The sequence below is a fragment of the Equus quagga genome, chromosome 3, assembly GCF_021613505.1.
Source record: "Equus quagga isolate Etosha38 chromosome 3, UCLA_HA_Equagga_1.0, whole genome shotgun sequence".
Classification (NCBI taxonomy): Eukaryota; Metazoa; Chordata; class Mammalia; order Perissodactyla; family Equidae; genus Equus; species Equus quagga.
The window spans coordinates 20359819-20481714 of NC_060269.1; the positions used below are offsets into that span (position 1 = coordinate 20359819).

General features: G+C 42.2%; 1 protein-coding gene across 7 annotated transcripts; it reads left to right on the top strand.

Annotated features, from left to right (window-relative positions):
* The first annotated feature begins 63696 nt into the window (after nt 1–63696).
* On the top strand, nt 63697–121357 carry JADE1 (jade family PHD finger 1). 7 transcript variants are annotated; one of them, XM_046656127.1, is made up of 11 exons: nt 63697–63877; nt 80427–80504; nt 90948–91033; nt 94131–94288; nt 96397–96584; nt 99360–99571; nt 102767–102934; nt 104226–104342; nt 108052–108573; nt 113949–114066; nt 117535–121357. In XM_046656127.1, exons 2-11 carry the CDS (start codon nt 80453–80455, stop codon nt 118440–118442), a joined length of 2529 nt encoding a protein of 842 aa, XP_046512083.1. In that variant the 5' UTR covers nt 63697–63877; nt 80427–80452; the 3' UTR covers nt 118443–121357. The 7 variants fall into 7 exon arrangements, with proteins under 7 accessions (XP_046512083.1, XP_046512087.1, XP_046512085.1 ...); XM_046656131.1 differs by lacking the exon at nt 63697–63877 and adding an exon at nt 64008–64116; XM_046656129.1 differs by lacking the exon at nt 63697–63877 and adding an exon at nt 64167–64298.
* The last annotated feature ends 539 nt before the right edge of the window (nt 121358–121896 follow it).

Consider the following 121896-nt stretch of genomic DNA (forward strand, 5'->3'; position numbering starts at 1 on the left):
TGGGACAGCCAAATGACTGGTAAATTTCAAGGCTGCCATGCTGTGATGGTTGTGTCCAGCACGGAGCACTTGGCAGGGCTCAAGGAGAGGCTGACATCTAGCCTGATATTCTCTTGCATCAACTGGGAAAAAGGCCTCTTTTCTAAAGGGTCTACTCTAAAGGGGCAATTCCTATACCTGCAGGGGCCCTATTTTTTGAATCCTACAAAGGAATCTTCCCCGCAGGCATTGTCTCCTCCCCACTCCCCACTCCCCACTCCCTTATAAGAGCAGGTGTAAACGTCAGCCATTCTCCTTTCTTCAGTGCCCTGGCCACCTTCCCCACTCCATATGTCATCAAGAAGCACAGGACCTAGATCAGCCTGTTCAATCTGGACCTTTCCCCGCTGCCTTCAATACCTATGAATCATAAGTATGCATAGTGGTCACTTGGCTCCAACTTTTTTTTTTTTGAAAAAGAAAAAGGCAAAAACTTTGTGGCTTAAAAGTAGAAGTGTCAAGATGGTGTTATAATTATAGCACCAAAATCTGGAGAAATGCCTCAGACATGGAAAGCATTAAAATATAGAAAGCTGGTTTTCTAAAATAGTTTTATGGCACTGATTTAAATGGCTTGGATTTTTCCCCTTTTCTTTTTAGGTTTATTTTAAAGTTTATTCTACTTTTTTCTTCTTTTGATTGTAATCAGTCATCTAAAAGACAACTGGGAGAGGCCTTTGGGAACAGTAATTTTTAGATGATGATGAGATATCAAAGTGACTTTAGGAGTTAAAAAAAAATGGAAACTACAAGTACAATGACCCAGAAAGTAGCTACATGCATACAAGGGGTATAAAACTCCAGAACTTAAGTTCAAGGCCATTTCCCATTGCTTAAAGGCTTGAAAACAATGAAGAAGAAAATTCCACAACCCCAAACAACAGCAATATAAAAAACTGTCACCCAAAGTCTTTCTTCACGGAGAAAAAAATGTCAAGGGTATTTCTAAGTTAATTGGGCAAACCATCAAAAGTGACCGTCCTTTTTAGATGTCTCCTTCCTTTGAAAGACATTTGGGTTGATATCGCTAAACCAGTCTCTTCAAGAAGATATTTTGTCATCAGCAAAAACGTGTAGCAAGTCATATGATACTTCTAATTTTTAACATTTTTAGAGGTAATTCTTTTAGTCTCCCCATGCTGTTGGGTCTCCTCCTCTTGATGGTTGCTAATGTAACAGTCGCATCATCCTGAGCCCCGCAAGACTCTGGAAGTGGGCACTATGTCAGTGTCTGTAGCTTTACGAAGAGCTTGTGATATTTTTTGTCTGGTTCCATCATCTTCTCATTAAATTAATGAATGCCACCCACAATGAAAAAGCAACATTTTCTGAACCAGAGAGAGGAAAATAAGGTAAGATACTAATATTGCTAGCCATTTCTTTTGGCTGCATATCAGCACCTGCAGCATACGCCGTAGCATTTTCCATTTCATATAAATATAGCCTCAAAAAGTGCTCTTTTTTGTCCCACGCCTACACTGCAAAAAGATAAAAGTCAAAATTTTAGTTTAAAGTTCATTTTTTCAAAGTTTATGTAAGCAACTTGTGAGAGCTAGTATTATAACCAGAGATAATTCAAGTAAAAAAGTCTAGTTATGGTATACTGGAAAAAGAGTAGCAGAGAGATTAATGTAGAATGCAGCCTCAGTGATAAATGACTCTTTGAGCAAAAGTGTCAGGCAGTTCACAAAGCAAAAAGCAAGCCGTAAACAGCACTAGGCAGAGGGCAGTCTTGATATGCATGCTGTTGTTTGAAAGGCCTGCAGGGCATCAGTCATTTCAGTTACAACACACAGACACATGATATAGACAACCTCTGTGATAAAACTCAACTGAAGGGAAAATTGACATATGTGTATAAGCAGAAAAATTTCAAAGACACCCCAAAATGTACTAATTTGAGTGGCGTGGCATTAAGTCCTGAAGGAAAGATAATTGGCCGCAGAAAGCATCTATTCACTTATTCATTTAGCAAAGATTTATTGAATATCTACTAAGTACCTGGTACTGGTGTGTCCTGGGACTACAAAGAGGAAAAAATAATATGGTCCCTGTTCTGTAAATCTCAGGTTTTACTAAAACAAATGCACTCTACATTTACTCAACAGACACGCATTCATATGTGCACCAAAAGATAGTACAAGAATTTCATAACAGCTCAATTTGTAATTCCCGAAACTAGAAACAAGCCAAATGTCCATCAACAGAAGAGTGGATAAACTATGGTGCATTCACACCACGAAATGCTATTCAGCAATGAAAATAATAGCACTTGCAACAATATGGATGAATTTTACAAACAATGTCGAGCAAGAGAAGGTAGATACAGAAAAAGTCATACTGCATCATTCCATTTATGTAAAGTATAAAACAGATGAAAATAAAACGTGACAAGACACCACATTATATTTACAACGGGGCTAATAAGGGGATGGCAACTTGGTGAACGAGCGAGACTGCTGAGTAACGATTTGTTTTCTGAACTGGTTGGTGGGTGCACAGTTGTGATCACTTTGAGAAAGTTGTTGATTTATACACTTATGTGCATATTTGCACGTATGTTACCTTTCTACTAAAAAGTATATTGAAAAATAAATGCCAGCATTTCTAAGGGATATATCTTAATGTATATTAATTGTTGGTAGTGTTTCCATTCTAGAACCTATTCTTGGCCTGTCTATGACTTGACTCAATTTTCCCATGCTGAGCCTTTGTTCAAAAGAGAATGAATATTTGGAGCTATATCATTGGAGACAGCACTAAAGACTTTAAAGAATTATTTCTTTTCTTCCAATTTTGAGAAAAACAACCACATTGGTCCACTCATACTTTAATGGCTACTCTAGAACGTTTAGAATTCTTCCAAAAATTCACCCTGAGAGCAAATTAGTACACAAAAACTTGGCTAATATTTTTTTAAATCAAATTCAGATCTCAAAATAGTTATTTCATGTCTGCCTTCTTCATATTAAAAACCTATGAAGAGGATTTTGTCAGGATTTTAGATTTGGAGAGAAATCTGTTTTGGGCACAAGAAAGTTACAACCGTGGCAACTACTGTTTAGCAGCTTTTGTTTAAATGGGCAGAAGCCCTGGATGAAAACAAAATTTGTGAAATTCTCATATGGTGTTGGGAGAGCACCATAATTCATATTTGCCCAGGGCTAGGACTCTGAGTTGACAAGTTTTGCCCATCTTAACTAGTAAAGCTTAAAATTTCCACAGTGCCTTTTCACCTAAGTCCCTGAGTGTGTTCTCAGAATGAAATGTACTTTATGGACATTCTAGAAGTATAAGAACTCCCATTTCATCTAAGTGGCCCGGCTTGGGGACTCATGTAGTATTTAACTTATAAATGATATTTCATAAAATACACAATTCAAGAGCTATAAAATGTTGTGTTACACAGTGAGCGTGCAGGAAATAAACAGTCCTTCAACAATAGTGAATTATAACATGAAAACACTGCTGGAGTGAGCCTAACCTAAATCACGGCCACATATGTCCTTTATGTGCCACAACACTGTTTGTTTGTTTGTTTGTTTTTTCCTTGAGGAAGATTAGCCCTGAACTAACTACTGCCGATCCTCCTCTTTTTGCTGAGGAAGACTGGCCCTGAGCTAACATCCATGCCCATCTTCCTCTACTTTATACATGGGACGCCTACCACAGCATGGCTTGACAAGCGGTGCCATGTCTGCACCGGGGATCCAAACCAGCAAACCCCAGGCCGCAGAAGTGGAACGTGCACACTTAACCACTGTGCCACCGGGCTGGCCCAACACTGTTTGTTTTAAAATAGGATGAAAAATTCTCAGCTGCAAATTCCAAGGAGCAGGTAAACTGACATCAATATCATATTGCACCAAAGCATCCATTAAAAAATATATTTAGTTATAGAAAATGTTCAAACATACACAAAAGTAAAGAGAAAGGCATAATGAATTACCAAGTACCAATTATCCAGTTTCAACAAAAACTAACATTTTATCCATATTGTTCCATCTATCTTCTCCCCACATACGTTTCTTCTTTCTTTCCTTCCTTCCTTTTCTCTTTCTTCCTTTTTCTGCTTTTCACTGAAAAGTTTTAAAGACAGACTCAGGTGCCATGTCATTTCTCTTGTAAATACTTTAGTAAACATCTCTAACTAATAAGACTTTTTTTTAAAAAACATGATCACCATACTGTTATCATGCCTAACAAAATTATGAATAATGTCTTAACACTCAATGCCCAGGCCATCTTCAAATTTTCGCAGTCACTTAGGTGTATTTTCCAGTTGGTTTATTTGAATTAGGATCCAAAAATGGTCCATACAATGCATTTGTTTGTTATGGTTCTTAAGTCTCTTTTATTCCCATTTACCTCATCTTTGTCTTTTATGCATCAGTTTGTTATAGAAACTGGGTCATTTTTTTCTGTAAGATGTCCCGCATTCTGGATTTGGCTGACTCTTGCCTTGTGGTTATTAAACTTGTTCCTCTATCCCCTGTCAGTAGTAGTTAAACCAAGAAGTTGATTTGATTCAGGTTCAATTTTTTTTTTTTTTAGCAAGGCAGCCATTTTAAACCTTAATCTGCTCTAATTTAATATGTTCTTGGACCCCGTATAATTTTCTTCTACATCTTTTTTGTTTTTAACTGCTATTTTATAGGTACTTAATTTTTTTAGGGGTCACCCAGCCACCTATCAGCAGAGCTGAGAATAGAACCTAAATCTTTCCAGGCCTCATCCTGGGCCTTTTCCATCACAGAATGCCTCTGGAAGGAGGAGAGCGCCCTTTCCCTATTTGTCACACCCGCCATAGTCTTTGGAAATTAAACCCCACAGCAGTCTTGGAAGAAGTTCAGTGGCACTCTTCCCAGTCAGGGTCTCTTAAAACCCGCAGTAGAGGCAGCGTCTGTGTTGGCGCTTCAGCTGAAAATTTTCTTTACCATTTAGCCATTACTTTTACGGTATTGAACAAAACTGAATGCTGGGCCAGAGGAAAGCAAGTTTCTAGTAATTGACTACCATTCTTATTGTTTTCTCCTGTACAATTTTTCAGATCATCTTGGCATATTTTCCTTGTGACTGTCTTAATTATTATAGCTCTCCCTAGCATTAAAATTCGTTTTTCTGAAGACTGGCAAAATACTGAGAATTGCTGAAGTCAGATAATAAGTAATGGGGTTCACTATAATAATCTGTCTTTGAAAATAAGATAACAAAACTAGAAAATTATTATTTTTTCTCCTCTCATCGTGCTTAAATCAAGTGTCCAGAAGATAGCAAAACCTTAAGCTGAGTTATTTGTCACATTAACTTGGAGGTTTTGGAAGTTGTCTATTGGCTCGGTGACTCAAACAAGCTTAGGGCTTTTCTGGTATGGAAAGGCCACTGCATTTGGTGCTATTTATTACAACTGAAGTCACTTATGCGATTTTAGCCTTGCCTCTGTGGAAGCCTATCTCTTATCAAAAGCTGCTACACACTGTGTTCAAAGACACCCAGTAATGGATATGAAGTCAGTGGTGTTCTAGATCACTGGGATTACTCATTGCTGAAGAGCTGAGGGAAGGAGATTACGAGACACCTGTCTGAGCCCTGCGTGGTCCTACTGAAGTGAAGCCATAAAACTCATCAGGCATATTTTTTAAAATGAAAAGAAATGTGGCGTTTTGCGTGCAATTATGTACTTTTAAAGGCAAATAATTGAGCATTAGAGAAGCATTATAGCTTCTTTACTGAAACTAAAGATCCTTAAGACTGCTGTGGGAAGAAACTCTCCAACACCATCCCCTAAGTGTAGCTGAATTTTGGTAAAGAATAATTCAAGAAGTAAAAAACTAAGTGTGGGTAATTGTTTCCTATCGAAAGACTATATTTCTCAGATTCCGGGATTTTCTTCTACATCTTTTTCGTTTGCTTTTAACTCTTACTTTATATAGTACTTTATTCTGTTAGTGGTCTCTTCAAAATCATGTAGCTTTACACTGAAAGGGCTGGGTGCAAATTTTATCTTCCCCTGAATCTTAGCAAGCCTTTTCAACCAGATTTAGTCTTTGAATTTCTAATATTTAATTGCCTAGATTAAATTCCGTCATAACTAGCCTTGCGGCATTTTTCAGTTGTTTTATTGCAATGGTATGAAACAACAAATGTTGAGCTCGAAGTCACAGTTTCATTTTAAAAGAAATGAATAAAACATTGAGAATTTAGGTGCAGTTTTCTTTCTGTGGTTGTTTATATTTTTGAGGTGGAGAGAAAGTGAACGAGTTAAAGGGAAATGGCATCTTGCATGTTGGATGAACACACGAAGACACCTCATCTCTCTTCTCTCTTTCCCCACATACAACATCAACAGCATCAGTCAGGATCATCTACTGTTAAGGAGTCACTCTTTCCTGGACAGAGATCATAGAAAACAAACGCTGTCCAGGCTTACTTCTCGTGACCAGAACAGCAAAATGCTTCGATCCGCTCAAAGATGGAAATGTTTGATTAAATAGAAGCCTTATTAAAATTCTACCTGTGTTTATCTTGGACTTGAAAGGACTATACTTTCCCAGCATTTTTACTTAAATGAACACAAGTTTGCGGAAATTAGATATTCAGGAATATGTTTTACATTTGGACAAGAGTTTATAACACTGGCTAACCTCAAAAATGTATTTTATGGTGTTAAAATATTCATATTAGGATTTAAAAGCATTTTGACAAATTCCTATAACTACTAATCAGCAGAAGTTATCATGACTGTTAACATTTATGTTTCCCTCTGTTTTTACTCTCATCCAGTGCTTCCAATTTGACTGTTGCTGGTCACCTTACAAAATGAGTTTAATGAATCGAAAAGCTTGGATTTCATTGGCTGAGGTTTTAATTTTACATGTATTTGTTCTTTATAACTTATGATTTTCAATATGCAGCAGCAGGAAACTATAGGGTGATTTTTTTTCATGTGTAAAACAGTGAAATTTGAGGTTACATAAACCAGTTCCCCTCAAAGGTAAATAACTTGAGTCTTACAGCAATTGAATGTTGTGTTATATGAAACTAATATGTGTGTGCGTGTGTGTGTATACACACATATATGTATATAAATGTATATATTGATATATTTGCTTTAGTAAAATCATTGAGACCTCTAAGAAGGGTATGAGATGGAGAATTTGGGGATTCTTATCAGGAATGTTGAATCCTAGTGACCTTAAGCCTTGGAGAATAAAAATAACAGAATGAAAGTATAGAGTATTGCTCTGTAATATCAAAGAACAGAGGCTGGGAAGGGAAAACAGCAAGCCAGATTTTGTTTATATTTCAATAAACAGTAGATATTTTAAGAATTATCTAAAATCTTCACAATATTTGCAATTTCTGCAATGTATGTTTTATTATTTCATCTGTTGCTTTGAAAACCCTTAAAGTGAAAGGGCCTCTGCAGGAGAGGAACCAGGAGAAATGGAAATATTTATTGTGTGTCATATCCCAAAGGAAGAACTCTAAGAGGTAAAACAAGTGGTTATAACTGCAGAGAGAGGTCTTCGAGCCCAATCTCAAGGGGCTTTGGGAAGAAAGAAAGATGTTAGCCTGGGATGAGAAAAGCAATGGAGAAGCGGGCATGAAGCTTCAGGCAGCCTGAGGACTAACGGTTTCCTCTCTAGACGATGCATTTAGGTGGTGGTCCTCAACTCTGGCCACACATTAGAATCACCTGGGCAGCTTTTTCAACACACCAGGGCGAGGCTGCCAGAACTAGGTTGAGGTGGGGCCTGGGCCTGGGCAGTTTGAAATGCTCCTAGGTGTTTCTCGCACGCTGTCAGGGTTTAGAACCACTGAGTTAAGGTTTTTCTCACTTAATATGATTATGTTTGCAAGTTCAGCACCTGAAGATGTTTCTTTCTAGTTTGCTATGTGTAATTACTATATCCTGCTATTACATGAATAATGATCCCTTAGTTCTGTGGGTGATGGTCTAGCGACGCTTAAAGTATAAGAAACGGAGAAAAAAATATTAGCACACCCAAATTTTTTAAAGAAAAGGTAAAATAAATTGTACTTTAAAAAAAACAGCTAAATACAATTAGAATTACTATATCTCCTTTTAAGATAATACTTAAAATAAGCTTTAAGGAGATAAATACCCAGAACCAATCTGGTACATTTTCCACTAATCCCTACTTGTTACCAATAGATGTTTATTCTCAGCTTGGTTATTTATAATCAGACTTCTTTAACATGTTTCCTCCATTCTCGAAATCCTTCTCTTGGCGATAGACCTCTTTATATTAAACACTAGTACAGTCTTAAATGACTGTTTCCATCCAAAATAAGTTTCTACTTTTTGGAAAGAAAGCTGAAATACTTGTCCCTTTTTCCACATCTCTTTAATTTCCTTCTTTATATCTTGTGTGGGTCAAAAATGCAACACACTTTATTCATGTTAACAGTCAAAATATAAATTTATTTCTGATATATCTGCCATATAAAAGAATGCATTTATTTGCTACAAAACATTATATTTTAAACAACATTTAGTAAAAAAATGACAGAGTTAGAAAATTACCATTTTTGCAACCATGACAGAAATGATTGATTCAGACCAGAATCGTCAATGGATTCTAAAACCATTGAGTTCCACTTTGACAAGGTATTTACTTAGTCTTAAAGTATTTTCCCACAAATTACAATAACATAGGGAAAAATGGTAACCTTACAGTGAAGAAAGCTGATGGACATTACCTTAACCAAGAGAGAATGCAGAAGAATGGACAAACCAGTGTCACGTGCCTCCTAATGTGATGCACTGAGAAGGACACAACATCTCCGGTGTAGTATTCCTGCCAAAGTTTCATAGCCTGAAACTAATTCTAAAAATGAGTCACACTAACCCAAAATGAGGAACATACTGCAATTGGCCTATACTCTTCAAAATTGTTCATGTCCTAAAAGGCTGAACAGTTCCAGATTAAAAGAGATTAAAGAACACAACATCTGAACTAAATGCAAATCCTGGGTTGGATTCTGGATAGAAAAGATTATTTCTGGGGCCAGCCCAGTGGTGTAGCGGTTAAGTTTGCCCACTCCGCTTCGGCGGCTCAGGGTTTGGCAGTTCGGATCCTAGGTGCGGACCTACACACTGCTTATCAAGCCATACTTGGCAGGTGTCCCACAAATAAAATAGACGAAGATGGGCACAGATGTTAGCTCAGGGCCAATCTTCCTTAGCTGAAAAAAAAAAAGAAAGGAGGAGGATTGGCAGTGGATGTTAGCTCAGCGCTAATCGTCCTCAAAAAAAAAAAAGATTATTTTTTCTATAAATGACATTAAGGGGACAACTGAAGAAATTGTGTATGCATTGTACAGTACTGCATCAATGTTAAATTGATCATTGTATTGTAGCTGTGTAATACAAAATCATTGGTTTTACAAAATACACGCTAAAATTATTTAGGGGTAAAGAAACAGGATGTTTGCAATATACTCTCTAATCTTTAACAGTTCATCAAAAGTAATAATAAAGTTATAATTACTATCTATATATTAAGAAAGAGAGAGAAAGATAATGTGGCAGATTGTGAACAATTGATGAACCTAGAAAACAGGTATAAGGAAATTCGTTGTACCAATTCTGTAAATTTTTAATTTTTTTCAAAACAAAACATTTGGAAAACCCATATAAACAGTATATTCAATAGCCTTGTAAAGAGACAGAGACAGTTATGCAAAGGTCTCCAGTATATTTTCTTCACCTTTTCCTTTTACCCACTGTTAACTGCTTTAACAAATGTTTAATGATTTGTGAAGAGACAGTAAAGCTCTGGGAAAGAGTCTTCCTTAAAGGAAATCGTGAAAATTGACAAATCCTTTTATAGTCCAATAACCATCTCCTAATTTATTGGTCTAATAAACTTAGATTTTTTGGTAGTTAGGCTATTCTGTGTTTTTTTTATTGTAGTAAAATATACATAAAATTTACTATTTTTATTATTGAAGTTTTTAAAAAGATTTATCATTTTCAGTGGCATTGAAATGAACAACATTCACATTGTTGTACAACTGTAACCACTATCCATCTCCAGAACTTTTCCATCCTTCCATGCTGAAATTCCATACCCATTAAACAATAACTCCCATCCACACCTTTATATATTCTGGATATTAATCCTTTATCAGTATGTGATTTGCAAATATTTTCTCCCATTCTGTGGGTTCCGTTTTCACTCTTTGATGCACAAAAGTTTTTAATTTTGATGAAGTGCAATCTGTCTGTTTTTTCTTTTGCTGCCTGTGCCTTTGGTGTCATATACAGGAAACCACTTCTATTTTGCTTCTTAACGTGCTGAATAGCCATAGATTTTGTTCTTTGTGTTTTAGAATAGGAATGATAATCCTAGTTATTTATAATTTTGGGAATGTGCAACCCCATACATTTTGGCCTCAGCAGTGAGTAACTTCAAAATGAAGTTATGTTTCATTTGTGCAACTAAATTATCACTGATCTGTTTGCTGAGATGTAGTCCTTTTAAGTTGTCCCTCTGCTATTTTTGGAAATTTCTCAGGGGATTTCCTCATGTGCTCCAGAGCAAATTGTCAGTTTGGTTTTTTTTTCTGTTCAAGCCTCTTCCTTTTGCCTGTGCTGCAAGTGGCCCTTTTGAGATGTCTGTGCTGTGGGCAAAGATGTCTTCCGAGTGTCTCTGCCACGGAGGTCTCCGACTTGCCCTCTGACCCAGAGACATGAGGAAACTTCACCCCTCCCTCACCCCTGATCCAGGTACCTTGAGCTTCTTGGTGCAGATGTCTGTCTTGACTTCTCTACCCCCAGGATGAGCCTGGCATGTGGTCCTGCAAGTGGCAGGAGGGGAACTTTGTAGGCCGTGTCCTGAGTCTCGGGGTGGAACCTGCAGTGCGGTTAAGAAAAAAATTAGTCTGACACTTATTAAAACAGTAAGCAAGGAAGACTTTATTCAGGACTGTTGCAATAGGTGTCAAGACTATGGCAATAGGGGAGAGAGATCAGGCTCAACTCTGAAAACAGCAAAGACAAGTGGAGATTGATAGTCAAGGAGCAGAGTAAAAGGGGCCAGTGGATGGAAAATTCCTGGAAAGAGACATCAAGGGTAGAGGGATTCTTGATGAACTGACTCTACAGCATTCTTGCTGAAGGCAGGCCAGAGTGATCATGTATCAAGGGTAGGGGTTGAGGAATCTGATCCGATATCACGGGTTGGGGAGTTTCTCTAAACTGACTTAGCGAGATTCTTCCTACAATTGGGCTACATGGGCCCAGCAAGGATGGGGGCCAAGGCCAAGGCCTAGTCAAGAAGAGGGCTCAGAGGAGCCTGTCTAAAGTTTGGTCAGTCCCTCCTCTTGTTCAAGGAAAGAAGAGACATTCTTCCTTCCTTTAGATAATCTAGGTCCATTTCTCACTGGTCACCTTTTGTTCATTAGGGACAAGCTGGACCATCTGTTGAAACTTGCTAGGAAGGCAGCCAGTCAAGAAGATTTCCAGATGTTAGGCTTGAAACATTCTTAGATGGTGGAGCAAGGACAGCTGCGGCAATCTGATGGACTTCCTGGTTTGCAGTTTGAATGTCTTTGATGATAGCATAGACATCAATGTCACAGTCATGGTTATTTCCTGAAGCAGAGCATGGAAGATGCAAGTTTTCATTGAACTTCTTGAGTGGCCCACACAGCAGCAGCTCCAGGCACAAAGGTTACCCAACATCCAACTTCAGCTTGCAAGGCTTCTTCAGATACAAGAAACCAAAAATCCCAATAAGGATCTGGGCAGTCAGACTCTAAGGCAGGAGGGTGGAGAAAAATGGAAAACATAAATTTGGAGAGTTGTAGCCAAATATTGGAGGAAACTAGAAGAATTGAAAATTTGGTCAGGGACAAAATGTGCAAGATAACAGGATCCAGTCCAATTAACAGATAGATAACAAAACCTCAAAGACAATGAATAGGACCAGAATCTGATAACCCACAAAGTTGTGCTATAGTTTTCCTATAATTTATAAAACATAAATATTTCCTATAGTTTATGAAACATGAAATTTCTCTCTATAGGCACCCTCCTTTTCTGATTCTCATTTACAGAATAAATCTGGTCTCAGTAGATTTGGCCTGCTAATTTACTTAAGTTCAGCAACTATGTAATTGACGACATAGGTGTTTTTAAGTCTGTTTCGCTGGAACTTTTAATAAGGAATCTCAAATTAGGCTTTTAAAAACCTCCTGAGGCTAGGAAGCCAAGCCAAGAACTTGTCACTAAACTTTACCTTCAATACCTACAGACTTGGGTGATTTCCTCTCTTCTTGAGGTCCCCAATATGTCCTAGAGTTCCTGGGCCTGCCAGGAAGTGACTTTCCTTACTCACCTGCAAGGCCAGGAACCCTGTAAGTCAGGTACTAGGCTGGTTTTCCCAAGATGGCTCTGTAAGCATTGGCTTCATAAAGTCAAGCTTAGTTCCTTAAAACCATCTGTTCATATCTGATTCTATGCATATCATTCTCAACTATGACATTCCAGTCAAAGTTTGGTTTATACAACTAATTCTTCTAATTATGTTCTGTTACTAGGAGGACAGATTCTTATTGAACTCATGCAAATAATTATTTTGCCATGGAAATAAGAATACTCAATAAAAATTTCTTAATTCTGGAGGGATCAGATAGGGATAGAAAATGCGTTTAATTTCTATTTATAAAAGTATAATCACTAAATGGTTGTGGGTTAGACGTAGCTTAAGAGAAAAGATAAATGGGTACATTATATCCAGAAAATAAAACATTAAAGAACTAGCAAGGTTCCAAAGAAAAAGCCATAATCATCCTTAACCATATCATTCAATCTCAGGTAATTAATTCTGGTTTGGCTTGATTTTGGATTAGCAGTGTTATGAACCTGTCAGCTTCTTGACAAGAGTTCTGGAAATACTTACTTAGTCCAGTGGTATGGTCTCAGAGTTATTTAAGCAATGCCACCAAAAGCCTGTATCCCAGAGTACTTGTCCTATTGTTTTCCCTGGGTCTCTGAGACCATCTCTTTTTGTTGAAGATGAAGCACTCTGGCTGGAGTTAATTGCAAATACTTTCAAGAAAGTATCAGAGTAAAACAATAACTATCTATAGATGACAAAGGACTTAAAATGGCCATGGTTAAAGATCTGGTGTGAGTTCACTTCACCAGGGAATTTGGTTCTGTGGCATACAACATTTAAAAATAAGAACTGGAATTATGACTGATAACATGATACTGGATATATCATGGGCAGTAAGAGTATTGAAAAGTTTCTGTGAACTTCATACAATTTCTGAAATATTTATATTAATGACATTTACCCATACAATTATAACCTAGGGAAGGCTATGCATCCCTTCTTACTTGACAATGATTTTTATGCCATTCAGCATACAAATAAACCTAATTATTTTTTAACACTTCTCTTTTTACAGGATGAAAGAACAAGCCCTTTGAGATTTTTCCAGATGCCCCCTGGGAAATCTCAAAGTCAGTTCAAGATCAAGATTTTATTTAGAATTTGATTTTCAGAAGGCAAAATTGTCAAAAATGTCAAAAGTTTTGAACACTTGATTAAATAAGATCCTAGGTCACTGTGAAACAATACTGAGCTGTCTATCCAACCAAAGTGACAATAAAAGAATTCAAAAGTGACTATAGGAGTTAACATGATTGTAAAAAACCTTAGCTCTTTTAAAAAGTGATAAGATATGGTTCTCTTAAATAGTCAAGGACACGATAAAGGTTAACAGGAAATTATCCTGCTAAGACACAAAATCTTGGTTTCCTAGGCATATTATGCAAAACGTAAAGAAAAATCTTTACAATCTCTTATTAAGAGCAGACCAATAATCCAAAAACACTTTATCATTTTTAGCGGGGAGAACACCAAATTCTAGTTTGACATCAGTCTACTTTTGATATCAAAGTTAATTTTTTTAAAAAACCTTATAAATAAACCCAGTGTGAGTCAGCTTTCACTACACGAGATAAGAGTCCTTTTCAAAGATTCCTTTTCTGCAAACCTTCTACAACACTTTATACCCATTAAGTTTTTGTCCTACGCTTTTCCTCTTTCTCATTCTTGAGCAACCAGTCATTTAATTCAGGACAAAATTACTCTTTTTTCCTTAATAAAAACACATCCTACATTCCTTGTATTCTTTTCATCCAAAGTTGTTTCTCTTCACCCTTATTATTTGTAGTACTTTAATGTACATATACTTGTTACAATTTTTAGCCATTAGTAACTTTTTTTTACAGAGAAAATTAGGTTGTAGACAATTGTGAATTGTCTGTCACATACCACCGTTCTGTAGCAGCCTAGCAAATTTTACGAGTATACCATCTGTATTAGTCAGGGCTCTCCAGAGAAACAGAACCAATAGTATATATATGGATACATAAAAGAGAAGATTAATTATAGGAATTGTCTCACACAATTATGGTGGCCAAGAAGTCCCGCAATCTGCTGTTTGCAAGCTGGGGAACCAGGAAAGGCAGTGACGTGGTTCAGTCTGGGGCTGAAGGCCTGAGATTCAAGGGACCAATGGTGTAAGTCCTTGTCTTAGCCCAAAAGTACAAGAACCAGTAGCTCTGATGTTCAAGGGCAAGAGAAGATGGATGTCTTAGCTCCAGTAAAGAGAGAGAATTCACTTGATTCGCTTTTCCTTCACTTTTTGTTCTATTCAGGCCCTTGTTGGATTGGGTGATGCCTATCAACAATAGTGAGCGCCACCTTCTTTACTCAGTCTACTGATAAAAACACTAATCTCTTCCCAAGACACCTTCACAGACATACCCGGAAACAATGTTTTACCAAGTATCTGGATACCTCAGCCCAGTCAAACTGACACATAAAATTAACCGTCATGCAATCTCAAAATTTGTATAGATATATGCTTCCTCATGGTACAGCTTTTCAATGTGGCAAAAAGAACATATTTAACAGACCCAAATGCATTTAGCTTCTCTGTACCGTATAGAAATAAGAAGTCAAAAGTATCTAAACTTAAACTTATGCTTAGTAATGAACATTTCAGTAGCTCATCTTACTTAGAAATGATCTAGATATTTTACAAATATCTATTACTTAATTTAGCATAATTCTAAGGTTGCAGGTTACCCAAAAGCCTCTGGAAACTATTTTCAGGCAGACATATAGTTAAACAAAGATGGTCACCATCTCAAGTTATTTCCCTAATTATTTTTACAGCGTATGCATGATAGGCAAATATCACAAAAGCAAAACCTATAAAGGTTAAATACATGGGCTTTTTGTTTTACTGCTGCGCTTGGTATACATGAAATAATGGATAATGGAGATCAACAAATTCACTTTTACTGCACCTTTACTTGTTCATTTGTTCTTAGGTTGAATTTATAATTTTTATTTTAAACATCTAGTAGATATAATATTACCTTATTTGCCTAGTAAACCCAAGTAAAATAGAAATGTATGCTCACGTTATACTTAACGCTGAAACTCTGAAGACGTAGTCATTTATATTAAACCAATAATACCGAACTAATCTTATTTATCGAAGATTTACTCAAGTCACGTGAACTTGACAAACATTTGGGTTAGTTTCTGTATTTCTGAGAGTTTTAGAAATATTTTATTTACCTAAGTGCTTATTAATCTCTAAGCCAATTTGAATAGAGCTCCTTTATGGGATTTTGTAAATTAATTTGGCAACACCATCCAGAGATAGAGGAATATCATTCACATGACATATACATATATAAACTTACGCAAACATACAGAGATACAAATAGAGACCAAATAGCTTCTATTCTAAAATTTTACCTGTGAGTCTGATAAACACAGTAATATAAAACTCACTAGTTGATATGAAATAGTTGGGGCTTATCTTTGCTCCACTTTATATTTTTATCTGAATTGTGTTTCTAACAAATGGGACAAGTTGAGGTTACCCACTCAATAGAGGACTAAAGGACTTTTCCAATGTTTGTGGAGGAAACTTTGAGAGTTTCTTTTGCCCTAATGTGTAATCTTATGGAAGCTGTGGACTAAATTTTAGGCGAGAGACAGAATGTTTCCAAAGCTCATCTGAGTGGATAAAATATCCAGTCTGTTTATAGTTAGCTTTTTTTCCTTTTCACCCTCAGGTAGTTGCTTCCAGGGGTCCTTGACTCCCGTGAGAGGCCCCAGTGGGGACAGGGGGCTTAAAGTTCTGGTGACTGTAGGGAGTTGAGAGCCTGGAGTAGGAAAGGAAAACCTGGCAGGGGTGGGTAGAGGGATGGAGGAGGCAGGAGTTTGAAGGTGGACATATCAAAAGATTCAAGGGGTGAAGGGAAGATTGAAGGTGGTAAAAGGTGATGGAAGGGGAGAGGTCTTACATGAGCCAGTTTGGAGAGAGCCCAAGTTCCAAAGAACCCTTTGTAAAATCCTGACAACAAGAAATAAAGTAAACAGTTAGTGCCGAAGTCGTGGAGTATATGTGTAGTTAGCATGAGTTCGAGAATTGGGTTTTGTCAACTAAGAAGTTCCCATGGGAGAAGCAGGATCAAATAGAGAGAACAAAGGGGCTTCATAAGAAGCCAGGAAACAAATTTCCAGCCCAGGAGTCAAGGAATAAATCACTGCTTGAAACAAAGAGCCAGGAAGAACTTCCAGCCCAAGAGGTACCTTTCAAATTAAAAAATCTGAGACTATACCCTAGCCTTAGAGAATATACTCAGAATCCAAGGAATCAAAATCTGTCCATACTGTGCTTCAACGGACTGTCATCCAAAGCCTGTCTCAGCAGTCAGATTGACCAAAGGGTCCCCGACCGATCAGTCACGAGTGAAGAAAGTGAAAGAAAGTGAAGACAGCCTTCAAAGATGCACACTGGCATCTTGGGTGAGAGGTCTGGGGGTCTGATGATGAATGTGATCCTATCTGAGTTGCAGCACCATAAGTGTTAAAGAGCAAGTTATTTTGACATTTGTTAAAGCAGTAAGGGAGACTTTATTCAGGACTACTGCTATAGGTGTCAGGACTATGGCAACTGGGGACAGAGATCAGGCTTACCTCTGAATATGGAAAGGACTAGTGGAGATTGATAGCCAAAGAGCAGAGAGGGGGCGTCTGTGGGTGGAAAATTACTCAAAGGAGACATCAAGAATAGGATTCTTCTTAAATTGACTTAACAGGGTTCTTGCTGAAGGCAGGCCAGAGGGATCAAGTGTCAAGGGTGGGGGTTCTCTCTATACCGCCTTAGCAGGATTCTTCCTACAATTGGGCTATGCAGCAAGGATAGGGTTATGGTTGAGGCCTAGTCAAGAAGAGGGTCAGAGGAATCTGTCTAAAGTTTGATCAAGGAGAAAGTCTTGTCAGTGCTTCTGAGGATCTGCACTTGCCCATGAGTATTCCAGCGCCAGAGAGAACATGACATTAAATAGCAAATAAAAAACACATTAAGAAGGTAGAGAAAGAGACAGTGGAATATTACAGCACCTTTAATAGCATTTTTTTCTTGCTTTTTGAACATTTCCATTTCTCGCTAGGCCCACAAATTGGGTAGCCCGTCCTATATACAACCCAGGTAGCATGAACACATACTCATCTATTTCCTTAGGATTCTATTTCCTCAGGCATAAACTGGAGAAAAATTTAGCCTGAACACCCATCTTGCCACAATCTAGTTTCCTGATCTCCTTGTGAACAAATTCTTGGACAAGGCCAACCACATATCTCCCAAGAAAGAAGTAATTTTTAGGAATGGGGCAATTGAAATTCAGATTATGGAGGAAAATATTTTCTATCTCTAAAGAGGAAAGGTCCTGCCAACAATCAACTAATTTAAATGACTATGCAGAACATTAATATCAGTTTTTGTATTTGTGTCACTTGTTGGTTCATGGATTCCCTTGAGAGGTGATGCTATGGTCTGACTGTTTGTGTTTCCCCAAAATTTGTATGTTGAAATCCTAACTGCGAAAGTGATAGTATCAGAAGGTGGGGCCTTTGGAAGGTGGTTAAGTCATGAGAGTGGAGCTCTCATGAATGGGACTAGTGACTTATAAAAGAGGATCTAGGGGCCAGCCCTGTGGCCGAGTGGTTAAGTACATGTGCTCCACTTCGGCGGCCCAGGGTTTTGCCAGTTCGGATCCTGAGTACAGACATGGCACCACTCATCAAGCCATGCTGAGGCAGCATCCCACATTCCACAACTGAAAATATGCAACTATGTATCAGGGGCCTTTGGGAGAAAAAGGAAAAGTAAAATCTTTAAAAAAAAAAAGAAAAGAGGATCCAGAGAGACCCCCTAACCCTTTCCATCATGTGAGGACACAGCAAGATGTCACCAGCTGTGAACCAGGAAGAGGGTCCTCACCAGGATGTGACCATGTTAGTCCCTAGCTCTTGGACTTCCAGCCTCCAGAATTGTGAGGAATAAATTTATGTGGTTTATAAGCCACCCAGTCTATGGTATTTTGTTATAGTCACCCGAGTGGACTAACCCAGGTGGGGACTAACTGGCCTTAGGTTGGTATTACTAAAAGACTTATCAACATGGTACTTCCTGAACAGAAACGAGGACTTGACCCGAGGACAAGTTCCAGTGCCCTGCCTCCACCCAGAACGCAGAAGCGGTCCCCCAAATTGCAGATTTCCAACTTCAAACACTTGACAATCTAGCCTCCACCAGCTCCTTGGTAGCAAAACTTCTTCTGCCGCAATTATTACACTGATTCTTTGATTTTATTTTCACCAGGCTTTATAGTATGTACTTTGTCTTAGAGTCATACTTTTCTGCCTTCTGATTTTGCACTTCAACTGTCTTCTTCACTTTGCCATTTGTAGTACAAGCCAAACTTCATAGGAGAGGTGAGAATGAGTAGATTATTATTGAAAGTAAAATTATTTTCTGATCTCTCTTTTCTGTCTATATTTTAAATATTTATAAAAATACATTATATCTTGGGGCTGGCCCCGTGGCCGAGTGGTTAAGTTCGCGTGCTCTGCTGCCGGCGGTCCAGTGTTTCATTGGTTCGAATCCTGGGCGCGGACATGGCACTGCTCATCAAACCACGCTGAGGCAGCATCCCACATGTCACAACTAGAAGGACCCACAATGAAGAATATACAACTATGTACTGGGGGGCTTTGGGGAGAAAAAGGAAAAAATAAACTCTTTAAAAAAAACCACATTATATCTTAGTCTCTGATTAAGTAAAACAGGATAATAAATGGATTGAAAGTCTAATGTTTTCATTCTAAAAAATTATTGCTTTATGAAAACTTCATCTGCACCAGTGTACGGAGTGATTATTCATGCTGCAGTCTAATCTGCCCCTTTTCAGAATATTTTGCAGAGAACTGCTTGTTGCCCCAAATTCATGCCCCAACCTTTCCTTTCTCGCTCCTCTACCAAATATTTTCCCATGTTAGCAGGTCTTACAGTCTGTTGATAAAAATATTTAAGCTTTGGAGTTCTTATGCCTGAGAATGACATTGTGCCTGATGTTTCACTTAGTTTTCAAGACTTCAAAGCTTTAACCTCAGAATAGCAAATAGTTTCTTCTAGAGAGCTAACACCAACAGTTAATAGTGGCTTTCTGCAGTGCATTGAGAAGTACTGCAAGGGCACATCTGAGTTTGGCAAAACAGAAAATCATGGCAGATTAGTGCTGTCTGCCCTGAAGGTGGGATGGCAAGTGATGGCATGGGTGCCACATATTTCTTGACCTTTGTTAGCCCAAAAGGAGAGTAATATGACATTTTCAAACACCATGATGGAAACAGCCTGTGGTAAGAACCAATAAAGGAAGAAGACAGTTTGGATTGAGAAGGCCTTTCAATGCCTCTGACATCTCACAATGCCTTGGCTTCTAATTAGGTACCCTCATGGTTTTGCCTCCTTCTGGCTGGTCACTTTTTGATGATTCTCCTGTTATTACATATAACCCATGATGGAATGGGTGATAGACGTCTTGTATAAGGTGTAATACAGATTAGTCAAATGTGATTTTTTAATTGAGCCAACTTGGTTCATTTAATAGGCCTAAATGCCTCTTCAGGGTTATATATTATTCTAGAATGTTGTAGGGGAGGAGAAAGAATAAACAGAGATCAAGACCACAGGGTGGACTTAACACATGTTTGAACATCCTAGACTACTGAAACACTCAAGCTGGTGGTGGGTGATGTGGATAAAGTGGCAGGGACAAGGGTATGTCAGAAAACTAAAATATCTGCAATTTTCACGAAGAAACTAAGAGAGGATGGGCTTAAAAGTTTGGGCAAAATGAAGTTTGTACTTTGTTTTGCTACACCTATCTCTGATTACTGATAATGAGCTTCAGGATATTTCAAATGAACTTACATATCAATCTTCTCAAATATCTTTGCTTATCATCTGGTTGTTACTTTATCCTACCACAACAGTGATGTTTATTTGACATGTCTTCCTAAAATCCGGCATGAATCCTTTTGATTTGGAGACCACACGGCTGCTTTAGGTAGCACAGCTGCACACAGAGCCTGAGTTCTTCAGCAAATTTCTTCTGAGTTTAAAGATGTAAGAGGGATGGAGGAAGGAGAGGTTTAGTTTTGCTTAAAGAGATCCCAGGAATCAAAACCTAGGTTAGGTTCTCTGTAAGCTGCTTTCGAATTAAAGTTCAGTTCTGAGAAGTGAATTGGGTCGGATAAATTCTAGAGGACCTCAAGGTTCCTGGGATTCATAAAAGCTACTCACTGTCAGAAGACTCAAATCAAGGTAAGCCCAGAAGTTGATGAACCAACTAAGGAGAATCCTGACTACAGAAACGGATCCTAAAATAGCTCTTCACTCTCAAGGTAACCTCAGTTTCTTCCAGGACTAACACAGAAGCAAGCCGAGCAGTTATAAGATATCTAATTCAGTATTTTCAGCAAAAGATGAGAGCATATCTTGGGTTAAAGGGCATAGGGAATCCTTTTCATCACATCGTGATGACTCTTCATTTTATATTCTTTGAGTAGGGAAGAATCCAGAAGGAAACTCCTCAACACAAATCACAATGGCTTCCACGATGGGCAGCGATGCTTGAGAAATATCATGTTGCTTGACACTCAGGCTTTTTAAACTGTGAATCACAGTATTTGTGTAAAATACTGCTTTGAGGGTCCCTCCTGCAGAGAGGTCTATAAACGTTTTCATTTTCTTGTAAATAATTACTGTAGAAAAAAAAAAATAGAAGGAAGGAGTTCAGCATCCTAAGTTCTTGTGCCCCATCCAAATTTGCTTTATAAAGTCTCTATGGAAGAGGCAGGAATATGATTTTAATGGCCTGCGTGAGTTCTTGCATTCTAAGTCTACAATGCAGTATGTTGAGAAAGCTTAGTACTCTGAATCACCCAGTGTACTTTATACATTTATTTAGAGAAGAATAGTTTAGTTTTAATTATTTATGATAATAGCTCTCAGTGCACTAGTAAATGTCCTTGGGTGCGTATTTTGTAAAAGTAATGAAGTCTTTGTAATGCGAGCTTTCTCTTCAGCTGTAAGCTGCCCTCTCTTTGCTAAAGAACCGGGGCAGAGGACTGTGTCTGTGTTTTTGTATGAGTGTATATAAATTGCCAGGCTTGAAGTTTAGCAAGGTGCTATTGAACTTGATCAAGCATCTCTAAGAATTATTCCTAGATATACTCACTATTCCCATCCTCCAATCACCCTCTCTCCCAACCCTAACATTAGCAACTTGACCAAATAAAACATCACCAAGAGGGAGAGGAGCAGCCCGTTAGAATATTTTTGTTGTTGTTGTCTTTCAGTGTTTTTTTTGTTGTTCTTCTTCTGTTGCTACAATCTTATGCTATTGTAATAAAACACATGGTAAGAAAGAATATAAATCTACTGTATTTCCCTCTGGCCTAAGTTATATATGCTGTAGTTTATGGATAAGTCTTATTATGTCAAGGAATCTTCTCTTTTCTTTTGCTGCTTTCTTCTGCTCCTCTCTTCTCTACCTGGGATTAGCTTCTTTTTTTTTCCTCTCTGGAAAATTTCTACACATCAAAAGCAGGGAGTGTCCAGAGAGCAATCAGCATGCATGTTTCATCCATTTACTCAACAATTTAAAGGGCTAAGACCACCAAAATTACAGGTTCTGTTTTGATAATTTTTAGTAGCGCCCATAGCACCTATTTAAGGCTCCAGCAAACCTTGATGATAATCAATATTCACATTACAGCCGATAGTGCAAACCACTGGCAAACTTTGACTTAACATTTACAGCTTTGCTATTTGCAGATAACCTAAAAGGTGCTGGGATGTTGTAGTTTGCAACAGGAATTTCTATTTCATAGGGGTTTTGTGAGAATTCTGTGAGATGATGCCTTTAAAGTACTTTGCAGGAAAGAATCAGCCAAGCTTGAAAGCTCATGGGTGCGTGTCACTTAGCTGGTGAACAAACCTAGTCGTATCTTAATTACTCATGTTGGAGATTTGGAGACTCAAGAAGTCTCTAGATGTAGCCCTTAAAATTTTATATAAAAATGTTATTCTATTTAGGCTCACCCATCAGTCCATAGGCTCCAATTTCCAATTTAGAGACTGATTATTAAGAAACTATATGTAAGCACCTCATCCTCAAATGAGATTCCAAACAAGTCATTGTCATTCAAACAGGAAAAGAGTTATTAAAATCATCCACACACAAATTAGATGTGGCTCCTGTGCGAGTGAAAGAGACTGGCCAATTTTACTTAAAATTCTTCTGTCTCCAGAAAAAGAGCCTCCTGGACATTGGACTTGAAATAAATGGGTCGCCAGTGAATTACAAGCAATGGCAGAAATCAGATAACCTGGGCATGGGCAAGGCGTTGATTCTCAAGGGACAAATGCATTGTGTAATCCATGAGGTAACAAGGCCAGAAAGGACATGAAGAGAACACATTGGCCTGATCAGGCACCCTGTACACATGGATGGACGCAAAATGGGGAGCAGTTTCTAAAACTAATGACAATGCCACCTACCATCAAGGTTGAAATGCGACTCATAGGTGCAACAGAAAGGACATTGAAAAAAGCTTTGATTAACCCTTCTATTCACAAAGCTTTCTCTGTAAATGAAAGGACACTGTTGCAGTTATCTATTGCCATGTAACAAACTACTCCAAAACTTAGTGGCTTAAACCATACCATTCTAGTTATTTGCTTACAGTTCATATTTAAATCCATTAATTCACAATGGGATTGCTCTCCCTCCCCCCAAAATACAGACATTATCTTCTTGATCACCTTTGGAGGACGCTGGAAACCAACTGACTAATTTAAAATCTGGTTAATAAAGAGACAGAATTAAGAATTTATCCTGTCCTTCCCATGTGATCTGTATCTCAGTGTAACTGAATATTTGCTGGGCAGACATTTTCTCTACAAAAGTTTTCCAGCTAACAAAGAAGAAGAAGAAAAAAATCACCATTTGTAAATCCTAATTAACTACTGATTCTAGGCAATGGCCATCAATGTTTGATAATGTCATAAGAAGGGACAATTGGACATTATGTGCCTCCTGAAAGATGTGTTCAACATCATCTAGGAAGTCATCTTGCCAGCAAAAAAACACGCACAAACAAACAAAGCCTTGAATCTGATCGAGCCTTTAGATCTAACTACAATTTCACAGGAAATATAAGAGACAGTGGAACATGTTTTCTTAAAAAACACTATGAGGATGGGATCAGCACAGTCTAGACTGTGGGAAAATCAGTAGATCAAAAAACCAAGTTTGTTCAATTAAAAAAAATTACAAGATAAAACAGAAAGACGGAAGGAATGGAAACTGAGAGAGAGAGAATTAAAATACTTATCAACAATTGCAATGTATGGACATTTTTTGGACACTGACCCAAACAAATAAACTGGAAAAAACAAAGAAAAAATTGTAAGACAAGTGAAGACAATTGGGGAAGTATGAACACTGACTAGATATTTGATAATATTAAGAATTATTGTTAATGTTTTAGGTGTCATGATAGTATTCCAATTATATACTTTTAAAAAGAGCCCTTATCTTTTAGATGGACTGGGCTGGTAGTGTAGTGGTTAGTTTGTGTGCGCCACTTCAGCTGCCTGGGGTTCAAAGTTTCAGATCTGGGGCATAGACCTAGCACCAGCTTGTCAAGCCACGCTGTGTTGGCATCCCACATAAAATAGACGAAGATTGGCACAGATGTTAGCTCAGTGACAATCTTCCTCAAGCAAAAAGAGGAAGATTGGCAACAGACGGTAGCTCAGGGCCAATCTTTCTCAAACAAAAAAAGAAAAAGTCCTTATCTTTTAGAGATACATAGTAAAATATGTATAGGTAAAATGATGTACTGTCTAGGATTTCTTCAAAATAATTAAAGGTGGAACAAAATTGACTATTTATTTATACCTGATGAAGCTAAGCAACAGATACATTGGGAAATGTATACTACTATAACTATTTTTATGTGTTTGAGAAATCCTATCATTTTTTAAAAAATTAATGGAAACCACTGAAAGAAATGAAACATCATAGTTTCCAAACCAGTAAAGAGGTAAGGGACGACAGAGACAGCCAGGAAAAAAAAAAGAAAATGTTATCAATCTAACAGAAGGCAGGAGAGAAGGATGAAAAAAAAAAGTTGCCCAAAGAGTGGTCTCTCAGTAAATGAAAGCTCTTTACTAAGCTTTCCATAGCCATGTTCAGACTCTGCAAATCAAGCTTCTGTAGCAGGAGCTAGGACAACAGGTTCTAATCCCGGCCCTCCCTGCAGCAAGTCATGGAGCCTCTCTGGGATAAGGTGTGTATGGATCCTCAGGTTCTATTAAGAGCCGGGATATCCTTTGACCGTTGGCAGCTTTGTGACAGCTGGCTGGGGCTACAGATTCAGTTTGCTGTCACAGAAGAAAGCCAAGCCAACTGGGTCACATGAGGAAGTAACCTGAGCCCTTAGCGCCAACCAGTGAGCTAAATTCAACCCGCATGCTGCCCTGGTGGCTATTCCGGGAGAGCCTAATGTGTGTGACCTAACACCAACCCCTGAGACACTAATCCAAGAACATCAAGTCTTTTACAGACTTTTGAAATACGATTTGATTTGACAAATTTCTACTTAAAGTGATGTGTGGCCTATTTGAATGGAAAAGAATGTCAAAAAAGGGGAGGAAATGGGGCTGGAGGAGTGAAGACCACAAAGATGGTGGCATCTTAGCGACCATATTTTCAGTGGGCAGGGGAATTTTGCAGAAGAAGAAAACCTTTCTTCACTCTCTCCAACATTGCTGTGAATTTAACCTCTTTTCTTCTTTCCAGGTTCATCCTTTCAACTGCTTTCTGGTTATTTTGCCATTTGTCCTCTGATTTTTTTCCCCTTTGATTTCTCTTTTCAAAGTGGAACTGTGCTTATTGCCATCTACTGAGTACGGCATTCATTCCCACATTTCTCCATGATATGCAGCTTTTTTATTGCATTTCCCATTACCATTCCTGTTCCCATTACCTCTTTGTCAAAACTTGCACTGTTTAAGAAAAAAAAATCTCCCCTCTTCTTTTTCCTCTGAATTTCTATGCCTTATTCTCTCTGAAACTCTGTGGCTTATTCTGCTCTTGCTCCTGTCCCCTCTAGTGCATATAACGTCCATGAAAGGATTAAGCAGTGAAAAGCTGTCAGAGTGCGGCCAGGATGTGTTGTGATGTGGGAAGGCTGCTGCAGCAACTGCGCTGTATCGGTTGAGATGTCCCTTTTCATCCTCCTGGAGCATTTACCAGGTATAATGTCTGCATCTTTCTTCGTTTTGCTCATAAAATCTCTTAGGGCTCTAAAAGCCAGGTTGCCTTTTCCTTCTTAACTTGCTTCTCAATTCAACTGTCACCTTAAGTGGCATCTGGTTGAAGGTGAGAAGAAAGAATTCAGAGAGACAAAATGAGAAGAAAGTGACCTACATTACCTATCAAAACCTAGCTCAGGCTTAGATAAAGTCATAGCTAACTTTTTCTGTGGGAAATTGAGGTACACCAGCATAGGCACTGAAGAGTACATTTGGATGATGATGGGGCTCTAGAACTGTTCTAAAAAGGAAAAATATATGAAAGGTAAAAAAAAATGATAAAAATATGGGAAAGTAAACAAAGGTCCCAGATAGTAGACCCACAAATTATTTATCTGAGTAGAAATAACTAAACTTACTACATCAACACTGTTCTAAGTACTTTATATCTACTAACGCATAATCTTCTTAACAAACTTTTGGGATAGGTACCATTACTAGCCCAATTCTGCAGGTGAGAAAACCAAAGGACAGAGAGGTTAAATCTCTTACCCATGGTTACACAGCTACGAAGTGGTAGCCCTGGTATTTGACCCCAAGCCATCTGGCTACATTGTCCATGTAATTAACTGCAGTAGTGTTTTGGTTTTTTATGAAATTTGTATTTGCTTTCATTAATAAAACTTTAAATGAACTTATCTCTCCAATATTTTAGCAGAATGTAAGTTTCAGGATATAGGCAACCTAAAAATTGTGTGTGAACCTGATCACATTCCAAATCTTTGTTCATATCCATGATTCTAATAAAGGTATAATGAAGAATGCTTAAAAATTAGTCACAAAGTTTTCAACAGTAGCAGTAAGGAACATAAGACAATTGTTAAAATGATAGTTTTCAGAGAAAAATATGTTATGTGAAAAATTAGAACCATAAAAGAAAAAGTAGAACCATAACACAGAACGTAATTCAAAATTTTTAAAAACAGCAAAAAGAGAATCTGTTAAGGTTAAATGGTAAGAAATCCGAACATATATACTAGAATAAAATACGTGATTTAAAAAATCAATATGCAAAATTTAATTTAGAGGAATTTTAATATAGAAATATATGGCTATCACATGGATGTGCTATTGATGAATGTATTGCCAGGGAATTGTCAAGATGATGTAGCTTTCTCAATGCTGGTGGTAGCAAGGATAAAAATCAGATATATAAGCCAAGTTAGGAATTGTCTGTCACTCAGAGAAAGAACTATCTACAAAATGTAAGATTTTGATGATAAGCCAGAAAAAGGCTGTGGAGTCTTACTGTTAGTTCTTGCCCCTGTGAGGCTACAGAAAAGCTGTCTCTCTTGTGTTGTTTATAGTGAATTGACTGTAATCTTTTAATGGTTGGCAATGAATCCGCTGGGATAGCTGAGTGATTAGCAGTTCTTATACTATACCGATCAATATTGCCTCATTAAACTTAGGACATAGATTTCAGTTGGCTCAGAGGAGGAAGAAGCTGACCAAGTTGCTTTTCCAACATCCTCATCACAGGTGGTATAGGAGAGTAAACTGAGATTGTAGCTTGTGGTTAAATATCTTTTAGACTTTAAAGTTTACAAGATTCCCCCAGGATGTTGGGGGTGACACAGATCCACCTCTTCAGTAAATGGTTCCTGGTTCTGCTCTATCCACATTGGCAGGTGTTATGTGCATATTCTAGGCCTGATGACAGACTTGGAACTCCTGTCTTCGTCTCTTGCTTTTTTTTCTTACTAATATAGGATTTCGTTAGTGCCACTGTGGTACAAAATTCTTTTGATGTATGCATACAAGTGTGTATATACGCATGCTTGTTTTTCCTATTCCGTATCATAAATATTCAAGAAATTTTCTTTTTGACCCATCAATTTTTTTTTTTCCTGAGGAAGCTTCCCCCTGAGCTAACATCCATGCCAGTCTTCCTCAATTTTGTATGTGGGTTGCTGCCACAGCATGGCTGATGAGTGGTGTAGGTCCGCACCCAGAATCCGAACCTGAGAACCCAGGCTGCCAAAGCAGAGTGTGCCGAACTCAACAACTATGCCATGGGGCCAGCTCCCCCATCAATTTTTCAAGTCTAATTTCTTTAATTTTTAAATAGATAATTTACATAATCCAAATTTTTAAAAATAAAGTATATACAGTAAGAAATCTTTCTCCCCTCTTTGTTCTCATTCCAACCAACCCATTCCCATTCCTGCAATGAATCAATTTATTAGATTTTGGGTATCCTTCCAGAGATATTTTATGTATATAGAAGAAAAGCTGTATGAATACACTCTTTTTTTTCCTTTTTCACACAAATGGCAGTCTATGTTATACAATCTTAGCCTAATTTTTTCAGGCAATAATATCTTCTAACACTTTCTCTGGCCTGCCTGTCTCTCCTTTCTTTTCCACTTTCCCATTGCTCACCCCTAATATGCATTTACTCTGCACTTTTGTATGCTAAAAAGACATTAGTCCATTCATTGATTAGTTTACTTCTTATTGTGCTAAATCTTGTACCTGTTTATCCACTCAATATTGTCTGTTTCAAGGTAAACCCCCAAATGATATAATATACACACTTTTGTCTTTTTTTGGGCACAGAATCTGGCATAGCACCAAGAATAATTAAGAGTTTAATAAGTATCTTTTCCTGACTTTGACTTCTGATTTCTTTGCCACATACTTCGTGTTTTGAAACCAGTTCTATGTACTTTTACTACTATTCAGTTAAATTCTAGCTTGTTAATAGACAACACGGATTGGCCAGATTCTGATAGAAGAGATATGGGATCATTCCTTTATTGTCAGTATGATAGGAAAAAAGACATGAAATATAATTATAAACCTGTCAATTCTTTTGAATTGTATCTATAAACTCAACACAACCTTAATCAAAATATCAGGTTTTTTTTAGAACTTGATAAATGTACCTAAAATTTATATGGAAAAGACGTATGAATAGCTAACTGAATTTTTAAAAACAAGAGTAAAGGGATATTAAAATATACTAAGAAACCTTAGCAATGAAAACAAGATAGTAGTGGCACAAGAGCAAATCAATAAATGGGACAGAATAGAATGGACCACACACCATACACTATACACCAATGTATATATGATAATTATTGTTAATTTTGTGGTACCACAAAATAATGAAGAAATGATAGTTCAGTAGATGATTTGGGGAAAACTTGCTCATTATATGTGAAAAAAATATAACTGGATCCTTGCCTAAAATCACGTGTAGATTAAAGAACTAAACATGAAAATTGAAATTATAAAATTAATAAAAGAAAATGTAGAAAACTGTTTCTGACCTAGGGGGAGGAAAGAACTTGTTTTCATTTTTTCATGTTGAAAATTTTCAAATATGTCAAAAATAGAGGGAATAGAACAATGAACTCCCATATAACCGTCACCTAGATTTTAAAATGAACAAGATTTTGTCATGTTTGCTTCTTTGATCTCGTCTTTCCATTAAAAATTCTTTTTTTACTTTGCCCAAATATCTTAAAGAAAATCCAAGATGTCATGTCATTTCATCCTTCGTAGTCCACAGTATATCTTAAAAACATGGACACAGTTTCTATATGTGTCCACAACGCCATCATTGCACCTATAAAAGATAACAATAATTAAAGACTTTTAAAACAAGAGTTCAAAACGTAAAATGTTGATGCATTTGATTATATCAAAGTTAAAATTTTCTCTTCAAGGAAGAACACATAAAGAGACGGCAACAGAATGGAGAAGATATTTGCATATCTAAAACTGTTAAGAGATTAGTATCTAGAAAATACAAAGAACTCTTGCAAATCCACAAGAGAATGACAGCAAACTCAAAAGGAAAATGGGCAAAGTTTACAAACAGGCCACTTATAGAATAGCAAATCCAAAGGCCAAGGGAAATGTTAAGAGACGCTCAAAGTAACTAGCAATTAGAGAAATTAAAATTAAAACAACAACAGTGTTACTCTACACTTAATAGCCTGGAAAAAAGTATCCGGCTAATGCCAAATGTTGGTGGGGATATGTGTTGGTTGGAGTGTAAACCATTATAATTTGGGAGCACAATTTGTCTTTACTTAGTTAAACTAAGTAAACAGGTATTCCAGGATCCAGAAGTTCTGCTTCTGAGTATATATCCCAAAGAAATTCTCACAGACCCATTCAAGGATATGAACAAGGATGTTTGTTGTAGGGTTATTTGTGATTATGCGCAATGTGGGAGAGTGAATAGATGAAATATAGAGAACCAATCAGCAGTTAGAAGCAAAGTACAGATGCACACATAGCCACATTAAAAGTATAGTTGAGTAAAAAAATGAATGAAACATATAATACAAAACCATTTGCTTCAGTTAAAAATACCTGAGCACAAAACAATATACATTTTGCAGGAAAGAGTACATACAACTAAAAAAAAATAGACACTAAGTGCACTAGAATAATTTTCTGGGGGAGGCGGGGGGAGAGGGAAGGGGAAATGGGAATGGAGTATGGAGATAAAAGAGAATAAATAAGTAGAATAACAGTAAAAACTAGCATATACCAGTGACGATAACATACCATGAACTGAGGAATATGATCAACTTGTTTCTATGCCCAGGCAGCGGCAGAGATAGGAGGTGGACAAGAGAGACAGTTTATATCTTTGGATGAGCCTAAAATAATGGGTACTTTCATCACAAGATTTGAGAAACTAGACCCTGATACCTGAAAAAAACTCTCTTCTACTGCCTGAATCTCAATATTAGAGACTGTCTGTTAAAGATTCTTTCTTAGAATAAAAAGGGTCATGAGGTGCTCATAAAGCAAAACACCATGTTGATGGTGGCATGTCAGAGGGTCTCAGGAGCCAGCTGAAGAGCTCCCAGTCGCTAAAGTTGGAACGATTTACGCAACTAAATAACAAAGTAGTATTGGATTATAATCCAACATATAAATATCCGTGAGTCCATACTAATATAAATAAATGAATGAATAAATTAATTAATTGGGGAGAAGACACAAATCTCTTGTGCTTTCATGCAGAAGAATTCCGAATAATTTATGTAGATACTCCACTCCCAATGAAGGGGAACATAGCTCCCCATTTCTTAAGCGTGGGCTGCACATAGTGACTTCCTTCCAAACAGGACAGTATGAGAAGGGAAGAAAGGAGTAAAGAGTCACTTTACAGTGGAGAAACCTGACAGACACTGCCTCAGCCAGGTGATCAAGGGCAGCCTCGGCAGTCATAAATCATGTTGATAGTATGTACTCCGGACACGATGTGATGAAATGGCTCTACACCCCAGTGATCTACTTCCCAACACCCCATTACCCCAGTCTAATCATGAGAAAAACATCAGACAAATTTCAATAGCAAGGCATCCTACAATACACCTAGCACCCATCAAAACTGTGAAAAAACTGCCATCAAAAACAAAGTCTGAGAAGCTGTTATGGCCAAGAGGAGCCTAAGGAGACACAACAACTAAAAAATAGTGTGGTATCCTGGAACGGAAAAAGTATATTAGGTGAAAACTAAGGATATCTGAATAAATATGGGCTTTAGAAATTAATAGTCTATCAATATTGGTCATTAATTGTACTCTACTAATGTAAGCTGTCAATAATAGGGGAAACTTAGGGGTTGGGGTGGGGTGAGGATGTAACATGGGAACTCTCTGTACTCTCTTCTCAATTCTTCTGTAAATCTAAGACTGTTCTTTAAAAAAAGGTCAGGAAGGGGCCAGCCCCGTGGCCAAGTAGTTGTTTCCGCGCTCTGCTTCGGCGGCTCAGGGTTTTGCCAGTTTGAATCCTGGGCGTGGACATGGCCCCACTCATCAAGCCATGTTGGGGCAGCATCCCACATGCCACAACTAGAAGGACCCACAACTGAAAAAAAAAAACACACACACACACACACACACACACAACTATGTACCCAGGGGCTTTAGGAGAAAAAGGAAAAATTAAAAAATCTTTTAAAAAGGGTCAGGAATTTAGTGGTCAATGGAACGCTGTGTAAAAATGTGCCCTGATTTGTGCCCTCATCCCTCTCTATGTATAAAAAAAACTTTCGTTTCCTCCTTTCTAGCTAGGGAAGTATTTTGTTTGTTTTTATTTTGTTTTTATTTTTTGATAAACACAGAAGAGTTCTTTGCTCAGAGACACAGGAAGTGTTTTTCTTCTCCCACTTTGGGGTTGTGAGTGAGCTTGTCAAAATTGAAGGCAGATGCCCTGGTACCCTTGAGTAGACAATATAAGTGTATAACTGGTTGGAACTTGGAGAGACTCCCAAGGAAGCTTAGAAATGGCCAGTAGTGTACACTGAAAGCCAGTAGCTTCTTAATGTTAGAACAGTGGACCTAGTCCTTTGCAATCCTCAAAGTTCAACCACATGCAGTTAGAATGATAGTTTTAACCAATCTGAAGTAACATAGTTGATTCTAGTCATAGGATCCCTGAGCACAAGTGTTCACACAGGGTTACCTGTTGGGGCTTTCATCCCCTGCTCATAGCATGGTGACTGGCACCCAGTTGGTACTTAACAAAGGTTCATTAAATAAATGGTAATGTGTTCCTAGAGTTCAGTGCAGTGTTGCGATATTTCACATATGATTCTAATAGTAAAGAGCTGTATAGTTTGGCTGGCAAAATAATTATCATCTAAAAAACATTTATTAAATATCTTCTAGTTCATGAAATTTATCCTTTGTTAGTTCATCTGCTATTAGTTTCAAATTTCTGACTGCAGAACTGTGTCTTTTATGATGGGGAATGTTGTACTGTGTCACTTGAAAGGTATCTTTCCCTAAGTAAGTATTAACATGCTAGCTTGAACTCAAAACTGGCCTAACAGGAATGGTTAATGTTTTCCTCATGGGGAACCTTGAAGCCGTTGAATGTTACAATTTTTTTGTGTATTTTATTAGCCACAGAACCTTGCTAACTCACTCATGCTAAAATCCGCGAGTTGTTAATTATCACAAAAAAGTACTCTGGCAAATTAACCCCATTTCTCAATGCAGCCTTAATAGGAAAGAGTTATTTCAAAAGCCAAATGGATTATAAGCACTACTTTACAAAACCACTGCAACACACTTATACTTTGAGATACAACCTTAAATAGTTAAACAAGTTCGTTGGCATTAAACAGGAATATTTTTATCTTTTATTTTTTCTTATTGATTTCATTTCTTAAGATATATCTGACTGGATGCTGGCAAAGGGCCTTCTGGAAGCGTGCGGCTGTGGAGGGGAGGAGTGGAGGGAGCCCCAAGTTTGTGGAGGTGAGTGGACATCATTGGGGATACATGTGATTTGAACGACTAGCTCCACTGGAATATCCCTGAGAGAACAGTACTTGGTTATAACCAAGGGTTATGCAGTGAATCTACGGATTCAAAGTAACTAATAGCTGCTTAGTAGAATCTAAGATTCATAAAGACCCATGATAAAATAACTACAAAGAAGTAGAATTAAAACCCAGTCTTGGATGTTTTGATCATTGACGCTGGAACAATAGGGATAACCATGAAAGCTTATTTCTAAAGTAAACTCTTGTAGGAGTCAGTGAGTAGAGACCAAAAGTAGACTTTTAGAACTAACTTCAAAAAAGATTCTCTACATAATAAGGGCCAAATTGTTAAACTAAGATGATCAAGATATCTCAGGGATTTTAGGTCACACCTAAACCATCACTGTCAACTCAGACATTTCTTGAGATCTACTATATTCGTTCTTCCACCTTAGGCCCCTCTCATGGCCCAGGCTGGGCATTGAAGTTTCCCATTAGTCAGAGGGACGGTGCTACAGGACAGGCCTCTAAACACAGAACTCCCTGGAAACTGCAATATACTGGAAGAGCTCTTGTGAGAGTGGATAAGTGCAGCCTGAGTGTCTGGTGAGATCAAACCTGAAGAGAGAGGGAGATAAGGAGAGAGTTGAGTCATTAGTCACTTCTTTTAACTAACTCTCTGAAGTTGGCCAGCTTCACACTAGACCTGGTGATTAATGGTAAAGAGATAGCTCCTGCAATTCAACTTCTGTAAGTAGAAAGAAATTTAAAGCTTCCCCTGAGCATTCGTTTCCTCTTTAAATGCTTCAAAACAAATCCCAGCATCTCGAGGCTGAGCCAGTTCTCATCTTGCCGGCAGTCCTCGATGGGGAATGGGAAAGGGCCAGGCGTGCCCTATTGGACAGGGACAGGTGGTTCTCTGCCTTTTCACAGCAAACTCCCAAAGGGAGAAACAGAGTCACAAAATCACTGCACAAAATGGCAGCCCTGAGAGGTCATTCCACTGTCAGAAAGCATACCCACCTATTATACTGAAGAGGAGAAAGCTAGTTGAAGTTTTCTAAGAGGAAAATCTGGAGTTTGCCAAAGAAGTGCTTTCTGTTCGATTATCCCTTGTAGAAAAGCATGTATGTAAAAGTTTTAAAAAACTCAATATTGAAAATAATTGTTTTTGCTAGGTTTGAAAATGTTCCTAATATGTAAGCAAGAGTCTTAGTTCCGGAGACTCAGTTACTCGGTTATCAAATGATGATATAGATAAGGTGATAAGCCCCACCATCCACCCAGCTGCTCAAACCAAAATCTAGAATTTGTGCTGATTCCTCTCTTCCCATACCCTATCCGTTAGTCTCATTAATTCTCTTTTCAAAATATTTTAATTCATTCACTTTTCTCCATTCCCATGGCATCATTCTAGTCTAACTCACAATCATGTCTCAACTGAACTATTACAATAACCTCTTAGATAGAACTCACTCTTGCTTCTTCATCATCTGTCTCATGGCAGCCAGAGAGATATTTTTAAAGCATTCACGAGATCATGTCATCTTCAATGGCTTCCTTCCAAAGCCATAGACGATCTTGCACCTACCGATCTCCCAGCTTCATTTCCTACCACGTTCTGCCCTAATACCATTGGCCTGTTTGGGGTTCCTTGACTAAGCCAGGTAAGAATCTGCCTCAGGGATTTTCCCCTATTTCCTCTGGCTGTAATGCTGATCTCCTAGTGACTAGTTTGTTCCTGTCCTTTAGGTCTTAGATAAATGTCATCTCCACTGAGCATCTCCCTAACCAACCTGTCTCCTTCTCTTGTTAGTCTCCTTTAATTAACATCCCCTCTTTATTTTGTTCACTGCACTTACCATCTGAAATTGTTCTATTTATTAATGTATACGCTTACTGATGGTCTCTTCTCACCCACAACAGAATCTAAGCTCCCCAGGGCAGGAACCATGTTTGTTTTGTGACATCACTTCATCTCCAATATTTAGAACAGTGCCTAGGACACAGTAGATATTCAGTGAATATTTGTGAAATGAATGAAGAAATAAAGCTCATCTAGAGTAGAGGTTGGCAAACTTTTTCTGTAAAGGACCAGAGAGTAAATATTTTAGCCTTTGTCACTTAAAATCTCTGTCACCTATTCTTCTTCATGTAAGAAACATTCTTTGCTCTTACAAAAACAGACCACTGGCTGGATTTGGCCCAAGGGCCATAGTTGTCAAGCCCCCATCTAGATTAAGGAGGAAATTTTTCTATGACCCTAGTTACCTTTAATGTCTAACTTTTGCATACTTGTTGGAGTTCTAGGTTGTAGTAAATAAATTGGAGTAGATGCACCAGTGGTTACTTCCTTGACCATGATCCCTTCTTAGCGAACCTGTTCTGCCCACAGCTCCTGGAGAGACAGCTTTATATGCTACCTGATTCCTCAACACCTCCTAATTCCTAGTCATGGCTGATTGTACTAGAGCTGAACACTATCCTGGTCAGATGCCTCTATGGAGTTTGGAATTGGTCCACCAAATTGAATCAATTAGATGCTGATGGGCTCTTCAAATAAAATAGTTAAGTAGATCCATGACAAACCAAAGCCAAACATAAGTTCATCATTTTGGGGAATAGAGATGCCACAATAAAAAAAGAGGTCAATCTGCTAAAGGCGCTTAAGAAAGAAGGAGAGACACAGATAGAAGTACAGACTGAAGCCACAGAGTCCCAAGAGGAAAAGACTGGCCTTGGGTCCTCAATGTCCAGTTCCATGTCCCACATGGTCTAGGCATGTTTTGTCCATGTTCTTGGATACCTGTGAAGTGTTCTGTTGTTATCTCTTCTTAACTGACCTAATTCGAGAGAGCTTCTATTCCTGACTAGAGGAACGGTTGTTTGAAGTTACTATCAAAACTGTCAATCAATGCACACATATTTAATAGATGTCTGTTATGTTTAAGACATCTGATAGACACGAGGGTAAAAAAAACTATGTACTAGAAATTGTTATTTCCCTCAAGGAGGGCAAATCAAGTTGAGAAATGAGACAGAGATACATAAAATGATAATTAACAGTGTAAGGTTGCATATGGTTAAGTACCTCATGACAGGATTCTATGTGTCTAAGACATTTTAATGGTATTTAAAGCAAAGCGAAAATAGATGCTGGGGACATGATGCTACTATTTCAAAAGAACCACACAATAGTGAATTTTGACAAATAAAATTGCTTTTATCAGAATTATACTTTTATCTAAGTGTTCAAGGCCCATTTTAGCAGAATTTCAAAACTGCCAGGCATGAGCCAAATCTATTCAGATTAACTGAGAATAAACCATTCCTGTGCTCTTTCTGAAAGAGATAATGACTATCCTCAGAGTGTCTAAAAAGTGTTTGGTCTTAACAACAAAGGATAGATAAAGTCCCCGGCATGTCCAAAGTGAACTCTTGGGTATTTCATCAATACGAGCATCATGTTACCAATTGCTTTAAAAATGCACTGCCTGATATTGTCTCTGTGCTGACAAAACATTCACTCAGAAAAGCAAGCTCCAGAGACCTGTGTCGGATACGAGTGCATATAGGAATTAATTTCTCCTGAACCAAGATTTGTAGAAATGCCATCTTCTAGAGCTGCTTCCTGTAAGATCTTCCCAATCTGAGGTGGAAATAAACACCACAAAGGCAACAAGTTCATCAGGATTTTTTTTAAAGTTAGTTTTTATCAAAGCCTTGCTTTAAAAGGAAATAAAGATGAGAGATGAGGAGTGATAAATTGGTTGCCTGTCGTATCAATGCATAGAAATTCAGCAAATGTATTATAATCTGCTATTTAGCCCCCAAATGGTGTTTTTCTTCATCCACTGGGTATATATACTTGATACAAAACAGAATATGAGTCACTAATTAATTTGTGTTCGTGCGCCAATACTGATAGTACTGTACTTTAGTAATCAGTTAAGTAATCAGTCTTTTCAAACTTAAATGTCGATCAGAATCACCTGGAGGCTGGTTGGAACAGATTTGCCGGGCCCCACTCCCAGAGTTTCTCATTCAGTAGGTCTGGGTGGGCCTGAGAATCTGCATTTCTAACAAGGTTCTAGGTGATACTGACGCTGCTGGTCCAATTAACACACTGAGAACCACTGAACTAGCAATGATTATATTCACATAAGCTTTGGCCCTATCACTAGCCTGGACTTCCTGCTGGATAGTCCCAGGGAATCTTCCTATAAGGTCCAATGCCAGCTGATAGTGGTTGCTTAGGTAAAGAGGCACACATAGCAGGCATCAGTGAGATTCACTAGCGAGGAACCATTGCAGGTGAAAATCTTCTCACCAAAGCGAAACACATTGGTTCACACGGATCACTGATTGCTCCAGGGACAGTGCTGGGCCAGTCCAGTCTTGGTGTTTGAAAAGGACTATCCAAAGGAATGGAGAACTGACCACAAGCTACAACACGTATGAACCTTCAAAACCTCATGTGAAGTGAAAGAAGCCAGTCCCCAAAGGTCACGTCTGATGTGATTCTCTTCACAGGAAAGCCCAGAACAGGGAAATCTATAGAGACAAAGTCGATTAGGAGTTTAGGGCTGATGGGGGCGAAGGGAAGGTGGGGCAGTGGAGGAGGAGGTGAGTTAAAGGGTACGAGGTGTCTTTTTGAGGTGATGCAAATGTCCTAAGATTGTGGTGATGGTTGCACACATCTGTGAAGATACTAAACATTACTGAATTGTATACTTTAAGTGGGTGAATTATATGGCATATGATTTATACCTCAATAAATCTGTTAAGAAAAATAAAGGACTGTCCATGCACATACTTGGTTCATCCTCACACCATGCTCACTGTCTTCCTACTCTCCAAAAAGGTTTCCTTAGTACTTGCGTACACACAGATTGTGTCTCAAACACAAGGCAAGGCACTAATATTCATGGCTGTATCTAAAGCAAAGAAGGGATTCCTAAAATATAATTAAGCCTTTGTTACCTATTATTTTTATCCAAAATGAAAGAAAAAAGGTATGATAAAGCACAAAAGGTATAAGACTGATGATAGAGTTAGGGAAAAATTTTCTGGCTTTATATAGAAGGCAGTTTGTGAAATTAAAATTAAGTGCTACTGGCCCGGTGTCACAGCAGTTAAGTTCACACATGCTGCTTCCGTGGCGCAGGGTTTGTGGGTTGCGATCCGGGGTGCTGACCTACACACCACTTATCAAGCCATGCTGTGGCAGCATCCCACATCCCACATATAAAATAGAGGAAGATTGCCACAGATGTTAGCTCACTGACAATCTTCCTCAAGCAAAAAATAAAAATGAAAATAAAATTAAGTGTTCCAAGTGCGAGAATTACGAAGAAACCACGGAGGCCTCTAGTCTAGCACAGTGTGAAGGGAGCATGAGGCAGGGGCCCTAGAAAGCATGTTTATACATCACAAGGTATAAAGATGGTGTTAAGAAGCTAAGTAAGGGGCAGCTCCATGGCCGGGTGGTTAAAGTTCTGTGCGCTCTGCTGTGGTGGCCTGGGTTCACAGGTTCAGGTCCCAGCACAGGCCAACTCCACTCATCAACCAAGCTGTGGAGGCATCCCAAATACAAAAAAATAGAGGAAGAGCGGCAAGAATGTTAGCTCACAGCAAATCTTACTCACCAAAAAATAAATAAATGAAAAAGAAGCTCAATAACATTTCCTTTCAAAAGCTACAGGAGACATTGGAAAGAAGGTGTGAAGAGAAAGGCTCTCAACAGTCCAGGCCTTGGACACATAAAAAGGAAAGCAAACGCTTCAGAAAATGAAACTCATGCCAGAAGCAAGTTATCTTAATTCATTAATTAATATGTTCATAAAACATGTTCTGAGCACATATAATAGCCTCTAACCATGAAGCCAGATACTGCCCTGGGCTCAAGCAATACAAGATAAGAGCTGACACCCAACCCTCAAAGAGCTTATTGTCTGGTGGGGAAACTGGGCAAGCCAGCGGTGACAGTACTTTCTGATGGCCACTGGGATAAATGGTGCTTGGGAAGCACGGAAGAGGGACAGGTAAATTACACTGTGGGCTCAGACACAGCTTCCTGTAGAAAATGACCCTTCAGCTGAATTTTAAAGGACAAGTAGGAACTAGCTAGCTAGAGAATGAGGGACAGGGTGTGACAGGTTGGATTTAAGAGCAGGTGGGGAACTTCAGCTGTGGAAGGCACTATTTGAGTGGCTTGGCTCCTCCATCGTCCCAGCACCTGCAGAACAGGTCTGCCGTGGTTCTAGATTTCCCTGGGTAGCCCTGATCCTTGGGGTCTGGGGATGCCACTTCCACCTTTTATTCCTCCAGCCCTAGAACTTGCTATTGGTGCTATTGTTACTAATCTCTGGTTGCCTCATCATCCCAATTGACTTCTTACTTCTTCCATCACCTGCGTAACCAATTTACAGCACTAAATGTCCTCTGCTCCAAAAACCAAAAAGAGCAGGTGGGAAGTCCTGGAAAGAACCAGTATTGTCTCTGATTGGAATCTGCAATTAACTGTGAATGTCTGTGGTGACCCATGTGTGTGAGAGGACAGAAGCAAAGAAAACAAGAGAAGTAGAGTGTTAGGAACTAAGCTAAAAGCAACAGGGAGCATTTGAAGGATGAAGCAGGGATCTGATTAGCATTTAGTAAGGTCATACTGGTAGCAATTTAGAGAATGGGTTTATTGGGGTTGTCCATGGACAAGTGAGCAGTAGAAAAATGATTTAGGTAACTTTCAATAATCCTGGTGAGGGATGATACCGGTATTGGATAGACAGCAGTTCTCAAACATTTCCGTCTCAGGAATGCTTTATGCTCTTGAAAATTATTAAAGGCTCCAAATGGCTGCCTTAGTTCTAGACAGCACATGCAGACACAACAGGGTGATAGAAGGGAGATTATCTGTTAATGAATGTTGCTGTTTAAGAGCCAGGATAACTTTTCTCAAAAATCCCAGTGCTTAAACTAGGCGCTGAAAAAAACGGGGCTTAGCCATCACGTTTGGTTTAAACCAATCATGATTCACTCTCTGGGGCTAGGGTTGGGGCTGGGGTTCGGGCTGGGGCTGGAACTAGGTCCAGCCTCTACTGAAACTTCTAGAGGCACCTACTAGCAAGGAAGAAAGTGGGAAGGGTATGTGCTCTAGGGCGAGCAAACATCAATGGCAGCTGTAGGACTCATCAGTGCAGAAGTTGTCAGTTGAAGTCCCACGTCTCCTGGTGATTAACCAGAGGGACAATGAAGTAAGATGAGCTGAGACCTGAGGACCTGTAAGGAACACGGACACTTAAGGAATGAGCAAAGTAAAAGGAAGGTCTGGAAGAAACTGTGCTGGGGCAGAAGGTAAGTGGTTAAGAGCGCCTGGCTCTAAGTCAGATGGCTGGAGTTGGGCGCTACTAACGTTATTAGCTGTCTGATCTTGAGAAAATCACTTAGATTTTTCTAGCCTAAGTTTTCTCATCTATAAAATGACAGAAATAATTATGCCAATTTCATTAGTCTTGTTAAGAGGGAGGATTAAATGGATTAATATATATAGTTGGCACAGAATCCTTAATAAATGTGGGCTATTGTATTATTAATGTTAGTATTATTGAGGATCTGCTTCAGAGATGGAAAGATAATCAGATGTAACAGAAGCCAGGAAAGGAGAATTTTAAAAATATCTCCAGGGATAAATGGATAAATACTGAAAAGAAGTCAATTAAGGTAAGAACCATTGTGAAATACTTGAGTTGTTCTATTCACATTTTTAGCATCTACTACTGGCTTTTATTAAACTAGCAGTCAACTAGGGCCACAAGATTTTTTGACACAAACTCCAGCCAAAGTAGGTGTTTTTCTTTCCGTACATGTGTAGCTGACGGCAGGATTTACAGTTTAACCACTACACTGTATCTAACCCTTAAGTTAGTCCAGTGTCCTAGTCTGACAAGATCAGTTTGAATCTTTGACCAATCATGCTTACTTTAGATGGCTTTTCCATTGTTAATGTCATCTACATATTGGAGGTGTATATATCTTGTACATTTTTATCTAATAACACTTGCATGGCAAGAATACTTAAAAGGGAACTAAATTTTCTATAAGCTTCATTTGGTGTCCTCATCTGTAAAATGAGTATAATTATACTTCTTTCACACTGGGTTGTAATAAATAAGTACATGTCTGAACATGCCTGGTACTGCGTCTGGCACAAAGATGTTCCTAAATTCTTTCTCGTTTCCTCCTCTCTTCCTCCCTGTGTCACTGCTTTCCTTCCTTTCTTTTTAAATGGCTTCAAAACACTGCTTTAACATATTGTCCTGCTTGTAAAGAGAAACTACAGATAGAATAGAACAATGTTTTGAAATCCAATTGGCTAGAATAGATTACACTGAATTTCACGCTTTGATTGGTGACAGCTTTCTAAAATGAGGATAAAAGCATAAATGTACTTCTGTCTCCTTTTCCCGTGACCCCCTAATCCCCACCCACACACTATATGTCACAGATCCTTCTCCCACATCCCCGTCATGCCCCTCAAAACTGATCATAGTTGCTTCACTTTCATTGATTGTCTCCAGTGCGCAGAGCATCAGCTTAGGGCTGAAGTTAAGGTACTAGAAGTCAAAGACAACGTTTCTACCTTTTAGGACCTAATGAACTCTAGTGTCTGGGTTTAATCCCCTCAGGCTGGAGTCTCTCCATTTTCCTGCAAATCAACTACCTCACTCTAACACCCAGGGGAAAGAAAGAAGAACCCTTCTGGATTTTTGCCCTTTCTCTCAGGTAATATACACACTCCATATGTATATTCTTTCACGCTTTCAACAAATATTTCTTAGGCCTTTATTGCGTGCCAGGCCTGATTATAAATACTAGGGATGCTGTGGAGAACAAGGCAACAAGATCTCTCTTCTCATGGATTTACAGTCTAGAGGGGGAGATGGACAATAAACACACAGAAAATGCATGAACAAGACAATATTAGAAATAAGTGCATATAGAGCATTTGAACAAGTGACATGCCAGAGTGTGGCTCCTTTAGACTGAGTGGGCAGGAAAAGCCCCTCTGAACAGCTGACATTTCATCTGAGACCTGAATCACGAGAAAGAGCCAGTCACACTAAGATCTAAAGGACATTCCAGACAGAAGAAATACTAGTACAAAGCCCCTGAGATAGGGATAAAATTGCTGTGTTCAGAGGGCTGAAAGGAGGCCCGTGTGGCTGGATTAGAGCACCCGAGGGGAGAGTGGTATGAGATAAAGTGGGAGAGCCAGGGGCCAGGTCACTGCTGTAGGGCCTCCCAAACCTGCAGGGCTGTTAGAATCTCCTGAGGAACCTCGACAACTATGTGGGGCCCTCCTCCAGAGATTCTGACTCACTTGGTCTGAGGTGGGGCCCAGGCATCCAAAGTTCCTAGAGGATTCCTACGTGCAGCCAGGGTCGGGAATCAGCGATGTCTGGGTTTCATAAGCCATGGCAGGGAGTTTGCATCTGCTCCTAAGAGGGATGGGAAGTCACTAAAGCATATAAAGTAGAGGAGCGATGGGATTCGAGCAAGCTATTTAAAAGATCCCTTTAGCTGCTATATGGAGAATGGATTGGAGTGGATCAAGGGATGAAGCAGTCTATTGTTGTCTTTTTGTGGACATATGCTTTCATTTCTCTTGGGTAAATACCTAGGAATGGAATTGCTGGAAACAACCCAAACGTCCATCCAAAAGGTAAATGGATAAACAGATTGTGATATGTTCATACAACGAAATACTACTTTGCCAAAAAATAAATAACTGATACACTCTGTGACATGGATGAATCTCAAAATTATTATGTAGCACAAACCAGTCAGACACAAAACAGTGTCTACTATACTGTTCCTTTTATGAGGTTTAAGAAAAGGTGAAACTAGGGGCTGGACTTGTGGCGCAGTGGTTAAGTTCGCAGGTTCCGCTTCGGCAGCCGGGGTTCGCCAGTTCGGATCCCAGGGGCAGACATGGCGTTGCTTGGCAAGCCATGCTGTGGCAGGCGTCCCAAATATAAAGTAGAGGAAGATGGACATGGATTTTAGCTCAGGGCCAGTCTTCCTCAGCAAAAAGAGGAGGATTGGCAGTGGATGTTAGCTCAGGGCTAACCTCTGCCACCCCACCGCCCGCCCCCAGGCCAAAAAAAAGACAAGGTGACGGCAATCAGAAGTGGCTGCCTCTGGGAGGTAGAGACCGAGTGGAAGTAGGTTGGTAGGGAGTTTATTAGGATACTGGAAACATACTACATCTGATTACATGGGTGTACATGTTTATCAAAATTCATTGAACTGTGTACTTTGGATCTGTACATTTCATTGTACGTGAATTTTGCCTTGATTAAAAGAGAAAAAAAACACTACTCACACCTACTAGACTGGCTTTAAAAAAAAATGGAAAACAATACCAAGTGCTGGAGAGGATGTGGAATAATTGGAACTCTCCTATATTAGTGGTGGAAATGCAAAATGGAAAATAGTTTGGCAGTTTCTTATAAAATTAAACAGGCACTTACCACATGATTCAGCAATCTCACATCTAGGTATTTACCCTCCTGAGTGGAGATTTATAGGACTAATAAGCTTGAAGATTAGATAATGATATGATTTAGATTCAGTTTTGTGGGCTAATATGACCATTTCTTATTAGCTATCTATTGCTACATAATGAATTACCCCAAAATTTAGAGGCTTGGACCAACAATAAATGTTTATTCTCTCATACAGTTTCTGTGGATCAGGAATTTGGGAGCAACTTAGTGGTTTTTGTTTGTTGAGCAGGAAGGACCTGCTTAGTTTTCAGTCAGGGTCTCTCATGAAGTTGCAGAGTCAAAATGTTGGCCAGAGCTATAGTTATCTGAAGGCTTGACTGGGGCTAAAGGATCCGTTTCCCAGATGGGTGATTCATATACAGGGCAAGTTAATGCTGGCTGTTGGTGGGAAGACTCAGTTCCTTACCACATAGACCTCTCCTTTCCACAGGACTGTAGGAGCAGCTAGCTCCCTCCAGAGCAAACAATCCCAGAACACGCAAGGTAGAAGCAGCAATGTCTTTTATGACCTAGCTTCAGAAGTCCTCTCCATCATTTCTACAAAATCCTATTGGTTACACAGGTCAGCCTTGCTCAGAGTAGAAATGTCTACCCAGAGCAGTGACTAACAAGAGGCCGGAATCATTGGAGGCGATTTTGGAGGCTGGCCACAACTCCCTTTTTAAGTTTTAGAGTTTGTATTAAGAATATAAATGGACTCATCCTGGTAGTGGTATCATGAGCAAAATTCCCCTAGATATTGGTGGCTCCAGAGCTCACACACTATTCAACTGTCTTTGGAAGTTATGCCCAGAGGAATTTGAGAAAATAAGCTTTTTTTTAAGCAATAAACATTTTTTTAAACACTGGGAAGGTTTACAGTTAAATCTAGATATGTTTAAGAAAATCAAACACATTGTATTCACATTTTTGTGTAAAGGAATCTGTATACGTACTATTTTAAGAATTTATAATATTTAAGAGAATATGATCTATTAGAATAACATAAATGTAGTACTTATTTAAAACACGTAATCTAAGTAATTGATTTACATTTGTAATTGTAAGTGGAAATCTTTCAAAATGTAAATGCAATATTAGACATTTAAAAGAACTTAAAATTAACATATTTATAAGATTAATTTATTGGATATATGTGAATTACTTAAGTACTTAAGGAAAGAGTTTTTGTCAGTCAGACAACTGGAGTACTTTAAAAAAATTGAATACATTAAATTGACAAGTGCAGTTAAAATATTTAAAGTAGGTTAATTAAGCAAATTTATAAACGTGACCAAATATCAATCAAAAGCCCCCTTAGAAGGGATTGTTTAAATTTAGCTGTATGGATAAACTTTACAAGTTGAATTTTCAAGCTTACAGAAAATCTCCTTGGGTTTTGATTTTGTGAAGTCAAATATTAACTTCAAAACCAAAGTAACTTCTGAATAATTTTTCTCTGCACAAAAGTCACCCTTGAGTCAACAGATTCCCTTGGATGGCAGGTAGGGGAGGGGGAAAGAGGGATTTTGGCTGATGAGCCTGGCCCAGCCTGAACAATCCCAGGTCTGACCCTTGCTCCTGCCTGATGGATGAGCTGGTCCACGGAAGGAGCTCCTCCCTGCCAGGACAGAGGGTGGGGGAAGGGCAGCAGGAAGCCAGCCTCAGCCTGGGTTGTCATCCCCCCACCCCACCCCCTCCTGCTCACGTGCTCTGTGCATGTATGTAACAAGTGCTGCACTGGCCTTAATACCAATTCACAGCATGACTCTTGCTCCCTCCAAAGGAGCTGGGCACATGGTATAATGGTCTTTCTTTATTAACTTGCTCTTTGTCCAAGGGACTGCTAACTGACCTGCAGGACTAATTGTGGTTGCATTAAGCAAGGAGTACAGTAAAAACCTGCAGAGGGGCCTCCTGGGCATAAAACCTGCAATTCACCACATTGTAGTAATAGAACTTATGGATACAAAACAACAAAATAGCTAAACATTGATTCATATTGGGTAGCAGAGTCTCACATTTAGTTTTGGGTTGTAATTTTGAAATTTTAAATTTACTGTAACTTATCTTATGCCTGAACCCCTACCCAGTAGCATGGGCAGGAGTGGTCTTTTTTTTTTTAGGATTTTATTTTTCCTTTTTCTCCCCAAAGACTCCTGGTACATAGTTGTGTATTTTTTTTAGTTGTGGGTCCTTCTAATTGTGGAATGTGGGATGCCGCCTTTAGCATGGCTTGATGAGCAGGGGGCCATGTCCACGCCCAGGATTGGAACCGGGGAAACCCTGGGCCACCAAAACAGAGCGCATGAACTTAACCACTCGGCCGTGGGCCAGCCCCAGGAGTGGTCTTAAATTTCCTATTACCTGTATTTTTGTGTCTTCCATTGAAGTTCAACTCCCGGTTTGCGCTCTTTGCCTGGGATGGCATCCAAGTGAAGGAAGGGAACCTCACAAGTCCCTGAGGCTGAGCGAGGGGCTGCTCTTTGATGCAGAGTGGCGGGATGGCCTGCTCTCTGCAATAGCATCTGCCCAGTGCGAGGCCCTGCTGCCCTTCGCACAGGTTTTAGCATCCACTGCTGCCGACTGATGAGTTGCCGAGACTTCCCAGTCCCTACTTCTCCCCGGAGGCCTCCTCTTCCCCCACGGGGTCCAGTGCGCAGCTCCGAGCTTCCCGCCCTGGCACAGCGCTGCCGCCTCCACCCTCCGTCATTCGAGGTGCTGGTGAGCAGGGAAGGCTTCTGCTGAAATTCCACCCAAGGGGCGGCCAGATCCAGGGGTTTCCAGCTGATCAACAGCTCTGGAAGGCTTTGCAGTACACACTGCAGACTGTGTACAGAATCCTGGCTTGACAAGACCTACCCACATTTCTCCTCCTCCAGCTTCATCTTCCTGCCTTGGCAGTAAAACTTGTCCACTCAGCCCGCCGTCTTCGGTCCCTTAGCATTTTTCTCTTTAACAGAAGCAAAAGCCCCTCTACTCTTGTCCTCCCTGGCATCCTCCCTTCTTGGGTCCTTGGCAGTGTGCCCAGACCCTGGAGGGATGGCCTTCTGGCAGTAATGTCTTTCCTCAGGGCCCTAAGCTCCAAGTCCCAGTCATGATGGCAGAAGAGGGATCTTCACTGTCTTGTGCAAGAAGATGTGGTTTGAGTCCATAATGTGAGTAGAGAAGGATGGAAACTAGGCCATATCCTGGGGACACAAGTACATTGGTATTATATATGTACCTATATTTCAATTGAAACTAACTTTACCTGTTTTAATTGGATTTTCAAGAAGGTAGGGGTAGGGAATTACATTTAACAAAGAAATACTACCTGACTGTTAAGTGCAAAGTATTAGACCCTGTCTACAAGGAACCAGCACCTTAGGAAGAAAAACACGTCTACAAGTATCTTCAATAGAAGCCGGAAGATGGCAAATGCTATAGAGGAATTTCCATCAGACTACCATCAGAGCCTGGAGAGAGGCAGCATGAATTCTGAATGGATTGACCCAAGAAGGCTTCAAGTAGCAGCCACAAATTTCTGAGGCTGGCTTAGGGAAAGAGGCTATAGGAGAGAATAAGATATATACTTTCTGTTTTTGAGGATTCGTGGTCTACTGGCAGAGGCTGACATTTGGTGGAAAAGGTGACATTTAAGCTGGACTTTAAAAGACATGCAATTTTGACAAGCAGAGACAGAGAATAAGAGAAAAAGGGATTTCCTGAAAAAGGGAAGCATGAATATCAAGGACACCAATGGTGCCTTGTCCCTTCTCCTTCCCAGTTCATCCACATGATTTCTGTAAAAATTCTCTTCTTGGTACCACATGGTCGCATGGTTCCTGTAAGAATCATCTTCTGATCGTATAATGTTGGTTGGTGAATGTTGGTGGATTCTAACCTAACAGGTCAATCAGTCCTTCCTTGGGAATTTTGGAACTGAAACTGAGAAAAAAGTAGTCAATTCCTTTTTGGGTATCAGAAGGTAAACTTTGGCTATTGATGACTGTGACCTTGAGAATGTAGGAAGAGAGAGAAAGAGAAAGAAAGAAAGCAGATACAAAGGGAAAAAACATCACAGACCAAGAACCCTGGTCATCATTTTGGACATTCCTGAGGCTCAGCTGCATTTCTGTTCTTGGCTTCCCTGAAATACAGTAGTAGCTTTGTGATAAATTTCTTTTTCCTTAAGCTAAATTGAGTTTTTTGGGTTGTTTTTGTTGTTTTTGCTACCAAATTTCTCCTAACCAATTGTTAGTTTTCTAGGACTGCTGTAACAAATTACCACAAATTTCATAGCTTAAGACAACAGTTTATTCTCTCACAATTCTAGAAGGTGTAAGCCCCAAATCAAGGTGTCAGCAGCACCATGCTCCCACTAATTGTTCTCAGGAAGAATCTTTCCTTGACTCTTTCCAGCTTCTGGTGGCTGCTGGCAAACCTTGGCATTCCCTGGCTTGTGGCTGCATCACTCTAATTTCTGCCTCCATCTTCACATGGCCATCTTCCCCCTGTGTGTCTCTCTGAGCCTTCACATGGCCTTCTTAAAAGGACACCAGTCACTGGATTTAGGGACCACCCTAATCCAGCAAGATCTCATCTTAATTAATCCTGCAAAGACCCTATTTCTGAATAATGTTGCATTCTGAGGTTACAGGTAGACAGGAATTTTGGGGAACAATATTCACCCTAGTACAGTATACCAATTCAATGTACAAAGGCACTGGGGCTGCAAGTTCAGGCCATGCTTAAAGCCAGGTACTTGAAGACTGGGAGTGTTGTGCTGAGGATGCTGAGGTTTGCTCTCTACTCACAGAGGAGGCATCAAGTGCTCTTTGCAAGAGAGTACCATGGTCAGAGTTTCAAGGAGGATTGCTTTGGTCACAGTGTATAAAATAAGTGAGCTAAGGAGGAAGGAAAACCAGTTATACAATTTCATAATTTAGGTGAAAGGTAACACAGTCTTGAGTCAGGATAGAGGGTATAGGAATGGGAGAAAGGAACAAGTGGGAGGCACATTGCAGATTCAGAGTTGACCAGACTTGGCAGTTAATTGCAGGGTGGGGTGGGAAGAAGAGAGGAAAGAGTCTAGATGGACTGTACAATATGGGTGGTCCACAAACATCATTGAGTGGTTGCCAAGTGAGAGATGGTATTACCCAGAGGGCTGAAACATAAAGAGAAGGACAAGGCCTGAGATCCCACAGGGGTGGACCCCAGAGACATTATGAGTGATCAGGGAGTTGGAAGAAGCTCTCTCAGTTTGGATTACTTTCATGAAAGTTATTCCATGTTTGTGTAAGAGGATTTCACAGCATAGTCTTTACCTGCTTTTGTTTTTGACTTTTTAATACTCTCTCCGTACATCAGGGTCTTTGTCTGGATAACATATCTTTAATTTACGTAGATCTTGCCAGATTACTTTCCTAAAAGGCTGTAACAATTCTCCATTCCACTGGCATTATAGGAGAGTCCCTTTTCCTTCTTATTCCTCTCTTAACAGGCATTTTCACTCTTTAATTTTTGCTACTTGAAATGTGACTTTTTTTATTGGCCACAAAACATTTCATCACATCAACATACCCATAAATTACTTAAACATTTTCTTATTTTGGGACATCTATATTGTTTCCCATTTTTTGCTATAATAAAACTAATAGCACAGAAATGGGCATTTTATACATATAAATCTTTGTCCTTCCAGTGATGCATACAATGATGCTTATCATTTAAAAGAAGATGATGTAGGTATAGTTTCCCCAGATTCTTTGCTTTGTTGTTTTTCTTGCCATGTGCCTTTCTTGCATTTCACTGATAACATTTTTGTGGGAGGGGTATGAGAAAGGGAAAGGGTTAAAACAAGTAGATTTTTGATTGTCTTTGAATACTATTTATATATGTTATTCCTGTCCTTCATTACCAGACCAAGTGATCTAGAATTGCTATTAAGCCATTACGAGTTCTCTAATTTTACCTTATGCATAAACGAAGTTTCTCATTTTATTGAGGGAAGAACAAATGCATGAGCATCCTAGAATTGTCTGTAACCTACAAAAGCAGCTTGACTCTTTATTTTCTTAGACATGGAAATTCTGAAAAGCATCAACCTTTACTTGCCACGGTGAAAAAAAAGATGAGATTTTTATCTTGATACCATGAATGGTATATATTATAATATGTGAAGCAATAAATAAACATCCTTTTTTATATTCTTCTCCCTTAACCTTTAGCTATTAGAGTCAGAATGCTTCGATTGCAGAATTCTCACTTGAGCAAGGTTTTTTCTGTAACGTTATTCATGTTCTTGGCCGTGGATGCCAATTAAGGCTCTCCAGTTTAAAATTGCTTTGTTTGCTTTTTAAAGAAATCTGCCCACCTTACAGACCTACAAGTTAGCTAACCAGTCTGGTTTTTTTCCTCCCGGAGGACTTTGCTCTGTTGGTTTCCTGCCAGTTCTTTCTTTCAAATTGAAATAGTTCAGTTTCTCTGTTTCTAGAACCTAGAATTCATTACGCCTGGATTTTTGCCAACAAGGTCCCTCTCATGTTTTTAAAACTAAGATGAATGTTGTACAGTGACCTAGTGGGCTCAATCCACGATTAGAAGTCAGGCGGTGATATATTGGATGTCTGCATGGATGCTCTGTTCTGGGTAGCGGGGCTGCCAGGAGAACAGGATTCTAGGAGAGTGGGAGGGCATCCAGGGTGAAGTGTGGGACTGGAGTGGAGAAATATGTGTGCAAGATTAGGTAAGAGGTGGCTGATGTGAGGCAAGACAGATTTTCTCCCTGCCCTCAAGGCCCGGTGAGTCTCTACCACAGAAAGGGCATAGTCATTCATTCTTTTTGGTCATTTGGGTAGAAAACAGAAAGCCAGGTGACAGAGAATATTTATAAAGGGCTCTAGGAAGAACCACTCATTTTTTTCGATTTTCGATGCTCTTTTTCTCTTCCTATCTTTGCAATCGTGTCTGTCCTCTTGTTTCTACTATTACTTAAAGGCATACCTTTCTGCAACAGAGTAGAAGTCTTAGGAATGTATACATCAGCATAACCTTAGGGCCAAACTAATTTTTCATTCATGTGGCTCTGTTGAATGACATAGGAAAATTCCTTTACCTTTTAAGTTACTTTCTAGGAATATATTAGTGTTTAAAATTTTTTCTCTTCTAATTGGTTATATATTTTTTTAACTTTTAATTTTGAGATAATTGTAGATTAACATGTAGTTAAAACAAAGGATGCTGACAGATCCTGTGTACCCTTTACCCAGTTTCTCCCAAAAGTAACATTGTGCAAAATTATAGTGCAATATCATTGTATGATACATTCATGTAAAATATCATTGACACTGATACAATCAAGATTCAGGACACTTCCATCACCACAAGGATCTCTCATGTTGCCCTTTTATAGTCACATATGCTTCCCTCTTTCTCCGACCCCCTCATTATTCCCTGGTAACCACTAATCTAGTCTCCATTTCTATAATTTTGTCATTTAAAGAATGTTATATAATCATACATACGATTAGGGGTTAATATCCAAAAATATATAAAGAACTTACACAACTTAATATAAAAAAACTGGATTAAGAAATGGGCAGAGAACTTGAATAGACATTTTTTCAAAGAAGACATACAGATGGCCAACTGGCACATGAAAAAATGCTCAACATCACTAATCATCAGGGAAATGCAAATCAAAACCACAATGAGATACCACCTCACACCTGTCAGAATGGCTATTATCAAAAAGACAAAAAATAACAAGGATTGTTGAGGATGTGGAGAAAAGGGAAACCTCATATGCTGTTGGTGAGAATGTAAATTGGTGTGACCACTACGGAAAACAGTATGTAGGTTCCTCAAAAAATTAAAAATAGAACTACCATATAATCCAGCAATTCTACTTCTTGGTATTTATCTGAAGAAAATGAAAATACTAATTCAAAGAGACACATGCACCCCTATGTTCATTGCAGAATTATTTACAATAGGCAAGATATGGAAACAACCTAAGCGTCCATCAATAGATGAATGGATAAAGAAGATGTGCTACGTGTGTATATGTATATATGTATGTGTGTGAATACTACTCAGCCATAAAAAAGAATGAAATCTTGACATTTGTGACAAAAAGGATGGACCTAGAGTGTATTATGCTGAGTGAAATAACTTGGACAGAGAAAAGACAATTACTGTATGATTTCAGTTATATGTGGAATCTGAAAAACAAAACAAACAAACAAAACAAAATAGAAACAGACTCACAGATACAGGAAACAAACCAGTGGATACCAGAGGGGGGACGGGATGGGGGACAGGTGAAATAGGTGAAAGAGCTTAAGAGGTACAAACTTCCAGTTATAAAATACATAACTCATAGGGATGTAATGAACACCATAGGAATATAGTCAATGATATTATAATAACTTCATTTGGTGATAGATGGTAACTAGACTTATCATGGTGATTACTTTGTAATGTATATAAGTATCAAGTCACTAGAATGTACACTTGAAACTAATAGGATATTGTATCTCAATTATACTTCAATTTAAAAAATCACCAAAAAAAATGTTATATAAATGGAATTATATGGCACAAAACCTTTTGGTATCAGCTGTTTTTACTCAGCATAAGTTGCTGGAGATTTATGCATGTATCAATAGTTTATTATTACTTTTTATTGCTGAGTGATATCTCATGGTATGAATGTACTACAATTTGTTTACTGTTCACTTATTGAAGGACATCTGGGTTGTCTCCAGTTTTTGGCTATTATGAATAAAGCTGCTATGAACATTTGTGTAGAGGGTTTTATATGAACATAAGTTTTCATTTCTCTAGGATAAATGCCCGAGAGTGCAATTGTTGGGTCTTGTGGTAGCTGCATGTTTAGTTTTATAAGAAACTGCCAAACAGTTTTCAAGAGTGGCTGGACCACTCTACGGTCCCACCAGTGATGTGTGAGTGATCCAGTTTCTCCACATCCTTGCCAGCATTTGATGTTGCCACTATTTTTTATTTTTGCCATTCTGATCATGGTGTAGTGATATCTCATTGTGATTTAAATCTCCATTGTTTTCCTGATGGCTAATGATGTTGAACATCTTTTCATGTGCTTATTTGCCATCTGTATATCCTCTTGGGGAATGTGTTCATGTTTTTTGCCCATTTTCTAATTGAATTGTTTGATTGTTTTGAATTGTTGAGTTTTGAGTGTTCTCCATATATTCTAGATACTAGTTCTTTGTTGGATGCGTGGTTTGCAAATATCTTCTCTCAGTCTGTAACTTGATTTTTCATCCTCTTAACAGGGTCTTTTGGAAAGAAAATTTCTAATTTTGAGATATCCAATGTATCAACTTTTCCTTTTATGGATTGTGCTGCTGGTATCAAGTGTAAGAACTCTTTACTTACCCCTAGATCCTGAAGATTTTCTCCTATATTTTTTTCTACAAGTTTTATAGTTTTACATTTAACTCCGTGGCCACTTATTTTTAAGTAGCTGTTTAGATCTCTACTGTCTGAAATAAGCCTTAGCATGTGAAGTTCTTTCTGGCTTCATTTTCTTTATCAAGCATCTATTGAGTGCCAACTATGACTCAAGTCACTGATACCAAGTCACGGATACAATTTCTGGTAAGGTACAGGATTCTGACTTTGTAATGAGTCTGTTGAGTGATATACTTAAAAGCATGAGCTTTGGAGCCGGACTGTTTGGGTTCAAATCCTGGTGCTACCTCGCAAAAGCTTTGTGATCTTTAGCAAATTGCTTAATCCCTCCGACCATCAATTTTTCACATCATTCACATCTGGATGAAAATAATATTAATACCTATTTCTAAGGATTGTCGTGAGAAGTAAATGAAATATTATGGGTAAAATGCTTAGCACAGTGCCTGGCACATACATAGAAAACATTCAATAATTGTTTGGTCCCCCTCCTTCTTACCCCCAAAACAAAGATTTTCCAGGTACCATCACAGACTCAGAGTCTCTTTCCCCACAATCTCCATTTCTTCCTGTCTACTTCTCCTGGTCCTAATTATTCTACTTCTTTTATGAAACTTTCTCAACCTACTTCACCCTTTGATAGAATTTCCCATCTCCAAATTGTTATGGTATTCATACATGTGGTCAGGTTAGCTTTATCATATCATGGGTGTATTCTGTGCCTCCCCAACTACATATCTCCTTGAGGGTCTGCTCCTAACCCTCCATGGAGTCTTGCTGTATGCTGGGCAAGTGGTAAATACTCAACAAGTCCCCAGTACACTGATAGTGGTGATCTCAATTACAACATGTTTTGTAGAAAGCAATTTGGCAAAATGAATCCAAAGCCTTAAACCATTTGACACAGTAATTTACCTTTTTTAGAATCTATCCAAACAATGGTGAGATACTTGAACAAAAATTTATGTATAGGAATATTTCTCATAGCCTTACTTGTAAAAGCAAGGATTTAGGAAAACATAAATATATAATGACAAAAAATCAGGAATCACGCAGATTCCATTTATATGGAGAAATATACTGTCAATAAAATTCTGTTTTCCTGGTCATGGATTATATAGCTATAAGGATATTCACTAAAACACTCTTTATAATAGCAAAAAACATAGAAATAACCCAACTATATGGATAAATTAAATTAAAAAGTTGTCACAAAATAGAATTAGACTATGACCCCATTTGTTTAAAAAGTGTTATGTGCATAGAGATTCACACACACAAGCATACAAAAGACAGGAAAAATATATACTAAAATTTTAGTGATGATTGTCTTTGAGCAATAGCTTTTTGGTGACTTTAATTTTGATTTTTGCTTTTCTAAAACATAACATTTATTACTTTTAGCATAAGAAAATAAGAACGAAAGTTATAATTTGTTTTTTAAATACGGCTTGGAGACTATTTAATTACATGAATACAATGGTTATCCATCCATTGCATTCAAAACATTTATTAACTGCCTACCAACTGTTAGGCTCAGTACTAGGAACACAACGGAGAACACAATTAACAGTCCTTGAATCACAGATAGTCTAGTGAGGGGTACAAAGAATTACAAAACAATGAGAAAATATAGTACTGAGTATATATATTGATAGTACTGAGTGTCATGGAAGCTTAGTGTTAGTATATAGAGAGTATACTATATAATATAATATAGTAATAGTACTGACTTTCATGGAAGCTTAAAGAAGGATGGAGGTTAGGGAGGTAGCATAAGCCTATTAGCTAGAATTTGAATGAGTTAGAGCCAAAAGAAGAGGTGTAGATAGGGAAGAATGATTCAAGTTTTGGGATAAGCTTTTTCAAAGGTTCTGATGGGATATCATTGAAGAAATGTGAAAAGCCAGGGGGGCAGGGGAAAGGTTTTGAAGGAGAAACAGAGAAAGTGAGTAGGAATTGGAACATGAAGGTTCTTATAGGCGATGTTGATGGCATAGTTTGTCCTTAAAAGTAAACAGGCAAAAAATGGCAATGAAGGGTTTATTTATTTATTTTTTTGAGGAAGATTAGCCCTGAGCTAACTGCTGCCAATCCTCCTCTTTTTGCTGAGGAAGACTGGCCCTGAGCTAACATCCGTGCCCATCTTCCTCTACTTTATACGTGGGATGCCTACCACAGCATGGCTTGCCAAGCTGTGCCATATCTGCACCCGGGATCCGAACTGGTAAACCCTGGGCCGCCAAAGTGGAATGTGCGCACTTAACTGCTGCGCCACCGGGCCGGCCCCAATGAAGGGTTTAGATGGGAATGATATGATCATATTTTTGCTTTAAAAAGATCACACTGACTACTGAGTAGGGAACGTATTAGAAGGAGGCAGGCCAGGAGGCAGGGAGACCAGTTAAGCGGTGATGATAGTGGCTGTGGGGATGGAGGGGTGAGACCTGATATAAAGGTGACTTGGTGGTAGATTGTACTGGTGGTGGTGGGGAAGGAGGTCTCAAAGAAAAGCAAGAGTCAAGGATGATGTTTTGGCTTCTGGGCAGGCAACTGTGGATGGTGGTACTACTATTTGAGATGTGGGACCGATGAGGAGGCACAGAACAGGAGGGAAAATAAGTTCAGTTTGGGATACACTGAGTTTGAGCTGCCTGTAGGAAGTGCAATGGGGTATTCAGGAAGCTATTGGAGATAAAAGTCTGAAGGTCAGGTGTGAAACTGGCTATATGGATATGTGTTCTGCGGGGCGGTCATGAGAGTAGATGAGATCACTCAAGAGATATATGTAGAATGAGAAGAGAAGAGGGCTTAGGACAGAACTCTAAGGAAAAGCAACATTTAAGAGACTGAAAGAGAGAAAGAAAATTGACTCAAACCTGGTCTGGGACAGAAATTTTTGTGTGATGTAATTTACAACTCCTTCTGGGAAGCAATTAGCATTCCTGATAAAGTGCGTGAACAGTTTTCTGACAGACTTTAATAAGACTGAGAACTCCTTCTGGGAAGCTAGGGTTACCCATCCAGCTGATTGACTAGCCTAATAATCTTTAACCAGATGTTCTTTTTTGGTATCCATTCTAAACATGGTTGGTGAGCCATTCTTTTTTCCTATAAAATGTCTCAACTAAAATTACTCCTTCAGTTGAATTTTTCAAAAAGCTTCTTGCCATGTATTCAAAAACAACTTGTCTGAAAAGAAAGAAAGTAAACCTGCAAGATAATTAGAAGGGGCCAGAGATGTAGGAGAGAAACTGGAAGACTATTGGTATCTTGGAAGCCAGGTACAAGTAGTTCAAGAAACAGGGCATGAATGGACAACAGTGTCTAATGCTTGTGAGAGGTCACGTAAAACAAGGATGGGAAATTACCACTGGATTTAGCAATAAGAAATCTAGTTAATGGTGCTCTTGGTGAGAGCAGTTTCACTGGGGTGATTGGGGGCATAAGTCAGATTTCAGTGGGCTCGAGTGAGTGCAAAACACTCTTTCAAAAATTGTGACTGTAAAGAGGAAGGAAGAGGAAGAGAGCCTTGAGAAGGTTTCTTTTCAGAGGGAGACATGAATATTTTTAAATGTGTTTGGGAAGGAGTCAGTAGCCAGAGAAGTAGAAGTTACCTGACAGAGAGGGCTAGTCTTGAGTTAGAGACCAGAGAAGGTCGGCCAGTCTCAGGGGATTCTGAGCCCAGGCAGACGGAAGGTGATCTCCCTCCCATTGTGACAAGAAAGAAGAGCGAGGATGGGCCTACAGGGAAGATGATCTGCAAGTTAGGTGGTGGAAGGTCAAACGTGTTCTTGTCCAATGGCCTCTATTACTTCCGAGATGTAGGAGGTTAGGAGCTCTGCTGAAAGTGCCAGGGTCAGTGGCAGGATGGCAAACTGAGGATGGGAAAGAAGCTCTAAGATCAAGAAGAGAATGGAGATTGAACTGACTGGAAAAATAGAGTGATTTTTGGCATTGTAGAGGTGGAGGATAACAAATATACTGTGGAACCAATCAGCACGGGTCTGTGATTCTCTCCAATGGTGCTTAGAAGTCGAGATTCAGGCATAAGGAATGCTAAAATGTTTGAATTAATCTTAACTGTCTTCAATGAAAGCATTGAAGTGTGGGGACCTGAAATTGGCCACCCCAAGATATGTCTCTTTGGCATCAGGATTGTTTGAGGCTGATTGCTTTTGATAAACTGGGACAGGGAAGGAGGCTCTGAGGAATGGAACTTGCCCTTTGTTAGGACACCTTTACATTTGTAAGGTAAATCTCTATCTGTAAAAGGTGCCTCCCTCTCTGTACCAGGAAGAAGAAAGGAGATGACCTTCTCTCCAAAAGCTCTTAATCAATACCAAAGGCAAGGACTTAAAATCTGCATTTTATTGTGCTAGTCTGGTAACCTCTTGTAACTGACTTCCCTCCCCCTCCCAACGTTGGCATCTCCTTAAAGATTAAGCATCTTTCTTTAGTCTGGGAACCGACTGCGGCACTCATCTGTGACCCCCCCCCAGCCCGAGGCAACACACCTACCACCCCGCGGCGTTCACTGGGACAGCAGACCTATCTGTCATTTCCATCAAGTTCTGTGCTGACAGAGCAGCCTCGTGACTATTGTAAAAGGGACATTTCAATCACATGTGAAACACCCTGTTTGGGGGTATATAACCACTATGTGCACCCTACTTCTTCCTTCGGGAAGAAAGGCCCCGGGCCATGGTTCCTCATAAAGCTTTGTTTAATTTTCTCTTGCTATTCTGTCTCACGTGAATTTAATTCGTTCTCCGGCCAGATGAACCCCCATTTGGGAAGAGGAAATGTCCTCCTCCCCTACAGAAGCTTGTAGCTTCTTCTTCCCATCCTTTAAATAAGACTCCTTACTTTTGAGCCTAGGCTCTGTATAATTACTTTATAGACACTTCCAATTGATCTCCTCCACTCTTGTGGCCTCAGTTAATCCCTTTGTGCTGATAACTCCAAAACCAATACTTGAAACCCAGCTTTCCTCTAGAGCGCCAGACTCCTGGTCCCACTTGCCTTCTGGGCGTCTTCAATAGGGTGTCTCCTTAAATGAAACTTATGACATTCCCACTCTTGCATTTCCTTTCCTCTGAGACTGAATGTAGACTCCAGGAGGGCAGGGGATTATTTGTCCTTTTGGCCATTGCACACTCTGAGCTCAGGGCTTGGTTCTCTAAGCCAGAGACCTGAGGGGCATCCTTTACTCCAACTTCTCCTTCACCTCTGACATCCAATCCATCAGGTCTTGTCCATAAGGAAACATGCCTCATGGCATGGAAAAAAAGTCAATTTTCAAGTAATTTTAAAGCGGAAACTTCAGTGTTTGCTCAACCTCCTTTCCTTTGCCTCATTAATATTGGAACGAAACCAGTGGGAGGGCACCTCCCTCCTTGCTTCCTCTCCCCCTCCGCACCCTGCCCTATCTGCCTTAGAGAAAAGGGAGCCAGTTTTTCATGTGCTAATGATTTGGGCTCAGGTTATAATGGGCCATTAAGGTGTATTGTGGAAGAAATAAGGAAAATGGAGCTTTCCGGTGAAGGATAAAGAGACTGTGGGGGTGGCGACCCCCGGGACAAGAGGAAGGAAGGGCCTGGGATCTGACCCAGACGTGTCCGAGAAGGGTCCCCCACCCCAACCCCCGAAAGGAGCCCTGCGAGGGACCCGAGTACCCCCAGCCACAGGCAGGGAGGCCAGCTCTCTGCCCGCCCCCGGCCGTGTGCCCCCAGAGCCTCTGCTCTGCGCTCTGCACAGAGGGACAGGGCTGGGACACCTCAGTACTGGGGCTTCAATCTGTTCACTGCCCAGCAGGATCTTTGTTAGGTTGTTCTAGACGTTGCTTTCTCCTTGTCCGACTGCCTCTACCTAGTGGGCACCCTCCTGAGATCCCCAGGGAGTCCGTAAGCCCCAGAGACATCCCCTGGGTACCTAATTGGTTGGGGGAAGGAGCTCTCACACCCCTTCCTGGAGAGGGTGCTGAACTGGGCCAGCTGGAGACTGCGAAGAGCTGGGACCGTGTTCACCATGCCTCCATCACGTGCTTGTTTGTCTGCTTGCCTACATTCCATAATCAATGACTGTAGTCCAAGTCTCTTGCATCTCTCACCTGGTAACTACGCAACCCTCCTAACGGCTTCCCTACATCCTGTCTCACCTCCCTACCCCATCCATTCTCCACAAAGAAGGCAGACATTTCGTAAAAAAGAAAAAAAAGGCACACAACATTTGATCTCCATCCCCTCCTCACCCGGCTAACACCTTCAGGTTTCAGCTGTAGGGTCACTCATGCTGAGAAGTCTTCTCTGACCACCTGCCTCTCAGACACACACACACACACACACACACACATGAATTAGGGATCCACGTATCTGCGTTCCCCAAACCCCATGGTTTATTGTCATCACTTGTTTATATTTTTAGTCGACCTGTGGGCAGAGAATGGGCCTCCTTGCCTGCTTCCTTGCCACCTTGTCTCTGGGGCCCAGCCCTGTGCTCGGAGTGTGGTGGGTAAGTGGAAGCTCTATATGAGAGGTTCTCAAACCTGAGTGTGGATCAAAATTCCCTGGAGGGCCTGTTATAACAGGTTGCTGGATCCCCCTTTCCGATTCACTAGGTCTGGGGTGGGGCTGGAGATAATGCACCTCTGACAGGTTCTCAGTTGCAGCTGCTGCTGCTGGTTGGAGATCATATTTTGAACTGCTCAGGCTGGGCAACTAGTAAGAGAAGGCTGGAGGAGTAGATTGGAGTGACTTTTCAGATAAACAGCAAGTGCCAGTGGGAAGCACAGGCTTTGAGAGTCTTGGAGGTAGTGGTCAAAATGGGAGGGATTTGAATTTGTTGTTAAAGATGGCAGGACTTTCCAATAGTTAACAAGGACCACTGAGTAGCTATGAGAACACATGGTTGAAGTGGCCTGTGAGTTTTATTACTTTGCTTCACCCTTCCAAATTTTCAAAATTCTCTCCATTATTATGTTTTCCTTTCATAATTAGGGGAGAGCTTTTCCTATCTCAAACCTCCTGGGTCTTGGACATTTCCATCTGTTTGAATTAAGTTATCTCCTCTCCTGTCCTGTCAGACTTGTTTCTCTTTGACAACTTGTGCTAAAAGTATGAAAATCAACAAAATTAAAACAACCAAAATAAAAAACAAGCAAAAGAAAACAAAAAAAAGAAAAAAAGGGAAAAAGGACTTCAAGAAAAAAAAATATAGTCAGTACTGACACCAGCAAGAAAGTATTTTGGGTATTGGCCTTCCAGTCATTCCATATATTTGAAGGTTGTACCCGCTTATCTGGAAGGGGTACCAAGCTGTTCAGGACTGGCGACCCCACTGACTGGTCAGACAGAGAGCTCCGGTCCTAATCTCTTACCTATCACTTCTTGTTTCTTCTCATGGGGTTCAGACTTGTGCTGAATATGGTTCCCAAGTTTATTCTTCTTGTTCAGAATTATACCTAATTATCCCTCTTTGAACTGGATTCTCTCCCACCCAAATAATATCATTCGAAAAGTTAATAAAGTTATTCTTTTCTGTCATTTAGTTATTAAAATTATTTTTAAAAAAAGGACGTGACAACCTAAGCTCTCTTTATATGCAAAGTTTACTTGGGGCATAAATTCAAAATTCCAAAACAAAGTACAAATAAACTTTTAGAACACAACGCATTTTATCCAGGAGAGCACTTGTGCAATAAAAAGTTCTCTCTATGTGTTGTAATCTATACCAACTGGCAATGGTATTTGCCAGGAAGACTTTCTTGCTTATTTCTCTCGCGGAATGAGAGATATAAGACTTCAGCATATGCATTTACTTCATTTCAAATATGAATAATTCTTGTCAAGGCCTGATAATTCTTTACGTACAGAGTAGACACAAATGAAATGACTAAGTAAACATTTATAGGTTTAATCATGTATGGTTTCAAAATCAGGAATATGAATATAAATATCCACATTTTTATTCCATAAAAACCCATTATTATAGAAAAAAATAAACTGTGTGTGACTACAGCAAAATGTCAAGGATATATAGAATTGTCATCGTCAGGAACACTGATCAGATCAGATCAGGAAAGACTAGAAGCTTCATATTTCAACTACGCTGACTACTTTGTAGCTGTTTTCTTGAACGTCTTTTCATCTCTGATAATAAAGTGTGAATTAACAGAACCATTCTAGAGACCAGGCAATGGTGATCCTGAATGATTTGGTAAGGTAAGACAGTAAGTGACAGAGTGGAACCGGAAACTCATTTTCCTAATTGTCAGCTTATTACATCTTATTCTAGATTGTATTATCTGTGCTGCCACAAGGCAAACCATGTCATTATCTTTCCCGTTTCAGAAATAGGTTGTATAAAAGTTTCCTTTGTGGTCTGATGGCAAAAGACAGTTATCATTTCAAAAATGTCAACAGCTAATCATTAATGATAAAATGTTTTTACATGTTCCTTATCGATTCAAGTTGTCTTCCCTTTCTTCAAATAATCACCACCTTCTAAGTTTGGTAAGAACAATCAGAAATTACTGAATGTTAAAGAGAAAAAGGGCATTAGATATCATCTTGTCTATCATTCATTGGGGAAACTAAGGCCCCAAGAGATTTGTCCAGCGTCCTAGTAAGAGTTGAATGGAGTCTCCTGACTTCCAGCTCAGGGCTATTTATAGCCCATGGCGTGGCCTCAGCCATCAGAATTCTGAGGCAGCTGCACAACTGAGAGGATGTTTCTGGGACCCCCAGTCTTGATCAATGTCTCAGCATGGGGTGTACGTGCAACATTTCCCCTCTTTATTTTTCTCATGCTTTTATTTAATACTCTCATTTGTTGCCTGATGTTTTGGGAGTGAGGATAGTCAGAAAAAAACAAGTAAAATGGTAAGTAGCAAATGTGAGTTAAGTTTTTTTTAGGGAGAATGAGTTGAAGTTAAGGCTGGCTAGAATTTAGAAAAGCTGCAATTTTCCATGGAGAGAAGACCAAGAGATAAGGGAGGGGTGGCCCAGGGAACTGGTAAATTCCTACCACCGGGGCCTCTTCTGGGCACTTTCATGGAGTTATCTCATTCCCCTTAACAACCCTTTGTTAAGAGAGGCTGTTAACCTCATTTTAAGTTCCATGAAGAAATTGAGGCTCAGAGAAGTTCTGTAATTTACACCCCCCCCAACAGCCCCCTCCCCCCCCCCAAGTCACACAAGCTGGTAACTGGTAGACGCAGATTCAACACCGAGTCTGTCTGGCTATGAAGGCTGCATACTTTTACTCCTACAGGAGAGTATGTGTAAGGTGAACCGATGAAAATAACAACAACTGCAATGCAACACTAATAATAGTGATAGTCAGCATAGTGCTTTACAGGTGTGAGCTCTTTGAGCGGGATTAAGTGAGCACATGTTAATATCCTGATAGGGTGTCTTTGTACTCTTTAGTGAAACAGGAGAGGAAGAGGATATATACTTAAGATTTCCTTTGTTTTCTGAAAAATAATTGAAAGGCTCAATTGGTTTCATTTTGCTGCGTTTATCAGATTATTATGTTCTTGATGTGGGTGGATGGGTTGGTGTGTGACTGTGCGAAATCAAACCTGATGTATTCAGAATGATTCTTCCTGTGGATAAGTATGCCTTTGGGCTTGATATTCAATTTTGTGATTAGTGATCACTGTTCCTATTTACCAAGTGGGAGTTTTAATCTGTAGCCAGGTCTTTTTCCTTTTAAAGCCGAATGTCATATATACCCTCACTTCTTTAGGGGGTCGGTGAAAGAAGTGCAGTAACCTCGCATGAAAACGCAAGTTTGTATTCTGTGGAAGATCAGTAATCACTCATTTTTACACATCCATACCCTCAAAATGAGGCTCTGATGACTAATTTTATATTAGTCTGCAACTCCAGTTTTAGCATTAGGCTCATTTCTCCTGTTTGGAAGGCGATGTCCAGTTCTGTAATAATGTGTACATGTAAGTGATGACAATTTATAAATAATCACTGTTTTCTAATGAATTAATGCTCATGTGCAATTATCAGTTCGATAGAAACTTAGGTAAAAATGTGTTCCAGCTCCAAACTTGGATTCTCTATTTAAAAACGTCATTCTAATTCACAACTCCTTAAAACTGTTACTACAAAAGAACTATTTATTTTGTCATTCAGCCTAAAAATAAAACCTTTCACCCAAAGTACACGCCTTAATAGCCGCATTTTTATCTACATAATTTTAAACTAATTTTCCATTAGTTCAGAATCCATTTCCAGGTGCAATGACATCAAAAGTTGGAACCCAGAGAGTTTGAAGGGGATGATTTAAAAGCCCACCTCCCTGCTTGGAGACACCTCAAGAATTCCTAGGCTCACAAGGCGGGTGAAGGAAGAGGTTTTGAAAGCTGAACAGGGCCGCTCTTGCAAGCCCCCACGGACGCAGGTCGAGCCGGCTGCAGCGAGGGCCGCCAAGAGTTAACAAGGGACCGAGCCCCCAGCGCCGCGGACTCCCCGCGCGCTCCCCCCGCCCTTCTGTCCCCACCCTCTCGTTTTGGCAAGGGATTAAAGTGCTCCCCCCTGTGGCAGCAGTGACCCAGAAATGAGTTTGATTCACACAGTCCTTCCTCCATAACAAGCCAAACGCCCGGCCGAGAGTGCCTCCCTGCGCGAGGGCTGGGTGTGTGCGCGCCGGCGAGAACAGGGGCCCGCCCGGCTCCCCGCCCGCCAGCCCGCCCGCCGAGGCCCGAACTCATGCGGCGCGGAGCGAGCGCCGAGGAGCCCAACGCCGCGGCCGAACCCCTCCGCAGCAGGTACGCGCGCGGGCCGCGGGGGGCGCGCGGGGGGGGCGCGCCGCACGTGTGTCCGCGCGTGTTCGCGCGTGGGTCCGTGTGCGCGTCCCGATCCCGCGGCGGCGACGGTGGCGGCGGCGGCGGCGGCGGCTGCAGGACGAGCCGAGAGGCTCAGCCATATTTGATGGTTTTGTTGCTTTGCTCGGGAGTTCTCGGGAGTAATTTAATGCCGAAGGTCGCTGCCTAGTGGAAATAATATAGTACGTCATTAATATGGCGCCAAAAGATTGGGTTCTCGATATGTAGCGAGGAGGGAGGGCAGGCAGCCGCCGAGCGCCGCGTTACTATCCCACCAGTAACTTGGGCATTGCCGGGGCGGGGGCCAGAGGAGGAGGAGGAGAGGATGATTTTTGGATCCTGAGAATTGATCTATGTTGGATCAGTAAGTTTTATTATGATTATTTTTCAATTTTGAGGGGGCTGAAGACTTAGAGCTTTTTCTTCTTTCGGATTTGCAAAGAACATGCGGTTTTCAGGTGAATCATCAATTAAACGCGTTCAGGAGCAGAAGCCCAGTTCAGTTGGCTTTAGTTTATAGAATTTTTTAAAAAGCCAAAGTGCATTAGGCTGCATGAAAGTGGAAAGCATAGTAGCAACTTGGGAGACAGATGGCAATGGCAGAACGCAGGTCCGAGAACATATATGAATCCAGAGTGTGTGTGACCATGGTGGTGGGGGAGGACGACTATATTTGTCCAAACATAGGTGTGTGTGTATAGGTACATCTGTGTAGGGTGGCTGCAGCCCCGGTTCTTGTCACCGCGTCACCACATGTCCAAAATATTCATTGCATCAATTCAAGGGCAGTGAGCAGGGGGTGGAGGGACAGCTTGGCAATTAGATTCTTCCAAATCGGGGTTCCAGTGATCAGACCCTTTACTTATAGCGAGACTGCCTGTAAAGTGTAAAGCCCTTCATCAGTGAAATTAGGAAGGAGTTGCATTGCTAGAGTAAAGTACCGATTAACCATAAACTTAAAACGGATTGCAAATTGCAACCTTTGGCACCATCTGCAAATTGTGGGGGTGGGGTCGCTTTGGTCTTTGCTGCCTTAAATGAACGTGCAGCGTGTACCCCGGACTGCAAGTTGCAAAGACCTTCAGTGCACGTGTCTTGTGCCTGTGAGTGTGTGTGTTTGTGAGTTGGGGGCTGTTGTTCAGTAGCCAGCAGGCTTTCCGGGTTGTTGGCGCTGGCTTGCAAATGCGGGAGAGGGATGGAATGTGGAATGTTGACCGGGGAACCGAATCCTGTCGGAACGGTCCCATTTGCTGGAGAAATTCGATCCCTTCCACCTCCTTCCCGCTCCCCCCCGCCCGCCTGCGGGCAGGAGGCGGGGCCGAGGACGCGGCTGCTGCTCAAAGTGGCGGAGCGCGGCGGCGGGAGGCAGGTGCACCGCACCCGCCAGTGGGGGTGCCTCAACTTCCGCGGGCGTTTAAATAGCAGCCTCTCTCCCCTCCCACCGGTAATAGGTGACCTGGCGGCCGAGGGCGGCGGGGGGAAGGGGCCGGGGGAGTGCCGGGAGCGCGCCTCCGCGGCACGTGGGCAGGTGCTGGGTGGCCCCGGGGCCAACTTTTGTAGCCCGCCTCTGGCGTTGGAGGAGAGGCGGCTCCATGTGGAAACGGGGGCGGGCGGCGGCCACGGCGCCGCTTTCCCTGCCGCGGCCGGCGCGTTACCTAACGGTCCCGGTGGCGCTGCCGGGGCCCGGGGTGGGGGGCCTCGGGGGCGGGGACGCCCGGCCCGCCGCGCCCGCGCCGCGGGAGCCCCGCACAAAGCCCGCGGGGCTGGGGGCGGCCGCCGCGCCCCCGCCCAGGGAACGGCCCGCAGCCCGTCGCCGTCCCCGCGCCGATTCCGGCGGGCGGCCGCAGGCGTTTGTTTGTTGGTTCCGCGCAGCCTTCCTCGCCGGATGGCTTCCTGTGACAGAGGTGATACACAGTTTCCAGAACTGTCTGGGGGCGGGAACGGGAACGGGAGCGGGAGCGGGAGCGGGAGCCGCGCCGCTCGGGGCCGCTCGCCGCTGCTCCCCTCTCAACCGTTTCTAGCCGGCGTGCCCGCCCGAGCCCGGAGGTGCCGCCCGGGAGGGACTCGGGGAGGGGGCGGCGCGGCCGTTTCCAGCGGCGCAAGTGGCTTCTGGACGCGAGGGAGCGTTTGATTTGCAACTGGGGCCGAGCGGATTGGTGCAGCGGGCGGCGGCGGGGCGGGAGGAGCGGCGGCGGCGGCGGCGGCGGCGGCGGCGGCGGGGGGTGGCCACTTTCAAATGGAGAGGGCGGCGGCGGGGACGCCGCGGCGGAGGGAGCGGGGCTTGGTTGCGCCGCAAGAAGGTGTCATCACTGCACCGGGGCTAATTCCGGCGGAGGTGCCGGGAGTTACTTTCCCCTCCTCCCGCGCTGTTGTTTCTGTCGCCGCGGGAGGAGGAGGAGGACCCGGAGGGAGGAGGGAGGAGGGAGGAGGGAGGGCGGGAGGGGGCGGCGCCGCCGGAGCCGCGGCCCTGCGCACACCCCGGCGGCCAGGCGGGCGGGCGGGCGCCGTGAGGTGCGGTCCCCGTTGCGGGGCGGCGGCCAGCTCCCCCAGCCCGGGCTCCCCCCTCCTGGGTCCGCAGCTCTCAGCCCCAGTCTGACCGGCTCTCCCCCCATCCCCACCCCAGGGGCCTCCGCCCGGCTCTCCTCACCGGGCTCCCCCGGCCCCGGTTTCCCACCCCGGCTCCCCCTCCGGGCGCTTGGGGGCGGCCGCAGCCCCGGCGCCCGGTGAATGCAGCGAGCAGACAAAAAAGCGGGCGATTTAAACGTGCCTTCGAAACCCGTTAGGAATGCGTCGTTACCCGGGGACCGTTTAAAAGCAGCTTGGGCTGGCTTTCTAGTAACGTGGAGGCAGGCGCCCCACCTCGCCTCGGCGGGGCCCAGGGCCCGTCGCCCTGTGTTTACCCCGGCCAAGAGGGATTTACATTTTTTTTTCTTTTTTAAGGTGATAGCTGCACTTGAATGACTTAAGGCAGCTACATTTTTAGGAAAGTGGGAGAGAATCTGAGGTTTCCATTAATGGGAATGCTGAGGGGCTTCTTTCCCAAAGGTTTTTCTTCGGTGAACTATTTTTCCTTTTTAGAAACCCCCCTGCGAGAGGCTAGCTCTCTAGTTACTTGTAGCTCAAGGCTGATATCTTTCAAAGCTAATGAACTAGTTTAAGACACAGAGAAATGATTTCCCTGAAAGCTGTTTTAGATGGTGATCCACCAATGGTTAGAGATTATTACTATGGTAAGTTTCATTTTGATCAAATAACAGCTAATCAAGATTTAATCACTTCTAGGTGGAGAAAAGAAGCGTTCCATGTAACTCTGCTTACTTTGACTTAACACTTTCGATACTGTAATTTGGTTTATTAGACTGTGCAACGAATGTTGGAGAGGTTCATAGGATGTTCTCTGGGTGACGCTTTCTAGCAAATGCCTGCAACCCAGAATTTTTATTACCCTTTTATCCCAAATATTTCAGTCTTATTTAATGTCACTTTTAAATGAGATGACTTTCTCATTGTTTGGTATTTTGCTTTCTTCCTTAAGTTTGTGTATTTTTATATCTGTGTATGATCTGGCATTTTCATTTCAACATCTAGGACAGATAGTCTTCCGCTAGTTAAGTGTTCTGTTTCTCCATATCTGCCTTCATCCTTATACTAGCCAGAGATAAAGGGAGTTGCTTGACATTTAGTGGAACTTGAACCTGATTCTGTCTAAAGATCATAGGCTGCTTTCTAGTAAGAGAAGTTGGATGGGTTGCCACAGAGATTTTAACTTTGACGAAGGTAGATTTATGTTCATCTAAAAGAACCCCCCCCCCCCCACCTTGTTAACTCTTCCTCCGTTGCTTGACAGGTTTTCAGCCTATAAATGAGTGTTTTAGTCTTATTAGTTACCCAAGGTTGAAAGAGTAAATAGAAAGGGAAAACAATGGAAAAATAGTGTGACTGAGAGTGAGACCAGAGAGAAAAGACTCTTTGGAGTTCAAGGAAATGTTATATTTTAGAAACAACTGTTGCTTAGCCCAGAGGCTTGGGGAGAAGTATTAAGTAAAAAACACTTAGAAGACTTGGTGAGAATAAAAGCAGACCTCCATGTGTCTCACCTATGGTAGGCACTTCATAAATACTGATTTTTGACTTCAAGGAGGCCTTAGTGGCTTAAAGTCTTATCACGGAAGTGGCTTTACATGTACAGTGTTGAAAATTAGAAAATACAGAGGAGCAAATATAACACATTCCTACCACCCAGACATCACCATTGGATCACTTTCCAGATAATTGTCTATGCGGATGTGTGTGTTTTAGTCACAATGAGATCATTACTGTATATACAGTTCTGTAAGGAGTTTTTTCCCCCGTCAACTAGTTTCATAAATTCTAATCTCATTACTTGGATGTGTTCAGATTTCCTCATTTGGTCCCAAAATATAACAGCAGCTTTGTGTAAAGCACTGTCCAGTCGAAGATCATTTATTGCTTCTGATTATTTCCTGTAAGGAGATTTTAATCTGTATTAACTTTTGAAAGAACCTCTGACATTGAGCAGGCAAGTCTTTGGAATTAATCGTGACTGGATTTTAAAAAAGTTGGAAATGAAAATAGCGGTTTATTGTAATTTGAAGTCTTAGGTTCAGAGATTATCTGTTTGAAAAATGCTTGAAAGAAATTGCCTGATGTATTTATCCACAGAGTTGTTGGAAAAAGAATTATCTGCTGTTTGTGTTTTGGTACGGAGGTGGTGGCAACAGCAAATATCAGGACATCGAACCCTGATCGTGGCCTGTATCTTCAGGATTTGTCAGGAGTGAGGAGGCCATTTGTAGGTCTCACGGTTCGATTGCTTTCTTACTTCTATTGGTGAAGATCTTCCCTCATTTAGTATTATGGGCCACCTTTTTCACCATTACAGTTAGTGGCGTGTTAGAATTTGCATTATAAACCCAGTTTTCCCACAAGGTTAATAAAATATATCTCCTCTGGAGAAAATACGACATCTTAGCTAATACATGTTGCTTTTTAATTTGGATCGGCATTAAAAATTTGTCTTGATTGTTCAAACAGTGGGAGTTATACCAGAGTTAAACTTCTTTCCTCCCCTCCCTGTCCAAGCCAAAAGTTAGAATATCGACACTGTCTTCAACAATACCTTTTTCTTTTTAATTTTAATAAAGGGTGGCTTTGCTTGGAGTTGTTACTTTCTTAGATGGTGTCAGAAGCCTGGTAGGAGCCTTAATTGGGGAAGTGTTTTAATTCCTGAGACAGTAAGCTGTTTCCTTGAACATTTTAGTATTCAGTCTGTTTTCTCCGTTTTCAAGATCTTGTAGCACTTTATGTGATCATGTATTTTAAATTTGGATAATTAATGTGTTTATTATTTGTAGTATATAATATTTCAGAAAGTTGAGACTTAATTGAAAGAGTCTCTTGTCATTTGCCTGGTGTCTTCCTATAAAAATATTGGTCTGTGATGGTGAGGGTATTTATTTTGATGTTTTCTCAGTTGGTGGGCTCTAATGGAATAAGTTACTTTGCATTCCTAATAGAGGCAAGAGTGGCCCCAGAGGGCCTTTTTACCTTGGAGTGGAAGTGGCATCTAGTCTGTAAGTTTAGTTAGGGTCCAGTGTCATAGAACACAGAGAAAATCTAGTCCTATGAGGATGTTGATCGGGACTGGTCATGTTATTGTGGCCTTTTCTAGCCGAGACCTTGAGTGATTGCTAAGGATGTCTTTCCCCACCTGAAAGCTACGAACATAAAGACTGGGAGATGTGGAATGGGAAGCTTAGTCGCTGGGGAAGGGACTGTGTATTGCCGTTTCGAATCCTTTATTAACTCTAGAACAGTGGTCTATGATGTGCACTTAACAGATGTTCAAGGACTGAATTTAGGATTAGTCGAAAACCTGTCTAATACTTAGTTTTGGCTTTTGGTTCTTCAGGTAGAGTCAAGACATAATAAGGTGATTGAGGACAGTTGGTATGAGTTCATTTTTAAAACTTTATAGATTCTTTTGGGCTTATTTGTTGGAGGAATTGGACTACAGTATCCTCTTGTTTTGAAAGCACTTAACAATTGACGATAATGTATTTCTTTTCTTTTTTTTCTTTTGAGGAAGATTAGCCCCGAGCTAACATCTGCTGCCAATCCTCCTCTTTTTGATGAGGAAGACTGGCCCTGAGCTCACATCCATGCCCATCTTCCTCTACTTTATATGTGGGACGCCTACCACAGCATGGCTTGCCAAGCAGTGCCATGTCTGCACCCGGGATCCGAACCTGCGAACCCCGGGCTGCCCAAGCGAAATGTGCGCTCTTAACTGCTGAGCCACCAGGCCGGCCCGTAAGATATTTCTTAATGTTGATCATTTAGTCTTTGCACAGGAGATTTTATCAATTTGAAGATTCGCGACAGTTTCTAAGAAGTTGTTTTAACAGAAAATTTCAGTGTTGAGGGTCCAGACTGAACCATAAAATGAGCATCTTTTTTCTTTACTCCTTACACCAGGGTGAGGAGCAGGAATTGGCAAGGTTGACAAGTTACCAGACTTTGAGCTGCATAGTTTGGTTTTGTTTAGCACAAAGTACACTGAACATGATTTAAGATTTTTGTTGATTACTCATAGTCATCTTTATAAGCATCAGTTATTTCCGTGTTGAAATATAATGATGTACTTAATATATGTAGGCTGAGTCCTGGTGTTGTGTAACTTTTACAAGTCAGGGACACTTTTGAGATCTAAAACCTGTGGAATCTCTCCCCCAGAAAGAGCAGGTTGCCCTGAAATTGCGTGTCTTTTAAGGGATCCCATGGGCACCTTTAAGTGCGTCCTTGGATTCTAGTTTAGGGTTTAATTTCTGGTGACTTCTTTTTATGATTTCTCTCTGATCCTTTTACATCGCTATTAACCGTGTATTGTAGTTAAAATGCCTGTCTAGAACAGTCGTTTTTTCTGCTAATTGGTTATTGTCTTGAAAATCAGATAAGAAGCTTGTTAGAAGTTTTTATAACTTAGTGTACAATGGCCCCAAGTAGGAGCCTCGGGGGTTTTTCTTTGAGAAATATTCACAGGTTTCTAGACATGGCCTTTATTTAAGGTGCTTAGAGCACGTCCTCCCCCTTCTTATTCCCTGTTTGATTTTTGCCTGGTCTGGTTAAGCACTGGAGTAAGTGTGCCTCTGATCCTTGACTTGGGAAGCTTTAAGGTACTTATCAGTTGTCCAGGGCCTGATAATTGATTCACATTTCACTAAACGTACATAATGCTGGTTTATAAACATCATGCTGCCAGTCTGTTGATTTATAGCAGGGATCAGTAAACTTTTTTGTAAAGGGCCAGATAATAAATATTTTAGGCTTTGTGGATCTGACAGTCTCTGTTACAACTGTTCAGTTCTGCCGTTGTAAGTGTGAAAGCAATCAGTGGACAAAAGGGAAATGAATGAAGATGGCTGTGTTCCAATAAAAACTCTATTTATGGACAGTGAAATTTGAATTTTGTGTAATTTTTATGTGTCATGAAATGTTCTTTTGATTTCACCCCCATTTAAATGGTTGGCAACTATTTAAATCTGTAAAAGCCATTCTTAGCTGAGGGGCTGGACAAAAGCAGACAGTGGACCCCTGCTTTATAGAGAGACACAGCATTACCTGGTCACCACATTGTTTCTGCTGGGGCTGTGTTCCCTTTCTGGTAGGAACCTGGAATAGCAAGTTGAAGTCAGAAGTTTGATAAATCTGAAGTCTGTGACTCTTAAGTCTTTGGTTCCTAGATCCCCTTTGAGGGTAAATGTGTGACAAGAGACCCTGTGCAGTCACCTAGGCAGTCACACCCTTGAAGGGCACCAGGCCAAGAAGCCCTGTGTAAGGGGCTGTACATTATGAACCAAGGTTCCTTGCAGAGGGAGATAACCTCTCTCCAGGTAGGGTGTATGTGTCACACCAATCAGAAGTTAAGGCCTGCTGCTCAGAGGACTCACACCCCTGTGATAGTGTTCAGGAAACCCCTAGCACACTCTTTTTCCAGCTCTATCTCTTGTATATCCACCAGGCAGAATCGTATTTGCAGCTCTCTTCACATCAGCTTGCCAGGAAACCATGTTTCAATTTCCAAGTTAACAGACTGTTGTTCATTGATTACATTTTAGTTGTCTGCTTCCTGATAACATAATGCATGGCCTTAATCTTTCAGATAACCTTTTTCTAAACCCCGGTAGGCTTCTGGGAGGGGGATGCCCATGGTCCAGGCACCTGGCAGGAGGTGGATGGCCCATCCACTTTGGGAACTTGTCATAGGTTTGGCGACTGGCTTTGCCCTAGACCAATCTGCATCTTTGCTCATGCTGCTTAACCTCTCCAGAATTCAATATACTTGTCTTTAACATTATGAAAGGTAGATTAAATTATCTCCGAAATGTTCTCTAGTCCTGCAATTATGGTTTTATGGGTTTCTTTTGGGAAGATTTCCTATAGACGCAATCCATGGGTGAGAAGCTTTTCAGCTTTAGCCTTGGGGAATATTCTCCAGACCTTGCTACTAGGTTTTGAGACCATCTTATGTTTCCATGAGCATAATAACAAGACTTGTAAAATTGCGATGAAATGTTTGCTTTCATACGTAACTCAGACGATGTGTAAATGCAGTTTTTGTTAAGTGTGCCACTAGGTCTCATATACAATATTGGGAGTCTTTTTTTTAAACAGTACTTTAAAAATTTTTGGTGACTTAACATTGTTAGTGGTAACTGATAGTTTCTGACAACCGGCTATAATCAAGGAACAAAGTTCCTCAAAACAGCTGCATTTCAATCTGTGCGCAGTGTAATTGTCATTAGCTGGTTGAGTCTGGTTTCTGCAGAAGCTGCCTTGTATATCCTGTCTAAGAACATCTGGTTTGAGCACTTAAAAATCTTCTAAAATTACCCTGTAGACACTTTGCATTTATTGACCTATTCTTCCAAGAGTAGAATAAGGGTTTGTAGACTCTTTTCCCATCCTTACCCTTACCTGGCTTCATTCAGAAACGATTAACGTTTGGCTTTTCTAAAGTGTCTTTTTTCAGTGAACTTTTTTTTGAGAGTTTGAACCTGAAGATTTGCCTGTGTGTGTGTGTGTCTATGTGTGTATAATATAAATTAGAATTTGGTTCAGAGACCCCAAAGCAGAATAGAACACTAACTTCTGATTTCAGTGAAATGCTTTAGAAAAAACTTTATTTTCCTGTATTCTGAAGAGGTTGGTCTTAACTTAGTTTTCCCGGTAAATTGTTTAAAAAAAAGTGTGAAAAGAGGAAGAGAAGCTATAGGACAAATAGGCTTTATCTCTTTTCACAATATGCCTTCTGAGTAGTAGCACTGTGTTAAGGAAGATTCTGAAGTCACGTCTGGGCTTATGGAAAAGAACTACCTAATTTATTAACCATGCCTGCCATAGATGGAGGAAATGGTGTATTTGGTAGCCATCTCTGGAATGTAGTGTTTTTATTTTTATTCCAAAATAGTACTATTGATATGGATAGGAAGTTGAATGTTTATTCTTTAAAGGTAGTTTAAACCTTAAATTTTCCTGTCTGGGTTAGTTTTTTCTGTTATTGCATATATTTTTTAGTGACCTGCTACTGGTGTTGGCTATTGAAGACTTTTGCCTTTGAAGTAAATAATGAATGGGTGATAATATATAGCATTATCCTATTGCCTTTTCTAATTTTTCCTCCTGCACCATTTCATTAGGTATTCTTTTGAAGCAAGACAAGCCTCTGATAACCCATCTCAGGAAGGAGGCGGAAGATACATAGTGTGTATTAATGGCTGCTCAGTTTAGGCTGGTGCTTTCATGGGGCCTGGCAGTTGTGCTCCCAGGGTCTTTTGTATATGAAGAAGAGCAGGGAAGAAAGGTTTTGGATTTTAAATCTTTACTATTATAAGTGTTTCTTTATATGTCTTTGGCATCTCTCCATTTCTGAGCATCTAGATCTAACAGAAAGCAGTTCTTAGATGGAAATAGGGGTAGAAGCTCAAGATTGGAGGCCCTGGTGACTGCCTGCCCTTATTGTTTGGGTGTGGATTCATTTACCCCCATGTCAAGGGAAGTTGAAAAAATACCTTCCAAATACAAACGATTGGAATGTTTTGTCATAGCTGCTGTTCAGTTGCTGCCTTAGCAGCTACAGAGACCTGGGAGGGGGTAAATAACTGGTTGTAGGGCTCGTAAGCAGCGATTGGATTATTTACAAATTGGCAAATGGGAGCTGCTTGTGATTCATTTAGAGCCAGTCAAATTTCTGAATTCCTTAAAATCTTGAAAAATACTTCTATTGACTTTTAAAGTTTGAGTTTAAAAATAATTTATAACAAATTTACAGTGAACTAATGTCTAACAGCACTTGGACTCTTAGTAATGTTCAGGAGAGTAAATAGTGCAGTTATAATTATCTGGTCAGTTCTTGTAATCCTTTCTTTTTTTGGGAGAGGTGGTTATGTATTGCTAATATAAACTCTTTTCAGCTGAATGTTTTCAATTGTGACATCTTTGCAAAAGCTCTGTAATAGCTTGGGAGCATTTTCTTTAAACAAATTTTGATATATGACATTATAAAGGACACGTTTTTAAAAGTTCCATTTTGGGGGGTTGAAATATTTAGACAAAGTTAAAACTTTAACACTTAAGATCTAAGCAGTTTGTCAGTTAAATCAAATCTATGACTATTTCTTTTTGACCAGATATAACCCTTTGGTTAAAGTGAGAAATCTGAGTTTGATTTATAGTCACACTAGTATTTTTTGACGTTCTGTGAGCATACAAATTAGATAATGTTGTCAATTTGAAAACTTCCTATCTAGGCGATTAATGTTTGCTTTAAAAACTGAGGTAATCAGCTGGATTTCCTTCACATTTAGGGACAGGAAATTACTGAGAAGTATAGGTCATTATTATATTTGGGTACTTTGTTACCTTGGGCATTGTATACTTCATAGAAGACAAGAAAGTGGCCTATAAAGAAAATATAAATCTTTTATGGTGGGTAGTCTATGATTAATAACTTAGGAATCAAATTATCAATTACATAGTGTTAAAAATAATATTCAAATTGTGTGACCTTACCAAACAGGAGCAGAAAGGAACACTTTTTATGTAAGACTACTCAGTGCCTGAAAATATGTTTTTACTTTATACGTTTTCTAAATACATTTTTTTAACACAGTCCACTTAGATTATTAACTTTGACAGAATGGAAGGACACCAATAAATTTAAAAATAATGTGATGGAAGTTACTCTAGGTGAAGGTCAATTAGATATTAAAGTGAAAGCATCTCAGATTCTGTAGAGCTGAGTGAGCACGGGATACAGTTTATGTACGGGAACTCAGTCGTTCATCCAATAGGTTATTTTAATACGTAGCATTGCATTAGATGATGTATAGAGAAGTACGTAGAGGTCTTTAATTGAGTACCTTCTAGAACTTCGTGAGAGTGAAATAAATAAGAATGAAAACATAGTGGATAAAATTGATATTTTGAGGGAGAAACCAGCCTTTCTGCATATGAGCCATAAGATAATTAAAATCACTAGGGTGTAATCCTTGTTATAGCTGCAGAGTTTATGGCCTGATAAATGGTTCTTGTTCCACCACAGAGAGTAATTCTAGTAACTGGACAGTTTGTTTTCCTCAAATGGGTCCCTCTTTCCTAGGCATAGCGTTGGATAAACACCCTTAAATTCTTAATCATCTTATTCTTTTGTAAAAGCCCTTCTATGCTTGTCCCCGAGGTCATTTCTCATTCTTCCTTAGTTAGAATCACATACCAGTCATGCCTCCCTGGGACCACACCCGGTCACTGAACTTGTTCACCCAACTTGTTCACTTGCACATTCCTGGGCCACCTGGGGGTTGGGTTCCCTCAGCTAATGGCTGCTCTTCATTTAGTGCATGCTGATTTTTTTCCCCCAATTTCAGTCCAAGGAAACTTAAATTTCAGGATTTTGAGGAAGCTCACTGTCTCATGTACATATATCCCATGTCCCACTGTAATCCATGAACAGTAACCTGGGAACCTTTATAGTAGTTATCGCACTGAAGCTACTTGTTTAGTTACTTGCTTACTGTGTCTCCCCTTGGGCTATTCCATATCTTGTTCACCATCTCTCTGGCATTTAACTCAATATGATTTTGATTAAATTAATATATTAGCTAATCTACTACATTTTATCCCTATTACAGAAGAGATTGAAGAACAGTAATCTACATGTAGTCTAAACAGGGATTTGGGCCAGCAAGCAGGAAGATGCCTGTGTTTCCTGAGGAGATGGTGCCCTGAGCAGTCACCACATGTGCCTGGTTGTCTTGGCATGTCCCTCCCTGCAGTGGAGATGGAGGTGCCAAAGGACTGTCACTTGACAGATGCAGCCAGGGTCTTGGCCAACGACCTCCTCTTATTTGTTCTTTCCAGGCAGTGTTCTGATTATGATCAGCCTTCCTAGGCAGTCTTAGTCTTTTTGGGCCAAGACCCAAATGCCCCAAAATTAGTATTTTTGTCTGCCTACCTGTTATGCTTCTCATGGCAAATGGACACTCCAGGCTCCTGTAAATTGCATCACCGCTTTGAGTCAGTTTTGATGAAACCAGACAGAATGTCAGGATGAGCCACGTTGAGGACTGGACCCAGAATTCTGGGAGTGTCTCTTGTAGCTGCCCTGTGAGGCCTTGTTTTGCTCAAGACCCTTGTCTGATGTCTTTAATTTAATTTCATATTTAATTTGAGAGGATCTCTGTTCTCCAGAACTTAACTATAAGCTTTTAGAGACACATACATATGGAACATTTAAGTGATGGTGCAAGGCAGGAGTTGATTGACTATTAAAGAAAACAGTACATTAAAAAGCAAAGTGAAAAAGTTCTGAAGAAGAAAAAAGCGGAAATGAGTGGCACAGAATGTAGTAATATAGTGTTTTTAACTGGAATCATGCACGATACTTAGTGTCTTTGAGCTGATCCCTAGAGAAGAGGTGAGACTGGGGTAGGTGGGGAGGAAAGGGCAAAGGTGCAGCATTAGTGGAAGTTGAGAACGGAGAGAGGGGATGTGTTCAAGGGCAGAGACCCGGCCCGGCTGAGGCAAGCTGGTCATGGGGGCTTGTTAGGAGAGATGCTTGAGTGGAGCTGGGAGGGGTCGTGGAGAGAAAACCTGAGTTTCTGCCTACACTGTTTGCAATGTGGAACAGAGGGAGAGATTTGCATAGGGAATAGCTTGATGAGGTCACCTCATAGGGAGGATTGATTTGTTGTAATAATTGGAAGGAGTAGGCATGGAGAATGGGAGGGTGATGCTTAAAGCAATCTAGGTATAGGTAGTTGAAGACAGACCTGGGGGGCTGCAGGGAGACTTGAAAGGGTCAAACATTACGGATCAACAAGCCTTGGCAATTGGATATAAGGTAAGAAGGGATGTTTAGTAAAGAAACCGAGCAAGTAGTAAGATTCCGAACATGAAGATGCTGCGCACAGTAATATGCTAGGTTATATATATGTTGTTAACTGTTAACAGTGCTTTGCCCAAAATGTTGTGCTGCTTTTTCTGGTTACCTGCACTTCGTTCTTCAGGGCTCTGCTCAGAATCTTTTCCTGACTCCAATAGAGCCTTGTGTTGACCATTGTTGAGCACTAACCATCCTGAATTCCAGTTGACTGGTTTGTCTCAACCAGACCAGAAGCTCCATGAGGTCAGGGACAGTCGTTTTCCTCCAGCCCCTCCTAATAGATTAGGTATTCAGTTGTCTGTGGGATGCACCCTATGCTACTATATCTTGCTGCTCTCTCTGGAGTGCTGCGAGTAACTTTTTAAACTGATTATTACTTATCTTACTACCATCTAGATAGTAATCAGCCATTGCCCTAAAAGAGTCAGCAAAGGTAATGATGGGAGGGCCCTCTGCCTTCTCGCGCTCGCTTTTACTGGACGGATGTTGCAGCGTACAACCACTGTGTTAAAGAGAGTACTGTCTTAAAGAGAGTAACGTACTTTGATTTTTTGATAGAGTAAGTAACCCCGGGTGAGATAAATGAGCCTCATGTTAAGGTTTAAGTACATTAGGGCTGCAGAGGAGGGACTTCTGCTGTGCGCTGACCCCCATCACTGCGCCAGTCCCTGGAGAAGTGCGGTACAGCGTTCTCAACCTTCAGTACTCAAGATTTCAGGGTGGATGAAAATGGAATTCATTAGAAGGAAAATAGTATTTTTACTCTTCTTTTACTTGCATAATTTTGCGTGAGAGAGTATTTCTCTGTGTTTAGGAGCATCATTCTATTTTGGCCAATGCTTGCATTTTTCATTTAGTGGCTGTGGAAATAAGCGCTTTCTCTGGGATTTGTGTTTGGAAGCTGGGAGGAAGGCATTTTGATTCAAAAAGATTCTAAGTTCTCCAAACTCTTCTATTTGGGTAAATTTAAGTTGTCCGAATGAATGAGTGAAGATATAATCAGCATTTGTTTTCTTGTTTCCAGCTCGGGAGTATTCTATGGGCTTTCTCAGCCCCTTTCTCCTCCACACAGTTCTCACCCACCTGTGAGGTGGGAACTGCCTTTTTCTTGCTCTGTCGCATCACGCTGTTACTTTTAAGGAATTCCTCTTTAAGTAGCACTTTTCTATTTTTTTTTAAGCTCTCTTGTAACATAGGCTTTGGGGAGCTGAAGCTGTTGTTAGGAATGAGTGGTCTGTTGCCTTTCCCTTTTCTCCTTGTAACTCCTGTTGAGTCCAGAGGGGAGCGGGAGTACCTGCTCTAGAAGATTGGAAGAGAGTCTAGCTGTCAGCAGTTTGTGGGTGACAGGACAGAGAAGGTGATTGTTTCAAGTGGGGAGTGGGCCACAAGTGTTTGTCAGCTGTGGAAGTTTGTGAATGGAGTGGGCCTGCCCCAGGCCGACTTGTAGGTTGCTAGTGTTATACTTTTGGGTAAAGGGGCTCTGCAGAAAAGGGGTAGGTGGATTTTAGGACAGTGACCCTGCCCCAGAGTAGGAAACCCTAGCCCACAGATAGCTCATGACCCAGATCAGGACTCATGTCCATCTCCTACTTGATAAGTTCTCTTAATGATTTTTGAATAATCAATTGATAAACAAAACCCCACAAACCTTAATTGGGTGTCTCAGAAAGAAAATATAAAATTTTGGAATTATTGATTGAGAGCTTGAATATTTGAATGAATCGTACAGGTCTGTTTTGTAGGTGGGAACAGACTGCATTGTACGAAGTGCTTTCTTCTGTTTTTGACTTCTCTTTTACAGGTCCATTTAGAGCGGGCCTTTGGGTTTTTAATTTCTCTCCTGTTCTCGCACAGTGCTTCTCCGCACTGTTCTTGTGCGCGATACTCTAGGCAACTCCACGTTCTAATGCTGTGCTTCCCAGTGAGGGCGAGGTTGGGATGTACTTTTCTAGGGGCTGGGTGGGTAATTCTTCTGACTTGAAAAGCCCTCCTCCTTCATTGGGAATCGCTGGTCTGCAGTAAGATCAGGGTCCTAAAGATGTCAAAGTGATCAATAATTTCAGTTAGGAAAAGCTTTTTGGATTTGTTTAGAGAGCCGCCCTGTATGAATGTTACGGTGAGTCCATCTTTTTAAGTTCAGTGACTGGCCATTCGACCTCGGTCCACTGCCCTCTTTCCTAAGTGTAGTCTTTCTCTTACTTAGTGGTGTCACCAGCTGCCTGGGAGGAGTTGGCAAAGTGGGCCCGTGTCTGTATACACTGTTTCTTAGTTTGGCTGGGTCGGGTTGGACCAGGCCTGACAAGAGTTGGGGTAAAGTCTGGTAAAATTGGATTTCAAATTAGAAGCTGCCTGCCCACAGTGTGACCTTGGGCAAGTCACTACTTAGCTCTTTTTTGGCTTCAATTTACTAATGAGTATAGGGGAGGGGTCTGGATCAGAATATATCTGATGTCTGTGGTCCCTTCCTATTCCGGCTTGAATTACTGAGGGGTTGGAGATGGCGAGAGGAGGCATTACTTCGTTTGTTTTGTTCCTAGAACTCTAGGTTATTTGGCTTTTAGAATTCTTCCAGCAAAATTTCCCTGGGAAGCATAATCATGCCCAGTGCAGTGTAGATATTCACACATCCAGGCACAGCCTCATCCCCACCCCCACATACACATGTAAAATATGAATCTGTCTCTAGTGAGGAAGCCCTGTGTTTGTCGCCGCGCGTTTTTTCCTGCAGTGCTTGCCTCCAGTCAGCTAGAGAGACTCCTGGAGTAGTTGTAGTGAGATGTCATGAGAGAGAAACCTGGCACCTTTGGGAGAGGACTGATGCGGACTTCTCCACCTCTCCCTTTTTGAACCTGTTCTGTTAATGATTGCCCCTAATTATGTGTCTTTGGTCTTTTTATTGTTTATAATTCAAATGATACTTAAAGCGATTGTTTGCTTTTGTATGCTGTGCATCCTGGGCTGCCATCTGAAGCACAACTTGATGATTGTGTATTATCCTCCTGGGTTAAGTGCTGTCTCATTGCTTTGCAGGCTGCCTGCTGTTTCCCGGGGAGATCATGAAACGAGGTCGCCTTCCCAGCAGCAGTGAGGATTCTGACGACAATGGCAGTAAGTCCTGCTCTGTTGTTCTTGGAGCCTACCAGGGTTTGGGTCAGTGTGAAAACATGATTTTTTAATGTAATGCTTTAAATAGCTGAGGCCCTTCGCCTATCTGGCGGGTCGGAGACAGACAGGGCCTGGTGAAAGCGTGTGAGTGTGAGGCTGCAGGCCTCTAACCAGTCTCTCTGGGTAAGGGTGACTGCAGGTGGGCGTTCCTCAGGCTTCCTGTTTGCTACCCAAGGATGAATAATCCTCTTCCAGGAGTCACTGGTGAGTCTGTTTTTCCTAATCATCATTTATGGCTTCACAGTTGCTCTTTATGAAAAGGGAACTTAATCGAAGCCGGTTAATTATTAGCTAGTCCAACCTGATACAGAGGGAGATTGGGGACTTCCTAGTGTGGCGTGAAATATTAGGTACAGGTTTTTAGTAGGTCAGGAGTCAGCGCTCTTCACTTGGTTCTAACTTGACTGGATTTAATACTACTGCTGTCTGCATCTCAACTCTCTCGCATCCTCATATTTTCACAGTGCAGCTGAGAACCAGAAGTTAGTGTGCTTCCAGGCAGTCAAAATAAATGTCACACAGCGTCTGTGTGTTGAGAAGCTAGCTGACTTCTCAGGGAAGAGTGCCCTCAGATAACAAGGAAAATTTGTACCTAGCACAGTGCCTGCGCTCCAGCCATTAGCTTATGTTTTACATTGCAGATTAAACTTGGGAATCCTTGAAAGAGTGCTTGCTCTGCTGCGTGATGGGAAAGATTTTGGGTCTGCTTTCGAAGAACTCTGTCTTAGACGTATATAAAATCCGGCTCTGATAGGAAGTCGGCAGGCCAGTAATGGAGATGTCTTTTTGCTGCGCTGTGGAAATGTATATGTGTAGGCACAACTTTAGAGGCGGGGAGGGCCAGGGAAACCTCTGGAGGAGATGACAGTTGGGCAGGTCCTGAAGGATGAAATAGTTTTAAGGAAACAGGGTGGTTTTTAGTTTTCTGGTCTCTTAAGTTTTTAGCAGATTAAAAGCTGCAAATTAGAAAGCAGTGCTTTGCTGCTATGGGTGGCCACACTGACAGCCGTGGGACACATGGAAGGGGGCCAGAAACCTGAAACAGAGGAACTCAAACATGGCGTTTGGATTGGTGCTTTAGGTGCAGGCAGGGAGCAGTGGGAAGTAGAAGTGGTAGTTATGGGAGGGGTGTCGGTGTTTGGGGGTATGTGCGAAGGTAAGCTGCGAGCAGATCGTGCGGGGTTGGGACTTGTGGAGCGGAGGTGGGAGGTGCTCATGTTTGGCACACAGGGGAGGAGTGAACAAGGAGAGACATGCAGGAGTAGGGGCTCCAGAGAGAAGGGCTTTCCTTCTATTTCGGGGAGAAGTATTGGGGGTCTGTGCCCAAGCGCAGGCAGTGAAAACCCCCCCGTCAGAGCCTTGGGGGTGCCTTCTGAACTGCTTAGCACTTGTCATTTCACCGCCCTCACCTCCTGTTTTCTCTAGTATTTATTTAGGCTTTTTACTCCTTGAGGCAGAAACATGCCTATCAAAGTGTCCTCAGGAGTTATAAGTACTCAATAAATGCTTGCTGCTTGTTGGAGTACGCAATTTTGTCCTGCAGCAATTACAAAAAAAAAGAAATCTTGCTTTTTAGGTTCTGAATTGATCAGAAGAAGGTTTCGTGAATTACCTCCGCATACTAATAATGCCCAATAAAAGGCTAAAAGTCTTATTTTGGTTTTGTTTCATTGAAACAGGTTTATGCTCACTGTTTTCTGTCATCACTGCCTCATTTCCTCCTTGGGAGAGCCAGGTTAGAAAAGGTTCTCCTGGAATGTTCTTTTGGACTTAGAGCCGCCTACTTTTTGGACTAGAGCTACCCACTAGGATGGAAGTGTTCTAATCTAGTGTAACTGAGAACTGAATTTTAAAATTTTAATTAATTAAAATTTAAATTTAAAAATTACATGTGGCTAGTAACTACCATATTGGACAGGCAGTTCTGGACTGTGGCACAGTCTTGTCCTTCTAAAGCCGTCCAGAGGCTCCTGGAAGCCCCAGAGGCCCTTGTGTTAGTCTTGGGCTCCCGTAACACGTGGCACAGACTGAGTGCCTAAACAACAGATGCTCATCTTCTCGCGGTCACAGAGGCTGGAAGTCCAAGATCAAGGGGTTGGCAGGTTTGCTTTCTTCCGAAGCCTCTCTCCTCAGCTTGCAGATGGCTGCCTTCATATGGGTCCTCACGCGGTCTTCCCTCTGAGCATGTGCATCCCTGGTGTCTCTGTGTCTAAATGTCCTCTTAGAAGGACACCACTGAGAGTGGATTGGGGCCAACCCTAATGACCCCATTTACCTTAATCACCCCTTCAAAGGCTTTATCTCCAAATACAGTGACATTCTGAGGTACTGTGGGTTATGCTTCAACATGAGTTTTGAGGGGACACAATTCAGCCCATAACAGCCCAAGAAGATGAACTGCTTCATCTCCACATGTATTTCCATCCAGAACTCTGGTTAGAAAAGAAGGAAGAAGAGATCACCTGAAGTTCCACCACAAGTGGGTCCATCAAAAGTCACCCTGTTGGTGATGGGCCTTTTTCTTCCTCCTTCTGGTATGCTCATGTCTGTGCTGGCCTCCCTGAAGAAGGTAAGGACAGAGCATTGAGGTAAAAATTTATAGGGTACTGGAGGGCTAACCTAGAGAGACTACAAAGCTTTGTTCTACCCAGGCTAGATGTGGAAATCTGATGGTGGTGGTAGAGGATGGACATGAAGGTAGGCAGACCATCCTGTTGTCATACAGTTGGTTCAGTATAAGGCATATGTTGATGCTTTATGGCTGTGTTGTGTGTCCAGGCTTAATGTTTTGGTAATTACGGTGGATGATGATACTGGTGAACAAACAATTCCCATTAAGAACCCTTGGAATGCCAAGCCTTATAAAAATATGCTCCTACTCATGCTGTGGAACACCCTTTCCACCCTCTCTGAGGGCAGCTGCTTCACAGTGTGGGCCTCTGCCGCCAGCCTGCCAGTTTGCTTTGTAGCCCATCCTTTTGTGTAGGCCCATGGTGGTCTGAATGGGATACCCTTTGCCCCTGCAGTCAGGTTTACAGAACTGAGCCCGCCCTCAGCCAGGGCTGCGTACGTGGAAAGCCCTGCTTGGAAGAAGGGCTGGGTCTGTGCACTGGCCACTCCCCAGCTTCTCCAGCCTGTAGCCCTGACAGAATTTTGGCAGCAGCTCCCAGCCCAAGGCAGAGCATGTCCAAGTGGAGTAGAGGCACCCGCAGACGTCAGCATGGGGCCCCAGCACCAGCCGCAGCCACGGCTGGGCCCTGCTGGCCTCTGGGGCTGGAGCCCTTTGCTTTGATTCCTGGCCTTGTCCAGGGGAATACCACTGTGGTATTTACAGTTGGGGACGGATGGGCATTTTCTGTGCCAGTGCAAGCCCTCATCCAGCTGCAGTCATAGTTGTGGAAGCCTTTCTCCAGGTGCCCTGGAGGGCTGGCCCTGTGGTCAGATGAAGTAGCGTTGGATGAAGTAGTGTTGGGGTGTTTGCAAACTGCGTCTCTACTTGCTGAGCTCCTGGGACTGGGTGGCCCAGCCAGTCTCTGAAGTTACACATTGTGCCAGGGTGTGGCCCAGGGAAACAAGCTCTTCATTTCCTGCTTCCCAGCCCAGGATCTTCTGGCCTTAGGAGTTTTGGCAAATGTGGGAATGGGGTCCACCAGCTACTTTCAGTATTTCCAAACTTAAAGGAGATTGCGTCCTTATCTTCAATAAAGCTGCAGAGGCTAATGAAGACATCAAGTGTCCTTGCTTTTGGCAGGAATTAGAGATTATTGGTTATCTCAGGCCAAATAACAGCTCTGATCAGCAACCTTATATTTTTTCCTATAAAAGTAAGACAAGAATTAAATAGTACTTACAAAATACTGTTCATTTGGCAAATTTTTTCAAAACATGGAGTCTTTGGCTAGGAAAAGGCAGCCAAATGTAAATGATGTTTTTGTTTTTTGAGTTATTTTTAATTTAAAGCTGGTGCCTCTCAAAGACCCAGAGGGAAATTGGTTTCTTTACTTTCTACAAATAGTGAGAGAAATGTGCTGATGCTTTAAAGTTTTTCCTAAAGTTGTGAAGCAGGACTTCCTCTTCCTGCCTACCGTCCTAAAGCGGTGACCTCCCTGTGGGAAGGCCCGAGGTGTGGCCGGGAGTCTGGAGCCAGGCACCTTGTGGGGGCTCCCCGGTCTCCCGGTTTCCACCCCTGCCCTGGGCCTGAGACAGTTGTGTCTTCTCCAGTTCACCAGCCGAGCTCTGTTCTATCACCTGTGATAACGAAGGTGAGAAAAGAGCTGAGTAAAATGCAAACCTACTGATTTTGCACTTGGAAATGCAGGTTGATGAGTGGCAAAGATGAGATTATGTGAGGACTTTTGTTTTTCTGGGTTCTCTCCAGCTTGCAGATAAATAATGAAGAGAGACCAAAACTTAGTGGATGAAACATACTTTCTGCTTTGTACCCCTTTATGTCTCATGCATTTAATGGACTCCGTTACATTTTTGGATAACTTGCCCTCATTTTCCTGTTTGACTGGCTGTGCTTGCTTACCTTCATACAAGTCTTCCCTGATTTCTTTTTTGCATAAAAGTTAACTCTGCTTCCATTTCTATTCCTGTTTGAATGTACCTTTGATTTGCTCGTCTTCCCCCATCAGTTGCATCTTGTGACACCAAGGAGTTGTGTAGGAATTCTTGAAATGTAGGAATTTTGGCTCAACTACCACAGAATTTGTATAGTTTACCCTCAGGTATCCAGGAGGATTGGTTCCAGGACCCCTGCAGATACCAAAATCCCAGGATGCTCAAGTCCCTCATAGAAAATGTTGCAGTATTTGCATATCACCTACGCATATCCTTCCGTACACTTTAAATCATCTCTAGATTATTTATCATACTAAGACAATGTAGATACCACGTAAATAGTTATACTATATTGTTTAGGGAATAATGACAAGAAGAAAAAGTCTGTACACGTTCAGTGCAGATGCAGCCATTGTTAGTTAAGTCCGTGGATGTGGAACCTGCAGATGTGGAGGGCCGACTGTACTATACTCAGATCTCCTCAAGGCATACGGAGATGGCTTTGTCCCTTTTCAAACCTGACTTGTGGTGTGGCTTTGAAATTGACAGACAGGGCGTCATCTTGGGCTCAAGGAGCAAGTAGCACAAAATGATCTAGTCTAGAGACTAATCTTCTGTGGTTCTTGGACTTGGTCCTCAGCAGAAGTGCTGGTTGACTATGAAACATTCGTGTGTCAGTTGTTTGAAGGCCCATGTGTATTTAAGTATGTTAAAACATTCCTGGGCCAGTTCCTTGAATGTATGTGTTAAGTTTTTGGATTTTGGAAGGTGAAAGTGAGTTGGAGCATGGAGTTAAGCTATGCTGGAATGGAAGAGCTGTGGGAGGTGTAGGGTCAGCCCCGACAGAAAGGGCAGTTATATTAGAGGCTTGTCTTCTCTCATGCAGTTAAGGCACGTGGGTAATAACTACACTAAATTTGCTTACTTTCAGGTGGGAATTTCCCCGGGCCTGCTGTACTTGCACAGGGCTAGCCTAGCTTTGAAGTAATGCACAGGTGCATGTTTCAAGTCTGCACTGTTATAGTGGCACTGGCTCTGGCTGGCCTGCTGGACTCAATCCTTGCTGGTCCTAAGCGCCTTACTTTATTAAGCTGGCTTAACTCTCCTAAAGACACCAGCATATTATTTAGTTCTAGAATGCAGGGCCTGAGACACAGGGGATTCGCCATTTGGTCGGTGGTGAGACTCTTTCGTAGCCTGAGTTTGGTGGTGGGGTGAACACCCAGACTGCCATTCATTCTAATTTCTGGACCTTTCGTGTGCTGCATATCCTGGGAGGCTTCATACACATGAACTGCCAAATATGGGAGGTGTGTGCAATATATATTAGATTTACTCTTGAGATTTTTCCTTATTTGAGTTCTAGGGCAAGACAGCATGGCTATTTTTACTGTTTCAAAGAAGAGTGTTTGAGATATCTGCATAATAGGACCAGAAAGCAGGGTTCAGAATGCAGTGCATGCACAGGGTCCGTGCTCACGAGGCTGCCATCCCTGAGCCTTTTACAACTTTTGTTATGAACCCAAAAAGATCTCTTTTAAGGGAAGTTGGGGATAGTAAAACAAATCAAGACATTTTTTTCCATTCATTCTTTCAGTGTTTAATATAGAATTGTTGTTACTCAAACAGTGTACATGTCAAGCATTTTTAAAGTTGCCTAAACTTGTCATTAAAGTGGACTTAACTTTAGGTAATACTATCTTGTGTGTGGGCAATAAAATAATTTTAGACATTAATGCCAAATTTTTAGGGTTCCCAACTCTTTTCCTGAAAGCAACAAGAAAATAAAAAAGTTTTACTTGCCATATTCTTAATTTAGTTTGTCATTAAATGTTAGCACTCTGAAAACAAAAACAAAATGCACCGCCAACCTGGTGTAATCTTAGCACATGGTTTTTAAGAGCAGACAAGTGGCTGGTGTTTTGCTATAGCATAAACCACTGTCTCCCAGGCCTTTTGGTGTTTGAAATAATCTCTGGTTTAATTTTTTTTTTTTACTCACATACTTTCAAAACAATGTTCTATAATACAACTTTTAAAAAATAAAATGATGCGGATTATTTTTCTTTGGATCATATTCTGGGAGCTTCTTGACCATCTGGGAAATGCCTGGAGAGAGCATGCTGTAGGGAGGAGAACTGGTGTAGTGGTGTCGGGACCCTTTCTTTGCGTCTCTCATCTGTGGAATTCTGTGAGTGTTTCTGTAGATGTCAGTGCGTTCCAGTCGGGAAGCAGTGTCCCCACCATGTTTCTTTAAATGCGTTGTTGCTTTATTTTCCGTGACTTCATTTTCCTTGAGCTCAAAAGCCTGTCTTCTAATACGTAAAACAGGAGTATATTCATGGTACCTGCTACCTTCAGTTCTTGAATCATGGTGATGGTTCTTGTTGAGCATGACTCTTTGTCTGCCCTAAATAACTACACTTATTTTTGTCCACTTAAAAAAGTTTTATTGAGAATCTGCTGGGTGCACAGCACTGCCTCAGGTGTATACTGTATGCTGTACCTAGTCGTTCTGGGTCTGGTACTAATAACTCTTGACATAGTTTTTGATGAGCAAATAAACGAGAAGGAACAGATCACCAGCAGTAGTACCTGCTGCTGGACATGGCAGAGTCCTCTAGTCCCGTCCCGGATTCTCAGCTGGTTCAGTAGCAAAGTCTAGGTTTTATACATACCACCTGTCTAAAGTAAAATGGAGCATTTTCTTTTCCTTTACTGTTAATGGATGATAGAAAATCATCAGTTATTTTCTGCACACATTTAAAGTGTACACTTTGATACGTTTTGACATGTTTACACCCAGGAAATCATAAAACTCAAGACAATCCTTCCTCTCCCCTCTCTCTAGTCAACCTCTGATCTACTGTCTGTCACTATGGATTAGTTTATATTTTCTGGAGTTTTATGTAAATGGAATAATACAGTATTTACTCTTTTTGTCTGGCTTCTTTCACTCCACATAATTATTCCAACATTCATCCATGTTGCATGTATCAATAGCTTGTTCTCTTTAATTGGTGGGTAGTATTCTGTTGTATGGATGTACCACAATTTGGGTAGTAAATTGTATGGATACACCATTATTTGTTTTGTTTAATCATTCATTCTGTTGGTGCATGTTTGGGTAGTTTCTGGTTTTTGGCTTTTATAAATCAGCTAAGAACACTCCTTATGTCAGTGACAATTTAAACTTAGGTTTTCCCCCAATCTTTCCCTTTTTGCAAAATGAGTTAAATGGGGTTAATTTTTCTCTTCCTCCTTTCGCATTTGGTAAATTAAAAGGAAGAGGCACAGACTATTTCTGGGTGGACCAAAGTTTCTCTTGGGTACCTCAGATACCAGATTTGTAGCATCTTTGGGTATCTGTTTTTAAAAGCAAGTGGTGCAGACACCATTTTTCAATAATATAGAAGCAGTCCTAGGAAAAGTTTCTAAAGGATTGCCATTGCTTGGGTTGTGTTCTATGCCAGCAAAGCCGCAAGCTTCCTGGGAACTTTGGAAACTACCCTGGAGGGATTCTGACAGATCCCCAAGAAGAGGCAAGAGGGTTACAAAAACCAAGAATGAACCAATTTGTTGTTTCTGCTTTAACTATGAAAGTATTTGACTGTAAGGACTCACCTCCCCCAACCCCATGTTAGTTTTTAAAGTGTAGCAGTGAAATGATTCTTTTATTTCTGGTTTTGTTCCTTTTCATTTATAACCTTTGGCACAGTAATTCAAAGTACAGGGGCCATCACTTTCTGCCCTGAGTCTTCTTTCCCCTCCCTGACCCCTGGGCAGTCCCGTCTAGAGCTGCGTGTGCTCTTCCCCATCTCTTCTTTCAGCCTGTGGGCTGGCTGGAGGATGGCCTGCAGGGCCAGAAGGTGAAAGAGGGGCCTAGCTAAAGCCCTGAGCCGCCCAGCTCCCTGCCTCTCCGGGTTCCTAACTTAGCTTCTGTCTTCCTTTTTCCAGTGATGACCAGATTTAGAACTTCTGCAACTCAGGCTCACCCCAGTCTGCCTAGAATATTTCTTTCAACGTCGGAGTGAAACCTTCTTGTTCATTTGGAGTCTAAGGAGACGTTCTTACTATTATTTTTTAAAGAAGAATTTTCTAAAATGTTACTGAACAGTACGATAGGGCCACCTGTAGGAAGTCTGATTCTGCTGGTCTAACAGCCGACAGACAGTTGACCCAGTAACAGACCTCAGAACTGGTGATCAAGGGTGGTGCCGACTTCTTCCCTGGCAGAGAGCAGCTTGGCAGTCCCCTTTAGTCTTAGTCATTGCAAATCTGATAATAGGCTTATGGGCAGAATCTATTTCTTAATGTCCCCAAGGTCTTAGGGGTGCTTTGATTCTGTTCCCTTGGCTCTGGAATCTGTAGACGTAAGAGCTTCCTGTTTAAGTGACAAGGCATTTTCCTGGTAGAATGGCAGTTCCCTCAGGTTTTGACTTTTATTTTGGGGCGGGTTTTGTTAATTTCCTGGAAACAGTAGTTTGTTTTCAGGGTGGAAGGGAGTTATTAGGTGTTAGACACACACTGCAGGTGGTTGTGAGGGCAGTTTCAGATCTCTGGCAGCAGTATGGCACACGCAAACAGGAGGCCGCTGCAGTTGTCCACATAACGAGTGACAGGTGGCAGCAGCAGTGGAGGTGGAGGAGAGGGGTTGGGATTCTGAGGTATTAGCCAGATGGATTGAGGTGACTTGGCCATTGATTGGATGTGTCTTGAGTGAGGAGAGTCTAGGGTGACTCTTAGATTTCTGACTTCCCAGTAGAAGTGGTGGTGATATTCATCAAAGGGGAAATAGAAGAGGAAGAACAGGTTTGGGTAAAATGCTGAGCCCAGTTTCTGTAGTGCTGAGTTGACCGATCTAAGGAGCACCCTGGGCTGGATGTCTGTCTGCAGGCCCCATGGATCTGGGGCTGGGGAAGGAGGTTGGGGTGGGAATGCAGGTCTGATGGTCTCTTGGGTGTGCTGGGGAAGGCTGTGGGGGTGGAGGAGAGCTCCTGGGAGAGCGAGAAACAGTGTTTACGGGATGCATGGAAGATGAGGGACCCACAGAGTGGGGACACCAGGAAGGAATTGCCACCCAGGCCGAGGGAGCACCGCAAGCAGGATGGAGCCTGTGCTGCAGAAGGGTCTTCGGCCTGCGAGGAGCTCGGACTTGGCGGCAGTTAGCAGCCGCGGGTGCCCGGGTGGGCTGCCAGTTTCCGTGGCCTGGCGGTGCAGAGGCGGACAGGATAAGGACACCACCGGAAGACAGGCAGACGAGAGCCGTGTGGCATTTTCTTGGGAAAGGGGGTAGGCAGTCTGAAAGGTTATTTGGCTCTAATACCTATTCTCTGCTGTCGGTCTGAGCTTCCCTGTTCTGGGGAATGCTTAGTTTTTATGTTTTGTGGAGTCAAAACCTTGTTCTTTTAAAAGTTTTGGAGGATGGCTTTAGGATTTAGCATTTATAAAGTTTACTGAAAGTCAAGTGTTATCGAATTCGTATTTACCAGTGTCAGACTTTGAAGCTCCTCATCCAGGAAGTGCAGGCTGACAGCCGAGGGCTCCCCCTGAGGCCACCCGCCACCTGTGTGCCGGGCCTGCGAGACAGCAGCTCTGAGCACTGGGGAGACCCTGGGAGGGCTGCTGTGGGCAGTGAGGGTGTGAATACGGAATGGGAGTCGGGGAGCCCTGTCCGGGTGGAGGGCTCTGGCAGAGGTTGCCGCTCAGCTCATAGGGTGGCGCTGAGGTGAGTCTTGCTGATTTTGGTTAAAAAAAGACCCCATGAACACTCAGTGATTTATGCACTTCTAATGGTTCCTTTTTGGATATTTGTTCCTTTAGGCCTGTCAACTACTTGGTCACAGAATTCCCGATCCCAGCACAGGAGAAGTTCATGTTCCAGACATGAAGATCGAAAGCCTTCAGAGGTATTTCCTGAATGCTGGCGTGGCCGTGCATGTCACACTTGTGTGCATGAGTACATATAATTGACACACACACCTGATTGATTGATATTGATGTCTATCTGTGCAATCTTGGGTAAATTACTTAACCTCTCTGTGTGCCTCAGTTTCCAAATCTGTAAGATGGGGATAACAACTGTGTTTACCTCATAGGATTCTTGTGAGGATTAAGTGGGTTAATACACAGAGGTTAATGCATACGTAGCACGTAAAAAGTGCTCAGTAAATGTCAGCTATTATTGTTAATTATATTCTTTTTTTCCTTTTCTGTTCCATCTTCGCTGGCTCCCAACAGCTTTTCCTCTGGCCAGGAGATCAGCGGGTTCGGCTGCTGCCACTCACTGCCAGCCTCAAGTTAGTTTTGGCCATGAATTTGTGGCTTATTTGGCAACAACCCAATGTAATTCTGGGAGTTTTGTTTTGGGGATTATGCTTAAGGCTGCTTCCCCTTCTTTTCCAGTTTGTTTCTCGTCTTATGCTTCCCTGCTCCCCTACACTTCCTGTCTATCAATCTATCTAGCTGTCTAGCTATTTAAATTGGTTTAGGTGCATTTCTCTGCTGGCCTTTGTTGATTAGGGGCTCCCACCAGTCCTGAGATCTGTTTTCTCGGGAAACCTTTTCTGGGCTCTGAGGATTTAAATCACTGAAGAAAAGGCATTTTAGTTTATTGTAGTTTTCAAATGAGCAGGTTATAGGAAAGAGAGTTTTTGGTTCAGCCACTTGGTTTTGTGCTGCTTCTCAGTGGGCTGACTTCAAAGACAGCTTCAGCTTCATCCTGCAGCGGCAGAGCAGAGGCCGACCTTCCACGAGGCACCGCTTCCTTTTCTTTTCTCCGACTGTGCTGGGAATGCAGGGGGTGCTGCGTTGAGAAGTCGGGAGTTATTTAGTTGTGGAATAACATCGTCCATGAGGAACGAGTATGCATCCTTTAGAAGTGTTAGAAAGCCATCCCGGGAGACACCTAAACATTAGATCAAGTGTTCTTGGACAGGTGGCCATGTTATCACCTTGATTTATTCCAGGCCTTTGTCCTCTTGAACTTGCACTGCGCCCTCCCTCTTCTGTGCTGTCGGAGCAGCTCTGCTGCCCTTTAATTCCCTGTGCTGCCTCACAACCTCCCACTACCTTTCTGATGTTCACACTCTACTGTTATTTCAGGCAGGAATCCAGGGACTCGAGTAGGGTGTTGGCACGGGTGCTCGGCGAGGCCAGGTCTGGTTGCAGCCCCTCCAGGGATGCTTCCCAAGCAGTGAGGAGGAGCTGGGCAGTGTGGATGGTGCCGGCCTTGGCCCTGACCCTTTGTTCCAGATTGTTTGCTAAAATTTCTGAGTTCAAACTACTTTATGCTTAAAGGGCTAATGTTGAACTCCGCCAGGGAGCCGGGAGTCCATGTCCATTTGAGGGCATCTGTTTCCGTTCTGACCATCCTCATCCGAGTCTTTAAAGGAATGGTGGGCTGGCTTTTCTCAACTTGTTGCTTTGGTTTGATTTTCTTCTTCTTTGGCAAACTCTCTTATTTGGAGGGCTGAGTTGGAATGTGTGTTTAACTGATGTGCTTCCTGGAGACGTAGACCTGTGACTTGTTTTAAAGGACTTTCTCTTTGGGCGTGGGGAGGGCATGGCTGATGAAGTTACTGCGTACCTGGGCTGGGTACCTGCCTCAGGGGTTCTGTGCTGTCAGGGCACCTGACCTTACTCGAACTTTTGTGGAGGGTGCACGGCCAGGTTCTCGCTTGTTACTGGGACTTTGGAAGCAAAGGAGTAGCATACTGGGGAAAAGGCTGTGTCCAAAATGGCAGGCTGGAGAAATGGCCTTTTCATTCAGATGTTGCCTCAGACTTTATTATGGTGAAGTTTATTAAAGTGATCACCAGTCTGAAAAGCCACCAGGAAAAACAAATATGGACCTGTTAGCAGGCATATAATGTGAACTGTGCTCAGCAGCACAAGAAAGAACTCCCTGTCCTGAGGAGAGAGAGTTCAGCATTGTGTCTTGTGTAAACAGAGAGTGTAGCGTACAGATGCAAGCACGCTCTGTGCCAAACACAACTTCAGGCCAGCACTCATGCCAAGGTCAGAGCTTCCTTATGTAGCCCTGAGACACCCGTGCACTGAGGACGAGGCCTTGGCTGGGGCCCAGTGCTGTCCTCCCTCCGTTTCCCCGCCCCCATCAGGAGGCGCAGGCGTGTGAGGAGGTCTGTGCTGTGCTCTCCATATACCTGCATTGAGGGCTGAGGTGCTGTCTTGGCAGAGGGCTACTTTTGAGTCCTGTGGGTCTCTTTTTGGAGGGTGAGGAGAGGGTAGTAGCTTGCTTGCTTGCTTCTTTCTTTCTCTCTCTCTTCCTCTCCTTCCCCGCTCTCCTTTCCCCACAAATACCCTTTCCTGTAGAAGTTAAGCCAGGCAAAGGTGTGCAAATAAACACATTCTTTACAAGCCCGTTCTCTGACTTGACTCCGTTGGTCTATCACTTCTTCTTTCCCAAGATTTTTCCAGCCTGTACTTGTGCCTGGCAGTAGCCAACTAGGACCTGAGCGCCCCGGACACCTTGCCGTGAGGCCTAGTGCCCTGGGAGGCGGGGGCTAGGCAGTGGTAGTCTGAATATAGAAGAGGAGACCGTGCTGGTTCTGAGTTTCGGCTTGAAGTTGTTACATGGTTATGGAGTTTTATTTCGTAAACACTTACCAAAAGAGCACCCTCTGGTAAACTACCTCCCTCCAGGGATTTTCAGGCGCATGTTTTAGCAGCCTGCTTGGTGAATTGAGAGTTCTTAGAAGTTTTTCAGGGGAAGACAGTGAGGTTTCTTTGCTGCTGTTGCTGTAGTAGACATGCTGTCTCATGGAGTTGAAAGAGTGAGAGAGCGCTGTGAGCTGTTGTCACCCCCAAGCCTGAGAGAGGCCAAGGGCATGGCAGGCCCAGGGCTTTCCTGTAATAGGTCAGACTGGTTCTCTGTTGATACAGTGACCTTGTTACATGGCAGCTCCATGGTTACCCTGTAGCTGCCAGTGCTCTGATGAAGAATGCAAATATCAAATGTCAGTGACCCTTTCTTTCCCTTTCCAGGTGTTTAGGACAGACCTGATTACCGCCATGAAGTTGCATGACTCCTACCAGCTGAACCCGGATGAGTACTATGTGTTGGCCGATCCCTGGAGACAGGAATGGGAGAAAGGGGTCCAGGTGCCAGTGAGCCCTGGGACCATCCCTCAGCCCGTGGCCAGGTAGACGTCCCCACAGAGAGATGTGCTGCCTCTTCACCCGCCCTTACCTTTCTGCCCCGACAGCCAGGTGTCTGGGAAGAGCAGTGTTTGCGTTAGCAGTGAAGTAACAGGAGGCCTCAAGTGGGAATAGAAAGGTGGTAGAAACACAATTCAGGTCCAAAGGGTAGAGATTTTGAGGGCCATAGGCCTCCAAACTCAAGACGGTAGCCATCTTGGGAAGATGCCGCTCTCTTCTGAGAGAAGAACAGATTCTAAGATGTTCTGGGAAGTGACTGTTTGGGGGAGGGAAATTTGGATGTTGGAACAGCTGCTGCTTTTTTCTGCACTTGCAGCTCCTCATCCCCAGCCCCCCACCCAATCACGTTCACTCTGGAGAGTAGCTCTGCTGGGGAGAGGTTGTCTGGCATTGTTGGGAACCAGCAGCAGTGGCTTCTTGGGTCCCACGGTGGTCGACTCCACCTTTGAGGAGGACACGTGCGTGGAGGCCTGCCAGGTTGGGTCATGTGGAAGGGGAGCGGTAGACGAGGAACGTATTTGATGAGTTCTCCTATGGATGGACTTCGCCCAGGTGTTCAGGTGGAGCTTTCTCTGGATTTACCTAGAAACCACTTTTCCCCTGAAGGGTCTTCGAGGGTCGGGTCCTCAGTAACTCGTTTTAGGATAACACTGCAGCCAGTCACTGTCCAGTTCCACTGACCTGGAGGCTCCTTGAAGGGAGAGAGGATCGCGTGCCCTCTGTGCTCAGCTGGCACTTGGTTCCTCTGCTGTGTGTCAGCCAGCTGCCTGCTTTGTGAAACACCCTCCTCTTTCACCATTGCTGTATAGGGACTGAATTTACTTCTTGGCCACCTTGCGCTTTGCATCTCTGCAGGCGTTCAGGATGATTGAATTTGGTTATTGTTGTTTTGGGACCTCTGTGACAAATGTCCACATAAACATGCAGGCTTAAGTGACCAATGAGGTGCCTCCATAGGCCAGACTCCTGGCCTGTGGAGTAGAGGGTTCACTGGGCTCTGCAGGATAAACACAGCGTTTGCCTTGGAGTCTGCAGCTGGGGCACAACACCCCTGTCTCAGCGTTGGCAGCCCCAGTCCAGGAGTTACTCACTGAATTGTGCCATTGCCCTAGGGAGCCCAGCACAAGAGAAGTAAGTATTCACACAGCTCACGGAAGTTTTCATCTGAAACCCTGGTCTTGGTTGAGTAGGAGAAATAACCCTTCGGTTTGCCCATCTCAGTGTCATGTAGACAAAATCACTGGTAATTATAAGGGTGATGAAAATACTTTGACAAACTCTTGGCACAACTTGTTAATGCACACTGCTGACACGGAGATGTGCAGGAACTGTGTGGGCATATGGGGCCCCCGATGCCAGGCCTTTGTTTTTAGAAAGAGGGCCCTTCATTCCAAGTTGGGAGCGATTTGATCTTCTCGTGTGCTGTCGTTTCTCTGGAGCAGTGCAGTGCAGAGCACTTCCCCAGGTGTTAGGTTGGGGGAGAGGGTGGCAGAGAGAACTTGTGTTCCTGCCCTGGGATCCTAAGTGCATTTTGGGAGAGTCCCCTACTTGGCTCAGACTGTCTGATTCTTAGATTGCTTAGTAATTGGGAGGGCCTGGTTTCATTTTTAAGATCAGAGGTGATGGGTTTCTCCCCTTGGTTCCCTAGCCTTCTGCTGTGCATGCCCTGCTTGTGTGGCTGCTCTTGCCTCCTTGATATTCTTGAGAACCCAGTGCTTGGCCTCCGGCAGGGGGGATGGGGCAGGCCTGGTTAGTGGAAAGCGATGTAATTGTTAAGCCTTGAAACTTAGTGGGTCAGGGTTTTGGTGCTGCCCTCTGGCCAGAGCAGCTGCTGTTGTCGATGGTGGCAGGGCACGGTAGTGTCCTGGGAAACCAAGAGGGAGAAGCTGGTTTTGAAGACTTCTGCCATGTTTTCACTTACCTGTTTCCATTTTGGGGCTTTAAGGACTCCTGCTTAGTTGTATATCAGTAGTGACATTAGGGTTTTAAGCCTCTTAACTTAGTGAAGACAAGCTAACTTGGGGCCTTCTGACAGACTTCCTTTTGTGTGGCAGGAAGGGTAAACTGGCTGCCTTGTTTTCTTGTTAACTAGGGTCGTGTCTGAAGAGAAATCCCTCATGTTTATCAGGCCCAAGAAATACATCATCTCATCAGGCTCTGAGCCTCCAGAGTTGGGCTATGTGGACATCCGGACACTGGCTGACAGTGTGTGTCGTTACGACCTCAATGACATGGATGCTGCGTGGCTGGAGCTGACCAATGAGGAATTTAAGGAGATGGGTGAGAGAGCATGGGTTATATTATTTTATTAATGAGTGATGAATGGAGAAGTACTTTAGGCACGTAGGGAGTAGCAGAAGTTCCTCATCCCCTGGTGAAGCTGGCTCCATCTTAGCTTCAGTTCGTTTCAGAATCACGGGCTCCCTTTGGAGATGAGCTGTTGGCTGTGGCAGGTTTGTGGAGATGGACTCTGAGTCTGCGAGCGGCTCATGGAGAGAGTGTGGGATTGATGAGGGATGTTTTCCATGGGCGTGGAAGCAGGCTTCCCCACTCCTGCCCAGGTCTGCCCTCCTCACTTATTCACCACAAGGGAAGTGAAGCCCAGGGAAATGAAATGACTTCCCCAAGATCACAGGAGGCTCTGGTCCACGCAGCTTCCTGCGCTGGTGGTTTTTTCCTGCAGTGCCATTCAGATCCTTCCTTCAGCTGTGGCCTGCCGTCTCTCGCAATAAACTCCACTCCAGCCAAGCTCCCCATCTTGTATTTTCACTTCTGTGATTCTCCTTAAGTCCTGCTGTAAACCTGGAGTGCTTTCCCTCTCACCTGTTCATCTCCGACCTGGCTGTCCTCCTAAGAAGCCATGCCTTAGTGCTCTGCCCATTGTCATCTCTTTTCTAGAAGTTACTCTTTTTTTTTTTTGACGAGGAAGATTGTCCTGGAGCTAACATCTGTGGCAGTCTCCCTCTATTTTGTATGTGGGATGCCACCACAGCATGGCCTGATGAGCAGCGTGTAGGTCCGTGCCTGGGATCTGAACGTGTAAACCCCAGGCTGCCAAAGCACAGCATGTGAACTTAACCACTATGCCACCGGGCCAGCCCCAAGTCACTCATTTTTTGTGTATGCACAGCTCGGAGCTTCTGTACCTCATTTCCTTGCACCTTCCTGTGTTGAGGCCACGATGGAACCTAGGTTTCATCTTGCATGCTGCTTCTGATTGCTAAGGGCCCTGGAAGTATCGTGATGAGCAGGACTCTGAGGTCAGGTCGGCCTCGGTGTGAGATGCTATGAGGATGATTTTTTGTGCTGGGAGTCCAGGGTGGGATAGTGGTGGCAGGGCTGTTTGTTTGCAATCTAGCACGTGGTAGATATTTACAAAATGTTTGACGGTAGATTCAGAGCCAGAAGGACCAAGACAGTGTTTTTGTTTTGTACCGATCCCTGAGCGTAGCACAGGGTCTGGCATGTTGTAGTTGATGGCTGCTTGTGCTTCCGTGCCTCTCACCTCTGTGAATGGCAGGCTGGAGTGTGCACTGAGCGGCAGAGTGGTTATTTTCTCCTTGTTTGATTACTCGGCTGTTTTGACAAATAGATTTCCTTCCTCATGGAAAGGAAATCTTGCTTTTAGTTCTTGGTGGCCAGAATGTCAGCAAGCCAGGAGATTGTTTTGCAGAATCTGTTTAGAAGTTTTCAGATTACTATGTTTCAGCTTCAAAGAATATAAAGTTCTTTGTGGCAGCTTTGTAAAGACCAGTGTAATAGTCTTAGGTGTCCTGTTTTCAGGCAGAGGGGACAGCTAGAAACACTGGAGGCTTCTGTGGATGGGTTAAGTAATGGGTACTGGGCCACCGCATCAGATTGAAAGGTAGTGTTCAATACTGTGTCAAGATAAATCACGCAGTTGTGTAACATAAATGGAACACATGCTTAAAGATGTTTGTCTTAGCTTTTACTGGTATTTTTAATGGTAAAAATTAATTATAGGGCATAGGATTGTATTTTCAAAGCCAGTGGTGTTTTCAAAACTGGTAGGAGGAATTGAGATGAAAGAGCCTGGCCATGCAGAAACTGTCTCATAATTAAATAGGCTTTGAAATGATAGGGGGCATTTTTGGATATGTGTTTAGGGCTTATCATAGTGTCAGCTCTGATGTGTTCTCCAAATTTTTAAAGACTCGAGAAGTGTTAATTCGATGGTTTTAAATTTACAAGAATGCATGAAAGTTGTTGGCTTTAATGACATTTCTGTTGTTTCTAGCCACTTAAGTGGTCTGTCTGAATATTTTTTATAACGTGTTTTTTCTTTCTGCATGAGTATTTTCATTGTAGGAAGTTTGGAATATATCCACAAATGGAAGGAAATAAGTCTTACCCCACCACCAGCTACAACCACGATAACCACTTGAAATTTATTTTTGATCATTCTTGCTTAAGAATGCGTCTTACTTGGTTCACAACAAGCCGTTTCCTTTGCTTTAGACATTCCTTGTGTTTGGGTCTTTCATCTGTCTGATTAACTATGCATCTCAACTTAGTAAATCCAGAGGGTGACAAAGGATAAACCAGGAAAAACATTGGAGTGCGCACAGTGAAGTCTGTTCTCAGAGCACCCTTTTAGGCAGCAAGAAAGAATGTTTTTAAAAAAACACACCAAACCATAATATGTGGTTGCGGTTTTGCAGTCACTTACATGTTCGTTGTTATGTATAATGTTGTAATGAAATGACAATTTAACAATGTTTGTATTTAATATCCTTGACCCCATTTGGGATTTATCTTGTGCTTTTCTACTTAGAACACTCCATCTTCAGTGTCTGACCATAAGGAACAAACTGTTGCCTGCAAGACTCTTTCTGCCTTTTGATTTGAAGATCCTTCCTTGGAAGGGTCTGAGAGGCATTCAGTAGGAAATATTTGGGCACTTAGGATGAATTTATTTATAATATTATTTATTCATTGTAAATTATTCATAAATATAAATAAACTGGTATTGTCCTACTATAATATTTACTAATATGGATTTATGAAAATGGGTTTGTGGCATTTTTCCTTCAGGAATGCCTGAGTTAGATGAATACACCATGGAAAGGGTCCTGGAGGAATTTGAACAGCGATGCTATGACAATATGAATCATGCTATAGAGACTGAAGAAGGCCTGGGGATTGAATATGACGAAGACGTTGTCTGTGACGTCTGCCAGTCGCCTGACGGTGAGGACGGCAATGAGATGGTGTTCTGTGACAAATGCAACATCTGTGTGCACCAGGTATGTGGGCAGTGAGGCCCAGAAAGAAGCCACTTGTGGTGTGAGTCCGTCTGCTGCTAGGGAGCCCAGGGAGGCTGGGGGTCTTCCTGCAGACGGTGGCCATTTTGCCGCTGTCCTTTCTGTGCCCTCTGGACAAGGTCTTTTTGTTCCTAATAGGTTCTTACAAAGTTTGAAGTATTTCCTGCTCCTTTTACAACCGGAAGAATAGAATCCTTGATAGGAAGCTTCTTCCTTCACATAATGTTTTTATTCCTATCCATAAAAGTCAGGTGTATTTAAGAAAAATATATGAGCCCCTTCTGCCCTGCTCTAACACTTGAGTTTAGGTATTGACACTGGAAAAAAAACATAGCAAACTCTTGAAAAGGTGGGTAGTTTGCTGTATTAGTTTGTTAGGGCTGCCATAACAAAATGCCACACTGGATGGCTTAAACAACAGACATTTATTGTCTCACAGTTCTAAGGAGAATGAGCCTGAAATCGAGGTGTCAGCAGGGCCGGGCTCCCCCTGGAACCTGTAGGGGAGTCCTTCCTTGCCTCTTCCAGCTTCTGGTGGTTTGCTGACAATTGTTGAGCCTTTTCTTATAGCCGCACAACTCCAGTCTCTGCCTTTGTTGTCAGACGGTGTCCCCCTGTGTGCCTGTGTCTTCACACGTGGCTGTGTTCTTAGAAGGACATCAGTCAGATTAGAGGTCCTCCACTCTAGTAGGACCTCATCTTAACTGGTTACAGCTGCAAGGACCCTATTTCCTATTTGGTCACATTCTGAGGTGCTGAGGCTAGAACTTACATCTTTTTGGGACACAGTTCAACCCATAACATTTGTTAACATGTTTACTGTATAAACTGAGCTGTTAAAGAAGAGGAAAGAGGCCCCTTTTCTTAAAAGTTATTTCCTGTCCTCACTGACGCCAGTTGGATTTGGTGGGTGCTTCCTACCGTTCAGAAAGGTAAACCCTTAGACTTCAGTAAGGCTGGGCACCAGGTGATTTTAAAATCCTGTGACAATCTCAGTCTCTCTAATCTTTTTTATTTATTATTTATTTATTTTTGGTGAGGAAGATTGTCCCTAAGCTGACATCTGTGCCAGTCTGCCTGTATTTTGTATGTGGGACACTGTCACAACATGGCTTGATAAGTGGTGTGTAGGTCCACGCCTGGAATCTGAACCTGTGGACCCTTGGCCACCGAAGCAGAGCTCGCGAACCCAACCACTATGCCACTGGGCTGGCCTCTATTTATTTTTTCAATGCAATAGTGAAGTGATTTGGATTTCTGTGAGGACACGTGTTCACATGCACACTTGTCATTTAAAAGGCTGTCCTGTGAGACTTTCTTTGAATTTGCCTGTTGATGCTGAGATACAAAACAAAAGAAAGACTCGTGTGGAATAGTTATTTGGGTGACCTCTCGGGAAGAAGAATCAAGTTTGCTCTGTGACATTCTTGATTATTATTTTCTTTGTTTCCTCTTTGGATTCCCCTCTACCCAATGACTGCCCTGCTGTGGCCTTGCCCCAGCTCATCCTGACCCTGAGACATGCGACCACAGTTTCTTCCTTTGGTCATGTGAGCGCCCATCCTGTAGCTCTGGATTTTCGAATTGTCTCGGAAGTTTCCTTGGGATAAGGGAGAATTCCTGTAGTGATTTTGTTATGTCAAGATCATGAGCGTTGTGACGACCATTGTTGCTTTTTAGTTGCTGGTGTTTCTTACTTGGATGATGTTTCTGTCTTTTCCCTGCCATTTTCCTTTTTTTGACTGAGAACAATTTTGTTTGAAAAAAAGGCTTCTGCTTGAAAACTGGTTGAACCCCCTGTTGTATAAATGAGCTAATGGATGTCAGGGTGGGCTGTGGAAGGTCCTCCTGGGGGTTAGTGGCAGAGTTGGAACTGGAGCTCAGGGACTCCGGGCTCCCATCCACCCCCATCTGTATGCCTGGTCTTCCGTGTTTTCTGTGAGACCACGTTCTCTCTCTTCCTTAATGTTGACTCCGTTTTCCTTTTGAGATGTTCTTCATGGCTTGTCTTTAAGGCATATTTTATTTAATCTTGTAATTTAGCTTAGACTTGCTCTTCCAGTAAAAAAATTCTCTCTTCAAATGTGACTTTCTCTAGAATGCCTGATATAGAACTTTTTAGTATTTGAAAGCTTAATAGTGTCATTTAGCGCTATTAAAAATTTTTTTCCTCTAAGTCAGTGTTGACAGTGGCTCATTCATGGCACTGACACAGCACCCCTAAGCTCCAGTCTCCTTGTTACTTAACTTTGCTCAGCTCTCATCCTTGTGGTTTCCTTTCTGCGTCCTGGATATTCAGATTGCAACGCGGCTGTGTTTTTCCTGTCTGGAGAATTGGAGCTATGTTACTCTCTGTCTCTCAACTTCCTGACTTCTGGTTCATTTAAGGACAAAGTTCTGAACAGTTTGGTGTTTTTAAAAGGCTCTGAATGTGCTCCCAGTACCATCAGGGTTTCCTTTCTTCACTTACTTAACGTTTGCCTTTTCTTTCTTTGAACTATCTTCATGACTTTAGTTTTAAAAGCCTTTATTTCTGCAGTTTTTGCTGTTTTGTGTAATTTTGCCATCTTGTGCGAAAGCAGGCTTTAAGTATCAGCTAAAGAGACCAAATCCTTTGTCCAGAATATCTTAGTTTTTGTGTTCATGTGCGAGAGTGTTGGGATCTAGTTAGTAGTTTGCGTAGCCCAGCGACTGAGGATGCTCTTAGTTCCTTTCCCATTTCCCGTTTCCATTGCCATCTCATGCAATAGCTTTGGGAGACTCTCCACCGCTCTGTTTTTTTCGCGCTTTGTATCCCACCCACCTCAGAAAGTAGAGAGGAGTGGCTTCTCGCCACTTAGCCCTGGAGAGCGTTTTGAGGATTTACTGCTCAATAGTTAGAAACTTGCTGCAAAGCAGCTTTTCTGCAAACCTTTCTGTCCTCCAGTAGTTTTCAGGACCACCATGTGCTAAGTAAGTATGTATTTTCAGTCCCCTCCTGGCAGCCCCTGTGAGGCTGCCTGGCATTTTTCCTGAAGGGAGAGGGTCCCAGCTAGCTGGATGTGGGAGTGCCTCCATTTTGGTGTTGGTTCTGATAAAATCTTTCCGGGTGTTTTAAAATTAATAGATATAATGGCAAAAATAAGTCTTTTCTCTTTCTCTCTTTTCCTTGGGGCTGTGCTTGCTGTGGCTTTACAGGCCTGTTATGGAATCCTCAAGGTCCCAGAGGGCAGTTGGCTGTGCCGGACCTGTGCCCTGGGAGTTCAGCCAAAGTGTTTGCTATGTCCCAAGAAAGGCGGAGCTATGAAGCCTACCCGGAGCGGAACCAAATGGGTCCATGTCAGCTGTGCTCTGTGGATCCCTGAGGTAGGTGTGGTTCTTGGTAGTAGCTTAGCTCTGGAGGTCGTGGCTTGTAGCTGGGAGTGGGGGAGGGGTAGGGAGCCATTCATAAATGGGTGGCCTTGTAGCTGATAAGTAAAAAGACACCTTTTAATTGCTACCCTTTTTTTCCCCTTAAACTGAGTCTCAAGCATATGATCGTCTTGTCATGGTGTGTAAATTTGTGGAAATGGTAACTGGAAGCAGCAGTGAATTAGACTCTTGGTTGGTGGTGTTTAAACTTCGCTTCAGATATCCATCACAGCTAACCCTCCCACTGCTGACACACGCTTCCAGGAGTGGACTGGCAGCATTCCTGGCTGTGGCCTGGGTGCGGCTGGGTCGGCTGTGTCCTTCCCCAGGGATCGGCTGTAAATCTTTGGGCCTGGCAGTGGTACATGCAGTACCGTCATGGTTAAAGAACCACTGCTCTAGGTCACATTTTTGTGATTTTTTATTAAAATTCTTACTTAGCCTCAACCTTTTTAATTTCAGATCTGGTCTAATTTATTTCAAGTCCCAGACCTTGACTAATTTAATTTGCATGGATCACTGTGAGAATATCATTTGTGATTCAAATGTCAGCATTTTTTGATGTGTGACTTTTGGTGAATTTTTCCTCCTGAGGAAAATTATCTGGGGATCATTTGGATTGAGGTTCCAAGACTTGGTCTCAGAGGCACTGGATCTCATGGTTTAGTATTAACAGGGATCCAGTTCAGTGATTCTGGCCAAATGCAGAGAAGACACCTTATTTATCTTGGTAGTTTTCCACTTTGACTGTAGTAAGCTTTTCTGACTGAAGAGAATGGTTTTCTGTAGCGAGAGATTTTAAAAGCAGTTTATATTTACTTATTCATGTTGACAACCTATTTAAATATATTTAAGATGGATTTTCAGTCTTGACCACTTCATTGTGGGCCAGAGGTGCAGTAGATTGCATTGTCCTGACCATACGCGTCTTTGCTGTCAGTCACTCAGGTGAGAAGTGTTTTTACAAACAGGGACATCTGTGTCAGATGACCCCCGGACGCATGGAGGGCGTGGGGCACATTGGGACTGGCCTCTGGGCTCGCTCCTGCTGCTGGCCCTGAGCTGACCCCTGTGCTATCCTGACGCTTAAAGTGGGGGTTTGCCTGCCTGAGGAGAGCGAGTGCACCTTGCCACTATCAAGTAGGAGGGCTGCAGGAAAGAAACGGATCTTTAAGTTTCTATGTCTGTGTTCAGCCTTTGTCTGATGGCCTCTGCCACCCTGTCTTGCTATTTCTTGGGCCTCTAGGTGAGCATTGGCAGCCCCGAGAAGATGGAGCCCATCACAAAGGTGTCTCACATCCCCAGCAGTCGGTGGGCGCTGGTGTGCAGCCTCTGCAATGAGAAGTTTGGGGCCTCCATACAGGTAATCAGCTTAGTCAGCATAGCTTCATTTTCCCTCCCTGTGTTGCAGGGAGCAGGACGAGGTTGGGCTCTGCAACCTATTAGAATTTGGAGGTGGGACTAGAATCCAGGAAGCAGGACAAGGTTCTCACAGCCCATCAGAGGTTGCTGAGGAACGACTCCAGCCCCGAGCGAATACCTGTAGTTCGTGGATTGTATCCAGTGTAACCAGAACCCCTTCTTTAACAATCACAGGGCAACTCGGAAGTCTGCTGAGCTGTAAGGCAATTCCAGTTTGTCTGTGGTTTCTCCCATTCTGCCCCAAGCCTGGTGTTGCAGCTCTTTCTACAGGCAGATACCTCCAGAGAAGAAGCCGAGTCTTGATGTGGGCGGGTTGGACACCTCCCACCTGTACTTACAGTGCCGAGTGGCAGACCTGCCTCTGTGGCTGCCTCCTGACGCTGTGGGTTTCCAAGGTGTGCGCACAGGGTGTGTCATACCTTAGGCGCACACTGTTTGAAGTCAACTTGGCATGCTGATGCTTTTGCATTTGGTAAAACAGAGACTTCCTTGGAGCACCAGCTGGGTAGAGGGACACCCACGAGGTGCTGTACCAAGTGTTCTTTGCAGAAGCTGTTATCTGAACACAATCTGGGCATCTTATTCTTTTTTTAATTTTTTTTAAAATTTTTCCTTCTTCTCCCCAAAGCCCCCCGGTACATAGTTGTATATTTTAGTTGTGGGTCCTTCTACTTGTGGCCTGTGTGATCCCGCCTCAGCCTGGCTTGATGAGCAGTGCCATGTCTGCGCCCAAGATCCAAACCAGCAAAACCCTGGGCCGCCGAAGTGGAACGCACGAGCTTAACCACTTGGCCATGGGGCTGGCCCCCAGGATATCTTATTCTTTGTGGCACTTTGTGTGTGTGTGTGTGTGTGTGTGTGTTTGTGTTTGTGTGTGTAGCTTGTGTGTAAAAATTTTGTCTGCATTTTCCATATCCACACGTTTAGAAAGTCACAAGGCAGATAGAATTAAGGAGAGAGAGAGAGATGGCATGCTGTGTATTTTTTCATGCTGTCTAAAACTCTGCTTAAGAAGTTAATTTCTGGGCCTCACCTTACTGGCATCTAGACAGTCATGACTTACGAGGCCTGAAATGTTGTTGCACCAAGGTCTCCAGATGCAGTGTGTGGCTGACATTGGCCCTAAAGATCAAGGCCAGCTGTTCCTCTGGGAGGTGCCAGCTCAGGGCCACGGGCTCTCCCTCAGCCTCTGCTTCACATTCTGAGAGCAGACTGTCCAACTGCCAGTCCTGGGGTTTAAAGAAATAACCTCATTTGGTAAAATCAGTTTGTATTTTGGCTGATAAATATTTCTGTTGGTAGGGTATTCACTGACTGGTGGTTTTCAAAACTTTTCATTTTACATGCCGAGTAGTTCTACTTTTCTTCGTTATCACTTCCACTGGAGTTCAAGAATCAAAAATGTTAACAGAAATACTCAGAGGGTGAGGCATGAGACAGCTGGTGGGATTTGGCTGCAGACCTTGAAAACAGTGCCGATTTTTGTATGTGAATAGAATCTGTTTAAAACTAAAACATGACCAAGGCCTCTGGCCCCAGAGTTGTATTGGGAGAGAATGGGGGAGGAGGTTTTTAAAAGCCTCAAAATAAAAAAAGGCATAAAGCTGTGTATGTGTGTTTGTGTGTAGACATACCTGTGTGAACACTTGCAGGAAACAAGCTATGGCAAAGCAAGGAACATGGAAATTATTTTCGTGTAAGTTACTTGATGTTCTCTGAGGAGAGAATTTATGCCGTTTTCTGAGCTCACCAATCCTGGTCCTTAACTGATGTTTACAAGAGATGGGCGAATGATCTTTGTTCCTCTTTTGAAGACAGATGATAAAATGACTTTTTTTGTTGCTGTTGACCTCTTTTTCCCAGAAGATTAATTCGAAGGAGAAGAGGCCAAGGAAGGTTGATGATTTTTTATATCTTCACAGAATGGATTGATTTTATTAAAGAATTCCTCTCTGAAATGTCTGCAGCTGTGAAGGCTCTGGGTTACGTTTCTGTAACATCTGTTTGCTGAGTCAACCTGAATAGGAAAACCCAGAGGAAGGCCATTTGGCGCCTTTACAAAGTCCTGGATAAATATTCTGCCGCAGCTCATTCCTCTTTAAGGTTGGAGCGCTTGGGTTAAGTGTAGCTTAAGCCAAACACAGACAGTGTCTCCGTCATCTGTTCCCACTTGGCCGCGTGCTAACAGGGAGGAGCACTCTGTGTTAATGAAAGTGGCCAGGTGTGTATGTGTGTGTTCTGCCACTAAAGCTGGGTTCACACGTTTCTTGGAATTGAGGTTATTTATAGACAAAATTACAGATTGATGTTAGTTTATGTGCATCAAGTGTTTGTAATGGGGGAATGGTGAAGAGTTGGATTTTCTGAACTTCTGGGTAAGAGCGACTTTATAATAATGGAAGAAATCATGGCTGGCAGTGAGTCACCTCTTAAATACTGAAATGATTAGGGGAAAAAGCTCAACTCAAGCCTCTGCCATTCGTGGTTATGCGATTCAGGGTCTGTTGAATGAGTTTAATTAAGCTTTTCAGCTGGCCCAGGGCCACTGGGTTCTGCTGCTCTCTGCAGCCGTGGCATGCCCAGGGATCACTTGGCCTCACACAATACAGTGTTGCTTTTAAGGGACTGGCTTCAGTCACCACAAGGAGCCTTCCAGGGATTCACCCCGCAAGATCAGACAGGAAGAAGTTAATCACTTCTCTCCTGCAGGCCTGTGGCTTGCTGCTTGATCAAAGCCACTAGATTGGAGCCCTGATGTGGCACTGGGGGGTGGGGGAGTGTTTAGCAGGGAGGGAAGGCAGAGCCCGGTGATGCCTTTCCTCGGGGTTGACCTCCCTGTGACCCACAGGAAGCAGGTCCCTCATGGTTCTGCAGTCAGTCCCAGAGGACACTGGGAGCAGCCAGCGCTGCCAGGCGTGGCACACACAGGTGTTAGGGCTCGGCTCCACTGGCCTGGAAGCCTTTCTGCATCCGACGAAGCTTCCTCATGGGTGGGAGACCTTTCTCTATCCCTCCTGTGCTGGATTCTCCCCATCTTCTGTTCTTTTTCACTCTTCGGGAGTTTTTATTCACTCTCAGTTGGGAGCAGCCGGTGGCTGCTTAGAGGAAATGTACTGTTTATTTTCCCACTTGTGCTGGGACTCTTCTTGGCTGGGGGTAAGAATGAGGATTCACGGTCCTTTAGGAACTTGACTGGTAGTCATTCTTCCTGAGGAGAGTCTTACCATTCAAGCTTTTTAGATAAACACTAAGAGAACTCAGATCTATAAGGAAAAACAAGTCTACTCTGCATATCGAGCGCACATTCTTTTGAGTTATAATCTGAGTGCCAGACCACCTTTGTCTGCACGTGCCATTCGTATGATTGTGTCTGCTTGAGGTGGCTGTTTGGGTGCAGATGCTTTTCTGAGAGAGTTATGGTTTGGTTACAAAACCTTTCCTCCGAAGAGTTCCCTAAATCCCAGACCTTACCTTATTTAAAACATGACTAGGTCTGCCAGGGTTAGTCCACGTAAAACTTTTCTGTCCCGGCACACGCTTAAAGTACAGCCCTGCTTGTGTGTGTTTGTTTGTGTGTGCATGCGTGTGCCTAGCACTGAGGGCTTTAGTCACTGTTGTTCATAATCGTCTTTTCTGTGTGTTCTTACCAGTGCTCTGTGAAGAACTGCCGCACGGCCTTCCATGTGACCTGTGCTTTTGACCGGGGCCTGGAGATGAAGACCATCTTGGCGGAGAATGACGAAGTCAAGTTCAAGTCCTACTGCCCGAAGCATAGCTCACATAGGAAACCCGAGGAGAGCCTCGGCGAGGGGGCTGCTCAGGAGAATGGGGCCCCTGAGTGTTCCCCCCGGGATGCGCTGGAGCCCTTTGCCAGCCTTGAGCAGAATCAAGAGGAGGCCCACAGGGTGAGTGTCCGTAAGCAGAAGCTCCAACAGCTGGAAGATGAGTTCTATACCTTCGTCAACCTGCTGGATGTTGCCAGGGCCCTGCGGCTGCCCGAGGAAGTAGTGGATTTCCTGTACCAGTACTGGAAGTTGAAGAGGAAGGTGAACTTCAACAAACCCCTGATCACTCCAAAGAAAGATGAAGAGGACAATCTAGCGAAGCGGGAGCAGGATGTCTTGTTTAGGAGGCTGCAGCTGTTCACTCACCTGCGGCAGGACCTGGAGAGGGTAATGATTGACACTGACACCTTGTAGTGACTTAGAGAAGAAGATTGCACAGAGGCGACCGCTTGCCCAGAGCAAGGAACGGTAGCCAGTCCATTTACTCTCAGACCCTTGTACATACTGCAGCATGAGGTTGTGTTGGTTAAATATATTTATGGGCTGGTAAACTCATTGTACATACATGCAAGACTGCCACAGCGTGGGGAGCTTCTCTGATTTATTTTTAAACACTTTCCCATTAATACTTGTTATTATTCTGCAAGATCAAATGGGGTGTGTCTTTTTTCCCCCCTTCATCCTAGAGCTAGAGGGAACTGAGCCCCAGGAAAATGACAAGGGCCTTGGCTCAGAATTGTTTACAAACTGTTAGAAAACCAGAAGGGAGTTAATTAATCGTGAGGGGGGCGGGCAGAGGTAGGAGAATCTCGTGTTCAGCCTGGGGAAACACGAGGTGCTGGTGATGGCTCATTCAGGAGAGCTAAGCACTGCCTCTCTGGCCCTCTTTGTTTCTTGGCTGATTCGCAGGGGCATTCCCAGTGCTGTCACAGAGTGGAGCAGGCCGTGGGTGCTGGTGTGTGTGCGTGGACTCAGTACACATGCTTATCTGTTACAGAAGGTGCTCTGGGCAGTGAGGTGCTAAGTCATCACTGAGGCTGTGTACATAGATTGTGTGTGTGCGCCTGTGTCCGTGTCCGTGCGTGTGCGTGTTGGGTGGGATCCTGGTGCACAAGGCCATCAGATCTGTCTGAGGAGCCCCTAGTAATGCTCAGCACACTACTGTATCACACTACTGGATTGCTGAGTGTCATGGTGTTGGCTGCCTGGAGCCTCGGCTCATGGCCCTCCTTCAGCTGTTCGCTGCTTTGTGCCTCCCCCACTCTCCATTACCTTTAGAGTCCCAGTCTGGACCTCCCTCCTTGCTACAGGAATAATTAGGAGTGGGCTGTCTCCTCCCCAGGGCCTCCTGCTCCCTGTAGGTAGTTTCTGACTGAGCCTTGCTAATTGGGGATGTGTCTTAGAGCACCTTCTGCGTCAACTCCCCGACTGCAGCTACGATTAAATTCATTAGTGCGCAGGAGATGGGACTGAGGCTTTCCAGCCTGAAGCAGCCTGCACTGAAAGGAACCCAAGTGGCCTGAAACAGTTAATGCATCTCCCCCAAGCACCTAACTTATTAGCGGGGAGTGATTCACCTGCCTGGGAGAGAATCTGACTCATAGATGACTTGAGATGAGAGTGTAGGCAGAGAACAGGGACAAAGCGAAGGATTGAGCCGAAAGACCCAGATCTCACAGAGTCCTGCATGGCCCTGTTAGAGATGGCATAGGAGGGAGTGTGTGTTCACTAGAGACCCTTTTAGTCCATGACCCAGTGCCAGCTTGTCATGACGCCCCTTCCGGGACCAGGTTAAGATTCCGGATTCAGGCGGAACCAAGGCGGAGCGGGAGGAGGGTTTGTGACGCTCTCCTGCTCCCGTGCCCCCCCCGGTGGTGAGTGTGAAGAAGACCTTGCCTGAGCCACATGCATGTGTGGCATTTTTGTTAAGAGATGAGAAAGGGGTTTGGAAGGATAAACTGGAATCCTGGTGGGAAGCCATTATCCCAGCCCGACAACCGCTGTACTTGGGGTGCATGAGCTGTGGAGTCAGATAGTCCTCAGGAGGGAGGACGAGAAGTCTAATGTTTGGACTGTGTTTGTCTCAATCACCACAAAATAAAAGTGTAGAAAATGCTTGTGGTGTACTAACTCTTTTCTGTACTGAAGTTACTCAGATTAACTCGCACTTAAAATTGAATTCTAATATTTCTTTGGAGTCATCACTGTTGCTTTTTAAGTAGAATGATGCCAATGATGTATGAGAAACAGGGAATAAATCAGGATTTGTGTGTGTGTGGCATTACTTACATTTAGTCTATTAAAGAGCCCAAGAGATTTTAGGGAATTTAGTGTCAGTTTAAAATGGGTCTATTATAATGAAAAATGTGTTTTCCATAATTTGCCATGAGGCCTGTGATGGTGGAGGCTTTAAAAATATTGAAATCTCTGCTGCACCCCAGAGAGTTGCACAGTTATTTGTAATTATAAACAAATGTGTCAGATCAAAGGCTCATCAGGGCAGAGGTGACAATGAGAACAAGTCATAAATGACTACTTTGTTTTTCAAGTAAGTTGGAGCTCTGCCCATTTCACACAATAGCAGTTCACGGCAGGTATGCAGGATCAGTCACTACATGGGACTGTACTCGAGGCACGTGGCCATTCCTAGGCTGACAAAGGAGTAGTCTTCATTAGAAATGCCAGCAACTCTGATGAACGATAATGGTAATTGCTCCTTCCTGCAAATATACACCTCAGGGCATTTTGCACACTGAATGCCAGTTCTGGATCAGAAAGTTAGAGGACAGGAATGGATTCAGGAGGGTTTGGGAACCCGAAGATGCGATTGCTGATGTCTGGCAGGTGGCCATGTCAAGTTTCCAAGGCCACTTCACTCTGGTGGGATTCCTTTCCCCTAAACATTATCTTCTAGAAGATGCAGTGAACATGAGTTCAGCAAATGAGTGCTTGCTCAGATGAAGACATGCGACAGCTGCACTTCTGGCTAGGGCATCGAAAGGGGCCAGGTCCTGGGGGACTGTCCTACTCAACACTCAGTGGAAAGGGTCACCTTTAAAAATCTGATAGAGGCTACAGTCATCCTTGAACAAAAGGCATGTTAAGCTTTAGGGTTGCAAGCAGTGTTTGGGATTCCAGAAAACCCCTTGAAACCATTCTTCGATTCCTGAGGGCAGTGGTTCTCAAATTGTCCCAACCAGCAGCAGCATCACCTGGAAACTTAATAGAAATGCCAGTCTGTGGACCCCACCTCTGAGTCCAGAAACCCTGGGCGTTGGGGGCCAGCGTTCTGTGTTTTAGGGCCCCCACACGTTTCTCTTTGAGAACCACTGCTTTCGCGGAAGGCCTGACTCAGGTTTAACATGGTGTGAGAGTGCAGTCAAAAGTGGGTTGTGGGAGAAGATGAAGCAGGGGAGAAAGTCTGGTCCAGCTGTGCACAGGAAGGGCGAGGCAGGTATGTTTTGAGGACAGACGCTCAGTTCAGCTCCTCATACAGGGGCTGCTGATGGAAGTTGTCCTGTGAGGAGTGTTTTGTGTGTAACGGAGGTAAGGTTTAGGGCGCTCGCTATTAAATGTGCTCACCTGTGCTCCAGTTATTCGGGGGCTGATTTGTTTCAGTTGAAAATTAACCCTGGCCTTTGCTTTTTGGGGTTATACTCCAATGCTTCTCATCGGAGATCATGGGGAGTAGAAGTGGGATTTCCCACTTAGCAGCCAGGGTGAAACCCTTCCTGGGGGAAGTGGTTGAAGCCACCAAAATTAAATTTGAATAATATACAAAGTTCAAGTTCTCTATCTTCCTTCTTTTCTATTTCCATGGATAAATGTTTATCAATTAAGAGAGATGTGTCTCTGTTGTACCTGACCTGAATAGGCGAGTAACCTGTCTACTCTTAGGATGTTATAAGATTTGTTTCCATTTCCTATTTCCAGAAGTTGGATTCCCTCTCTTAATGTAAAAACTGTTCTGTGTTTGTTTTTCCAAAAGTTTTCAATCTATGATAAGGATCTAGGTTCGACCCCTTCCTCTTTTCGAGCTTCCACTCTTAATCTCCCCTGGGGGGAACAGTATTTATCTAAGAGAATAGCCTGTTAGCCACCCCCATCCCTAAATTGGTCAGGATTTTTGTAAAGGACACCTGCTTCCTGGGAGTATGAGCCTGTCAGAGAAAGAATGTGCGTTAACCATCAAAATATTTACTTTGAGACAGGAAGAGTGATTTTCTTTTCAATTCTTTAATTTTAAGATATATATATGTATATATATATTTTAATCAAGAAGAGAAGTGTTAGGAGATCCTAAATGAATAGTGAATCAGTTAGGGTCAGGAGAAGCCTGACTTGGCGTTCCTGCCTTAGGCCAGGAAATTACACCATGATGCAAATGTGGAAGTCAGCAGGCTTGTTCCTCTTAATGCCCCATGTCCTCTTGCAAACAAGACTGCCTGGAACACAGCTAGGGCAAGAACAGCTGTAATTGTGAGGGTTCTGAAAGGAGTGAAGACGTTAGGAGAGGTGTCAGTACCTATGGCTTGTTGCCATCCTCAATGCCAAAAGAAAAGGCTAGTGACCTTCGACCTTCTTCCATGTCGAGGAAGGTGGCAGGGGAAGGGATTGCCCCAGCATAAAGAAGAAGGCTTTTAGGAGATGGAGTCATGCCTTTGACACAGGAGCTGATGGGGAATACATAGTCACTCTTCACTCCTGCCTCTGGGCTAACTGGGGAGCTCTTGTCCACATCTTCCTGAAGAAGGGTTTAATTGTATATCTGGTTTGTTGTGTTTGACATTTGTGTTTTCATGTAATCTAGTTGGGTTTACAACAGGTTTTAGGACTGAAGGATTTAAGGAGGTTTATTGACTAAGTCATTAAATTTTGTTCCTGTATTGACTGATCACAGGTGGCTTTAAAAATGGGGAACGAGTTTAAGTGGCGGTTAGTACCGGTTAGTGAGACTATGTGTGTAATTCCCCAGTGGTTGCACGTCAGATGCAAAGTGGAGCTCTTAGCACTTGGGTCTTTTCAGGTACTTACAAATGAATCAGGAAGAGGACAGCATCAGTTTTTCAGGTGGTGAGACAGACCTGGACTTGAGATGTTGACCCAGCAAATCAACGGCAGGAGCAAGAAGGACATTTCCTGGGCATTCACATTCTGCAGTACACTTGAGCTAACTGTCAGCTCCAGGCATTTCAGAGTTCAGAGTCTAGTTGACATAAGAAGCTTATGTGGCTTCTTGGTGACCACTTGGTCTTCTAGTGGGCCCTGTGCAGGGTCATCTCTGGGGAAGCTCCTCTGATGGTCCTTGACTGTGTGCTTACCTAGTTCCATCTTCAGAAGATGCTTGATAAAGTGCAGCAGAGGTGGCTTCTGAATTGCTCTGAAGCCTTTGACAATAGAATTCACGGGAAGAGGATAGTGAGGGGAGAGAAGCAGAGTCCCTTGGCAACTCTAGACTGGACACCAACGGTCTCTTGGCCGGGATGAGCTGGGTGTGGCTGAGGAGGCAGGGCTTTTTGTCCGAGTTCTGTAGGTGTTCTTCCTACAGCCTCTCTTCTGTTGCTGCTGCCTACATTGAGGGGTATATGTGGAATCCTTCAGCCCAAAAGGAGGAGATTAGATGAAATGTTTAAAGTACATTTTGATTTCCAATGTCAGTCAAGGCCCTAGTAGGACACATCTCTCTTAGGTAAAGAAAAACAAGCATCGAAGTACTGTTCTAATGTGTTGCTTACTGAGAATCTTTATTCTCTACATTCTAGGTTCGGAACCTCACTTACATGGTGACCCGCAGGGAAAAGATTAAACGATCTGTGTGCAAAGTCCAGGAACAGATATTCAATCTTTACACTAAGCTTTTGGAGCAAGAAAGAGTTTCAGGTATGCATTAAGCCCTTGTAGGTGCAACAGTAGAGCAGGGGTTTGTAAGCGGTAACACTCTGTTAAGGAAAAAAACAATAGTTTCTTTAAATTTCTCTTATCTGGCCTATCGAAGAATCTAAGAAGCACAGACTTTCATATCTAACGAAAATCTTCAGGCCTTTGAGGCCTCCTGGTACAGGCGAAAGGGCTATGAATTTGGCCTTAAAATATGGGTCGTCTTACATCCTCTACTCACAGGCCGAACACAAGCAAGTGTTAAGTTTTGAGTCTCCCCCATTTCCTCATATGTAACATGACGATGAGATCTCAAGCTGCCTCCAGGGAACAGCTGTGAGATTCAAATGAAACAGTAACTTATATTGAAAAGCAATCGATAAATGTAAGGTATGATGGAGATACCTAGAAAGACTTACAGATTATCTAGCCTTTGGATCTACCTGTTACATAGGGTAAATATAACTTAAGACTGTGCTTAAGATACATGTCCATGTTAGGTAACATTCATAATGGACTTTTGTGGTGTAGGTGGAATTTTGGATATTTTTGAGTTTCCGCACAAAGTGCTTATTTATTTAGTACCTTCTATTTTACATTGCTCTGGGCTAGGCAAAGGGGAAGAGAAAAGTGAGCTATATACTTCCTCCGCCTTGGAGAACATGTCAGTTACTTGGCGATCAAGTACAAAGTTGGGCAAGTTGTGAAATTTCTCTGGGACTCTGTTGATCTATGAACGGGGTTTGGTGCAGAATCCTGAGCTCTCAAGTGCCTTTCAGCACTAACGTTCTGTGATCATAAGCCCCAGAAAGCAAGTATTTTAAGGACTTCAGGGAAGGAGATCTGTTGAGTGTGGATCAGGCAGAATCATGACTCGTGGAGCAGGTAGGTCTTGGGTGAGCATGTCTCTGCTGCGCTGGTCTGCCCTTCAGAGGTACAGCAGCAACATTCGCCCTGCTCGGTTTTACGGAGTCACCGTGGGCTCATTTATTTTCTGCTTTTGTGGCTTTTTGTCTCTGTAGATTATTAGGACATGCAGGAACAACAGAGAAGTTGTTCTAACCTATTATGTTGAAATCCAAATTCTGGTTTACCTAAAACTAACCAGATTTATGTGACTAGAGGTAAATTTGTCAGCTGAACAAAGAAAAAAGCTTAGGGAGTTTTAAATGATATTCTTGAAGTGTTAATAGTTTTAATGGCATTAACTTAATAATATTATCCTAGATAGCTTCTTCCCAAGAGTAAATATTTTCCAGATGTATCAAGCTTATATCATTAGCTAGAGTCTAGAGTTTAGCTGTAAAACTTTTAAAATAAATTTTTCTAAGTAGGGTGTCATATGTAAAAGCGGGTTGATTCAGATTCTGTAAGGTGAATTTCTGCCTTTTCATTATTCTTACCTGACTGCAAATAAACGGGACCTGTCCTGTCCCTTGTCCTTGTGTCTTTGTGTAACAGCCACATGGAAGTCTGTTTGGTGCAGGTCACCCAGCCTCCAGCTAGCAGAGGCTAAGCGGCTGCTGCCTGCGATCATTTGATGCAGTTTGTGCCTGTGGAGTTTTGCCATTGGAAGGCTTTCTGTGACTCTTGTTAGGTCGTTATGTAATGAGTGATTACTTATAAAAATAAGCTGTAAAGAGCATTTTCATCTGATTTCACTTACCAGTCATTTTTCATGGATATTACAGGCAGCTTTTTGCATTTCATGGCTGAGGTTTTTACTTGGGTAAGTGATTGAGAGTCTTAACAAAGTTAGGAAGTGTTTTGTGTAACAGAGCTGTAATGTAGATCTACATTCAGAAATCCTACTGCTATCCCAGAAAAGGAAAACACATCCTGCCTTCCCTCTGAGATATGAACCATACTAGGTCTGATCGGCTGAAAGCAACATTAAACTTCCTGTGGGATGCCACAGGGAGTGAAGTGGAAAACCTTTAGGATGCCTTTTTTTCTTTTTTTTTTCTTTTTCCTTCCAGTTTTAGACTTTCAGTTTTGTTCTTACTCATACCTCAAGTCAATCTCCTGCCTGTAAGATAAATGATTGCAAGTGAAGCAGAGCAGATGGCTGTGACTTATATGTGTCATTCAGGGTCCATGGTTTAAACTCTGTTGTGTGATTCTGAGAATGGGTAGGGCCATTCTGCTGGATGAGAGCATCCTCAGTGGAGATAGTCTGTACAGGAGACCATGAGTCGGAGGCTCTTCAGAGACATGGATTCCAAGTCAAGTAGATGGAAATCAGAGTTCAGAAAATGTCACTTCCCCTTACCTTTCTGTTTTCCCACAGTAGGTGATTCAGAAATATAAGTGTAGTGTGAAAGTTGACCCTAACGTTTGACTCTTGAGAAAGGAGGCATTTCCAAACCAGCAGATGGTAGAACACCCTCCCCTGTGGTCATGACAATTCTACGTTTAGAGTTGCTGGCTCTGTTCTGTTTATGCACAGTGTCCGAGTCTGTGCAGCAGTAGGTTCTCATATGGGTTCCTGCCTGGTATTCTGGGGTGGAACCTTGTTTTCCTGGTGGTTCATACTTTATGGGAGACAGAAAACATGAAAACTGCCCTTTGTAGATGCTCTGGAGGCTCTTGCAGAAGCCTGGCCCTTCTGATGTGCTCCACTGTAGTAGGAATTCATTCACCCAGTGTTTTTCTAATTGAAGGTTACAATTTATTAGTGGGTTATAAGATGAATTCAGTAGGTTAAAACAAGCGAAATAGAGCAGAAAATGTCAGAGTGCAGATCAAATGATGGAGGCTAATATTCCATAAAAAGTGAGCTTTTACTAGCTTATGTTGTGAAATTTAGTTCTTACTGTGATTTGCATAAAAAAATGTTTGAAAAACACCAATTTAACTTATCCTCATGTCGAATGACAGTTCAGTTTAATTTCGCAAATGGGTTTTACATATAATAGTAAACATTTTTTTTAAACATGTACTGTGTGTCAAGAATGATTTTAAACACCTTCCTTTATTCATTTCACATATTTACATGTATTTATCCTCATCATAGTCCTGCGAGGGTCTGGAAACCCTGAGGTAAACCTAAAAAGCCCCAGCCCCTGCCCTCATGCTCCCCCGCCAGAGGGAGGCAGGCGACTGGCGCCAATGGAGCACTCGGTGCCGGTGCTCTCCATAACCAGGGGGAGGGGTGGAGGCAGTGCCTGACCATTAGACAGATTCTGCAAGGATTCCCTTTTGAAAATCAGATCAGTTCTTTTGTTTTAAGGAAAATCTATTCCTTGAAAAGATGTTTCATGAAAAATTACATGAATGCCAGCTATTTTAGAAGATGGAGCGTACCAAGTTGAGTATGCAGATGGAATGCAGAGACACACTGAGTGGCTGTATGTTGTACCAGTGGGTGGGAAGTTTGCATTAATAGGGCTGTGCTAAGGGTCTCGAATTTTATTCTTTGGGATTTGCTTCTACTGTAATTTTTCTTTATTTGTGGTTTTATGTTCATAGGTGTGCCTTCTTCTTCCTGCTCCTCCTCCTCACTGGAAAACATGCTTTTGTTTAACAGTCCTTCTGTGGGCCCTGATGCTCCCAAGATAGAGGACTTGAAGTGGCATTCTGCATTCTTCCGGAAGCAAATGGGGACTTCCTTGGTTCATTCGCTGAAAAAGCCCCATAAGCGAGATCCACTGCAGAACAGCGCTGGGAGTGAAGGCAAAACTCTGCTGAAGCAGCCAGACCTGTGTGGGAGAAGGGAGGGCATGGTGGTCCCAGAGAGCTTGTTGAGTTTTGAAAAGACCTTTGCAGAAGCGCGTCTCATCTCAGCACAACAGAAAAACGGTGTGGTGATGCCAGAGCATGGGAACAGGAGAGACCATCGTCTTCATTGTGATCTCAGTAAGGGAGACTTAAAGGACAGACCTTTTAAACAGAGTCACAAGCCTCTCAGGTCCACAGACGTGCCCCAGAGGCATCTGGACAGCACACGAGCTGCCACCTCCCCTGGAGTGGGGCCGTCAGCACCTGGCACACGGAAGGAGACAGTGCCCAAGTGCAACGGCTCCCTCGTCAAAGCAAACTGTAACCAGCCTGCAGTCAAAGTGCCTACAACGCCTGCCAGCCCCGTGAAAAACTGGGGAGGATTCCGGATTCCAAAGAAGGGGGAACGGCAGCAGCAGGGAGAGGCTGAGGGGGCCTGCCACCAGCACTCAGACTACCCCTATCTGGGCTTGGGCCGAGTGCCAGCCAAGGAGAGGGCAAAAAGCAAATTAAAATCTGACAATGAGAACGACGGGTACGTCCCTGACGTGGAAATGAGTGACTCAGAGAGTGAGGCCTCAGAAAAGAAATGTATACACGCCAGCAGCACTATCAACAGGAGGACAGACATCATCCGGAGGAGCATTCTGGCCTCTTGATGAAATGGGTGGCGTGGGGGTGCTGGGGGCTTGTCGCTGAGTCGTTAGATGAGAGCTCTGACACAGGGGACAAGCAGAAACCCATCACTCCTGAGATACACACATTTACTTGCAATTCAGATTGAATTTTTTTTTCAGTCATTTATAAATCATTGTTGTGAGAATTGTGTGTTATTTGCAACTTATTGAGGAAACACAAGAGTAGATTGTAACTGTAAGACACCGCTAAGACTCTAGAGGCTGAATTAAACACTAAAATGAGAATGAGTGAAATAAGTTTTTAAAGAGGGCAAGGCTTAAGTAAGCCTCAGGAGTTTTTATTGCCCTCTTTATTCTTCCCAAAGCACAAACTCTTGGTTACCTGAATATATGGAATCAGATATGGTTCTTGAGAGACCCTCATGTACCATTTAAAAGCCCATAAAACTTACTTTCTAGGACTGTGATAGATCTCGAAATCATATTTATACTTTGGCCCACAAGGCTGTTTTTGTTGCATTGCAGTATACAGGCAGCGTCAGAACCTCTAGGGAATGCATGTGTAAATACAGCAGATGGGGGAGAGGATTTAACAAGGGCCATCACTGGACGATCTGAAGGGGCAGGGTAGAGCTGCTTCAGCTTGGAGATTTAGGGGAAATGCAACAAGATCCTGCGCCTGAAGCCCTTGAATGTGTTGTGGGTATAGGACTGGTGGAGAGTGAAGCCGATAGAAAGTTCTGTCTATGAGAAAGGGCAGTTGAGGTCTCATTTTTACCAGTCCTCTTGACCTTCCTCTTTCCTACCCTAACCACTGCCTTTTGGGCCAGCTTGGGATTTCCCTGGCCATCGGCAATACCTGGCCATCTGGCTCCCAACAATACAATGGCTATTCAAGTTCAAATGATGAACTTCCAGACTCTGGTGACTCATACTTCCCAGAGCCGACCACTAGTGCATATGTCGGGGAATCCGGGCTTCCAACATGAACGGATTCCTTAAGAAAAAGGAAAAAAAAAAAAGAGAAAAAAGAAAAAAAGTGAAATAGGTTATATTTTAAAAACAATAGGAAGGCAATAAGTTGCGATATAACCTCTTACCATTGACCAAGGTTATACAGGAAAGAGACTGAAGTTAATAGGTTTTCTGGAGTCAGAGTTCTAAGCTGTAATTCGTAACTTGGACTTTCTAATTGCAAATGGCAATAAGTAGTAAGTTATCAGCAATAATAAATTTAGCATTAAATTTCAGTACAATGTTCTTTTTTGCACTCACTGCAGTGCGTATGTATTAAGACAGTGGATAGTGTTAAGGTCCTGTTAATTTTCTTTGGAATTCAATGTAGTTGTGAATCAAACTAAGAAAGAAAGTTTAAATAGCAATGAGATTTAGAATTATGGGCACTTGGAACAAGCCCAACTTCCCCTAAAATACCCCTTAGTTTGTTACTATCAGTATTCGGATTCCTGATTCATTTATACATCTGTTTCCATGTGGCAGGGACATTCTGATACTTAATGAATAATGCTTTGAGTTCTGTAGTTAACTTTCAAGTCTTCCAGATGATTGTCAACAACAACAAAGGCTTATTGAATTCCATCTTGCTATGCAAGTTTTATCAGATGATCAAATAGTAGATCCGATGCATCCCCATTGTATGTATGACATTTTCAAACCAAGTCTTAACTTTTCAAATACATTTTAGTAGCTAATTCAGGGGAGGGGAAAGAATGACCCAGGTTTTTAGATTGACTATTTTTGAGCTATGGGGCTCATTTTGAAAGACTGCTGTCCAGATAAGCTGTTGCTACAGATATTAGAAATTTCTTATGAATCCAAGTTGTATATTCACTCATAGCATAATTTAAAAATCAGTTTTGCATATGAGCAAAAACCTTTTGCTGGGTACAGAAGAAGGTGGACTCTCTACAGTTATCTTTTGACTACAGCAACAGCTCTGGGTGAGAGTAGAATATATAGAGGGATAATTTGTCAAGCCATAGAAAGAAAAATCTAAATTCTAGTAAGTGTATGACCTCTCACCAATTTAAGAGGTACCAGATTCATTTGCACTATTAGGAATGCTAGTTTCGTGCAAAAACAATGCCTTACCTGTTTTTTCCCCACATTTAGGTTGAAAAGCTTTCAAACGTTCCAAGTTATGCTGAACCAAAAACCAAAACAAAACAAAACAAAACAAAAAAATAAAAAAAACCCACACAAAAACAAAATACACAAAAATAAAAAGCCCACACTTTATTCCTACTTTGAAATGCAAATGGTCTAGAGCGAGGTTTCTCTGACAGTGTAATGATAGCTTTGTAAGTCAGTTCCACGTCCTGCTGGGAACTCTGTATGAGGTGGCCAGGAGCAGCAACCAACCCCACCTAGTAACTTGCACTCTATTAGTAGGGAACCATTTGCTCTTCTTTTCTTTTCCTTCTTTTTTTTTTTTTAAGGTTTATCTTTCCTTGTGCATCCTGACCAAGAAATATCTTTGATTATGATCAATGTATTATGTCAAAATGTAGGCTAGTTAAACTTTTGTAAAGTTGCCTGGAATGTCATTTGTTAGGTTATAAACACAAAATCTAAATGAAGGGTTATATGTGTTGTGTACAAATCTTAATTATTTTGAAATGGACAAACTTGTCATTACATTTGTAACCTTGTACAGAGGATTTTTCACTATGTGCCTAGCTTGGTGTCCATTCAGCTAAAATTGAAAAAAAAAGGTGCATGAAGAGTTAAAAATCAGAAATTAAACAAAGTATATGTAGAGATGACTATTTTATATTACATGGCCCAATCCTGTATTTATTTCTATCCCCTTTTTGAAAGTATTTATAAAACTAGTTGAGGACAGCTGTATTTTTTTGTTGAACTATTTAGTAGAATTTGTGCCTTTTTGTCTGTATGTGAATAAATGCTGTACATTTTGCAATACATTTTTAAGTGTCTTCTGAAATCTTTTTCTAAATACTTAAAAGTCTATATGACTTAGTAGTCCTGAATCAGTGTATGTCAACTGTCTCATAATTTAGATCAGGAGTGAGAACATTCTGGAACATAAGATTATGAAGAGCACAGATTCACTGGCTGTTTTCTGGCTCAACTCTGATGGTGAGACACTGAAAAATGATAATGGTTTGAGTTTTGTCTTCCCCACCTGGAGCTCTTTCCAGAATACAATTTTAGATCTGAAAACAACCGGTTGTCAAAGCAACGTAAACTTCAGAGTCAGAGAGACCTGTGTTTAAAGGCTGAACTATAGTTTACCAGCCATGTGACCTTGGCCAAGTCACCTAACCTTTATAAGACTGTTTTCCCTTGTGTAGAAAGAGAATAACATGCACGATCTTCCTGGGGTGGTTGTGATTCTTCAAGCAGGTCACAGAGCAATGCCGCTAAAGAATCTTAAGAGGCAGTTAGCAAATCATAGGCCATTATTTTTGTGATTAGGAACAAGACATTG

Bases quoted from the DNA above. Each gene is read 5' to 3' on its own strand.
- JADE1 (XM_046656125.1), top strand. From the start codon at position 67,104: ATGATTTCCCTGAAAGCTGTTTTAGATGGTGATCCACCAATGGTTAGA. The intron at 94,289-96,396 runs GTAGACGTCCCC...CTTGTTAACTAG, and splicing joins ATCCCTCAGCCCGTGGCCAG to GGTCGTGTCTGAAGAGAAAT. The intron at 99,572-102,766 runs GTATGTGGGCAG...GTGGCTTTACAG, and splicing joins GCAACATCTGTGTGCACCAG to GCCTGTTATGGAATCCTCAA.